Source organism: Dipteris shenzhenensis, chromosome 31 (genome assembly GCF_047967505.1).
Source record: "Dipteris shenzhenensis isolate YYH24624 ecotype China chromosome 31, Dip_SZ_1.0, whole genome shotgun sequence".
Classification (NCBI taxonomy): domain Eukaryota; kingdom Viridiplantae; phylum Streptophyta; class Polypodiopsida; order Gleicheniales; family Dipteridaceae; genus Dipteris; species Dipteris shenzhenensis.
Window position 1 is genome coordinate 30869560 of NC_141626.1, and position 144179 is coordinate 31013738.

The window sequence follows — 144179 nt, forward strand, 5'->3', positions numbered from 1 at the left end:
GAAGTCCCAAGAAAGAGGGAAGTCTCGTAGCAAATCCAGGGCACGGAACATTGAGTGTTACCACTGTGGCAAGAAGGGCCATATGAAAAAGGATTGCTACAAGCTAAAAAGAGAGCAAAAGTATAAGAAAAAGAATGCAAATTGGGGTGCAAATCAAAAGGAAGAGAGTCCAAGGGAGGACAAAGGAAAAGTGAAGATCGAGGAGATCAATGCAGTCACACATGATAGTGACAATGACGTTCTCTTCATGTCTAGTTTATCTGCAGATTTACTTACCACTTCAGATGATGCATATTCCCAGGATTAGATTTTGGATTCTGGTGCTTCATTCCATGTTACTCCCCATAGGGAATGGTTCTCCACTTATGACAGTGGAAAGACAGGTTGTGTGCATCTTGGAAATGACTATGCATGTGACATAGTGGGAGTAGGTGACATAAAGTTTCTTTTGCAAATGGGTCTACATTTATTTTGAAACATGTGAGACATGTGCCTAAGTTGACCAAGAGTCTTATTTCAGTGGGTCAGCTAGATGATGCTAGTTTTCACACCACTTTTGGCTTTCAGAGTTGAAAAATTCAGAAGGGCTCTATGCTTTTGGCCAGGGGTGCCAAGTGTGGGACTTTGTATCCCTTACATGTATCAGGGGTATTTGATAATGTTGTTGCAATAACCGAGCAGCCAAGCACTTCTTTGTGGCATTGCAGGTTGGGGCACATCAGCTAGAATGGAATGAAACTCTTATGTCATTTGGGTTATGTACCGCATTTGAGTTTCTCTAATTTTGAATTTTGTGAGCACTGTGTCTATGGGAAGCAGACTAAATCAGCCCATAAAAGAAGGGGAAAGAAAGAGTTTGAAAAGCTTGATTTGGTGCATTCAGACGTATGTGGTCCCATGGCTACACGGTCATTAGGCAGGGCTGAATACTATGTGACATTCATTGATGATGCAACTAGGAAAGTGTGGGCTTATGCTATAGCTCAGAAGAGTGATGTGTTCCAGGTATTTCAGAAATGGCTGGCCTTGGTTGAGAATCAGTCAGGTAGAACGCTTAAATGCCTACGGACTGACAATGGTAGAAAGTATCTCTCTCATGACTTTCAGCATTTCTGTGATACACGTGGGATTAAGAGGGAGCTCACATCCCCTCGTACTCCAGAGCAAAATCCAGTTACAGAAAAGATGAACCGTACCATTCAAGAAAGGTTCAATGCATGCTTTCCAATGCAAGTCTTTCTGGTGGTTTTTGGGCTAAGGCAATGAAGATTGCAGTGCATGTGATCAATAGATCACCTAGTAAGAGTTTAGATGGTGGTATTCCTGAAGAGGCATGGAGTGGCAAGAAGCCCTCTTACTCTCATTTGTGTATATTTGGGTGTGAAGCATATGCACATGTGCCAAAAGAGCTTCGAAAGAAGCTAGATCCTAAGTCTAGGAAATGCATCTTTTTGGGTTATGGTGAAAGTGGAGAGATGGGCTATCGTCTCTGGGATCCAGAAGCAAAGAAGATCATACGCAGCCATGATGTAGTCTTCAATGAAAAGAAGATGCATAAGGCACCCATGAGGGATGTGGAAATGAGGAGCATCACTTTCTAGGATGTGAATCCACTTGCATATGTTGATAGACAGCAAGCTGTCCATCCACTAAATGTGCAAGAAATGGGACCAACAAGTACTCCCACAGGTATACAATCAAGAGAAAATGATGGATCATCTATTGGTGGAAATGATGAGCCAAATGTGGCTGATATGCAAGTGGGAAAGCAAGCTGAAATGCCCTTGAGAAGATCATCTAGAGTGTGTAGACTGCCTGATAGGTTTGTTCTAGGGGTAGACTATGTGATGCTTACTGATTGTAGGGAGCCTTCTTGCTACAAAGACGGTATGATGTGTGAGGATCAACACAAGTGGGAGTATGCTATGCAATCAGAGATGAGTTCACTTATGAATAATAAGACTTGGGACTTGGTTTCTTTGCCACATGGAAAGAAAGCATTGCCATGTAAATGGGTCTACAAAATGAAGGTCACAGGTGATGATGTGCCTAGGTACAAGGCCCGTTTGGTCACTAAAGGGCTCAAGCAAGAGAAGGGTGTGGACTTTGATGACATATTCTCTCCGGTTGTGAAGATGACCACACTTGAGATGCATGCTTGGACTAATGGCATCAGAGGATATGGAGCTTATGCAGATGGATGTCAAGACAGCTTTCTTGCATGGGGATTCGCATGAGGAAATTTACATGGTGCAGCCAGAAGGCTTTGAAGAAAAGGGCAAAGAGCATTTAGTTTGCAAGCTGAAGAAGAGTCTCTATGGTCTTAAGCAAGCGCCTAAAGAATGGTATTAGAAGTTTGATGCTTTCATTCGGTCCCAAGGTTTTAGAAGGAGTGAAATTGATCATTGCCTCTACACTAAAAGGGCTAAGGATAATAGCCTGATAATCTTGGCACTATATGTGGATGATATGCTATTGGATAGCAAGAATACTTATGAGCTAGATGCATTAAAGGCCAAGTTGCATGAGGCCTTTGATATGAAGGATTTGGGACTTGCAGGTCATATTCTTGGTATGCGCATCACGCGTGATCGGAGTAGCAAACTCCGTTGGCTTTCACAAAAAGAGTATGTTACAAAACTATTGCAACGTTTCAATATGGAGGGGGGGAAGGCAGTGAGTACTCCATTGCCTCCATATGTGAAACTGAGTCATACAGATAGTCCCAAATCAGATGAGGAAAGGGCCATGATCGCCAAGGTTCCTTATGCATCAGTAGTTGGGAGTCTTCTGTATGCTATGATAGCTACTAGACCAGACATTGCATTTGCAATGGGAGTTGTTAGCCGGTATATGGCTAATCCAGGAAAGAGGCATTGGGAGGCAGTTAAGTACATCATGAGGTACATGAAGGGTACCAAGGAGATGTGCATCTGCTTTGGTAGAGGAGACATGCGTGTACTTGGGTACACAGATTCAGACTATGCAGGGCATGTGGATAGTAGGAGATCCACTTCTGGTTATGTGTTCACCTTTGTAGGTGGTACAGTGTCGTGGATGTCTCGCGCACAGAAGTGCGTTGCTTTGTCTACCACAGAGGCTGAGTATGTTGCAGCCACAGAGGGTTGCAAGGAGGCTACATGGCTTGATCGGCTAGTGGGAGATTTGGGGATTCATACAGGTGTACCGACATTGCATAGTAATTCCATGAGTGCTATTCAGCTAGCACGGAATCCGGTCTTTCATGCAATAACCAAACACATTGAAGTTAGGTACCATTTCATCAGGGAGGTACTTGAGGACAAGCGCATAGAGCTTGTCAAGGTTCATACAGATGATAACCCTGCAGATATGCTGACGAAGAGTCTACCTAGTCAGCGGTTTGAGTATTGTCGTGTATTGATGAGCATTGGATAGTATGCTCACTGGTTGTTCTACCTTAAAGGCACATTGTCCTTTAAGTGGGAGGTTGTGGGGGTTAAAGGTCACTGTGCCTTTACCCCGGTTATGTACAATACTCAAACACATATATAAATGAATGAAAAAGAAGATTAGGGTGTTCTACACCCACCAAAACTTGTGTGGCTCTCTGTTTCTCTCTCTCCCTCTTCCGTTCTTGCTTTTGTTGAGAGCACTCTCACATACTAGGCATCATAACTTTTTCTCCAAATCTTGAATTGAAACGCTTTCAAAAACAATATTGTAGATTGTCCAAAAAACTAAAACTTCTTAGTTTGACTCAGAAGACAATTCCTCATGGATTCTCTGATATTCACTTGTGAAAACAGCCACCTGCTCACTTTTTACTGTTGTTACAAGACTGTAAACTGCCAATCACCAACTTTTCCTGAAGCATTTGAGGCATAAACTCCAATGAAATAGCCCAACAATTCTGAAAATTGTTGTCCAAAAAATTTCCTTAGTGGGAAGAGTATTACACTCAAAAAATAATCCCATCCTAGGATACAAGACAACTTTAGAAAAACACTACCCACTTATGCTCACTTTCTCAGCCAAACAAAGACTCAAAATGCATCAATTGTAAGCAATCACTTTGAGCCAACCTTTGGCTTGATATGCATCAACTTGAAGACATAAACCCAACTGAAATCTAAATGTACCAGTCACCTTTGATCAACGGAGTCCGCCATAAGCAAAAGATGTTTTTGCTTTCGAGCCCCAAAAAAGCAACTTCTAGTGGCTGGAATTGTAGAGCAGCAGATCGTTTTTTACCGTAAATGGATAATATTCCTTCTCCCCTACTCAAACAAGGCAATAAAATGTCTTGAAAGATGGGGCAGGCTGGAATTGCAGAGCAGCAGGTCGTTTTTGACCATAGATGGATAATATTTCTTCTCCCCCACTTAAACAAGGTAATAGTCTGCTAGAACAGTCGAGGCAACCTAATATATAAGGCTGAAACTGTAAAAACGAGCTAGTATATGTCAAAATATAGCTCTCAGGGACAGCCCACGGGCAGCAGGAGACTCCATGCGGCAAGCTCGGGCTCTTGGCACAGCAACACGGCAATGCTACAATCTCCTTGTTGGCTTCGCTCAACCAAGCTCTGATACTAGTTGATGGAGAGAAGGTCTTATCGGAGAGCAACCAAGAAAGGGAGAACACCAAAAATGGTGGATGCTAACTCACCCAGATCAAGGTAAGCTCTTATTATGTATGTATGGTACAAAGGGGTATATACTGGGCTATTGGCCTTTACCCCGACAACAACCATATGTGTAGAGGGCACCACAGTGAGCTTGAAGAGAGTCCACCCAGGGAGCCCTAGCTATTTATTGTGAGACCTCGGGTGCATGCATCGACTGGACAAAATCCATCGGTTTCTTCACGGGATCTGAGGAGACACAGGAGATTTGAGAATGGGGGAGTGCCTTTGGCTTCCATTGGATACCGCGGGGCCAGACAATGAGATACCTGGGATGCTAGGTTGGTATTGATATTACAACAAATCAACAGATTGCCCCGATTCTTAAGAGTGTTTGGTGCAAGATTCTCTACTAGAGCTTGACCAAACTCTCCCTAGCAGGTCGTGCCTTAGTAGCAAACTAGGTCCTTCTTGCCATGACCTAGTACATTGCCTCCTACTGGTGCTTTCATTGAAGGTCTATCGGACAATTCCAATGTTTGGTTCAAAATTTCCTTTGGTCAAGATGAAACGGCACAAGGAATACCAGACCCTGGGTTTCTTGGCAGATGGTGATCATGCTGCAAATGACATTTCTTTTGGGTAGGATTAGACGGCACGAGGAATACTAGAGCCTCGGTTGCTTTGGGCATTGATCCGAAGATGCACAACAGAGAACCCTCTATTCATATTACTCAAAAAGCCAATCATTACAAAGTATTCAGCTTATAGCAGCGTCATTACATAGCACCCTGTCATTACAAAGTATTCGGCTTACAGCACCCTCTATACATATTCAAAAAGCATGTCCTTACAAAGACTGTTAGCCCATATGTATTCTGGTGCTCGTACTAGAAATCAACGGGATAAACTTTGGCATGCACGGCATTGTGTTGTTGCTTGTCTCTAGTACACTCTCCACCACCATTGGCTCCTTTCCTGGCCTTCGATTCACCTCCACTTTTTCCTGCACAAGCACCTCAATTAGACTTCCAGTGTGTTTGCTAGGAGGGAATCTTTCTTTGTAGAAATAGATGGGCACATCCCTCAACACCCCCTTGATTTGTTAATCATAGTGTGGCTAGGTGCAACGGCTCTCCATCGTGAAGAAAATTGAGGACACATCATTTGCCATCACAAAATAAGGCACAGCCATTGTCTTCTAGAGGGATTGCGCTCGTGCCACATCCATCCCATGATACGGGATCACCCAAGAAGTGCATGGGTAGTAACTACTGCTCAGCAACATCTTCAGCAAACATTTAGTAAAAGGCATCCCAAAACGATAGCGTAGCTTGTATTTTTATGTTAATAGATTGGTTAACAATATGCCACTACTGGTTAATTAATGTGATTTGATGGAGAATGGCAAAGTCCATAGATCTAGGATGGTGTCTTGGAGCTACATGGGCCCATGAGGATGGTAAAAGAATGAGAAGGGAGAGTGGTATAAAGAGATTAAAGTTGGTCCTCCCTTCAAAAGGTGACTTGTATAAAAGACCAAATGGTTGACTTTGGTCTTCATTGTTGTTTTGCACAAGTAAGCTCCCTCTTCTCTTCCAAGAGAGTGTTTTGGATGTTCTCTTGTTTCCATTGTAGTGCCCTTGTGTCTGCCACTCCATGCCCCTTCACTCTCCTCTTCCCTTCTCCTTCTCCTTCCCTTCTCCTTCTCCCTCCCTTCTCCCCTCTCCTCTCCCCTCTTCCTCTTCCCTCTTTCTCGCGTGGAGGCACATTACAACAATCCGGAGGCTGCTCGAGTGACACTTGTGGTGGATGATCTCGTGCTATGCATTGCTCCCACAAGGAGTAGCTAGGAGTGGAGGTTCCATCGGCATATCTTCAACATCCCCACGACACGTGAGTCACCGTCGAGACCCACAACATTTCTGGCACCGCTACTGGGGAATGAAGGTATGCTTTGGCATTTGCACTTGTTTTCCTTTGATATCTACCCATTGCACAAGTCTTCAAGCCTAACTTGGAGCTTGTTAGTGGAGTTGTATGAGAAGAAAGAGGGAGGAAGTGAGAGTGTGGATGGAAAAGTAGGAAAACTATTTTTTTTGGCTAGAAATTCATTTTGGAGCATTTGAAGCTTGTTTTTCATGCTTTTTAGTGTTTTGAGTTGGTAGGAAGATAGTTTGAAAGATTGCTAAGGAGTGTATGATGTCAAAACTCACAAAATACAACCAAGAATGAAGAATCGAGCTGAATTTCGAACTTGTTTTGTGTGTTAACATTCACCTCTCAAGGAATCTTGCATTTTGGCATTCAAATGTTGTTTTTCTTTCAAGTATTTTTCATTGAATAGGTCGATTAGGTAGTTTAGCATCCCCCCATCACAAAAAAACATGAATAAAAACTTCCAAATCTTCACAAATCATCAAAAACCAGTCAATAATGTTCCTATCCTTATGGGTTGGTGCGATAGCATTATCCCACCGACCTATACCGTATTCCGTCGATCAAACTTGCATTGACCCGATGCCATAACCGTATCCTATCGATCAAACTTGCATTGACCCATCACCTTAGCGCTATCCCACCAACTTGCTATCCCATCAGTTGTTGCTTTAACTCTATCCCGCTGAGCTGACAAATGTCAGTACCTAACCCACCACCCTAATTAATTGCTATCAGTTAGCTATCCCATCGGTCAAACTTATGTTGACCCAGTGCCATAAGTCTATCCCACTGGTCGTTGCCATAGCTCTATCCCACTAGCCATTGCCTTAACTCTACCCTACCAACTTACTATCCCGTCGGTCATTGCCATAACTCTATCCCATTGACTTGCTATCCCATCGGTCATCGCTTTAGCTCTATCTCGCCGGCCGTTGCCATAACTCTATCCCATTGGTCGTTGCTTTAGCTCTATCCCACCAGCCATTGCCTTAACTCTATCCCGCCGATCATTGCCATAGCCCTATCCCCACAGCCGTAGGGATAGCTTTGGGAACACAAAAATTAAAAAAAGGCACATGAAAATTGGGATTCTGAGAATCAAGAAATCATGAAATTTTCATGCGAATTGCATTGAAATAAACCCCACCACAAGGGGCTACCACCCCTTAACCCCACGTCGAGGCAGACTCAACCTAGAATTGAGGCCTCAACTGTGCCAATGAACACATGATCTTGAGATCATGAAGAGTCATACAAGATCACCTTGAGCCTAAAGACAGTGCCTCAAATACCATCTTGTTGACCTCCATACCTAGCTTGGCTTCCTGAGGGTGCTCAAAAGTCGGTTCTCACTCATTGCAAGTACCACCACCAACTAAATTATCTAGCTTGGAAGAGTCCATGAGTCAAGATAGAGACATGGGTGAACCTTCCAATGTTAGGGCCTCAGTAGTTCTGAACTCCATCCCCATTGATCTCCACTCTCCTTCCCCATCTACAACAGCAGCTACATTAAGGGAAACCTTTTCCAATATCATGGGAAGGTTGGATTGACAGACCTAGTAGAGTGGCTAAACCCATTTGTTGGATAGACTACAGCAATGCTAGAGGCTCAAATGCCAGCCCAACCATTGATGTCAGAAGCCATACTCAGAGAGCCAAGTCCCACAATACCTAATGGCAATCAACCCCCATCATACCAATTCTTTGATGATAGGCAATCCTATGGGGAAGGATTTGGACCCACATTCTCACTAGGGTCCCCAAAATCTAGAGCAAAGGGGGCAGTTGAGTAACCTTGAAGGTCAACAGTCAAGACCCTCCACCTCATAATCCCCTATGATGCCTCCTTGGCAACAAAACATGGGAGATATTCCCTACCCAAGAAGTGCCCCTTACAGGCCTATGCCTACAGGGAGCATACCACTCTGTAGAGGACCTCCAGACCAACCTGTTAGGCCCAACCTGACCCAAGTCACAATGCCAATGCCTAGTGAGCCTGAATCCTCCCGTCCCAACCTCATGTCAGCAAATCCATGGAACCCTTCATCAGGACCACCAATGTATGAGACATCGCCCACCATTAACCAACCTCCCACTGTATCATAAACGGTCCTTACAGATGAAGCTATGAGAATCCTATTGCAAGCACTAGGAAGGGGGGCCACTGCTCCACCACTAATGTTTCCAGGATGGAATACCAACCCCTCAAGGAGCAAGCCTATTATTACAATCTCCAAGCTAATCACCAAGTTCGTAGGGCAAGTAGACCTAGTCTCCCATGTTGAGAGGTTTGAACAAATCTATGACACCTTTGGCGATATTGGGGATCTAGAGAAGATCGATGCTTTTAGCTTGAGTCTTGATGGCAAGGTTGGACCATGGTTTAGAGCCTTAAACCATGAGGAGAAAATAAATTGGGACACATTGCATAAATCTTTCATTGTGGGGTTTGCCCCTAGTGGTCCACTTAACCAGCTTTATCAAGTGAAGTAGAAGGACACAGTCCTTAAGAGACTACATAACCAAGATTAAACATCTAAACTTGCGATGTGAACCCCACGAGAGGATGAGTGATGTGCAGCTTCTACCACGCTTCCTCGTAGGGCTATGCTAAGCTAATATGTTTGCTATGAATCCCACATTGTTTGAGCTATGCAACAAGACAGCAATATGCCTAGGGGATAACATGAGGGAGACACCCCAAAAGGATAGATCCTTAGCTTCCTCTAATATGTCCCAAATAGCACAGGCTTCAACCTCTGAAGCAACTACGGATGCAAGTATGATGCCCAAGGTGCTCAACATGGAAGAGTTGGCCATAGGTCTATTAAACAAGTTTAGCCAACAATGGAATATAGAAGCACCAAAAGATGCTCCTAGCAACCCCCATCCAACATGCTGCTTCTCCTTCTTCTTGTCATTCTTAACCTTGCTCTTCTTCTTGCATTTTCTTAGCCATTTCCAGCAATGCTTTTTCATGTGGCCATACTTTCCACAATAGAAACATCTAATACAAGTCCAAGAGTTAGACTTGCTCTTGAAATTCCCCCTTGAACATGACCTATTTCTACCAATTGATCTACCTCTGGAGTGCATATCAAGGTTGTATTTCAGCCCATCAGGGCATTTAAACCCATCATGCTATAACATAACACTATCATGGTCATACATCCAGCATATACGAGTATAGAACTCATATGCATGGCAGTCTACACTATGTACACCATCCTGTACCTACAAGTAGACTGCTGACTTCGAGAGTGATGACTGAATGATAGAGCGTGCTTGCTCATCCATGTCATCCCAATCACTCTGTTTAATGCTATTAGGCTTGACACCTTTGCATTGAATGGGCTTATGCTGCCTCTTCTGCACTAACATGATTATCTACTCTTTCCAATACTGAAAGTTTGATCCATCCAACCTCTCAATATCAAAGAGGGCACTACCAGTTGTAGATGCCATATCTGTGGCATAATAGCTCACAACCAAAGAGCAGTATAGTGCAATAGGCAACCCAAATGACCAAAAAATATAATGTTGTCCAGACCAATCAGGTCTCCAAATAAACTGGTTGATCCAATGCTCAAAAGCACTCAGCCATAAAGAGGCATAAACATGAATATATGCAGCCCAGTAACCTGCCAATGCCTAGCAATCCAAGTAAGCAATGCACTGAACCAAATGAGCAATGGCAGTAGGAGCCCAGCTCAACTATCCATAAACATCAGTGCAGCATCCACCAATGCAAACCCATAATGCATTGAAATGGCATTTACTACATCACCAATGCATCACCTCAAGTGTGCAACCCTTTGGCATCAAAATCAAGCATTCACCACTTGCCAAATGTGCCAAAGTGACTTGCCAAAATGCCAATAATGCCCTTGGACTGAAGTGAGATCCCAATCACTTTCTGTAATTTACTGTGAGTTCCCAATTCACTGTTGTGCAAGAGAAATTCCTACAACAATATCTCACAGCCGCTTTGGGCAAGATAACACGCTGTCCCTATTTTTGAACAGCGATATCTTTTCACTGAAAGACCCATGGATTCTCAGATATTCTTACCTAAAAAATAGCTTCCTGCACATTGGTTACAAATAGACAGTAGACTGCAACTTTTTGTGGTTTTGCATAGGCTGTAACTCCTGCAGTGTGTACCGGATCAACTTGCTTCCAAAAGCAAAGTTGTAGTCTGTTCTGCGAACTACAACTTTCCAGTTTGGCACAAAGTGCAATTCCGCACCAGAAAAGAGTTATTCAATCCTGAAAATGACTGTTTTGTCATAAAAATAGCAACAGCAGCTTCCTTGTATGCTTGCTGCCCCTTACAACACTCATCTGCTCCAGCAAAACAGCCCCAAAAATGGTCAAAATACATCCAACAAATCACCCCATATTTCAACTGCAACACCAGCAAAATGGCAAGTACAATGCCCAACCAAATCAGCCCCAAGAATGCTCATAGATCAGCAATAAAATAGCCCAAAAGAACTGGCAAAACAGCCCCGAAATGTGCTCCAAACAACGGCAAATCACTGACAATACATCCTCCTCATCTACTCAATGAACTGACATAAACACCACCATACATGTAGGTCTAAAATCGTCAAAATGTCCATTGAATCACTATCAAAATGACCTCAAAGCATGTGTCCACAGTCAACAAAAGTAACAATGGCCTCTGACAAGAGAACTCCTAAACCGTGAGTCTCAATGTCAGCCTACTATCACTCAGGGTGCCTAACCGTACCCCCGAGCCAAGCCAAACTGTCAAAATCAGACCAACTGTAATGGAATGTCCACAAGGACTAAGATGCACCAGAGCATGTCTGTACAAGGACCCAAATGCACTGAATAAATGGCACACATAGCTCAGCAATAGCTACAACCAATTGCTCAGTGCACAAGCACAAAAATGCCAAAACTCCACTGTGCAAATCCTGTAAAAACACGTAAAATATCCTCGAGGCCAAGCCACCGCTTCAACAGGCATGTAAAGCCGACAAACCTCCCAAGCATCTCTATTTCAGGCAGCTTCAACATATCTAGCCAGCCGATGAACCTTCTCTACCGCTCCTACGACTACAAGCTTCTCACGTTCAGCTGGCCAGTTTCCACGTCCATCTCGATGCCATCATACAGCTCTACGACAATGCATTCTCCAGCCTTCACACAACAACATTTTGCAATGCCAGCCTACGCCTCCACAAACACCTCCATAGCCACCTCTCTGGCCAACTGATGACTCCAGAGCACAGCAAGGCCATAGACCTTGCAAGGCCTCCTCTCTACAGCAAAGGCAATAGCTTACAACAAAAAAACTACGTAGCTACCAACGATCGCATCTCCGAGCTCCTGCGCAATAGTAGCACACCAACAAAGATAGTGCTCACAAGCCAAGTTGCCTCTGAGCTCCAAAGCTCTATCATTCAGCCAGCAATGCATGTGGATGGGTTCTGCAGGGTTGCTGGAGCACTGGAGCGCTGGAAGATAACCCAAAGTGATTCTTGCAGTTGCGTTGTAGAGCATACAGATCTGGATGATGTCTACCCAAAATCTCCCCGTGAATGAGAGAATCGAGCTCTCCAAAGCTCTTGGTAGATCTCTCGAAGCAGTGCCCATGCTCCTCTCACCGAGCTCCTCGCAGATCAAACACCGTGGGCTCTGATACCAGTTGTGGGAGAGGAGAGCACACACAAAGGGATAAGGAGACACAAAAAGTGGTGGAGCCAAAGCTACTCCAGCTTATTCCTCTATCATATATATATGAGTATACATGGGCACTGTACAAGTAAGTGGGCACACTGCCCTTTACCCCAACATATTTTTCCCTGCACCGGGACTCTCGATTGGCCTTCCAGTGTATTCGATGGGAGGGGATCTTTCTTCATAGAAATATGTGGGCTCATCCCATAACACCCCCTTGATTTGTTGATCGTAGCATGGTTGGGTGCAACGACTCTCTTGCGTGAAGTAAATCAAGGACACATCATTTGTCATCATAGAATAAGGTGTAACCATTGTCTTCCAAAGGTACTGCGCCCACGCCATCTCCATCTCGCGGCCATGATATGGGATCACCCAAGAAGCACATGGGTAGTAACTACCGCTTTCCAACGTCTTCAATGAACATTTAGTAAAAGGCAATCCGAAACGACAACCCACCTTGTATTTCCATAATAAGAAAGACCTGTCAAACACATTTGAACTACTTAAACACACCCTATTCTTCATTTTGTCTGCTCAATAGTGCACGTAAAGCTCAACGCCAGCTTGCAAATCTTCCATGCTTATATTCAGTGACACTATCTCAAAGTGTGGCTCTCCTACATCCTTCATGCAATAACCAAGCATACCGTAATAGGTATGCAAGTTCTTCTGACTAAGCACCCTACACATAATCATCCCCCATGTTGGCCTCTTCTTGTCCCAACCAACGAATTGGGCAATCACTTTGTTCACATATTGAACACTCCCAGCGACGATTTGGCAAACCATCTGCAGGTGTAAGTGATAGAACGACCCTCCCCTCTCAACCGAACACAAGCCTAAAATACAACACTAGTGCAATAACTTCTGCCCCTCCTACAATAATCATCACACTCACTTCCAAGACTTTTGGTCCTCTGCAACTTTCCTTCATGTTGATGGCCTGCCTCTACTCCTCCTTACAACCTGCGACTCACACCTGCATCAACCATGCCACAAAACTCAGTTTAGGCGCGTCAAAACATCAAAGAACATCAAACCATGCCACGAACCAGTCCGAGTCTCCGGTGTCTCCCCTCTTCTCCCCTGCACAAGGTTCATTGACACCCTGCATATCCTCTTCGACACCTCGTGCCATCAGTTTGAGCTTTATAACGACACCCCATCTCACCTCCAGCCACCCTACCTGGCACACATGTAGACAATTTTGGACTTTTCTAGCCCACCCTCCTCATACACTGCTAAACCTTACTCTAATTGAACATAATCTCTAATTAAGGGCACACACCTCATACTACCCCCACCCCCCACTAATACTAATGCCCCAATTAAACTCATTGGGGGGTCCTACTCCGTTCTAAATGTGCACCATTCATCTACTAATTTCATATTATCAAATCAACGGCATACAAGATGTGGCTATAATTCACGTCAATGTAGAATCAATACTTCTGTGACATGTGGTAGTCATGTATACATTTATAATGCACATAGTCCCTATATTGACCAAGTCTCTCTAGGTTGCTAAAACGTAGAACTTTAGCTTGTGCGAGATAATTTTGTGTTGCAGATAGTTGCAATACTATCGCTTTTGCAAGGAAGCCATGGAGGAATTTTGCAAGCACATATGTCCATATTGGTTTCATATTGTATATGGTCAAAGAGAATGAGAGACAAGGCCATGCAGGACTTTGGCATGCATATAGGGTCCTTGGGGTAACTTTTGGCACTTGATATAGGCCCATAAGTTTTAAAATCTTTTCCCTTTTTTGCTTGCATGGCAATATACAATCCTCTAGGGCGGGTGTTAAGAGGTGTGACCAAATTGTCTTTGAGGCAACAATTTGGTACTATCATAGTTTTGTTAAAAATGCTACTTGCACACCATCTTCTAATTGCATAGCATCAAAAGGATCCAAACTAGAGATCTAACTCCAATTATATGGTGCAAATGAACCCTTGTGATATTATTGCCATGGAGAAATTGTCATAGAAATTGCAATGGAAAACTTGCCATGGAGAAATGTATAGGATGGGAGTCTACCTTTACATGGTAAGACATAGGCCAATGTCTTATTCACATGTTTCGTGTGGTGGAAGTGAGTTATGGTACTTCAACAATGCCATGGATGAATTTTACATCCACATAAGGTGAGCATGGGTTCCCTTAATTGGTAAGAAGTGTAGTTTAAAAATGATTTTAAAATTAAGAATTTTGATAAGGAATCCCTTTGAGGCTATTAGAAAGATATTCTTGCTATAAGATTCACTTGTAATACCTATCATGTGCTTGCTAAAACCTTGAAGAAACCCTTGCTATAACGGGTCTCCTTTATAGAAAATATAGCTTTGGTCTCCTTTATAGAAAATATAGCTTTTAGTATATTATACGTATATGACTTTACTTAGACATCAAAAGGACTATCCTTTTATAAACTAACATATTGATCTAAAAATTCCTTTCTTCAAATGCACATATAGTTAATATGGAGCTAAGAATGGTCTTTCTATTAGGGATTCCTAGTATATTATATGTATATGACTTTACTTAGACATCAAAAGGACTAGCCTTTTATACAATAACCCTTTTATCAAAAGGACTATCCTTTTATATAATAACATATTGATTTAAAAATTCCTTTTCTTCAAATGCACATATAGTTAATATGGAGCTAAGAATGGTCTTCCTAGTAGGGATTCCTCGCTATATGTGGACCATATGTGTCAAGTATTGTGGATTAGAAAAATGCCATGGAGGACTTTTCCATGCACACTTGGGATTCTTGGCTATAAGGGGACCATATGTGTCAAGTATTGTGGATTAGAAAAATGCCATGGAGGAATTTTCCATGCCACTTGGGCCTTAAATCACCCAAGAGTCTCCCTATGGTTGCAAAAAAATAGATTAACGACTTAATTGGAACCATATGTTAGTTGTATTAGGGGACTAAGTTGTGAATGAACAATTGGAATGATGCCATTTAATTAGGGTTTATGAATAAGCCTTATGTATGAAGTAGAACCTTCTTTGCCTTCTTTCCAAATTTCTATGATCTCTAATGAGTTCGATAAATTAAACCTCCTTTACCTTCTTTCCAATATTTATCACGTATGACAAATCAAATCGGCTCACTCAACTTCTTAATGAATGATCTATAGATGTCAACCTTCCTTTCCCTTTTGAGTAATGCATAGGGTTGGATATTTTAGAAGAGGAAGAGGAATCTATTTTGTAAACAATAAAGCTATCTTGATTATCACATCTTAAGTTCTTATGATCTTATTAGACTCCCAAATTCATGTGTAGTCTGTGTTTTTCCTATTCCCTTTGGGCTCATATTCAGTGTTTACTCCAAGACTTGATATCAAGGGATCAGGCCCACTCTTTGTTGCTAGAATGTCACGACATTTTTCGTGCATGGAAAATGTCACCTTATCATGAACCATGCCATCAATGCATGGCAAAAATGTGTGCATCACAAATAATTTCATGACAAAATCTTATATTGCCATTAGTGCATGGTTTTGCTACCAATATGCAAGGCCATCTTCATACATACTATTGTGCATAAGCCTTGGAAATGGCAACATTTGCATCATTCTTGTGTGCAAGTTACAAGTTTCTCTTAATTCATTGGTGTACTTCCATCATTGATATTTGGTTATGGAGCTAGTTATTTGGCAATAGCCCAGATTGGTAGTAAAACACCACTTGAAAGTTAACCTCTTGCCACATACCCCTCAATGCTTGTCATTATATGCCCCCATTGATACAAAACTCTCATTTGCTAGTATGATGATGACCTTTGTATACTCAAGTGCTTAATTTATGGTCACGTCATCAAGCCTCGTGCATTAATGACACATGAATATATGTGTTGCACCTTGAGAAAGAAAGAGTGACATACAGACGAAGATGATAGAGGGAGGGAGAGTGACAAAGATGGGTAAAGTGGCTGACAAGGAAAGGGAGATTATGCTTGGATCCTCCTCTTCATCTCTCTCTCTCTCTCTCTCTCTCTCTCTCTCTCTCTCTCTCTCTCTCTCTCAAGTACATTCAACAATTTGTGGCTTTGATACGAGGAACGGGAGGCTTGCTAGATTGGAATGCCCTCCACACAGAGGTAGAAATAGATGAGCACACATGAGTTGCTACAAATGGAAATGTTAAGAGAGGTTACACATTGATTTTCCACACTTGGGTAGGTAGGGGCGTCTCAATATGCGGCCGCCACATGTTTGAAGACTAAAGGTCACGGAAAAGAGCTTCCCATGGGATGGACAGCCAACCTTCCCCACCCATCCTCTGCATATCGTTGATAGCAGGAATTTAACTAACGCCACCTAATTGTAGCCCTCCCGATATATACCATATAGGTATTTTCCAACTTGTGTTATAAATGCATTATTTTTCATATTTCTCATGTCCTCCAAGTGTTTGACACACCACTCATCCTTGTTCTTGCTTGGGTGGGCATTGGGGGGTGTACCTGCCCTAAGGGCTAGTGCACATGAACAAGGAAAGTAGGATTGGTGCGTTACCTTCAACATGTTCACACGACTAGTTGCAAAACTTGCCTCAAGCATTGAATAAAGCACTCGATACATGTCTGAATACCTGTGAGAGCTGGGTGTTTTTGATTGGCTTGCCCATCCAAGTGTGTATCGTTTTCAAAGCATTGAAAGTAGCCCAACTCAATGCTAATTTCCCATTAGCTGATGAGGTAGCGGTGCTTTGGTGCTTGAAATGGCACCTCCAAAAATCAAGGTGCCAATTTGGAATCGAGGGGCACGCCACTCGATCTCCATTTTTTTGTGCAAAGAGCCACGAGTGTTGCACTGCGAGCCCGAGACTCGAGCTAGACCTGTCTGGCTCATCAATTTACATCTGCCCAAAATGTAAAACAAACGAGGTAGTGGATGGAGAGAGAGACGGAATGACAATAAAAACGAATGTCAACTGCCAAACTCGTCTCAAAGCCAATAGGTCACCACGATATTGAAAAAATCGAATTCATATTAGTAGCATCTCACATGGCAAAAATTAACCTAAGCATCAAACATTAATTAACGTCGCATTCTGGTGAATTCCAGTAAGTTCTTGTCGAGCTTTGGAGCATGTATATAAAGTGAGGGCGAAGCTGCATTGCCCATTCGTCCTCCCCTTCTTTCCCTGCTGCCTTGGCCTTAGCTGCCCCTCAGCTTGGGAGAGGCAACATAGAGCATGCTGCTTGAGAGCTTACCTTAAGCATTTCCTGCCTCCTCAGATGCTTCCTATTCCTCAGGAAAGTACGAGCCTCAAACATTCCGTAGTTCTTCCTCCAAGTCCTCTCCCCCTCCCTATCGTGGGTCATCTATCTTGCTGGGCGTGTTTCTGCATTAGTCTCTCTACTGATTGTCTCGCACTTACGAGCCTTTGATGCATTTGCGATTGGGTTTTGCATGGCGAAAGAAATCAAGTTGGTGAGAAGTGGAGGTGCATGGAGGGGGACAGAGGACTTTGATTTAGTGCTGAGAATTCTCTGCGGGGAATTATGCATCGCATGCAATTGATTTCGACTGAGAATGGCTCCTAGATTAATAGCTCTGAATTTTTTAATTCGAGCGACCCATTAGTGCACTTACACACCTATTTTAGAAGCAAAGTAATTCTAAAAGTTTCGAATTTCTGCTGTACAAAATGAGAACGATTGCGAAGGCTACTCGGAGGGGAGGCGAAGAAAGCGATGTTGGAAGGGATGTGGTGCAAAGTGAAGGGGGGGGGAAGTGGAAGAGAGGGAAAAACAAAGAATGGGCAAGGGAGTGACAAGTGAAATGGACAAGAAGAAGATGATAGGAGGGGGGAAAATAAAAAAGGAAAAGGAAAAGGAAATGGAGGCCTATTATAAATCCTCTTCTTCTTCATCTTCTTCTTCTTCTTCATTTTCTTATATGTTCATTTTTTGCCCACTTCTACTAAGAAGCTCGCCATAGCCACATTCCCCACATTCTCCTCCTCATCCCTTCCTTCTCCCTCCTTCCCTCCCCCTCATTCCCAAGCTTTCCCTCCCTTCCTCCCATGCAGACCCTTTTTGAATGACAGCTTCCCCCTCCTCGGGAACCGTGCCTTTCCCCTCCCCTTATGGCTCCCTCTTCCCTCCGCTTTTGCCGCTCCCAGCCCTTTGTCCCTCCTCCTCTCTCGGGCTTCCTGCAGGGCGAGAGCTGTAGGCAGGCAGCGCGGGAGAATTGCTGGCGCGAGAGAGAGCTGTAGGCAGAAAGCGAGCGAGAATTGCTGTAGGCAGAAAGGGAGAGCTTTAGGCAGAAAGAGAGGGAGAATTGCTGGACAAAGACGAGATAGATAGGTAGAGAGAGAGAGAGAGAGAGAGAGAGAGAGAGTAGCCCCCCCACACCTCATGGCCAAGTCCAAAGCTGCCAAAAAGGTCCTCGATACTTACGTGATCAAAGGAACCCACAAGGTCGTCAAAGGTAATTTGTCTCTGGCCTTGCCTTCCTCACCCATTCGAGGTTGCAATGGACCATCACTTCTCACAATGTCTGGGTTACGTACGATGATGCAGTGGGAGATTGCGTTCTCATGCGTGCTTCTGATCCCGAGAAACCCCCTTATGTGGCGAGGCTAGAAAAAATAGAGGCAGACAACAGAAATAACGTCAAAGTTCGAGTGCGCTGGTATTACAGGCCGGAGGAGTCCTTGGGGGGTCGCAGGCAGTTTCACGGTGCTAAGGAACTTTTTCTGTCTGATCATTTTGACATCCAGAGTGGGGATACTATTGAAGGGAAGTGCACTGTCCACACTTTCAAGAGTTACACAAAGCTGGAAAGTGTCGGCACTGAAGATTACTTTTGTCGATTTGAATACAAGGCTGCAACTGGAGGATTTACTCCGGACAGAGTGGCTGTGTAATTCTCTTTACTCTTTTTCTTGTACTCGCTCGAGGCTTTTGGAAATCACCCGTTCATTACCTCAACATTGAAGCTTTTGTTCCATATATTCCTTCAACAAGCTACTGTGGTTTGTCAGCTGCCGCAATTACTTTTTTATCAACGGCTCTGTTGTTCAGAAGCACCTTCAATGGCTATTCGACCACCCTTATTGCAGTTCTTTTTGCCATTTGAACTCGCAGGTATTGTAAGTGCGAGATGCCATACAACCCTGATGATTTAATGGTGCAATGCGAAGCTTGTAAGGACTGGTACGTGAGCTGTTTATGAACTTTGGGACTTTTGATAAGCGTTATGACATGCTAAAAGCTTGGGTGGAGGCTGCCGAGTTATTTAGCACCATGTAGCTTGGATTCTACATATCATTTGCTTGCATTGTACTGTGAAGGTTATTGGATACGAAACTCGTGGCAAGTGCTAAAATTATGATAAATTGAAAGTAATTCACCCGAGAAGTTGCAACCAAGAATCAAAAGCAACTTTCTCTCGAGTTGAGAATATATATTTCTGTTTTGGTCCAGCCATAAGGTGGCAATACCCTGGCCCAAAGGTTCAGCCCTCAAACGTAAGCAATTTGTGAACAATATTGTGTGCATAGACATGATTGCTGTCAAAGGTAGTCTCATTATTTGAGCAGGTAGCGTTTATGCCTGCTTCTAAGTTTATACGCCTCGAGAGATGACACACGTGGGTAAGCCTTTTTTGACAATATTTGAAATGCCACGTTCAAAGTGTTGTGTTGGCTAGATCATATGGGATTGGAGGAGCTTTCAGGACTTTCTGTTTTGGCAAATCAGATCATTGCTGCTGGAAAGGTTGCTAGCACTTTGCAAAGTCCTTCTTTGTCCATTTGCTATGTTACATTTGACTGTTGTCTATCAGCTCTTCACAGTCGCGGATTCCAGGTTCCATGTCGGTAAACATCTGGAGTACAAGCTAGAAAGGCTTGTTTAAGTTTAGGAACCTATGCCTTGAAAATTATGATGTTTGTAGGTAATTTGTGTCCATCAACCTGTGGACTGAGATGGAAATGAACAAAAACTGAAAACTAAGGGTGCATGTAGCATATACAAAAATGGCCTTTCAACTCGTAAATTTATCCTTCTCTTTACAGCATGTAATGGTGGTATGCATAATGTGATTTTTGGGTCCATAGATTTCCACTTTTCATAGGACTGCTACTGTAGAGGCATGCAGCCTCATGTGCTCGATAAATACAAGCATGCAGCTTGTGTGTACCTCATGTTTCTCAATGAAATGCTTTGCTGTGAGCAATAAAGCATTTGAATTGATGTTACATTTAGGGCATTTCTTAGACAAGTTAGTTCTAGATGGAGGGAGTGATCTTCCCTTTGTGAATTGTACCCAGATTGTTAAGGAATGAGAAGCTGTCGTGTGGTGTCAACGATGTTCAAGTTGAATGGATCAGAAATGAACGCCCTTTGTCATTGGATTGGATTTTTCTGCAACAATTTGCTGATGTTTGCAGACGATTTCCCTAAGTGTTGCTGTCAAAGTGGAAGAGAGTAAAGAGCAGACTTTCATATACTGAACAATCAGTCACATGTAGGTGATAGGATGTTCGGAGCTAATGCATGGGGATGGGCTCAACGACATATTGAGCTATCACACAACCTGCAGGGTTATTCAGGCCTGCAGGCCTTGTTATCTTTCTTATTGAATCCATAAGATTGGGATGCTCTGCTCATCCATAGGGTTTTCATACCCATGCATAGGGTGTATACACTGGGCAAACCGAGTGCTTACTAAAATGCGTCAAATAAACAAAAGAGAAAGAAAACAAGAAATAAAGAAGAAAGGAAGCAGGTGACTAAGCAAAAATAAGCAAGCAAGTCAAGAAACAAAATCTTCCAAAAAACTGGAATCTCTCTCTCTCTCTCTCTCTCTCTCTCTCTCTCTCTCTCTCTCTCTCTCTATCAAAGCAGGTCATCCCTATCCCTAATTCATCTTGCCACGCCATCTCCCTCTTCAGCCCTAACCCTAACTCTGCTTAAACCTGTCCTATGCTGTCTTCTCCTAGCGGGTTCATTTTGCTTCCTCCCATTTGCATCTGTTTTTAGCCTCTCCACAGCCTGCTGCCTCCATTCGGGATTTCTTGGAGCTCTAGTCGTCCTTGGCGTCTCCTTGCTTGCTGGTCGGCTCATTTCCCAAGAGGTGCCTGCACGTGTGGGACCCTTGAGGTCATTTTGGAGCATTCCATTGTCAAAATCAGTGTTTTATGTGCTGCTGCTGCATAGCTGCCTGCATCAGAGGTGCATTTTGGGTGTTCTACTGATCTGCTCCAGCATTTCGATGCCCTATGTCACATCAGAGCTGAATTTCCAGCCACTTCCGAGCTGTTTCAAGATCTCCAGCACATCTATACTAACCTACTTGCAGATTTCGGGAGCTGCCTTTGCATTTTGAAGCATCTCAGCCCATCGACTAGCTGCTTCAAACATCTACAGGAGCCGCCTTGCACACATGGAGTCTACTGTTGCAGTTTGGAGCCCTAGAACAGCCATCTCAGCTTGCTGCCTGCCTTCACAAAGCCCTTTCCCATCATGACTTCATTGTCTTCTAGTTCCTTGCTTGTGGAGAAGTTCAAAGGGGAAGGCTTCTCAACATGGCAAACAAAGATGCAGCTGCTCCTTATGCGTGAAGGAGTTTGGGACATTGTTGAGGAAGACCACGTTGATACAATTGACCAGTAACAACGCAAGGTTTGGAAGTAGTAGCATGCAAGAGCAACTACTAGAGAGCCATCACTGTACTAGGCTTCGGTTTCGTCCTAGCGCCTAGATAGATTGATTGATATGATATGATTATGCTTATGTTTATGATTATGATTATGATTCTGTTAGCATAGATTAGTACTCAGCAAGGGTCCTAGCGTACCCTTTGCTTCAGCCCACTGAGGCTTGTATGAGTTCGTTTTTCTGTGCGCTTTGTCCCATAGGCCCGCGAGCTCTCCAGTGGACGTTAATATATCTTTCTTTCTTTCTTTCTCATTGGTCTTTGCTTGGCCGACTCTCTCATTCATCATGTGGACTTCAAGTCAACTGCTAAGGAGATTTGGGATCGACTTGAGAGCTTATTTGGTAGCAAAATCACTAACTCTAAAATCTTTTTGAAGCTCAAGTTCTATGATTTGAAAATGGAAGGACGTGAAGAGTTGAGTGATCATCTGGCAAGATTTCAGTCTCTTGCTCATGTTGGGGTAAAGGCACATTGCCACCCTTAAAAATGTTATGACCACTATGACTGTCTTAAGACAGTCATAGGGTGAATACCTAATCCTAATAAAACCTTTGAGTTTGTGGTGTGGCTCAAGACATTCTTACACACCCACACTCCTTGTGTCACTGTCTCCTAACGTTCCACTCCCCTCTTTCCCTCACAAGTGGTATCAGAGCCTTCCTCTCCCTCTCACTCCGGTCTACCCCTCCCTCTCCCCTCGGGCCTTGTGCCCTTTGTCAGCAGGTGCGCGAGCAAGGTGCAGCAGCTCCAAGGCGGGCGCAGCCAGCGCGCGCAGCGCGCAGGAGCAGCCGCGCGCAGCAGGCCCGCGAGCAGCCATAGCTGCAGCAGCAGCTAGCTGCTGCTAGCTGCTACCAGCCTACCAGGCGGCCGCAGCCTGGCAGCCGCAGCCCCAGCCGACCGGCTGCAAGGCAGCAGCCGACCAGCCAGTCGCGACCGCGACCAGCCGCGGCAGGCAGCCGTAGCGGCTGTACGGACGCGTGCACGTACAGGTACAGCCGTACCGGCTGTACCTTCAGCCAAGGTTTTGACAGTTTTTTGGGGATCCGTGCCCTCGCAAGTACAGGGTACAGCAGGTACCCTGTGCAGGTACAGAAGGTACAGCTGCACAGGCACAAACAGATTTTGTTTGGGGAAGAAGGAAACAGTGAGAGCACTCTGCTCTTTTGCGTGGTACTTGCAAGTACACGCAGGTACAGAAGTACAACGAGGTTTTTTTTTCTTGATGCATTCCCGGAATTTTCAGTTTTTAAAACTGTGTTTTTGAGATACAGCAAGTACACTCGTGTCCCTCGTGCTTGAGGTGACTAGTGCCACAGTGTGTGGTGGTTGCACAGTTATTTTTCGGGAAGGTCAGATGCCTTGATTTGCAGAGGGCTTTTATGCTTACACTGAGTGCAAATCTCAGTTTTCGGGTGACTATTACAAAGGGCTTTTGCCTGGAAGTGTATGCAGTGTATGCCTTGAGGCAGTGTGGAGCCAGGGTGCCCACATTGGTCTCGTTTTCCGCAGTGTATCAGTGACATTTCTTTGCAGGTCACATTTTGTGTACGGCACTTAGAAAATCTCAGTTGAGCCACGCTTGGCCAGGGCGCATCGAGTTTACTCGGTCTCTAACTGTCCATCGTTGACAGTGCTCAAAAGATTTTCTTTTCGGTGTTTGTACGTTGGGATCTGTGTTGCTACTGTGCACACAGGCAGTTTATGCATTACATTGTCAAGTGAAAGTGCCAGGAGAGTGCTGAATTTTGTATGCTACCTCATTGTTGAGGGTGTTTATCACTTGGTAAAGGTGTCAAATCAAGGGGCTTTTGCCCAGATTTTGCTTGTGAGCACTTGAGTTACTGTTTGAGAACTTCAGATGCCTTTTATCCCCTTGGCAGAAGGGTGATTGCTTGGGATTTGTCCCATACTTTGTTGCATGTTTGTGACAGGCTGAGGTGTTTGGAGCCTTTTTCAGTGGACAAAACAGTCTATGCCAAGTGGTTTATGCATATAAAATCAGTGCAATACCTCATCTGAGGTGGGAGAAGTGTCCAGGACAGCAGTGTTTTGTGCTTCGTCAGATGATGATGCACTGATAAAACACTTGTGGAACAGCTGCAGCATTCTGTAATTACTGTTTTATGCCTATTTATGCAACCAAGCTGCCTGTCCGATTCTCAACCTGAGCGACAAACTTCTTGAAAGCATCTAAGACATCGCTCTTATGCTTCAAGAAATAGACCCACACTTTGCGTGTGGCATAATCAATAAAAGTAATAAAATACTTTGCACCCCCTAGTGATAGCTGTGGCATCTCACACAAATCAGTGTACTAGATCAAGCGGTGCTCTATTCTGGGGAGTTCTCCTCTTATGAGGAGTCATAGAATGCTTTCCAAAAATGCAATGATCACAAGTAGGCAAATCTGAAAATGAAAGAGATGGCAGATAACCCAAACGTGACAGTTCTTGCATTCCTTTAACGGACATGTGTCCCAACCGACTATGCCACAATGAAACCTTCGGCAGCTCGGTTATGGCAACAACATGATTACCTACACTGGAAACATAAAGAGGGTACAAGGTATCACTCTTATAACCCTCAGCCACTACAACCTGGCCATCAGTAATCACCCATTTGGAATCCCCAAATGTGGTGTGGTAACCACTGTCATCCAACAAGCCAGTGCTAATCAAATTTTTCTTGATTTGCGGCACATGGCGAACACCATCAAGCATAAATATGCGTCCGTCAGGGAATACTATCTGTATACTGCCAATCCTTGCAATCTGACATGCATAGTTGTTCCCAAGGTGAACAACTCCATGAGTACATGTGTAGGAAGTAAACCACTCCCTATGAGGCGTAACATGAAAAGAAGCACCTGAATCCAAGAGCCAGGTGTGCATGTCATGGCCATCAACAACCAATGTATGTGCAATTACAGCAGAAGAACATAATACATCATGTCTGTCACTGTCACTGTCCTCTGCTGCAACATTCACTGCATCAGTGTCATCTCCCTTGGCCTTGCCTTTGCCTTTGCTTCCACTGCCTGCATCCTTTGCCTCAGCCTTCTTGGCTTTCTGATCCCGTATAAACTTGAAGCACTTAGACTTCACGTGTCCCTTCTTGCCACAGTAAAAGCATTCAATATCCTTTTTGCCACGGGACTGACTGCGGGATTTGGACTTGCCAGCAGATCTCCCCTTCTGCTGAGTCCTACCTCTTTCCTGTACCTGCAAAGCATTGGAAGACTTGCTGCCCGCATTATTCTTCCTGCTCATCTCCTCCATGAGAAGAGAGCTCTCCACATCAGCATACATAAGAGTGACATTTGAATTAGACAGGGTTGTCTTAAAAGTGTCCCAACTCTCAGGAAGGGTACACAACAAGAAAGTAGCCTTGAACTCCTCATGAAGGTTCAATCCCTGTGCGATAAGCTGTGTAAAGATGGCATTGAACTCACTCAAGTGTGAGGTCATAGTTGTACCTTCCTTCATGCGAAGGTCGACAAGCTTCTTCAACCAATAAACCTTACTGGCTGAACTCTTTTGGGCATACAACTCTTCTAGCCTCTGCCATAGGCCATAAGAGGTCTTTTCTGCCTGAACACTGAACACAAGAGAATCAGTGAGAGTAAGCATGATAGCCGCCCTTGCGGACAAATCAAGCTCCTCCCACTCATCATCTGCCATCCCAGATGGCTTGACACCCTTCAACCTTATGGGCTTAGAAATCTTCTTTAGCAAAAGTACATTCAAACACTGTTCTACCCATAATGCATAATTGTGTGCCCCTTCCAATTTCTTTATGTTCAGTATTGAGGATTCACTTCCCCCTGATGCCATATCAGACAAGGAAAGTGCCTAACTCCCTGTAAGTCGAAAAGGACTAAACAAAATTCTGATTTCTCAGAAAACCTGCTCTATCAAGAGCCAGGAGCACTCACAATAGTGCTGTTTTTTACTGTCAAAAAACCTGCAGCAAAACAGAAAATTTCATACTGAGGTACGTGAAGTCCACATTGCAGTATGGACTATTTTATGAGACTGGGGTTCAGATACAGTTGCATGGATACACTAATGCTGATTGGGCTGGTAGTATTTCTGATAGACAATCTACCAACGGATATGTGTTCTCTTTTGGGAGTGTTGTGGTCACTTGGAGCATCCGATAATGGGGGTGAGTATGTGTCACATGCTTTTGTACAGTTATGCGAAGCTAAGGGTATTAAATAGGAACTCACAGCCCCTCATAATGCATCTCAAAATGGTGTGAGTGAGCGAATGAATCGGGCTATCCAGGAGAAAGTTCGATGTATGTTGTCTTATGCTGCATTGCCCCATGGCTTTTGGGCAGAAGCCGTGCAAACAGCAGTTCACCTAATTAACAGGTCGCCGAACAAGGCTTTGGAGTTGAAAGTGCCAGAGGTGGTGTGGTCTGGCAAGCCACCTTCATATAAGCACTTACGTGTGTTTGGCTGCGAGTGCTTTGCTCATGTACGCAAAGAACTGCGCACCAAATTGGAACCAAAGTCTTTCAGATGCATCTTCATGGGTTACGGTGATGAAGGTGAAATGGGGTACAGGTTATGGGATCCTGTTAAACGGAAGATTATACGCAGCAATGACGTCATCTTTAAAGAGGATAGTGTACACAAAGAACCCATGCAACCTGTGGAATACAGGAGGGTTGTTTATGATGATGTCGGACAGCAAAGAATGCCCATTAATATGCAGCAGCAGGCTGCTGTAAATAACCCTGTTCAAGTGGGTATAAGGCTGAAAATCAGCCAGACAATTTTGCCAATGATGCACCACTGGATATGCCAGCAAATGACGCTGTAGGACAGCCAAATATGGTGTTACAGCCACCCGTCATGCATGACGAACAGGCTAGACAGCAGCCTAATACGGAGCATTTTGTTAGGAGGAGCACCCGTGTACAACGGCCTCCTGACAGGTTTGTTCCAGGAGCCAATAATGTGGCTGATTTTATCATGCTGACAGATTGTGGTGAGCCTTCCAGCTTCAAGGAAGCTATGGGAAGAACAGAGAAAAGGAAGTGGGAGAAAGCCATGCAGTCAGAAATGGACTCCTTACTTCATAATGATACATGGGACTTGGTGTAGCTACCTGCAGGCAGAAAGGTTTTGCCATGCAAGTGGGTTTACAAAGTCAAAGTGGATTCAAATGCTTTACCGAGGTATAAGGCCAGATTGGTTGCCAAGGGATTTAGGCAGGAGAAGGGCATTGACTTTGATGAGATCTTTTCCCCTGTAGTCAAGATGACTACTTTGAGAGCAGTGTTAGCTCTTGTTGCTCATGAGGACATGGATTTATGTCAGATGGATGTGAAGACTGCTTTTCTTCACGGAGATCTCCATGATGAGATCTACATGAGTCAGCCAGAGGGATATGCTGTTAAAGGGAAAGAGCAGCTTGTGTGTAAGCTCAAGAGGAGCTTGTATGGACTCAAGCAGGCGCCAGGAGAATGGTACAAGAAGTTTGATGCCTTCATGCGATCACTGCTTGTACACCAAACGGGCAAAGGATGGCAGTTTGATGCTACTCATTCTATATGTGGATGACAGGCTGATTGCCAGCAAATCTCAGCAGGAGATTAGTGCTTTGAAGAAGCAACTGCATAAGTCTTTTGACATGAAAGACTTGGGTGATGTAAACCATATTCTTGGTATGCGAATGCGGATTATTCGTGACAGGTCCAAGGGACTTTTGTTTCTGTCACAGAAGGAGTACATTGACAAAGTACTGCAGAGGTTTAAAATGGAGGGGGGGAAGTCTATTAGTACCCCATTGCCTCCTTATTTAAAACTCAGCAGTAAGGACAGCCCCAGATCAGATGATGATAAGGCTGAGATGGCCAAGGTTCCGTATGCATCTGCAGTTGGTTCTTTGATGTATGCCATGGTTGCCACTCGTCCAGATATTGCTTTTGCGGTGGGAGTCATTAGTAGGTATATGGCAAATCCAGGCAAGCGGCACTGGGAAGCAGTGAAAGGCGTCTTGAGGTATCTCAAGGGTACCAAAGGCTTGTGCATATGCTATGGTAGGCAGGATGCATTGGTGCATGGTTTTACAGAATCAGACTATGCAGGGAATGCAGATAACCGGAAGTCTACTACCGGTTATATTTTCACATTTGTAGGAGGTCCTATATCATGGGTGTCTCGGTTGCAGAAATGCATTGCACTGTCAACCACTGAAGCTGAATATATTGCAGCCACTGAGGCTTGCAAGGAAGCAATATGGCTTACTCGGCTGGTGGGAGATTTGGGCATTACAGGAGATATGCTAGTTTTGCATTGTGATAGTCAGAGTGCTATCATGTTGGCAAAGAATCCGGTCTTTCATCAGAAGACCAAGCACATAGATGTGAAATACCATTTCATCAGGGAGGTACTGGAAGACAAGCGGCTTGAGCTTGTGAAGGTGCATACTGATGATAATCCTGCAGATTTGCTCACTAAGAGCTTGCCTACAGAGCGGTTTGCACATTGTCGCCGCATCATGGGATTAGGATGAGACCATTCTTATTTTATGGTCTTGTATACAGTAACTGTATATTGCTGTAATTTTTATTCTTTTCTCCCCTTCAGGCACATTGGCCTTTAGGTGGGAGGTTGTTGGGGTAAAGGCACATTGCCACCCTTTAAAATGTATGACTGTCTTAAGACAGTCATAGGGTGAATACCTAATCCTAATAAAACCTTTGAGTTTGTGGTGTGGCTCAAGACATTCTTACACACCCACACTCCTTGTGTCACTATCTCATAACGTTCCACTCCCCTCTTTCCCTCACAGCTCAACAACTCTCTAGCTTGAAAAGCTTGCCTAATGATGAAGATAAAATGGCTGTCTTTATGAAGAGTATGCAAGGGATACCTCGTTTTGAGCAAACCCTTGAAATTCTATGCCTTGCCACTACCACGTTTCATGATATGGTGGCTCTACTTGTTGAAAAGGACCGCCGTAATAAAGATATCATTCTTGCCTCTGTTGGTGATCATGCATTTGCTTCCACAAGAAAATAGAAGACAAACAAGAATATTATTTGCAGAATTTGTAAAAGAAAACATGTTGATGCTAATTGCTTCAAGAAGAAGGAATAGGAACAAGAGAAGCACCATGCCAATCTTATTATTGAAGACCAGGCTGAACTTGAAGACCCCTGAGGAGATACATGTAACCATAGCTGAGGTTCATGGCCTCTTTCTTGAGGAACATTATGACTAGGATTCTTCGGCTTTCTAGGCCCTATCTGATGTGGGTTTTTTTGTTGAGTCAATAAAGATTATGAGCCTTGAGTAGTCTCTCTAAATCAATAAGGGTACTTTGCCCTCGATTGTCTTCCAATAATGGTTGTATTGTCTTTTGCTTTGGTATGATTTCTAGATCACCCAATTCAGAGTAAGGGGGGTTGACGAGCGATGCTCGACCCTTGCCGGTCGCAAGCTAACTGAGAAGTCACTATCGCACATGAGGTGTTGGATAGTTGGACTTGCTCTTTGCAGTATTGCGATGGAGGGGGGATCGGTCTACTCCTTACGTGTTGGGTCTCACACTCTTTGCTCTAAAGGGGGAGTGTTGGAGAAATAATAGCCAAAGAGTGCGTGTTGATGTGTTATACTAGGAGTTCTACTAGTGGTTCTATGTGTGAGTGCCACGTGTCACCTTGGGAGTTATTCCATATGCATTTGGTACTAGAGTGTGTGTGTGCCTAGTCTATATAGGCTTGTACTTCACTTGTCACATCACATTGGATGAATGAATGAAAGCCTTTCCATTGTCTTCATTTGAGTATATCTCCTCTCTCTCTCTCTCTCTCTCTCCATTGCTGCCCCGCTCTGCTGCTGCCACTGCCCCACCGCTGCTCTCTGTTTTGCTGCTGCTCCGCTACCCCGCCTCGCTGCTCCGCCTCGGCTCCACCGTTGCACCTTGCTGCACCACCACCGTTCCTTGCTGCTCCGCTCTCTTTCGCTGCTCCCTGCTCTCATTCGCTCTCCCCCTTCGCCTTGCCCTGCCCTGCCTTTCCTCCTTAGCTTGCCTCTCCACCCCGCTAACCCCTCAGTCCACCCCGCTAGCCCTTTGCCACCTCTACCAGCCCTCAGCCCTCAGCCCACCTCGCCAGCACTCTGCCATTCACTGCACCTCCACACCTCGATCCATTTGCTCTAAGAAAGCCCCTCAAGCTGCAAGAAACAGGAAAAAGAAGGCCTCAGCCACATTATAATGCATCTATGAAAGAGGGGACGTGGAGGAAGGGCAGAGAAGCACTACCAACATGCTTGGAGATCAGCCACACACAAATTAGCACTATTCTCTATTTGGCTGAAGCACCATGCCTACAAGGGCGGGAGTAGAAGACACATGGGGCAAACTAGCTTTGGAGAATGCAGCCCTCTCTATAGGGACAGCTCACAAAGGCACTACAGAGGTACTCACATGCCTCAACAAAATCTGCCTCGTGTTGATAGAAAAAATAGACAGCTTGGAGGCCACGAGTGTGGCCATATTGGCTGAGAAAGCGCATGTGGACAAAACACTGCCTGAGATTCAGAAACAAGGTGGGAAGGTACAAGAAAAATGGAGGAAGGAGAGAGCAGAATGGGAAAATGAGAAGACCAAGCTACAAGACCAAGTACACACATTGGGGACTGAGTTGCAACAAATGAAGGGCATGCAAAAAACATCAGATGGTGCTTGCAAAGTTATGGATGAGCTCAAAGCAGAAAATGCAGCCCTTAAGAAAGAGATGGAGGCCATGTAGACTACCATGAATGGTAAGCATGCTGAGTTCGCACAACAGCTCAACAAGGGGAAAGAAGTGATGCTTGAATGGACAGAAGTTGTTAAAAAGGGATCAGAAGCTACCAAAAAAGAACTCATTTCTGAGACACTAGAGCAAGAGAAGAGACGGGCTGGTAAAGCAATGAATGTTCTAGTTAGAGGTTTCACAATGGGAGACAACCCAATGGCATATGCTCAAGCCCTATTTGCCAAGATGGGAGTCAACCTCACATGTGAGGCAGCTTGGAGGGTCGGGAAGACGGAGATACCAACAAGACCGTTAGTGCTGAAACTCCGGACTGCAATAGATAGGTCCAACCTTATGAGCATGCGAGCATCCTTTAAGGGGACCAAGATCTACTTGGATGATGACCTCACCCTTCTACAATAGGAACATAGAAGGGAAGGCATGACACAGATAATGGTAGGGAAGCAGGGAAATGGGCTGCCTACAGGGACGGCAAAGTGATTATTCGAGAAGAATTGACAGAGGGGATAAGGGAGAAGGGGAGAAGGAAGAGGGGGAACTATGACGGTGTTAGAGCCGGGAGGGGAGTGCACAAAACAAGCTGAGTATGGCTGTATGGAACTGTAATGGTACACTTTGGTCCGACCAAGGTGGCTTCTCGGAGACATACACAGGCAAAGACATCATCTTCTACACTGAGACACATGAGAGCCCAGAGAGAGGGCTGCCCACAGTGACAAGGTACATTTGGGAGTCTACTCATAGGAGAGAACTGAGGAGAGTTAGTGGAGTACGAGGCTCTGGAGGTGTAGCTGTCCTTTTCAATTCACACTTGAGACCACTCATATCTATGGTATGAACGTCACATGTGTATACGAGTACAGCTACTAGATGCTCGACCGATCTTCATTGCAGTATGCTATTTTCCTCCAGACACGTCATCATATGCCCATGATGTCACTACAGAGGGACACAGTGCTTATGAGACGATACATGATGACATCATAGAGTTCTCCAGACAAGGAGACACCCTCCTAGGGGATTTCAATGCAAGGACGAGGGATAGGCAAGTGGGCTTACTTGACTTCACATATGAGAGAGACCCCCACATGATGCCAGAGTTAGATGCAGTAGAGCTTGGGACTCAGAGACTTTCTGTAGATACTTCACATGTGACATCATACGAGCGACACCTGCTTGAGTTGGGAGCTATCCACGACCTCATCATCTACAATGGCCTTCAGAGATGGCCATCATGTGAGGGGTTCACATGCTTCCCACATGGAGGCGGGACTAGCACAGTGGGCTACCTATTGGGTCCATTGGCTTTTGTCTCACGGATACATGACCTCACTATACTCCCTCCCTCACTTGGAGCCGACCACTCATATCTGGCCTTTGATGTTCTTGCTACTACACCAGTCACAGGGAGAGTGCCTACCGCTACCCATACCCAAATCCACTTTGACCGTGCCCTTGATCCAGTGTATGTGTGTCACTTAGCCAGTGAGCTTCCGGCCCTATTGGAGGGTGATTCGCCCACGCCTCAGCCACCCTTGTCATAGTGATACAGGATGTTGCCACCAGATCCTTTACTATGACCCGATCTTCATGGGTACGAGATGGGAAGATGCCTCAAAACCCTTGGTTTGATGATGAGTGCAGAGAGATGCGAGCCCACCTCACACAAGGGCAAGCCTTGGGTCAGTCGACGTTACATGAGGCACACATGATCATTTCAGTGGTTGACACGCCGCAAGAGAGGAGCCTTCCTCACACACAGGATGGATGAGATCATCAAATCATATCACGGGGGAGACTTGACCACTGGATGGGGATTCCTTTCGAGGAAGCCACCCATCCCCATCACTGATCCGGGCGTGTGGCATTCTTATGCATGCTCCCTATACGATGTCCCGAGGCAGACACCACCAAACATGTCCTCTATGCCCAGGCCCACTACTAGTCATCTATTCACTACGCAGAATGTGCGGGCTGCACCTCGCCGGCTCCACAACCGGAAAGCACAGGATCACAAGGGCCTTCGGACAAAGCACTTCGCACATGGGCAAGAGATTCTAGCACCGATCCTTGCACATTTGTTGAACCTTGCAGTTTGTCACGGCTTTCCACCAGCATGGAGCACCACCACTATCGTACCAATACACAAAGCAGGAGACCTCATGGACACCGAGAACTATCGCACCCTCATGATTGGGAGATCAGCTGTCATACAGAGGCACGGGGGGCAGCGAGCACTAGGGCAAGCAGGATTCAGGAGGTAGCACTCTACTCTAGACCACATTTTCACTCTGAGGGCTATCATTGAGGAGGCGAGGTTCAAGCATCAGAGAGTCTACACATGCTTCGTAGACTTTCGAAAGGCCTTCGACACTGTTCCACGATCCCACATGGTCATGTGACTACAGGAGATGCAGATTCCAAATATGCTGATTTGGCGTGCGATGAGCTTATATGAGTCAGTCAGAGGTAGGGTCCGTGTTCCAGGTGGTCTATCGGATTGGGTCGAGAGCACCATTGGGGTGAAGTAGGGCTGTCCTCTCACCGACTCTCTTTGGACTCTACATTGATGAGATCTCATCTTTTATAGATCACCTAGGGGGTGAGGGTTCATTACTAGGTGATCTCCTCATACAAATATTGTTATATGCTGACGATATAGTCCTTATATCCTCGTCGACGGAGGGGCTACAAAGAGATCTGGAGGCATTAGAGGTGTTTTGCAGAGAGAGAGACCTAACGGTCAACCTTGGGAAAACTAAGGTTTTGATCTTCAACACCTCACAAGCAGTGATTCGCCAACTTAGTTTCACCTATCGTGGTGAGCTAGTGGAGATAGTGCAGTCGTACACATATTTGGGAGCAGTCTTCAAATGACCCATCATCACCATGACACATGCAGCCCAAACACGGCTCAAACGAGGGCGTAATGCTTTGGCTAGACTAGAAAGAAAGAAAGAAAGTTTATTAAAGTCTTCGGAAGACCGATGGGTCTATGAGACTATGAAAATCCTGATACAACAAGTTGTGGTAGTGGAGCTACTATACGAGCGTCCATACCAATGCAAAATGCAAAAATGCAGAATGGCAGTACTAAGTTCTAAGTACAACATAGTCATGTCGATGGTCGACTATATGTAAATCTCAGCATCGTCATCAATATCATCATCATCATTGGCAACACCAAGATATCAGGATGGATGAGGCAGTGGAGGCATAAAGACGGCAATAGAGTGTTGTCGGCCACTTAGAGGTGCGGTCCTGGCACTTCTCCTGGTCGTAGCTCTGCGTCTGACAAGGGCTACTGTGACCCCAGTTGGTCGGGCTCCGATTCTAAACAAGGAGGGGATGTCCCCAAGTGTGATCTGTGTGTCAATCCTCTGTCTGAGTTGTCGGGTCACAGGCTCCGGGTCACGGTCATGTCGAGGCCTCGTCTCGTGGGGGTCCATGTGATCTAGCTGAAAGAACTCTGTGATAGAGCTCTAAGAGGAATCAACCGAGGAAGAAGTCTGCTCTTGTCTCCGTGCTCGGAGTATCCTCTCACGGTGTCTAAGTGCCTCATGAATGAAACCTGCCAAACATTGCTGGTCTGGGTAGGAGAGAAAACATGCCAAAATCCATAACTATCCCTAAAGAGACAGTGGAAACGCCCTCAGATCTCATAGTACACAGGATACCTGAAGATGAAATGCTCCTCTGTCTCAACCTCCTGTCTCAACCTCCTACATGTCACACAGTGTGCATATGCGCCTCTCCTTGGGTAGTCGCTCTGCTTTGTCGCTCTCGATGCGAAGTCTGTGTGAAGAGACCCGGAACTACCCAAGAGAGATCCTCAGCGAGGGGGTAGGTGAATCTGCGTGTATCCTGGTGGGTCAATGAAACCCTCCGTTGCGATGTGTAAGAAGTGATCTCTGAAGAAGCTAAGCTTCACTGGGAGTTCACTCGGTCCCAACCAGGTTCGAAATGTGTGTAGCTGTAGTGGATCCTCACGGATAACGTGGTTGACCTCGTGTGATAAGAGGGGAGAAAATGGAGCATCCATGCTGTACTGCAAGGGAGGTAGTCTATCCATGTGGAGCCTCAATCGCTCAAACCATCTCTTTGTACGAGCATGCCAACACCTCTGGGCTAGGAGGTTAATCCCATATGCAATAAACTCAGTGCATAGCCTCTCATGATCCTTCGTTGGGCCATTATGAAGTTTCATTATGGCATCCTTTACCCCTTCTCTAGTGAAGAGGATGCAAGATGTGAGACGAGGCATGTGTGAGGTTAGCAATTGGCTGATTTGGGATGTCATAAAGTGTGCGTGCATAATCAAACCAGATTTGAGGATCAGTGAGTGGCGGAGGGGACCGTCTGTCTAGAAATCTCTCCCAGAAGTCCTTAGAGTTATTACTAAACAAAATGTTCAGTAGCTCCTCCTTGTTCTGACGAACAAAGTCTAGTTTATTCCTCCGTACCAGTCTACGGTATTCGCGTAGTATATTTGGTACGCTTGGAAGACTGTTTTTGGTTTTGAATCTGAGTTGACGGCTTAAAGCCTTACACTCATCATCGTACCAACTATTATAGGGTACGGTTCGAGGGGGTGGTGGGCAAGTGGAGCGGGTGGTGTGGGAAAAAGCGTGAATGGCAGCCAAAGACTCCGCGGGTCTTTAGAAACCCAGTATAGCTGCTTATGCTTGGGCACTCATGACGACGTAAGTGTTGCTTTGCTTGCTAAGTATGTCTTCCTTTTGCTTTTCATAAAAGTTTTGGTTTACCTCTTTTTTCTTCTCTTTCATTTTCTCTTTTATTTTTTGTGTAGATTTTTGATCTTTAGAACAACAAAAACTCTAAATTTGTATGATTGGACTTATTCTAGTCTTACAAAGGTATATATATGTTTTGATACCATGAAGGCAACATGGTGGAGAGAGAGAGAGAGAGAGAGAGAGAGAGAGAGAGAGAGAGGCTAGGATGAGAGAAAATGATAGTCAAATGAAGACATAATGGAAAGGCGTTCATTCATTCATCCAATGTGACGTGAAGTACAAGCCTTTATAGACTAGGCACACACACACTAGTACCAAATACATATGGGATAACTCCCAAGGTGGCATGTGGCACTCACACATAGAACCACTACTATAACTCCTAGTACAACACATCAACACATACTCTCTCCAACACTCGTGGTATCATACATCTATGTACTGTTCCATGCACAGCTACACACCAGAACAAATTGGGGTTGCGGAACTCAAGAATAGAACCTTGATAAAGATGGCACGGTGCATGATGAAGGGTAAGCTTTGCCCAATAAATTCTGGTTGGATGCCATTCTGTGTGCCAATTATGTCTTGAACATGTCACCCACCAGGTCATTGAAGACTATCATCTCCTATGAGGTTAAGACAGGTTGTAAGTTGGCCATCTCACATATGTGAGTGTTTCAATGTCGTGCATATGCACATGTTCCATCACAATTACGACATAAGCTTGAGAACAAGGCACTTAAATGTGTCATGACAAGAGAAATCACTAATATGTGATTAGTAGACATTAAAACATTATTATTATGTTATACGCCAATGGTGTAACATGTATTTGTATTTATGATGGACACCGACCGAATTGTTATGGCGGTGGATCATCTGAGTAGATAGGACTAGTCGAGCTGGAGTCACAGCTTCAGACGGCATCGAATTTGGACATGTGATACTTATTCTATCAATAAAAATGTGCACACACGTGTCTAGGTCCTAGGGACAATAGGAAGGGAAGGGTGCATTAAGGTGCATTGAATGGTAGATGCATGGGTCATAGGCTAAGGGTAGGTGTAAATGGGAAGATGGAACTTGAGTGATCTCAAGGGACATTAATGAAAGGGTATCACCCTTTCATTGTGAATCTCATGTTGCATTCTCTCTCCCACATTGCATTTATCCATCATCTCTCTCCCACCTTGCATGTAGGTCGAAATAGAAACAAGTAATCTCACGAGGGCGCTCTTCCCCATTGGAGGGCCAATCGGCATTCAAATTCTGCATGCATTGCACACATTTGCATTCTTGAAAAGTGTGGTTATTCACATTTGGTATCAGAGCGGTGACAATCCACAAGCGGGACGAGAAGAGGACGATAGTTGTGGACGATTGAAGTCGCAAGAGAAGTTGCGGAAGAGGATCACGACTGACCGATCTCCGAGGTTCTGAGACAAGGGATTTTTCTGAAAATTCTTGGTCTTGTGAACGGGGTGTCCTCACGGGGTGAACCCCCCCCCCCCAATGTGAATGTACCCTTAAAAGCCTTAAATCATGAGGAAAAGGGATCCCCCGTTCTCCCCAACGGAAAGTCGGATCGGAATACGGTTTTAAGGGGGTGATCCACCCATCAAGTACCCCCTATAACGGTATCTAGAGCTTTAATCCGCTCAAAACAAGTAGCCCAAACGGAGCGTACCAGTTTACAGCAGAAATACAAGAAGAAAAGCTTGAAAGAGAAGGGAAAGGAGGTCATTTTAAGTATCTTCTCAACACAAACGAAGCGGGAGTCAGATAAGTACCACCAACTCTACAACACTTGACTTTTGCTGTAAAATAAACCTTTTTTTTTTTTGAAATTACAGCAAGACATTTTCTCTCTTGTATTACTAAAAGGAAAGAATGGAAGGGGAAGGGACATATAACAATGAACTTATTCCTTTTCCTCCATTACCCCAAGGAGAGAGAGAAAGAACACCTTCACCCCCTCTTGAAGAGGATGGATTAGGTGAGAGTTATAAACATCTTGAGTATGATAACCCACAAATAACCCACAAATAGATTTACAACAGTCTCTCCTTCAAGAACCTTTTGATAGGGAGTTCTCCTTTGGTAATGAAAGAAGAAATGAGACCAGCCAAGAACAAAGTGATGAGTTCATGCCTTCAACTCAAAGCCCTGTACACATGGATTATAATCCAAGTGCAAGAGGAAGAGAGGAGACTCCTGTTGATAAGCTGATTTTTCAGCCTAGCAATATGATTGAGCAGTCCATTATGACAAGATTAGGAACTAAGAGGACTTTAAACTTCGGGGATGAAGAGTTGAGTACCCCTTTTAAGAGGTCCAAATTCCAACCGCGAGAGAGAATTGAGTTCCCCAAATATGATGGGGCAAGGGAGGCTGACAAAATCCTCCATTGGATTCGTCATTTTGAGCTATACTTTGCCCATCAAGACAAGACCGAGCAAGAGAAGCTTGCTCTTGCCACATTGCATTTGCAGAAGGATGCTCTAATGTGGTGGTCCTTGTCACAAATAGGAAAAGAGCCTATTCATGAATGGGCTAAGTTTGTGGAGCAACTGAAAGCCACTTTCATGCCACCGAGGCATGAAGAGAACCTAACCTTTCGTTGGGAGAGGTTTAGGCAGTTCGATAATGAGAGTAATGCAGATTTTACAGCCAGATTTTGGAAACTCTCTCTAGAGTTACCCGAAAAGAGTGAGGAAGATAGGAGAAAGAAGTATTCAGCAGCCTTAAGCCCAAAAGTAAGGTACGAGGTTGAAATGTTTAACCCGACCACGCTTAAGGACCTCACTAAGCTGGCTGAAATAGCCGAGAGGAAATTGAATCCGCGTAAACCCTTCAACAAAGGAAATGAGAAAGCTATTGTACAAAATGTTAACAGCCAATCACGTCCTGGATGGATACCATTTCCTTCCATGACTGACGATGAGAAGAAAAAGCTAATTAAGGAGAGAAAATGTTTCGGATGTAAGAAACATAAGCCAGGGCATCCATGGCATAAATGTCCTACTCTATTAGCCAAAATTGTCAAAACCAATTCTGTAAAAGGGAAGGGCAGAGCATCCAAGCAGGAGGGTGAGGCTTCTACCTCCTCATCCCAAGACTCTACGATGAGCATAGAACCAAGAGTAAATGCTATCCATTCAGCCAACACTGGTGTATGGATGTGTGAACTGAATAGAGAGTAGGCATATTCACTGTAGAGTATGGACAGAGAATAAATATTTTTCTCCTCCGTGTAGAGCGTCTAATAAGATAAATAGGGCTGAAATAGAAGAGTTGGAAAAAGAGATTGAAGGTCTATAGTTTCTATAGACTAAGTAGCTCTCCATCGCAAAATCATCCATAGCCAAGGTCTACCTAGTTCAATGAAAACATTTGGGTGAGAGAATCGTTTTAATACCGACCAATTTGTTGAGAATGTGGTTAAGCTTATTGAGCAGGTTACTGTAAAGAGATTTCAGCAGCTAAGTATTAATAAGAGGATTCTGAGCATGAAGAGATATTGAAGAGGCACTGCAGTGGTACTTCTGCATTTTGAATATTCAGCATCAAGAGGAACCAGAACTTGAAGATGAGATTTAAGTTCGGCTCTACCACATTGCATTTATCCGTCATCTCTCTCCCACCTTGCATGTAGGTCGAAATAGAAACAAGTACTCTCACGAGGGCGCTCTTCCCCATTGGAGGGCCAATTGGCATTCAAATTCTGCATGCATTGCACACATTTGCATTCTCGAAAAGTGTGGTTATTCACAAAAATGCATCATTGGTTACTGCTCAGAAAGCAAAGGCTATCGGTTATACCAACCAAGTATTGGGAAGATTATTACTAGCAGAGATGTTGTAGGTTGCCTCAGACTTTGATGAGTCCGTACAGGCTCCAACCCAGCCATAGAAGCAATTGATTTAGAGCCACAATTAGAATCTGATTTTAAGCCTGAATTCCTTCATCTTGATCAGGCTACCATAGATCAAGAAATGACCGAAGAGAGTACTGTCATACGTCAACAAAAAACAGTCCCTAGATGATTGTTAGATACATTAAAGCACAACTTGCATCAGAACATAAGACACATGAATGTCCCTTGCAGACAGTCTCTCTCTGACATAATGATAAGTGTGTGCATAAAACATTGGGCTGCATGCAATGGGTAAAGCACTCTGACTATCAGTGTAGAAAATGGTGTGAGATCTCTGACCAAGATCAAGATCTACAAGTAGTTTCCATGGCCACATTCCTTCCACCGTGGCTGTAAAAGCTGCCTTGTACTCAGCTTCACAATTGGAAGTAGCAATGATAGGCTGCTTTTTTATAAACCAAGAGATGCATGAAGCTCCAAGTATAATGTCCTCCCCACTCACTATCTCTAAAAGCATGCAGAGTAAGTGAAGAATTGTGACCATAAAAAAGGCCCCAATGTTGGGTGCATTTCAAGTAGCGACAGACGCTTCACAGCCTGACGATGTTGTGTTGATATTGTTCATGAATCTGCTCAACTAAGAAACAACATATTGAGGATCTAGTCGTGTGTGACATAGATATTTCAAGCATTCTCAAATTGAAACCCATGTAGGAGCTGTCCAATGTACTTGGACTAACTTATCATCATACCCCATGAGAAAACCTAATGCCAAGATAATAGTGAAGATGGCCAAAATCTGTCATTGCAAAAGACTGCTGTAAATCAGCCCTAAAGGTTGCAATGTGCTGAGTGGAAGGTCCAATTAAAAGCATATCATCAACATATAAAATCAAAATCAGCAAGTCTCAATGAAGGAAAGTGTGTATGATATCCAGCTGATGCACTTGCCAATGGTGATGGGCCGCAATAGCAATCACACCTGATGGTAGTACAACGCTTGCTATCAAAGGCGTTGTTGTGACACAATGGCTCTTCATTGCAAGCTGTGAAATCAATGCAACCTCCACTAAGTTGTCCTTGCATGTGACAAAAAACTGCCCTGGGGTATCATTGCGATCTTTCCAGAGTACTTCACCCATACCATGGAGGGAGTTTGTTAGGTTTAGTTCCTTGGTATGGCCTTTTAGGCCTGGCTAGTTCTAGTCATTTTTATCTCATTTTAACTAAGCTAACTCCATCAATTGACTAGACGAGGGTTTAGGGTCAGCTTTCCTGAGCTTGTACTTTCACTTCAATTCTACTACTTTGCAATATACGAACACTCTTGCTTCGTCTTTAGCTATTGCTTTCTTTACTAGTACCACCCTTCAAATTTCAGTCCTTCAATAGTCTTCCATATTAGTTTAGTGATGGCCTTTGTCATGGACCATGGTTGAGTCTGCCCTTCACCTCTAGAGCGTTGACAAAGACTTAATTACGAGACCTTTGTTTAAATGGATGCTCATGTGTGTGTTGTGGATATGTATGAGTGAGAGCATAAGTCTGTACTATGGTCTACACCAACCGTTGAACGCCAATAATTTTTGTGGGAATGTCCTAGTAGCTAGTCTCTGCTATGCATGATGGTCTTTATGGTTTTCAACGTTGTGAGTGGCTGTCATGAGATTGACATTGCCCTATGTGTTGCGTTTTTAAAGGATGAGCTTGGGCATGTTCTTGGCCTCATCTAGATATATATAAGTTTTTCATATGCCCTTTGCCATCTAGATGGATCCTAATCTTTATCTTCAGATCAGATAATGGGTTGCAAGCTTCTTGTAGACCATTGTGTGGGATGTCATGGTGCTAAGGGTCCGGGCTTGGCTGAGCAAGCAAGTCCTTTCAATAGCATGACACCCAAAGGCTTTTTGGTGGACAACCCACTGAATTGGGTTAGAGGTAATGGGGACCATAAACTCTCAAAAGTTTACTTGAAAATGAAAAGTCCATGTTCTCAAAGGAGCAGATATGGGAAGGCCATAAAGTTTGGTAGACCCTTTTCTATTTCCAAGGATGCTAATAAAGGATTCAAGGAATAAGCATATGGGAAGCCAAAGCCCTGTAGGGCTTCAGGCTAAAATGTCAAGTTGCTAGCAAAGCAGCTATGTGTTACGCTCTAGTCGAGGTAGCATGACCTCAGAAGAATCAGTCGACATTTCCCTTTAAAGGATCTATCTCTGTAATATATGTGTTTGCGCTTCATGTAAATGATCGGGAGGGATTGAATGTCAAGGTCCCAGGTGAGGGCTGATAGCACCAGACTAGGCAGATCTAAGGCCAAGGGCCTAGTGCAATGATTGTGCCTAGGGGCAAAGGAATTAATCCATCCCAAGAGAGGGGTGGAATGTTACAATAGCAAGGCCCTATATGGATGACATGTGGCATCTAGATCTATCTAGGGAATTGGGGCTTGCTGAGGCTAGAGAGAGATGAGAAGGGTATTATTCACGTTGATTTTGATGAACGAAGATCTCTGTCTGCTCGTTAGCCTTAGTGAGATATGGCTGGGAGGTGATTATCGGTGCTACTCCCGTGATCATCAAGAGGGGAAGTAGAGATAGTGCTTAACATTTGGTATCAGAGCCTTGTGGAGAGAGCTCGTGGAGAGATCAAGGGACGTGAGCGTCAAACTGATTGGCGCAGGCCTACACCAGCAGGTCGTAGAGAGCAAGAGCGAGGCACGGAGTCGGTGACGTTGGGTTGGAGCGGAAGGTTCCTGCATGGTCTGTTGACATCGGTAATTGGTGGCTGACCAGATCGATAGGAAGCCCAAGGAAAGGCGCTGACGGACGATTGGCCTACGCACCGTGGGCGCTGGACTACTTTAACGGAGGTCCCATACATGCATACGACGAATATGGAGATCGTCTATGATTGACGAGGGATTCTGAATTGGGGCTGTTGGAGCTCCGCGATCACAGCGGAACCAGTGAGGGATGTGGCGTGACGACGGACAGCAGGAAATCGCCACGATGCCAGAAATGACGCAGTGTAGGTTGGCTAGCCGTGGTCTGCTTCGTTGGCACGCATATGTGCAACGATCTGCAACGCCAGCAATCTGTTCGTAACTAGTGACCGGAGTGACGATCCAGCAAACCTTGGGAACCAGGTTGAGCGTAAGGCTAGCCAAGGTAGATGATAGGTTGACGAACAACCTATTGGTTTCGTCAAAGATCACGCAGACCTCTCTCAGGATGCGACACATTCCAAACAGAAGTGAAGGAAAATAAAGATTGTATCAGTTGCAAGCAGATCATACGTGGAGGCTGCAGCCTTCGGGGACTCGGATTGCGTGGAGCTTCCAGGGAGCATCAAACTTTCCTTCGCTATAAGATTTCAGTTTGGTTATACAGTTTGTTGTTTCTGTATAGCGGAGTCTACGGTTACTATGCCTGTGTGTATGCATGTGTGCTTCGATCAGAGTCAGTTTGCAGGAAATTCCCTAGTATAGGGAAAAGCGCTGTTTGGGTTATGCATGTATCAAATGCCTAGTCAGTGCGCATGTGGGATTGCAGGAATTCCCTAGTATAGGGAATTGTGTCAGACTGTTGGTACACTGAATTGTGTCAGCTTGTAAATACAGTTGGCTAGTGGTGGTTTTAATTTCAAAAAAAAAAAAAAACCCCAAATCAAAACAAAATCAAAACAAAACAAACCACCCATAGAACGGAATGGAAGCAGAAGAAGGGGCTTCCAGGAGGGACCCTGGTGAATCAGGAGTCTGGCCGACCCAGCAGGGATCGCGCCCAGTAGCTCACACTTTATCCGACAGGATTGCATTGCTGGAGGATGCCTTGCAACAGTTGTTAGCGCAGCAATTACAGGCCAATGCAGGGTAATCCGAACTTAGGAGAGCGATACAGAGTATGTCTGCCAGACCTTCTCGAGAAGAGAAGGGAAAGGCTCCAATGGAACTGGAGTCTAGTGTCCATACGGTCGAGCCTAGGAAGGCTAAAGTGCCAAATATTGCAAATTACAGACCGGAAAAGTATTCTGGTCGGATGAACGACCGTAGCTCCGATGTCATTGAGACCTGGTTACACAAATGGGACGAGGCGTTCGCCATTTGTGAAATCAAAAAGATCCGTGAGGCCACCCACATGTTTAGTGAGGCAGCGGATCGGTGGTGGATTAAACAACAAAAAGATGGTATAGCATCCACTACCTGGGAGGGGTTTAAAAGAGAGTTCAGGAAACACTTCTTATCTTCTGACGAAGCATCCCGGGCTTGGGATCAATATAGGAACCTTCGTCAGAGAAATTTATCAGTGGCAGAATACACTGATAAGTTTCGAGAGAGTGTAATGAAGGTTAACGAACCCCTGCCTCAATCAATTCAAGTGAAAGATTTCATATTTGGATTGAATGATCGAATAAAAATGGAAGTTCGGGCTAAGTACGCGAACACGTTAGATGATGCAATAGCTATAGCCCTGAACTACGAGGATGCCAAGGGCAGCAAGCCAAGTGGGTTTGCACAGGTCGGAACCCAGTATGGGTATCCGAAGAAATCTGGGTTTAAGAAGAAGTGGGCTAGTAGAGGGAGTGGTTCGCAGCCGAGTGGTCAAGCCAAGCAGGCGAGACCGGCTGAAACTCCTAAACCAAGTACCACCATTGGAGTGAAGAGGAAAGTAACCCCAATGGCAGCTCTGGCTTGGTCTAAGTCTCCCTTGAACCCAGAACAAAGGGAAAAAGCGAGGAGAGAAGGTTTATGTTTTGGTTGCCTTCACCTCATCAGTGGAAGGATTGTCCACGTAATAAAGATCGTCGGATGGCTGAGATGGTGATCTCAGAGTGCGACGTGGAGATGCAGGGAAGTCCCAGAGCGGAAGAGATGCAGATTCAGCTAGCGGGATCTTCTCAGAGGTTAGTACCTTGTTTGTTATGTGTGTCTGTTGCTAAGTTAGTGACGAGTGCACCTGATAACATCCTATCTAAGCTCGCAGCAACGGGGTATATAGCCTTTAATGATACGGAGTTAATTAAAATGAAAGGGCAAGTGGCTAATCATGATGTCATTGTGTTGTTTGACTCGGCGTCAACTCACAATGTGATTAACTCCAAGCTCGTGAAGAGGCTGAAATTGAAGACAAGTCCATCTGACTATGCGTATACAGTCAGGATGGCAGATGGAAGTTCAATTGAAGTATGGGACCAAAGGGTTACCCAGTTGCAACTTCGGATTCAGGACTATGCTGAGAAGCTTGATTTTGAAATGACCAAGCTTGCTCATGCGGATATAGCCCTGGGTATGGCGTGGCATTCTAAGAAGAATCCGGCCATTGATTGGAAAAAGCACGTATATCAATTAGAGATGAATGATGTGCTTTATGTCTTGCGAGGTGAAAAAGATATACCTCAGGGACCGTTGGTTTCCGTGATGGAAATCCGAAAAGCTCAATAAGAGTTTTTATTCCTTTGCACACCATCGGTAGAGCCGGTTGATGATTCTTTGGCTAGCATTGATGTTACGCAAAGTGGTGAGATGGCCAAGCTGGCTAATCTTATAACAGAGGAGTTCTCTGAATGTTTTAGGGATGAACTACCTTATGGGTTACCTCCAGAGCGGAAAGTTCAGCATAAGATAGAACTGATCCCGGGGGCAGAACCTGTAAATATACCTCCCTATAGAATGAGTTTTACTAAAGAGGCGGAGGTGCGTAGACAACTGGAAGAATACCTCAAGTTGGGGCAGATTCAACCAAGTTTCTGACCTTTTGCTTCACCAGTGATATTAAAGAAGAAAAAGGATGATACGTTTCGCCTCTGTATAGATTACAGAGCATTTAATAATATCACTGTTAAGCACAGGTATCCGATGGCTCGGATTGATGATTTACTAGATGCATTACATGGAGCCGTGATTTTCAGTAAGATAGATCTTAAGTGTGGCTACCATCAAATCCGGATTAGAGCTGAGGATGTGCATAAAACCGCTTTCAGAAGCAGGTTTGGTCATTATGAGTTTTTGGTAATGCCCTTCGGACTTACCAATGCTCCAGCGACCTTCGTCATGCTTATGAACGATTTACTACGTCCGTATATCGGAAAGTTCGTAGTACATTTTATTGACGATATCCTGATATTCAGCAAAAGTATTACTGAGCATCGTGAACACTTAAGAGTAGTGTTCAGTACTTTGAGGAAAGCCAGTCTTTATGTAAATAAAAAGAAAACTATACTGTGTATGGTTAGGCTTGAATATTTAGGATTCATAATTACTCCACAGGGGGTAGAAATGGATCCGAAGAAAGTGGCTGCGATACTAACTTGGCCAATCCCTCAGAGTCTGACCGCGTTGCGATCATTCTTGGGATTTATCCAGTTTTATAGAAGGCATATCAAAGGATATTCCGGAATAGTATCGCCATTGACTGATCTGACCTCGGATAAAGTACCATTTATTTGGGAACAGAATCAACAAGAAAGTTTTAACACCATAAAACAAGTTGTGGTCACAGGACCGGTGTTAAAAATAGTTGATCCCCAGAAACCGTTGTTCCTAGAAACCGATGCAAGTGGCATTGTGGTAGGAGCAGTTCTCCTTCAAGAGGGAAGGCCAGTAGCCTTTGAAAGCAAGAAGCTTTCTCCCTCTCAAAGGAATTGGCCAACTCATGAATTGGAGTTGTATGCTGTTATCCATGCTTTGAAAACATGGAGGCATTATTTGTATGGTTCAGAGTTTTATGTGGATGTGGATCATGATACTCTGAAACATTTTTGTAAACAGCCTGACTTGAGGGACCGCCAAGCTAGGTGGGCAGAGCTCATGCAGGAGTTTAATTTAACGATTTGGTACCGAAGAGGAAAAGATAATAAGGTTGCTGATGCGTTGTCTCGCATTGTGCACAACCTGAGTTTCACGGTATTAGAGAGTGCTCTAATGATCAAGATTAAAGAAACTCAAAAAGTGGACGAGTTTGTCCAGAGCTTATGGCCTAAGGCTCATGTGTTAAAACCCGGGGAAAGTGAAAAAGATGACCTGGCATCCAGAAAAGGCCAAACTTATGCAAGATATACCATAAGTAATGGTATGCTGAAAAGAAATGGCAAGGTTGTAGTACCTAGTCAGAATGATCTCAGGCAGAGAGTCATTCGACAGTGCCATGATAGCCCGTGTGCGGGACATCCAGGAGTCGAGAAGACATATGATCTCGTGAAACGAGATTTCTTTTGGCCAAAGATGAAAAAGCATATTCATGAATATGTGACACGGTGTTTCTCGTGTCAGGTAAGTAAGGCCGAGCGGGTGAAGCCTCTCGGACTTTTACAGCCCTTGGAAATACCACTAAGTAAGTGGGAGAGCATTTCCATGGACTTTATTGTAGGGCTGCCTACAACGCAAGGAGGGTATGATTCTATCCTTGTGGTGGTTGATCGTCTAACCAAGATGGCTCACTTCATTCCGATTAGAGAGTCTGTTAGTGCCCCGCAAGTGGCGGATTTGTTTATTAGACATATATTTCGTCTGCATGGATTGCCTAGATCCATAGTGTCAGACCGAGACGTCAGGTTTACCGGTCATTTTTGGACGGCGGTATTTGAGACACTGAGGACTGAGTTGGGAATGAGTAGTGGGGATCATCCTGAGACGGATGGTCAGACGGAGAGAGTCAACCAGACTTTAGAGATATGCTGAGGGCATATGTGTCATTGAGGCAACATACGTGGGACAAGTGGTTGCCATTGTTGGAGTTTGCCTACAATGATAGAAAACATTCCTCTACCGGGTTCAGTCCGTTTGAACTGAACTATGGTTATAGACCAGCAAATCCAACTATAGTTGGAATACCTCAGAAAGTGCCTAGTGCCGCGAACTTTGTAGTTCAGATGCGGGAGATGCTAGCATTTGCGAGAGCTAATATCCGCTAGGCTATGGATAGAGCCAAGGTGTATATGGATGAAAACCGGTCTATAAGAGTATTTAAGGAAGGAGAAAAAGTTTTTCTCAGAGTTCCTTCGCACTCGAAGTCGTTGACTTCAGGAGAGTGTGCTAAGTTATCACCTCGATACTGTGGGCCGTGGTTAATTCTAAAGAGAATAGGCAGTGTAGCCTATAAATTAGAATTGCCACAGGGGTGTAAGGTGCACCCGGTTTTTCATGTTTCGCGCTTAAAGAAATTTTTGCATACAGGTGACTCACTAATTGAAGGTGTGGTTTTGTTTCAGGAGATAGAGGATATTGCAAGGCGCAAACCAACAAGAATCCTGGACCGAGGAACAATGCAAATACGAAATCGGAAGATACCCACGGTGTTGGTTGCATGGCATGGTCAGCCTCTATCCGAAGCTACCTGGGAATCCGTATATCAGTTGCGGAGAGCGTTCCCAGATTTTATCATCGAGGACGCTGATGTCTGAAGAGGGAACGATTGTTACGCTCTAGTCGAGGTAGCATGACCTCGGAAGAATTAGTCGACATTTCCCTTTAAAGGATCTATCTCTGTAATATATGTGTTTGCGCTTCATGTAAATGATCGGGAGGGATTGAATGTCGAGGTCCTAGGTGAGGGCTGATAGCACCAGACTAGGTAGATCTAAGGCCAAGGGCCTAGTGCAATGATTGTGCCTAGGGGCAAAGGAATTAATCCATCCCAAGAGAGGGGTGGAATGTTACATTAGCAAGGCCCTATATGGATGACATGTGGCATCGAGATCTATCTAGGGAATTGGGGCTTGCTGAGGCTAGAGAGAGATGAGAAGGGTATTATTCACGTTGATTTTGACGAACGAAGATCTCTGTCTGCTCGTTAGCCTTAGTGAGATATGGCTGGGAGGTGATTATCGGTGCTACTCCCGTGATCATCAAGAGGGGAAGTAGAGATAGTGCTTAACATTTTTGTGCTTAACACTATGCTATTGATCACTTACATTTTTACTCTTGCAAATGCAACATATATTTGGTCAAGGTAAAATCGTCATAGAATTTCATGCAGATGGGCTAACAAAGCACTGACCTGGTGGATTACAAAAGTTTTTAAAATTTTCACAATGCAACTTGCATTTTTAGATGATTGTGAGTGCAATTGGATGAAATTCTTTTCTAAAAGGGGGATTAGGAACAACTAGTGTAACTAGAAAACGCATTTCGCCTAGGCGAAACGTGCAGAAATGTTTCTAGGCGAATTGTTTTGCTGAAACGGCCGAAACGCTAATGCATTGGGTGAAACGCCCTGGTGCTAGACTGTTACTTTTTTTGACTCTTTTGAGAGTGCTCAGTGTGTATGTGTGTATCTGAGAGCTCTTTTCACACAGAGAGAGAAAATTTGGAGATAATTAAAAATACAAATTTAAATTCGTTTCTAGGCGTTTTGCCTGGCAAAATCTAGAAGCGTTTCTTGAGACACTGGGAACAGCCAATGAAATCTCAGTGCATTAGGAGCAGGATTCTCACAGGGAGTATGGACTGTTTTAAAGCCACAAGGTACAAAGACTTGGTTGAAGGTACACAAAGGGATTTCAGGCACATGCAAGCAATAAATCTATGACGTCAAGTTTAGGTTTATTCTTCAACAGGAGGGGGCAGTACAGTCCTATCATGAGAATCCCAAATGTAGAGTCAGCTCCTTAAGGATTGGGTCAGAACGGCTGAGGCATGGATTCTGGTACAGGGAAGGAGAAAGCCCTTGGTAGGAGATTCTGCATGAACTGCAGCCAACAGTCAGTAATGAGAAAGCATCATGGCTGCCTAGAGTGTCCTGCATTTTCCATCATCCCTGCCTAGAGTGTCCTGTATTAGTGTGTCTCATTGGTGTACATGCATGCACGTATGCATGCTCTCATACATGGGTGTGTTCACTGTGCATGTGTGTGCATATGCAAGGAGGTGAATGGTTGTTTGAGACATGGCAAGTGTTTCATGACAGTATGGGTGCTGATCTCTGCAAAATAATGCATTGCTTTTGAGTCATATCCCCCATGAAATAATGTATTGGCAAGTATTTGTTTTTCATGACAGTTGGTGCTGATCTCTGCGAGATAATGCATTGCTTTTCAGTCATGTTCCCTATGATTGTGGGCTTATTGCCTTGACAGCATCCTTTTCGAAGTAAATGAATTGTGGGCTTTTCAGTCATATCCCCTGTGAAATAATGTATCTGCAAGTATTTGTATTTCATGTCGGTGCTGATCTCTGCGAAATAATGCATTTCTTTTCAGTCATGTGCCCTATGATCGTGGGCTTATTGCCTTGACAGCATCCTTCTCAAAAGAAATATCCAAGTTCCTGTTGTAGACTTGGCCATGCTTTTTGTGGGATGAGCGGGCATGTTTGGCTTTAATGTCAGATCTATGCCCCTCATTGCGTAATAGATTGGTCGGTTGCAGATACATTAGGGATTGGTTGGTTACTTCAATTTTTGTGTGGCCTTGTTGTGTTTGCCATGTTCATGTGTATTTTGTGAAATGTTGTTATCCTCAATGCAAGTTTCTTATTTTGCAGGTTCCATCCTACCTGCATGAATCTGAGCCCGGAACAAGTTAAAAAAATGGAACACTTTTACTGTCCAGATTGTTACAGCTCACAAGATGGGGACAAGAATTCTCACAATGTTCACAGAAGTTCCCCTCCTGCAGAGTCCAAGGTATGGCCTACCAGTATACCTGACTGTAGCTCACAAGATGGGGACAAGAAGTCCCGAAATTCTCACAGAGTTTTCCCACCTCCAGAACCAAAGGTATGGTCTATCTGGTTTTCATCTATTCTTTTCCTCCTCTTTTACCATTGTTTTAATCAGTTGCTTCATCTGAGAAACATTTATACAGTTAAGTTTTATTCTTCCACTAATGGTCGGATGGTAAAAAAGCCTCTGAAAGTTTGCAAGATGTGAATATTTAGTGGCTTGATGGTGTAAAATACTGTGAAAGTTGACAAGTTTCAATAGGAAGAACAGAGAATTGGGGCCGTAGGGCAGAAACCAAGGCCTACACTGCACCTGTGTCTGTCTCCATTCCCAAAGAAAATCTGTGGGAATGCAACTTCTGTACATACATTCAGCCTTAAGCTTTTACGAATGGGATTCTCGCACAAGTTACATATAAAGAATGCAAGGTGTAATATATAATAGTTGAATGTGAAATAGGCTTTGAAAAGTGACAGGATAGTAGATAGCTATTCTGTTGCTCTAGCTTTAAATAATTTCATTCTCCTCCTCCTCTCTTGCTTAGTGCAACTGGGCTGCCCTCTAGCCCCCTTCCTATTTATTTTTGTGGCAAAGACACTAGGCTACTTCCTTCATTCTTAAGCAACTAGCTTGGTGGATATGTGCCTTCCAATTTGGAGCTACTATGCTCACAAATGTTCGCAGAGGATTAAGTCAAGAGCCTAGAGAGGGTTCGGTCTTCTTGGAGGCCCATATGCGCTCCAATGCACCCATAGGGCCTTCGGGCCATTTTTTCCCAAAATTGTTTTGGGGGCATGGATCTCTCTGGCCCCAAGAGACGTTTCCACAAAAACAATTTTGAGAAAAAAATGTACCAGAGGCCCCATGTGTGGCGTCTGGCCCATATGCCCACCAATGCACATACGTCAGAGGCCAATCATCCATCGCAGGGTTTTTTCGACCTCCCATTTGACGGGCCCTCTATGATTTGCCTCTGACGATCACCACAGGCATATATATATATATATATATATATATATATATATATATATATATATATATTTGTATCTCCCCCCTTCTGCTCCATTTTTTTGTGCCATTTTTTGTATCATCTGGAGATAGATACACATTTTTTGCACCAGGACTAGACACACCGTTCTTCATAACTTTTTTGAAGAAACGGTTGGCCGGACCATTTTGAGACCGCCACCGTTATGCTCATTGTACTAGTTATCTTTAGTTTCATAGACCTTCACGGTCTCCCGAAGACTTTAATAAAATTTCTTTCTTCTTTCTTTCTTCCAAGCCATTTGTTTTCATAATGTTTTTGAGACCGCACGTGTTGTCTCTGCTTGTACGCCCCCTTTCGTGCACTCTTCCTCTGCGCTGCACTGATTGCTTGTCCTCTGTCCTGCACGCTTCCGCTCTATCGCTTGCTTGTTTCTTCTCTTTCCCTTCCCGTCTTGGTCGTGGATTGTTGTTGCTCTGATACATGTAGAACTTGAATGCCAATTGGCCCTCCAATGGGGAAGAGTGCCCTCGTTTCGACCTACATGCAAGGTGAAAGAGGGATGATGGATGAATGCAAGGTGAATAGAGAGAATGCTACGTGAGATTCACAATGAAAGGGTGACACCATTTCATTAATGTCCCTTGAGATCACTCAAGTTCCATCTTCTATTTACACCTACCCTTCGCCTATGACCCATGCATCTTCAATGCACCTTAATGCACCCTTCCCTTGCTATTGCCCCTAGGACTTAGACACGTCGTTGTACATCTTTATTAATAAAATAAGTGCCACATTTTCAAATTTGATGCTGTCTGAAGCAGTGGCTCCAGCTTAACTAGCCCTATCTACTCAGATGATCCACCGCCATAACAATTCGGTCAGTGTTCATCATAAATACAATTACATGTTACATCATTGGTGTATAATATATAATAATGTTCTATTGTCTACTAATCACGGATTAGTGATTTCTCTTGTCATGACACTCCCTCTTGCTTGAATGGGCAGAAGTCCTCTTCTGGATACTCTCTTGTCTCTTTCTCTTGCATAAGCTTTTCTCTTTTACTTTTGCATTTGCATCACTCTTCATAATTTGCAAATAGTCTTTTCTTGATAGTATACGATCTCTTTTGACTCGGAACCTAAATCTCATCTTCAAGTTCTGGCTCCTCCTGATGCTAAATATTCAAAATGCAGAAGTGCCACTGCAGTGCCTCTTCAATATCTCTTCATGCTCAAAATCCTCTTCTCCAAGCTGCTGAAATCTCTTCAAAATAACCTGCTCAATAAGCTGAAACATATTCTCAACAAACTGGTTAGTATTACAAGATTCTCTCATCCAAATGTGTTCAAAATGGTGGCTGAAACGGTGGCCTTATAGGCTCTCGCTTCGCAACATCCACCCACCTGGAAGTTTCTGCAATGGCTGACTACATGGTGGCTATCTGTGTCTCAATGGCCTCTACTACTAGCCCACCGTGCGTTGTTGTCACTACGGCTGCCATCAATGGCTACACCCAAGAAAACAATGACCCACGCAGGGAATGGAGAAATCACACTACATGGCACGGAATGCATTCTTTAGACATACACAACATTTTAGAGGAAAACAGAAAGCAAATGCTTTGAAAGAAGTCTTTCAATGGTTCTATCAAGAAATGCTACAAAGGCTTCAAGCCAAGAAGAAAGTCAATACATCACAGGTTAAGCTAGCTTTCAAATTGGCTCAAAAGGAAAGAAGGCGGCAGATCTTGGAGAACTTAAATGCAACACAAAGACATGCTCAGTGGAGGCACTCAAAGATATTTGTAAACCACAAATGGGTAGATAGAAGCTAAGTGCTAAATCTTGTTCATCAATAGGTGTCATTTAATGTATCAATTTTTTTTTGCAATGAACAATGACTTGGATCTTTCATTCGTAAGAAGTCATTGTATGCAACCATTGAAATATTTGAAATGTACTACATATATTTCTATTTCAAAATGTACATTGTTTTTGTCACGAATACACATAAACATAACTAAGACATTCCAAAATGACAGTGTTCTCACAATTCAATTCTACTTCCATCTTGTAAAATATACAATGCCATACAGGCTATCCTTTCAATGGTTTGCCACTTTGCTTGGAATCCTTCTTGTGACTTTGATTGGAGACCTTTTTTTCTTGAGCTGAGGAGTAACCGAACTCTTCTCATCTTGTGCAAGAGTAGTTTTTGTTGCAGTTTTCTCTTCATCTATTTTGTCGGGAAGGGCCACACCAAAGAAGGCTCTCGATTCCTTATGAGCTTATGCTTTCCATAACCCTCCAAGAAGAGGGGATCCTTTACACCACAAGCTAGTTTCCAGGCAGTACATGTCAAAAAGTAGCCAGCTCTTGAGCCTTGCTTTCCAGCATAACACCCAAAAATAATTAAAGCAGACCACTTCTCTATCAGAATGATTTTATCTGTTTGCCATGATATAGTGTATCTCTAGGAGAATATGGTCCCAGGAGTTTGATTGGTTCATGTGGCCATTAAAGGGTGTATGGGTGTGGTGTGAAAGAGGGCTGAATGATGGGAATGTAGGCCATCTTCTTCCGGTCGTATTGATGCCCTCTGGGCCTTGGTATGTGCCATGTAGCTTTAGTTATTGGCACTTAGTGTTAGAATTATAGATATAATTCAGTAGTGACCAATGTAATTTAATAAGCTAGTTAGGGGCACTTTTCCCTCTTTAAGAGGTTTTTCCCCCTAACCGCAGTTAGTTCACTAACTATGGTTAGTGACTACTAAGGTTTTGTCACTAGGACAAAACCTTATCTCTCACTCTTTGAGTTGTATTGCAACTCAGCTCTCAAGCTTTCAGCTCTCAAGCTCTCACTCTCTTGCTCTTTCTCTCTCCGCATTCTATCACATTTGGTATTAGAGCAATTGATCCTGCTCCTTGCTCCTTCCCCGTTCAGCTCTAGCCTACAGCCCACGCTCCTGCTGCTACATCTCGTCCGTACCTGCTCGAAGTAGTCAAACGATTGCCCGTACAGTCCGTACGACTGTACGGAATTTGTACTCTGCACGTCCGTACCTTCCATATCGTACCCCGCCGTACCGTACTTGTTGCATCCGTACCTTTCGTACCTACAGTCTCGAAGTGCATCCGTACCTGCAGTCTCGAAGTACCGTGCGATTGTACGGCTGTACAGCTCATTGCTGTACAGCCCCGTACGTACCAACGCCGTCCGTACCACCGTACCTTTTTTGCAAGCAACGATCGCACACCCGTACGGACTGACGGTCCGTACAGTTCCTGCGTCGTACAGATCTGCAACACGTGTGGCGCTGTTGTCTGTACTCCGTACAGCTCTAGTCGTTCGTACTCCGTACCTTCGTACAGTCATCCGTACAACGTACGAATTTCGTACAAGACCGTACACTGATAATGCCGTACTGTCAGCTCATTGAAGATTGAAAGTGTCCGTACACTTCTGTTGCAGGCCTTCTGTGCAGATTTTTATTTCTGCAGGTACTCGAGCAATTAGTTTTTTGGCAGGCATTGTTTGCAGATAGCCATTGTTTGGCTCAGTTTTTTTGGGAAGAATTCGGGGCATCCTGTTTGTTGCAGACATTGCAATCAATTTTTGTTGAAGAAATTTGGGGCTGCACTTGGAGCAAACATTGCAGATTCGGTCTGAAATTTGGGGCTTTTTGCTGAAATTGCAGAATTTGGGGCTTTATGAGCTTTTGCCCCTTTCTGGTTGCAATTTCAAGCTCGAATTTTGGGGCTTTTGATTCTGCAGTACAATTTCTTGTAGAAATTTGGGGATTTTGTAATTACATTGCACTTTGGCAGTGAAATTTGGGGCTTTTGCAGACACAGCTCAATTCTGGCAACATTTGGGGCTTTTGATCAATTTGCCCCTTTCTGGTTGAAATTTCGGGCCTCTTTTGGGGCTTTTGTGTTGGGAGAGCAATTTTTGGAGATTTCAGTCCATACTGCCTTTCTTGAAGTGTTTTGCAGCACTTTTGGCAGATTTTGGAGAGTTTTTGACGCTTGGACAGATTTTTGACAGTGCAAGTACAGAAATCTGAGTTGCATTTACAGCCGGTGCTTGGCTGTGTTTTTTGGGAGTTGTGCATTTCATTCCCAGTAAGGGAATTCAGTTTTGTATCTGCTTAAATCTCTTTCTCAGATATGGCCCAACAAAATGAGAATGACTTCCAGTTCGGTGGTCTTTCACAGGAAGACAAGTTGGATGGTACCAACTACTCCCTCTGGAGTTTTATGGTACGCAACATTTTGATTTCTCGCAATTTATGGGATTATGTGAATGGGGGTGAGATCCGACCAGCAGGTATGGCACCTAATACCCCTCCTCAGCAAGGAGGTGGAAGAGGTCGTGCACAGGGTGCAGCTGCAGAACAAGTTGTTGGTGCAGCTATAGCCACTACTCCAGAGCAGAAGAGATGGGATTCACGGGATGCCTTAGCTCTGTCATGCATCTCTCTTTCAGTGAAAAGATTTATCATTTCGCATATCCGGTCGTGTAAGATCTCGAAGGCAGTGTGGGATATTTTAGAAAGCATGTATGCAGCCCGGAACGATGCAAGGGTATCTTTCTTGAAAAGAGAGTTATGTAATACACATATGGAAGAGGGTGACTCCATGTCAGTCCACCTCACAAAGCTACAGGATCTCAGAGAGCAATTATTAAACATAGATGAGATTATTCTTGATTCAGAGATGATTACAACCACTCTGAATTCTCTTCCTGAGTCTTATCTCAGCTTTTATACCTCGCTGAACTTATCATTGAGGGGGGGTGCAAATCCTCTCACTTTTCATGAGTTGATAGGACTTCTGCTTCAGGAAGAGCAGAGCAGGAAAAACTTGGCTTCACGTGCAGGTGAACAAGCTATGCTCTCAAAGTTTAAATAAAAAACAAAGGGACAGGCAAAGACATCAGTAAATCAGCCTTCCAGTGGGTCAGGACAGCCTTCACAAAAGGCTAAAAGTGATGCAAGTAAGCCCAAGAAGAAGGGTTTTTGTCACTACTGCAAAAAGCCAGGTCATCACATAGCAGAATGCAGGAAAAGGCTTGCAAAAGAGAAGAAAAACAGCTCCGGTATGGCTGTTTCAGATTCAGCTCCTCATGCATCTGACAGTGGGGATGCTGTAGCCAACTTTGTTGGACAGGATTATGCCTTTTTATCTTGCATTTCAGATTCTAGGCTGGCTGCTCCAGATGCTCGGGATAGTACAACCACTTGTAATGATGATACATATGCATTTTTGACTTGCAGTTATGACTCTTCTACGGATGCATCTGCTTTCAGTGTCAATGAAACACTGAACACTTGGTATTCTGACAGCGGTGCATCCAAGCACATCACTTCTAGGAAGTGTCTTTTTACTTCCTTGCATCCACCTCCCGTTGGTAAGAAAGTCACTTGTGCCAATAACTCATCATATTCAGTACGTGGCACAGGAGATGTTGAGCTTACTGCCATTGATGGCTCAATTTTCAGACTTTCAGATGTCTTATATGTGCCTGGTATTACAAAAATTCTTCTTTCAGTGTCCACTCTTAACAGAGCTGGATTTCAGGTCATCTTTGAGGATGACAAATGTGCTGTCTGAGACAGGGAAGATGATTATGCCTTAAGATTATCTGGTACTCTGCTGCGTGGGCTTTTTCAGCTTGATCTTTTTGAGAAAAGAGTAGCCCATGCTCTTGCAGTTTCTACCCCTACTGCTGCCATGCAGAATGCAGAATTATGGCATGCCCAATATGGCCACATGCATTACAACAGCTTGATGACACTTCAGAAGCATTCTATGGTTGATGCATTGCCACCTCTTGAGATACCTCCTCCACATGCCAGTGAAGGGTGCATTTTAGGCAAGATGCATAGATTCCCCTTCAAAAACGATGGTTCAGTTAAAGCTGTCCGCAAATTACAGCTTATACAGAGTGATGTCTGTGGTCCCATGAGGACTCCATCATTGGGTGGTCATCTCTACTTCGTTACCTTTATTGATGATTTCTCCAATTTCACTTGGGTCTTTGGGCTGAAGCGCAAATCAGAAGTGTTCATGGTGTTTAAACACTTTTCAGCCATGGTTGAGAATGAAACCGGACTCAAAATCTAGACATTGCGCACAGATAGAGGTGGGGAATACTTGTCTGCAGATTTTGATGCTTTTCTGAAAGGCAAGGGTATTGTGCATCAGCTCACAGTGAGGCTGACCCCTCAGCAAAATGGCAAAGCTGAGAGGAAAAATATAACTCTCATGGAGATGGACAGATGTATGCTGAAAAGTAAACACATGCCTCACAAATTTTGGCTTGAGGGTCTGATGTGTGCCAATTATATTTTGAATCAGGCTCCCACTAAGGCTTTAAAAACAAAAACTCCCTATGAGGTCTGGAATGGGAGAAAGCCTTCAGTGGATCATTTCCGAGTCTTTGGATGCCTTGCTTATGCTCATGTGCCAGTTGATTTTAGCACAAGTTGTCAGATAAAGCCATTAAGTGCATATTTGTTGGGTACAGTGCAGAAAGCAAGGGGTACCGTCTCTACAATCCTGCTACACGCAAGATCATTGTCAGTAGAGATGTGATATTTGCTGAAAATTCAGCTCACACTCAGGCTGAATTTCAAATGCCTTCTTCTTCAGAGGATGTCTTTGAGGGGTTACTGATGCAAATCAGAATTTACAGCCACCTCCCGATGCTTTAGTTCCGCCACAGGATGTCTTGCCACCTCCACAGGCAGTGGAAGAGGTGGTGCAGCAAGAAATTGCAGACATACATGCAGCAAAAACAGTCCCAAACTGGCTGTTACAGACTCTCAGGGAGAGTAAAATTGATGCTCCATTACCTGGCAGGACTTGCAGTGCAGCAAGGCACATGGAAGGTGCTAATTCAGTGGAATCAGCATATGCAGGTACTCTTCTTGATGAGGAGGAGCCTGCCACATTCGAAGATGCAAAAGACAATGTGCATTGGATGAATGCCATGCACGATGAGTTGCAGTTCATTGAAAAAAATCAGACTTGGGATGTTGTAGACTTGCCACAAGGTAAACATGCCATTGGCACACGATGGGTTTTCAAGGTCAAACAGAAGCCAGATGGCTCCATTGACAGATACAAGGCAAGGCTGGTTGCTAAAGGCTATGCTCAGAAAAAGGGCATAGATTATGAGGAGTCATTCGCTCCTACATCCCGGATGACCACCATCCGATCCGTTATTGCAATGGTTGCACATTTTGAGTGGAATGTTCATCAGTTGGACATAAAAACAGCCTTCTTAAATGGAGACTTGCTGGAAGAGGTGTATGTCAAACAACCTCCAGGCTTTGAAATTACAGCAAATGCACTTCAAGTATGCAAGCTAAACAAAGCTTTATATGGGCTGAAACATGCCCCTCGTGCATGGTATGCCAAGATTCATGCCTTTTTGACCAGCAAGGGGCTGCACAATAGTCCTATTGAGAGCACCCTCTACATCAAGATGGATTGGGGGGAAATTTTAGTCATCCTTCTTTATGTCGATGACTTACTGCTCACAAGGTCCAAAGAAGACAAAATTGCAGATTTCAAAGCTGATTTGCAGACCAACTTTGACATGTCAGATTTGGGGCTGCTTCACTTTTATTTGGGGATCTAGTTCTCTCATGAGATATGTGGCACTGTTATGTCTCAGTCCAAGTATGACTCTATGGATGCATACTTGACCAAGGTCAAGGACCTCATGGAACAACTTGCCGATATTGATGAGGTGGTGCCAAATTCTCAGCTTGTCAGTACCACATTGAATGGGCTGCCAGATACATATCAAGGGTTTGCTACAACCCTTCGACTAGTGGCCATGGGAGATGCCGTGGTGAGAAAGAGTGCTTGAAATTCTAATAACCTCTAACAACCATGTCAATAATGAATGAGCGACATGTTGTTAAAACATTTAGCTCTAAGATACATATTCAAATTGTAGGATGTGAAAATTTATCTAACTATTTCATAGAGAAAGGATAGCTTGAATTTTCAATTGTGGAGTGAGCATGTTTGAGCAAATTGAACAAGGACAGCTTGAATCTTCAATTGCGGAGTGAGGATGCTGAATTTTCAATTGTGGAGTGAGCATGCTTGTGCAAATTAAAAGATGGAAAAATAAAATAGTCAAACTCTTACAATCAAATGCACAGTCTCCATCTGACAATACTACCAAGAATTGAAGCTACAGGTTATAGCAAATTCAAATATCCATATGTACAACTTAGATATTTAGAAATCAAAATTGTGATTAGATGGTTCAAGATAAAAATGTATGTAGCCTATTTTTACAATCATGCCTTCATTTCCTCAATGGTTCACATTCCCACATCCTCATTTACATTGTGACTATGCCGTTTTGTCACGGGGCATTGTTCACTCATGCACTACTCCTAGACTCCGTAGCATAATCCTTTTCCTGAAAGAAAGAACAGCTCCACTATGGAGATGGCCAGATGCATGCTTGAGGCCAAGTCCTTGCCCAATAAATTTTGGCTTGATGCAGTGTTGTGTGCCAACTATGTGCGGAATAGATCACCTACAAGGGCATTGAGGACTGTTACACCTTATGAAGCATGGAAAGGCAGGAACCCTTCACTTTCACACATGAGAGTTTTTGGGTCTCTTGCATATGTCCATGTACCATCTCAGCTGAGACATAAGCTTGATGATAAGGCAATCAAATGCATATTTATTGGATACAGCCAGGAGAGCAGAGGGTATCGGTTGTACCAACCAAATACTGGGAAGATTATTGTCAGTAGAGATGTAATCTTTGCTGAACATTCAGCTTCTCCTCTTGTGGACTGCAAGCTAAGCCAGAAGTTGACATGTTTGATGCCTTTGACTCTTGGTTACCTCTTCTTCCCTCAGAAGGGGACTTTGACCAGCAACATGAGCCTCCTGCAGGCCCTCCAACAAGCAATGATTAGTCAGCACCCCATGTTGATTTGCAGGTTCCTCTTCCAGCACAAAATGATCCCAATATTCATGATGCAGTGATTGAAGAAAGAGCTGTCGATAGACAGCAAAGGCAAGTTCTCAGATGGCTTCTTGACACATTGAGGACATCAAATTAAAAAGGAAATTTGATGGTAGCATAGATCGACACAAAGCCCATCTTGTTGCAAAAGGGTATGCCCAACAACAAGGCATTGACTTTGAGGAGCCCTTTGCTCCCACTTCCAGGATTACTACTATTAGATGTGTCATTGCCATTGCAGCCCATCACCATTGGCAAGTGCACCAGCTTGACATCAAGATTGCCTTTTTTCATGGGGATCTGCAAGAAGAAGTTTACGTGACACAACCTCTTGGCTTTGAGGTTGTTGGCTCTGAAAACAAGGTATGCCGGCTGAGAAAAGCTCTTTATGGTTTGAAGTAGGCACCTAGGGCATGGCATGCTAAAATTCATGCACACTTACTGTCCCTTGGTTTTCAGAATAGCCCCACAGAGCCCACACTCTATGTCCGTGGGAGTGGATCTGATTTTTTAGTGCTGATTTTATATGTGGATGACATGCTGATCACGGGCCCTGGTACTCAGCATATTGCAGCTTTCAAGGCTGATTGACAGCATGCTTTTGAAATGTCAGACATGGGACAGTTGCACTATTATTTGGGCATTCAGTTTGCTCATGTTGAGGGGGGTATCATGATGTCTTCCCAAGTATATTGGACAGCTCCTTGATCGTTTTCAGTTTGAGGATTGCAAGCCAATCTCTACTCCAGTGGACCCTGGCTTCAAATTTTCAGCTCATGATGGGATCCCACCATGTGATATCACTCTTTACTAGCAGGCTGTTGGATGTCTCATTTACTTATGCCACACTAGACCTGACTTACAGTATGGAGTATCCCAGCTCAGCAGGTTCATGCACATGCCTAGTTCACAGCATTGGTAGGCAGTGAAGAGAGTCTTTAGATATTTTAGAGGCACTCAGGATTTAGCCCTCTTCTATGGTGATGAGGGTTCACTTACCATGCTTGCTCACATGGATAGTGACTGGGCAGGTTGTTCCGACACCAGAGTGTGACATACTGGCAATTGTTTTTTGCTTGGCAATTCATGTATCTCTTGGCTCAGCAAGAAGCAACCAATAGTTACCACATCCAACTGTGAGGCTGAGTACACGGCAACCTTCACCGCTACAGTATAGTGTGTCTAGCTTCGACAATTACTTACAGATCTTGCTATTCACCAGACATCCTCCACTATGGTCTACACTGACAGCTAGTGTGCTTTGGCCATTGCGCGTAATCCAGTGTTTCATGCGCATACCAAGCACACTGAAGTTCACTATTATTATGTTCGAGAGCGGTTGTCAGTTGGAGACCTAGAGTGGTCCTATCTTCCCACAAAGGACAACATAGCAGATATGTTTACAAAGGCACTTCCTCTTCCCAAGTTCGAAGTCTTTTGACAGGCTTTACACTTGGTTCCCTTTGTTACATGATCTGGCATGCCTTGTACATTCATAGGTGGCTATATCCCTTTGGATGAACATGTGCCACCATGACTAGAAAATACCAGGTATTGTGAGACGTTTCCTGAATACTTCAGCCCATACCACGGAGGGGGGTTTGTTAGGCCATCTTCTCCCGGTCGTACTGATTCCCTCTGGGCCTTGGTATGTGCCATGTAGCTTTAGTTATTGGCACTTAGGTCACCTAGTACTTTTAGTGTCTCATGACACCTAGTACTAGTGGTACCTCCAGGACAGTAGGTCCTAGGGTTCTCTTTTATAGTACTTTGTACTTTCATTTTTGTTTTTGTTGATGTGACGGCTTCCACTTCTTGCTTCACTCTTTCGCATCCTTTTGCTTCCGTGAGCCTATAGGGGAGGGAAGTGGAGCATGGTGAGGGGAACCTAGAGTGTGGGTGTGGGGGGATTGATTGAGGAGGGGAAAGGTGGCTCAGTGAGGGGTAAGGGTGACAAAGATGAGGTATACTGTGTAGCGGGAGCATAGTGAGTCGGGCTGAGAGGTTGCTACGCTTGTTCACATCATCCGTAGTGAGCTGCTTTTGCTGCTTCTCCTCCTTCTTGGGTTTCTCTTTATCCTTATCACCTTTATCCCCTTTGGCTTTTTCTATTAGCTGCTTTTTCAAAGGATGCTGAATGTCTTGCTGAAATTCATGGAGGGGGGGAGGGTGTGCAGCCCTCCATACCTTCCATTACCTGAGGATTGAAGAGAGAATGACCACTAGGTGGTGGACTGAAGGGGGCTCCTGCCAACAATAACCAAGATAATTGAAGCACTTACTGTTGCACATGATTTGGGTCTGACTTGGAGCAGAGGCTACTGATCTCTGAGCAGTAAATGATGCTACTTCTGAGCTCTGTTTTGTGCTGCCTGTTTTGAGCAGTCGAGTCTGTCCAGCAAATGCAGGTGATGGCACAGGCTTTCTTTGAGGTTCTTCTTGGGGCTGATTGGAAGCTTCTTGGGTCTGCAGCAGAGATACACTTGGCCCTGGTACCAGCAGCAGCGGATGGCGCAAACTCCAATTGTCCTAGTCCCAACAGGTACCTTGGTACATAGAGGTGATGGTGCAGGGTATAGAGCAGAATCACAACCTGTTCTTGACGCTGGGGCAGGGTGCACAGGTCCTGGAGCAGTTCCGGGAGTAACCAGAGCGATCTCTTGGATATATGGGTGCTTTCTTGGGCCTAGAACAGACCTGGAGTCTGTAGCACAGCACTGGAGCAGCTTCAAAGGATGAGCGCCCAATCTCTTGATTGGTTCAAGGTTTCAGTGCAGGTCCTTGACAAAATTGTAGGCCATCCTTTGGTGGTTCTAGTGATGCCCTATAGGCCATGGTATGTGCCTTGTAGGCATAAATAAAGACACTTATAGTGTTAGTGTCTTTTAGGCCACATAGGACACTTAGTCCTATGTGACACCTAGGACACTTAGTCCTAGGTCTAGGTACTTGTACCTTGTACTCCTTTGTTATTGGTTTATCCGAGATTTGATGTGACGGCTAACTCGTCGCTTCTTTAGCTACCTGCACTCTCTCTCTCCTAATTGATCCTTCAGTGGTATCAGAGTGGGGCTTGACTTGTCTTCCTGCCCCCAGATTCCTTGTTGTACCTGTCCGTACTGGGTTTTGTACCTGCGTCGTACAGATCCGTACATGTCATCGTACTTACGAAGTACAACTTATGTACTTGTGTTGTACTGCGTGTCCTACACCAGAGCCACGGTACCTGTGCCACCGTACAAATCAGTACTTGCATTGCTGTACGGTTCGTACTAACCGATGTGCCTACACCGTACAGCTTGCACATAGGATTTGTGTCGCCGTACAGCCACGTGGGAACGTACCTACTTCCGCACATTGTACTTCCGTCGCACATGATCCATACATCGTGCATATTCAGTACTGCTCCTCCGTACAGTCACGTGTGCACGTACCAGGCTACCGTACAGTTCCGTACAGCTGTCGCACTCAGTTATGTACAGCTATCATACACTGTTCCGTACGAGCAACGTACTGCTTTCGTACAAGCATAGTACTTGTTACCGTATTGGCATCCGTACAATTGTACTTGATCCAGAATTTGGTCAACAAAAATTTGGGGCTTTTGCGTTGGAAGCTAAATTTCAACTGAGCAGTAACTCATACTTTTGAGTTTGGGACAGTAACTCATACTTTTGCATTTTCAAGCCTTGAGGCTATACATTTGGGGCAATATTGCAGGACATTGAGTCACTTTTGCAGGACATTGAGTCAAATCTTCATACATTGGGTCACATTTGCAAAAATTTCAGCAAAATTTGGGGCTTTTCTGTATTTGCCCTCTTTTTGGCCTATTTGCCCTCAATAAATTTGGGGTTTTTGCCAGATTTTGCTGTTTTTGCAGTGAACATTGCCTGCCACAATCACATTTGGGTCAGATCTGCATTTGCCCTTTGATTTGGGTCAGAAATTTGTAGGTATTTGCTGTCATTTTTGGACAACCAGCATTTTGCAGTGATAGACTTGAGGCTTTTGGGTTTCAGGTCTTTTTCAGGGTATCACATTTGCTATGGTTGGGAACAATCAAGATTTATTTGAAGTTCTTCGTGAAGATGATAAGTTGGATGGCACCAACTATCCGATGTGGTCTTATCTCATGAAACATATTCTTGTTGCAAAGCATTTGTGGAATATTGTTTTTGGGGCTGATCTGAGGCGAGCCAATGCTACAGTGGTTGCCTCTACTGCTGGTCCCTCTGCAAGGGGTACTACTCTTGATGCCTCTTCCTCTAGCACTCCTGCTGTTGCTCTTCCAACTCAAGAACAGTCAAGATGGGATGCAAGAGATGCAAATGCACATTCATGCATTGCTTTATCATGCAAGAGAATCATTATTCCACACATCCGGTCTTGTAGGACAGCAAAGGATGCTTGGGATAAATTGGCTTCTCTCTATCAGATTCGCAATGAAGCTCGTGTTGCATATTTGAGAAGGCAATTACAGGAAGTCGGTATGAATGAAGGTGACTCTATGGATGCATACCTGACAAAGGTCAAGGACCTCATGGAACAGCTTGCCAACATTGATGAGGTGGTGCCAAATTCACAGCTTGTCAGTACCACATTGAATGGATTGCCATATATATATCAAGGGTTTGCTACAACCCTTCGATTAGTGGCCATGGGTAATCTAGACCACTATTTTTTTGATCAGCTAGTTACTTTGCTTTTGCAGGAAGAGCAAAGTAGAGCTAATAGACAAGCCATTATTCCTGATCATGCATTTGCTTCATAGCAGACAGAAAGAGGCAAGGCTTCCAGGCCTATGGGCAAGCCAAAATCTGCGCATAGTAGCTGCAATTCCTCCCATGCATCTAAAAATACAGCAGATATTGTCGCAAGCCTGGACATGACATTTCAGAATGTAGGAAGCGCATTGCTTCGGAGAAAAAGAAAGCAGGATTGACAGTTAATGCCTCACATGCTATTGAATCCCATAAGCCAGAAGATGCTTCACATGCGCATGCTCTTCAGGATGATTGGGCATGGGTTGTCCATTGCTCATTTGATCCCTCCAAAGCTGATGCATTCTTTACTGCTAATGATGCTCAGTCCTGGTACTTTGATAGTGGTGCTTCCAAGCATGTCACATCTTGCAGACAATTGTTTCATTCTTTAGCTGATGCACCTCGAGGGGGGACTGTTACATGTGCTAATAATGCTTCATATGTTGTAAAAGGAGTTGGAGATGTGTAACTCACATCCATTTTAAGCCATCCTGTCACTCTGACAAATGTTCTTTTTGTGCCTGGAATTGAAGTCAACTTGATTTCAATTTCAGCAATTGCTACTTCAGGTTTCAGAGTGATTTTTGATGGCTACAGATACCTAGTTTATGATCTTCGTGATGACAATGCCATAGTTCTCACTGGCACTTTGCAAAAAGGGCTTTATCAGCTTGATCATCATTCAGCTGCACTTTCTATTGAAGCATTGGCTATTTCAGATTCACAGCTTGCTGAAACTCATCTTTGGCATGAGAGAATGGGCCATCTCAATTATAGAGCTCTTGCAAAGCTACATTCACAGCAGATGGCAAATGATGTACCTCAGACTCACACAGTTTCCAAACAGGTGTGTGAGGGTTGTCTTTTGGGTAAGATGCATCGATTTCCTTTTCAAAAAAATAGTCCAAAACTCTCACAAAGGAAATTGCAGCTAGTGCACAGTGATGGAGATGGCCAGATGCATGCTTAAGGCCAAGTCTTTGCTCAATAAATTTTGGCTTGATGCAGTAATGTGTGCCAACTGTGTGCTGAATAGATCACCTACACGGGCATTGAAGACTGTTACACCTTATGAAGCATGGAAAGGCAGGAAGCCTTCACTTTTACACATGAGAGTTTTTGGGTCTCTTGCATATGTTCATGTACCATCTCAGCTGAGACATAAGCTTGATGACAAGGCAATCAAATGCATATTTATTGGTTACAGCCAGGAGAGTAGAGGGTATCGGTTATATCAACCAAATACTGGGAAGATTATTGTCAATAGAGATGTAATCTTTGCTGAACATTCAGCTTCTCCTCTTGTGGACTGCAAAGCAAAGCCAGATGTTGACATGTTTGATGCCTTTGAATCTTGGTTACCTCTGCCATCATTAGAAGAGGATTTTGACCAATAACATGGGCCTCCTGCAGGCCCTCCACTAAGCAACTCAGCCACAACCTCTTCCGGCACAAAATGATCCCACTACTCATGATGCAGTCATTGAAGAAAGAGCTGTCAATAGACAGCAAAGACAAGTTCCTAGATGGTTTCTTGATACATTGAGGGACAACAAACAAGATCAGCCTTTTGCTGCTCGGACAAGATCAGGGAATAGACAGCGTGGTCACTTTCTTGAGTTTGGAGTCCTTGCTACAGGTTGCAATGAAGAGCCTCTGTGCCATAAAGATGCTTTTGACAGCAAAGAGTGGATGGATGCAATGAGAGCTGAGTTACATTCCATTTCTAAAAATGACACATGGGAATTAGTAGATCTCCCTCCCGGCAAGCATGCCATTGGAACGCGGTGGGTCTACAAATTAAAAAGGAAATCTGATGGCAGCATAGATCGATACAAAGCCCGTCTTGTTGCAAAAGGGTATGCCCGACAGCAAGGCATTGACTTTGAGGAGACATTTGCTCCCACATCTAGGATTACTAGCATTAGATGTGTCATTGCCATTGCAGCCCATCATCATTGGCAAGTGCACCAGCTTGACATCAAAACTGCTTTTCTTCATAGGGATTTGCAGGAAGAAGTCTATGTCACACAACCTCCTGGCTTTGAGGTTGTTAATTCTGAAAATAAGGTATGCCGGCTTAGAAAAGCTATTCTATGTAGCGAGAGAGTCCTAGGCTATAAAGCTTGACTTCAAAGGCGACCTCAAAGTTATAATACAATAGTTGACCAATGCAAGCTAGCATCAAGTAAGTAGTACACACAAACTGCAAGCTAGCCATAGAGACGTAGATCACACCTTGCAAGTAGCCGACTGACACAAAAGCAACAACTACGATTCAATTGAAGGACTGCTAACAAGAAGCAAATAGCAACATGGGACAAAGAGAGAACCTAGACAAGCAGTCGAATAGGCTTGAGTAACTAGCAACAATCTACAAGGGAGCAACAAGCAACAGTCAAGTCCAACTCCTACGACAAACTACAAAATAGACTGACTCACAAAGTCTTAAAAGAAGCAATCTATCAAGGCAGCATAGAGTGCATGCATAACAAAGACCTGACACTCAGCATTCATTAAATGCTACACCTCCGGAGTGTCGACAGAAACTCAATACGAAGACTTTGTATAATGGGTGCTCAAGTATGTGTGGGTGTGTGGATTTGTATGTGTGAGAGCATACTTTTATACTATGGTCTACACCCACTGTTGGGCGCTGATGATGTCAGTGGATATGTCATAGTAGCTAGTCCCTGCTATGCGTGATGGAGCTTATGGTTTTCAATCTTATGAGTGACTCTTGTGAGATTGAAACTGCACTATGTTGTGTTTTTAGAGGATGAGTTTGGGAATGTTCCTGGATTCATCTAGGTATATGCTTCTGTTGTATTAGCGGACATGCAAATTTCACCTTGTGAAGTTTTCGTCCAAGTTGCGGCCTGCTGGTATTGCGATATTTCTTTCTATCTTAAATGGTATGTTGCCCAATCAGCTAGATTTAGATTTAGATGCTCGTTTGGAAGAGACTAAAATGAAATCGTTTAGACTTCACAAGCAGTTGTAGCTTGAATGAAGAGATTTGGACTACTTTTTGATTAGCCTTCTCCTTTAGTGCTAGCCTTCGTCATGGCTGAGTTTGCCCTTCACCTCCGGAGTGCCGACAGAAACTCAGTACGAAGACTTTGTATAAATGGGTGCTCAAGTATGTGTGGGTGTGTGGATTTGTATGTGTGAGAGCATACTTTTATACTATGGTCTACACCCACTGTTGGGTGTTGATGACGTCAGTGGGGATGTCATAGTAGCTAGTCCCTGCTATGCATGATGGAGTTTATGGTTTTCAATCTTATGAGTGACTCTTGTGAGATTGAAACTGCACTATGTTGTGTTTTTAGAGGATGAGTTTGGGACAACCTCCAGCAGAAGTGGAAGTAATAAGTAACCTAGATGGGATTATATAACACAAAATTGCTTCAAGATCAACCGACGCAACAAATCAACAGATGCAAGGTAGATTGACACATCAACAAGGACGACGAGACAAGCAAACGACATTTAATAGAAACTACACCTGCAGGCAACCATTAGTGACAAGCGAGACGCATTCAAGCAACTCAAGCAAGTAGATTGAGAACAACGTCAACAAATGAGACAACACCAAGCACAGCGAGGTCAGGCGAGTACAACATAAGAATAGTAAGCATAGATAGACTGGCAACAACACTAGAAATGGCATAAAAGGCGTAAAAGGCGAACATGAATTTTTAACATCTAGAAAATCTCCAAGCTCCATAGATAGAAGATGAGGCACGTGGTAGATTGACCATCTTTGGGTCAAGATAGGTATAGGATTAGGTGTGAGAAAAATGGAAGCAAGAGCAAGAGTGAGCAAGTAGAGAGTGAGGTGAATGTAGGTCACTCCCAAAAGTGGATTGAATGAAGTGAAGTACAAGAAAGAGATACTTAGACAAAACCCTGTCTAATCACTAACCGTAGTTAGAGATTAGACTGTGGTTAGGGGGAAAAACCTCTAAGAGGAAAAAGTGCCCCTAACCCACGCATTACATTACATTGGCCACTGCTTAGAATATAATAATAATTCTAACGCCCCCCTGCAGTGCCAATGTGGTGTACAAGGTAGTGATCAATCACCAAAAGGAGATAAGTTTAGGGCACTGCGAAATGCTTCAAACTTCTCACGTGGAAGTGCTTTGGTGAAGATGTCTGCAACATCGTCATGTGTTGACACATAGATCATACTGATCTCCCCTACATGCAACTTCTCTTTGACATAATGATAATGAATCTCAATGTGCTTCGTGTGAGCATGAAACAGAGGATTCTTTGCCACTGCTATAGCACTTTGACTATCAATGAGAATTGGAGGACCCTCCAATATGAGACGAAGATCAGCGAATAAACGTCACAGCCAAACACGCTCAACTGTCGCTGTGAAAGCTGCCTTGTACTCAGCTTCACATGAGGAAGTAGCCACTGTAGATTGCTTCTTGCTCAGCCAAGAGATGCAAGTGTTGCCCAAAAAGAAACAATTACCACTAGTGGATTGCCTGGTATCATAGTTTCCAGCCCAATCTGAATCACTGTAAGCATGCATCTGCAAATCACTCTCCCCTGGGAAACATCAAGCCAAAAGACTTTGTGTGTTGTAAATAACGGAAGATGCGTTTTATAGCCTGCCAAGGTGTTGTCTTTGGGCTGTGCATATATTTGCTCACCTGAGATACTGCATACTGAATATTGGGCCGTGTATTGCACAAGTATATGAGGCATCCAACAGCCTGATTGTAAAGTGTGACATCCATTGATTCACCTACATCATACATAGTAAGCTTCGGCCCCGGCTCCATGGGAGTGGCAATAGGCTTACAATCATGCATGTTAAACCTATCCAAGAGCTTCTGCACATACTTGGATTGAGACATAACAATGCCACGCTTGTTTTGTATAAACTAGATCCCCAAATAAAAATTTAACATGCCCAAATCTGTCATGTCAATTTCAGCTTTCGACTCAGCCTTAAAATCTGCAATTATATCCTCATTTGACCCTGTGAGCAGCATGTCATCTACATAAAGAATGATGACCAAAATATCCCCCCCATCCTTCTTGATGTAGAGGGTGCTTTCCGTGGGACTATTATGTAACCCCTTACTTGCCAGGAATATGCATCAATCTTGGCATACCATGCACATGGGGCTTGTTTCAGCCCATATAAAGCTTTGTTAAGCTTGCAAACCTGAAGTGCATTGCCAAGAAGTTCAAATCTATGACGTTGCTTGACATAAACCTCTTCCTACAAGTCCCCATTAAGGAAAGCTGTTTTTATGTCCAATTGATGGACATTCCAAACAAAATTTGCAGCCATTGCAATGATTGATCGTATGGTGGTCATCCGGGATGTAGGAGAAAAAGTCTCCTCATAATCTATGCCCTTCTTCTGTGCATAGCCTTTGGCAATCAGCCTTGCCTTGTACCTGTCAATAGACCCATGTGGCTTCCTTTTCACCTTGAAAACCCACTTGGTACCAATGGCATGCTTATTTGGTGGCAAATCCACAACATCCCAAGTCTGATTTTTCTCAATGGACTGTAACCCATTGTGCATGGCATGCATCCAATGCACATTATCCTTTGCTTCTTCAAAAGAGTCAGGCTCCTCTTCATCAAGAAGAGTCCCTGCATAAGCTGTCTCAACTGAAAGAGCCCCCCCTACGTGCCTTACTGCACTACGAGTCTTGCTAGGCAATGGGGCCTCAAGCCTACTCTCCCTGAGAGTCTGTAGCAACCAATTCGGGACTGTTTTGGCTGCGTGTATCTCTTGAATCTCTTGCCTGACAACTTCATCCACACCTGTGGAGGTACAAAATCAGCCGGTCGTTGAATCGGGGCATGTGGATTAGGAGGAGGTTGCTGTAAATTCTGATTTTCAGCATGGACCTCAGCGGGGGAACCAAATGCTATAGGAAGCATCCCCTCAAAACATCATCTGAAGAAGCTGGAATCTGAAATTCAGCATGTGTATGTGCTGAATTTTCAGAGAATATAACGTCTCTACTAACAAAAATCTTACGTGAAGCAGGATTGTAGAGACGATAGCCTTTGCTTTGTGAACTATACCTCACAAAAATGCATTTAAGTGCCTTATCTAACAACTTGTGTCGAAACTCCACAGGTACGTGGGCATGTGCAACACAACCAAAAACTCTGAAGTGATCCACTGAAGGCTTTCTCCCATGCCATGCCTCATAGGGAGTGATTGTCCTCAAAGCCTTTGTGGGAGCCCGATTCAAAACATAGTTGGCACACATGAGGCCTTCAAGCCAAAACCTGTGAGGCAACTTTTTACTGCTAAGCATGCATCTATCCATCTCCATAAGAGTGCGATTCTTGCGCTCAGCTTTGCCATTCTGTTGAGGTGTAAGCCTCACTGTAAGCTGATGCGTGATGCCTTTCTTCTTAAAAAATGCCTCAAACTCATGAGACATATACTCCCTCCCTCGATCTGTGTGAAGTGTCTGCACCTTGAGTCCTGTCTCATTCTCAACCATAGCCACAAAGTGTTTTAAATGCATAAACACTTTTGATTTTGCCTTAAGACCATAGACCCAAGTGTAGTTGGTGAAGTCATCTATCAATGTAACATAATAAAGATAACCCCCAAAAGTAGGTGTCCTCATGGGACCGCAGACATCACTGTGAATAAGCTGTAATTCCCGTGTGGCTTTCACTGCACTATCCTTCTTGAAAGGAAATCTATGGATCTTGCCAAGGATGCAACCCTCACATGCATGAGGAGGAGGTGACTCTAAAGGAGGCAATGCATCAACCATATCATGCTTTTGAAGTGTCATTAAGCTGCCATAGCTCATGTGCCCATGCCTGGCATGCCATAACTCCGCATTTTGCATCGCAGCAGCAGTGTGAGTGCTCACTGATAATGCAAGATTGGATCTTTTTTCATATAAATCAAGCTGAAAAAGACCCCGATACAAAGTGCCAGACAACATCAAAGCATAGTCATTCTCTTTGTCTTTGATTGCACACTTAGCATCATTAAATACAACCTAAAATCCTCCTCTATTAAGAGAGGACATTGAAAGCAAATTCTTCTTTATGTCTGGCACATAGAGAATATCTGAAATTTTGAAGTCTATGCCATCAGTGGATGTGAGAATAATGTCCCCCACTCTACACACTGAATAAGAAGAATTATTTGCACAAGTCACCTTCTTTTTAGTAGGTGGAGGATGCAGAGATGCAAACATGCTCTTCTTAGAAGTGATGTGCTTTGAAGCACCACTATCAAAATACCAAGTATTCAGTGTCTCATTGATACTGAGAGAGCATGCATCCTTTGAAGGATCATAACTGCAAGTCAAGCAAGCATAAGGGTCATGATCATTAGTGGCTGTAGCATCTGCACTACCCACTGAAAAATCTGAAGTGGAAGACAGAAAGGCATAGTGCTCTTCCACAAAGTTGGCTGTAACATTTCCCCCATCATGTGAATGAGGAGCTGATGCATTTGACACAGCCATACCTGAATCCCTTTTCTTTCCTTTAGCTATGCGCTTCTTGTATTCACCAATATAATGACCTGGCTTCTTCCAGTAGTGACAAATGCCCTTCTTTTTCTGCCTATCTGCATCACCCTTAGCCTTATAAGAGGGTTGTCTTGAATCAGCTTTATGCTGATGTGCGGGCTGATTGGCATGTTGCTTTTGCTGCCCTTTTCCCTTGGGCTTGAACTTGGAAAGCATGGTATGCTCGCCAGCCAAGGTTGCCACATTTCTTCATGTGTGCTCCTCTTGTAAGAGAAGTCCTACCAACTCGTGAAAAGAGAGAGGATTGCTGTCCCCCCTGAATGACAAATTCAGCGAGGTGTGGAAACCGAGATAGGACTTAGGAAGAGAATTCAGAGTGGTGGTAATCATGTCTGAATCCAGAATTACTTCATCAATATTCATCAGTTGCTCCCTTAAATCCTAAAGCTTTGTGAGGTGAGAATTCATGGAATCTCCCCCATCCATATGTGTATGAGAAAGCTTTCGTTTCAGAAAGGAAACTCTGGCATCATTTCTTGCTGCAAACATACTCTCTAGTATCTCCCAAGCTGCCTTTGATGTCTTGCATGACCGAATGTGAGGTATAATGAACGTCTTGACAGAGAGAGAAATCACTGATAGAGCTTGTGCATCCCTAGAATCCCATCTTTTTTGCTTTGCTGTGGGAGCTCCTGGAGCGGCAGCTCCAACTATTTGTGCTGCATTTTGACCTCTACCCTTGCCTCCAGCTGTAGGAGTGACAAGTGTAGCCACAGATTTTGGCCTTGCCTCATCTCCATTGACATAATCCCAGTGATGTCTGCTAACCAAGATGTTACGAACCATAAAGGAGTAGTTGGTGCCATCCAACTTATCCTCTTGTTTGAGGACTCCGAACACCTCATTGGGGTTGTTTTGAGCCATTTTTGCCAGATAGACTAAAGTACAACAAGTAAAATCCCTTCTTGGGATGCAAAATGCACAAGTAAAATTTGCAAAGAAAATCTGCCCACAGTGACAAATACTGTCACAGCCTATCAAAGGCTCAAAATACACCACAATGCTTTGTTGAATGCCCAAAAAGCTGCAAATAGAATTCGCAAAAAGTGGCAAAATTCTGCAATTTGACTTGTATTGAGTACATAAATGCTTACAAACTTCCAAAATGCTCTTTTACTTGCAAAATTGCAACCCAAATGCAAAAGCCCCAATTTTTTGTGGGAAATTGCATACAAAAGAGGGCAAAAGGTCTGAAAGCCCCAAATGTTGCACAATTTGTACTCTACCTTTAAAAGCCCCAAATTTCACTGCAAAATTGCATTGTAATTGCAAAAGCCCCAAATTTTACAGCCAAACAATGGCTCAAATGCGCAATTCCTGTCAAAAGCGCGCCTTCCAAAATGCCTCTGCAAAGAAAAACTGCTCAAGGTACTAACACCTCCAAACTGTACGGATGCTTGTACGGTTGAAATCCGTACACCTATACGGATGTACGGACGAAACTGACAGTGGGATGTACGGATGTACAGAAGGAATTGTACGATAGGGTTGTACGGAAACAGTAGGTATATTGACAGTATGGACACCTGTACGGCGCTCCAACAGAAGTTGTACGAAATGCGGGCGGCGTTGTACGGAATAGTGGCGTAGGACTTGTACGGCGTCGTACGACGGAACCGTACGGACTGTTAGTTTATACGTTGTTCGGATGTCGAAGTGTACGGGCGAATGCTGCATCGGGACTTGTACGGAATGACGGAATTGCAGTAGTACTGGCTGTATGGATGGCGTCGCACGTGCGGGTCACAGTACGCACTGTCAGCCCGGACGTTGTACTGCAGACTTGACGATAGAGCTGTACAGAGGGGAGGCAAGAAGCTGAGAGTTGAGGTGGGAGTAGGGAGTAGGTCCGGGAAGGAGAGCTACTTTGATACCAAATGTGAGAAAAATGAAAGCAAGAGCAAGAGTGAGCAAGTAGAGAGTGAGCTGAACGTAGGTTACTCCCAAAAGTGGACGGAATGAAGTGAAGTACAAGAAAGAGATGTGGGGTTTTGTCTAAGTGACAAAACCCTATCTAATCACTAACTGTAGTTAGAGATTAGATTGTGGTTAGGGGAAAAAACCTCTAAGAGGAAAAAGTGCCCCTAAGCCACTTATTACATTACATTGGCCACTGCTTAGAATATAATAATAATTCCAACATTAGGGTCATGGTTTAGTCACAATTTGAACACATGCATCTTATTTGCGATGTCAAATTATCAAGTGTCACGTCATAGACCATATCACACTGCCACTTTAGCAAGGCTACGACACTTGCCACGCCACTCCTACCACGTCTCCTTACTACCTCCTCATCAGTGCCTCGTCATTAGTATCACGTGGCACACATAGTGTCAGCTAGGCATAATTACCTGTTGCCATGGAGAGAGTGTAGCTTACATGTGCACACTCTTGTCACATCATCATCGTGCTTCACAAGCATATTCGCACATACATGTGCATTTGATTGTCTGATCACCTTTTTGACTTCTCTTCTTGATCAAGTCACATTGTGAGGATGTTGCAAAAAGAATAAGTGAACGGTTTTTAATGCTCTACGGGCTCGTTACATTTGACGTAAGGATACTTGTATCTGATAGTTTTGAGCCTCTACATCAAAACCACTTCTTTTGCACATTGAAGTCTCTTTCTTAATGTTTCTAACCCCAGCACATTAAAAAGAATGAAGAAAAGAAACTATTCCTTGCTTTTCTTCGCTAATACGATTAGCATGGATTAGCATAGCATAGTTTATCTCAAAGGAGATTTAAATGTACAAGAGTCAATTAAGTCATTGCTCGAACTTAAGTCAATGAAGGATGTCATAGTAGCTAGTCCCTGCTATGCATGATGGAGTTTATGGTTTTCAATCTTATGAGTGACTATCGTGAGATTGAAACTGCACTATGTTGTGTTTTTAGAGGATGAGTCTGGGAATGTTCTTGGATTTATCTAGGTATATTGCTCGAACTCATCCGACCCGTTCCTATTCGAGTCAGCTCTTGCGCTTACATGCGGTTTTATTCTCATTACATATCCTAAAACTCGACCATCTATGGTTCAGTGAGTTGAGTTCATAGTTTTCAGAGGTATTGGCATTGTATCAGTGGGCATATTTTACATTTTTTTATTGTATACATTCTTTTATTCTATTTTTTTGGCATTTATGTTTATTTTGAGTCTTGTAAAGTGTTTTAGGCTATTCTCGGCATCTATTGCCCTATCAAGTCTTGTAACAAATTGGATACAATGCAGTTTCTATATTCCTTCGCAGGTTGCAGTTATCAATGGATACATAACTATTTTCATAGGCTCTTCGAATACATTTTTCTTGGCATCATGTTTACATGTAGCAATCTCAATGTGGAGGTATCTACTAAGTCCAATGATGGTACATGGAAGTATCGGATAGAGACCATACTTGTTTTACAAGATAAGCATGAGAGACTATGACGTTCATAGAGATGATTTTAGTCATTCTCAATAGACCAGGTGCGGGAGATGAGAATCTAGGTCATAGTAATTCCATTTAAAGGCAAGTTTGATTGTGTTACTTGGTGAGCAACTAAAAACTCAAGCTATTCATGCAAGGAATGCACAAGCATCCACAACCTCGAATAGAGACAGAGGCAGAGGCAGAGTTAGAGCATCTTAGAAAAGTGGATATCAACATCAAAATTAGCGTTAACAATAGCATCAGCATTGACATCCAGATGCAATAGAAAATCATTATAATAGAGAAGAATTTAAGGAAGAGAAATTGGATCCATCAATATGTCAAACATAATGTGAAACTAGTGTTATAAGTTTGGGCATTACGAAAGAGATTGGCGTAAAAGCAATATAACCAAGTATATCAATCTAGTAGTAATAGAGGAAATTTTCGTGAAAGATGAAATCATTGTGATTGACATCAAAGTCATATTATGTCAATGAACCCGACACAATGTATCTTGATATTGAAGGCAAAGTGCAGTTATTAAGTTGATCACGCAGATCAAGATCCATGGTGGTGCATCATCTCACATGACAAGACATCAGGAATGGTTTATAGAGATCAAACCATTAGAAGTATCTAAGAACGTTATCTACAATGCAGATAAAGTTCAATTAAAGAGAAGGACAAAGTTCCTATGAATAATTTTATTTGTATGAAAAGATCGACGAAAAATAGGCTTTATGTTCTCAAACTCGGCAAGTATCTTTTATCAGTTGGACAAATGATGAAACATAACTATAGAGTTATCTTTGATGGATATGAGTGTATAATTAGAGATAAATTGAAAGGATATCGGTTGGTTGGAAAAAAAGAATGCTTATTCAAAATGCTAGCTTCAGTACCGGACTTTATGTCATGTTAGCTTGGCATCACCCGATGTAACTTTTTGCAACATGGCACATAAGATATGGTCATGTCAACTTCAAAAGTTTTATGCAATTTGTGAAATGAAAATATGACAATTGACATTTCTAAACTCAATTCTTTAAAAAGTTTATGAAGCATGTTGCTTTGGTAAGCAATAAAGAGCTAGCTTTCGGAGGAGCATCGCTTGAGCAAGAGGTGCCCTTGATTTATATATATGTATAGGATTATGCATAGATCCATTATATTAATGATTCAGTTTACTAGTTGATTTTTATTAAGGATTACAATAGATATTGTTGGGTTTATTTTCTTAAGGAGAAATTTGAAGTCTTTTCTAGATCAAATTAGTACTAGATATAAGGAATCCACACTGTAAACTACTTATTTAATTTGCTTCTGATTGAACTGAATTTAGGTGTGACACGTTATGGAGTATTTACTTGATACGAGCCACACATTGGGCATTTCCGCATATTTTGATGCTTAGCATATGTTTGAACACATATATGATCATCATTGCAAAAAGTTAGATTTCAAGTCACGTAAATGCACCATTGTTGACTATAGTGAAGAGAGCAAAATATAGAAGCTATATGATCCCAGTAACTAAAAAGTCATAATCTCTAGAGATATAATATTTGCTGAAGAGTTAAAATGGAAGTCATCAAATACAGTCACGTTCATAGAAGGTTGATGAAGAGAAAGAATCGTAAGAAGAGCAAAACAAAAAGCAAGAACTAAGTTAGTCTACAAGAGAAAGTAGACCACAAGTCAGGTTGATATATGCTTAGAAAAGCAAAGCAATTTAGGTTAAAAGCACAAATTATACCAGTCTATGTAAGATGTTACGTTAATTTTCATAATTTTAGTTTTATTTGCTTTAAAAAACTCTCAAATTTGGCTTACGTTTGGGTTCTAATTTATTTTTTCAATAAAAAATATTATGAGAGTTTACAACTATTTCTTATCTTTTGGTGTAACTTATGTGTGTCAGGTTAAATTTTATAATTTTGATTTCATTTTCTTCAAAAAGCTCAAAAAAATTGCTTGTTTTTATGCTTTTATCTGTGTTTTGAAGAGTGAGTTTTTCCTTAATTTTTTTCAAAAAACTAGTCCAAAAGTATCTATAAAAATGAATTTGTACATTGACAAGACTCTCATGACTACCATCATGGCTACAAAAGAGCGTATGCACTTTAAGGATGCAATTGACAAGTTAGAGTGACAAACTGATATGAATGAAGAGATAAATGTTTTTTACAAAAATAACACATCGAATTTATTTGACCTTCTACCGCGGAAGAAAGAAATTCAAACAAGTGGGTCTACAAAGTCAAGTTTAATTCTGAAGGCAGCATTAGAAGATGCAAAGCCAAACTAGTTACAAAATAGCATCTTTATGACTCAGCAGAAATATGTGGATAGTCTCCTTAAGAAGTGTCATATGATAGATTGTAGATGGCACTCACTCCTATGAAGTAGAATTTTGAACTTACGAAAGATCCAGAAAAGCTTATGGGCAACGATATATACTATCAACAGCTCATTGGATCTCTTATATATTTGACTATCTGTTATGTAATAAGTTTACTCGGATAGTTTATGACAAATTTAAAAAAAGTCCCATCGGTATGTAGTTAAGAGAGTTAAAGGTACATTAGACGTATAAGACAGTTTGGAAGAGAATTCAGAGGAATTTATCTAGGGTGGTATGGATATAGTGATAGTGACAATGCAGAGGAGGTCATGAGACTAGGAGATTTACACAAGGATATGCTTTTTTCTTTTGTTATGTTTATTAAACAGTAGTCAATTGTTTCTTTGTCTTTAATAGAAGCAGAATATAGGGTACTCACAACTATGTGGTTCAAAAGAGTATTGGCAGAAAGAGATTGCTTTGATGAGCCAAAGCCAACACTAAAATATTGTGGTAATCAATCAGCTCAAGCGTTAGCTATGAATTTAGAATATCACTACAAGAATTTTTCTTTTGTCATGGTTGTTAAACAGTAGCCAACTGTTTCTTTGTCTTCAATAGAAGTAGAATTTAGGACATTCACAGCTATTGGTAGAAACAGATTGCTTTGATGAGCCAAAGCCAACACTAAAATATTGTGGTAATCAATCAGCTCAAGTGTTAGCTATGAATCTAGAATATCACTCCAAGACAAAGCACATTGATGCTAGAAAGAAAGAAAGAAAGAAAGAAAGTTTATTAAAGTCTTCGGAAGACCGATGGGTCTATGAGACTGTGAAAATCCTGATACAACGAGCTGTGGTAGTGGAGCTACTAAACGAGCGTCCATACCAATGCAAAATGCAAAATGCAAAAAATGCAAAAAATGCAGAATGGCAGTACTAAGTCCTAAGTACAACATAGTCATGTCGATGGTCGACTATATATCAATCTCAGCATCATCATCAATATCATCAGAGAAAGAGTGTTACTTATTGACATCACATTGCAACATTGTTACAGAAAGGAGAATGTTGCAGATATCTTTACCAAATCGCTTGAGAAGAGTTCGGAAAGTTAAGCAATGGCTCTTGATTGCTTAAGTAATAATCAGATTTAAAGAGTTTAAAGTCACGTTAGAGAATCAGACAGATAAAAAGATCCAAGTCCTCGGATCAAATAGAGGAGATGAATACATGTCTTCAACATACATAAACTTCTGTAAAAGTAATCGTATTCACATGTGCAGATATTCCTCAGCAGGATACAGTAGCTAAAACGACAAAGTAGACTTTAACAGTTGCTTAGTAAGAAGATTTTTCTGAATCAGTATGTGGTAGAAGTAATCCACATTAAAAACCACTTGTTTAATCAGCTTCTGATCGAACCGATTTACGGTATGAATCTTACGAGGCATTTAGCGGTGGGCATCTCTGCATATTTGGATGCATAGCATACGTTCACATATGCAATGATTATCATAGAAAATTGGATGTCAAGTCACATCATGATTGGCTTCAGTAAAGAGAGTAAAGCATACATGTTGTATGATCTCATAAATGGAAAGATTATAATCTACGGAGATATAGTGTTTTATGGAGAATCAAAATGAAAGACATCAAATAATCACACTTTTTACTCAGTTACATATAGAGAAGGTTGGTGAAGGAGAGGAGGAATTGTAAGAAGAGGCCTAGAAAGGCAATAACTCAGATGCTCTACAAGAGAAGCAAACCGCCAACTAGGTATGACATATGCTCAGAAAGATGACGCAAATTCAGGTTGAAAGTAGAAATGATGCTCTTATGACTACCATCATAGCTAAAAAAGAGTTAGTGTATTTTGAGGATGCAATCGACAAGCCAGAATGACAAATTGTAGTGTATTTTGAGGATGCAATCAACAAGCCAGAATGACAAATTGTTAGACAAAGAGATAATACTAGGAAAGAAGACACTTGCAAACAAGTGGATTTGCAGAGTTCAGTATAGTTGTAATCAAGAGCCATTTCTTAATTGGCTTCTAAGCTCTTTTCCAAGTGGTTTGATAAATATGTATGCAACATTCTCTTTATTGTCAAATTATTTTAATATGTTGCCATTAAGTAAGACTCTTTTTTTGATGAATTATTGCTTGACATCAATGTGCTTTGTTTTGGAGTCATAAACTAGATTCTTGGCTAATGCTTGAGCTGATTGGTTATCATAGTATGTCCTTGAGTCTCTCCCTAAGCTAGTTCTTAATTGCTTACTAAGGTAACATGCTTAGCAAACATTTTTAAGAAAATGAAGTTTAGGAATGCTACTGTCATAGTTTGATTTGCAATTGCATCAAAACTTTTGAAGTTAATATGATCATATCTTTCGTAATATGCCACTTTTGTGTCATATTACGAAAAGTGGCATCAGTTGATGTTGAATTGACATGGCATGCAAGTCTAATATCAAAGCTAGCATTCTGAATAAGAAATCAATTTTGACTGCTTTTTCAACTAGTTGATATTCTCTCGATTTACCTCTGATTGTACTCTTTATCAAAGATGACTCTAAAGTTATGTTTCCGAAACCGGCCTCTAATCACTCAGAGAGCATTGGAACTAAAGCTTTAATCACTTCAGCACGTATTTACAGCTCACAAAGCATATATTTATATGCTGTAAAGCATATATCACAACCATTAACCATTGCATGATCACCATTTGGCATTTACCCATTTGTTCACAAACAAAACCACTGAAAAAGGGATGGAGGCTAGAATGCCCCTACTCAACAAACATAAACAAGTGCACCCGATTGGCCCCAAACACTGTGGTGTCCCTTTTGGTATTTCTTTATATTTCACAGTGAAATGATTACAAGTTGCATCTGGGAGACCTTCCCTGCAGGTGAGCACGCAGCCCCGATTCATTGAGCCTTCGCAATGCTTTCAAGCATAGAACACCATCACATAAGTGCACTAAACCCATAGGCTTAATTCAAAGGCATTCTCTTTTTTGAGTGTAATTCCATTGCCTGTCCAGATGCATTCACACTGCACCCTAGCTGCACTCTCTTTCAGTGGTTTCCAGATGGCATTCACGAAGATTTTCAAAGCTCCAAAATAAAATCAGCAAAGTACCCAACCAAAGAATGACTCATGTAGCATTGCCTGGGCACCTGTGAACCAAGAAAGAGGCGGCACATGAGGCCAATCAATAGCTTATGGCAAAAAGAAATTGCAGCAGCAAAATCACAACTCACCAACCCCTGACAACTCGAATTAAGTCCTCAATCGCCAAGAGGACATAGTAGCCAATGCCCAATTGCATTTTCAGGCAAAGAGGAGTGCAACGGCATGAAGAAAGAGCATTTACAAGAGCCGACCAGCAAGAATTCCACTGAAAAATGCAAAAAGAAGCACTTTTGTCGCGAAGAAGTGGGAGTTCTTGGGCTCAAAAGAAGCGTGCTTCAGAGAGGAATGCATTGAGAAGGTTTTGGAGAAGTTTCATCACCGGAAAGTCCTCCAAAACTGAGAAAAACCAGTCAACCAGCGCGTGGGACCACTCGAAATTCAATAGAAAGCTGTAGCTTTGCAAGAGGAGAGGCCGAGGAGGTTGTAGAAGCAAAAAGGTCCAGAAAAAGCCACTTTTGCAAATTGGACCAGCAAAAGAAGTGCTCAGTTCAGGCCATTCTACGAAATGCACGGAGGGAAAAGCATATCACTGCGAAGAGAAGACAAAGGGAAAGCCATTGGGCCAAACGGAAGTCGAGGAATCCAAATGGGTCAGGAGTTATGAAGAAAAACGAAATTCAACTAAAGGAGGCTGAAAAATCAGTCCAAAATCTCAACAAAGGGAGACCAAACGGAAGTCGAGGAATCCAAATGGGTCAGGAGTTATGAAGAAAAACGAAATTCAACTAAAGGAGGCTGAAAAATCAGTCCAAAATCTCAACAAAGGGAGAAGATGAGAGAGAAAACCACACATGTGAAGTTTAGAACGCCCGAGAAGGTCCAAGAATGGCAAAGGAGCATGTAGAAGGCACTAGAGCCACCTGGAACTCTAGGGGGGCCACTGAAGGTACATGGCCCTCTAGGGGGCCCATTAAAAATGCCATGTTATCATTTTCCAACAACCACTCTTTTAATTCCTTGGAATGCCTTTGGGCTTAGGGATTAATTACGCATATGTGCTAGGCACCATGCCGCGTTTAATTACACATTATTAAGCCCACGCTTGGACTTTTAAAACCAAAGTTGTCACAGTCTTGTAGTACATTAAAGTACTTAGAATTTCACGCCCCCGTGACAGTTTTGTTATTTGTTCAATTGACACAAGATTCTTGTTGAGTTTGAAAGTGTAAGGTTTATCTTCCACCGATTCTTTCATACTATAAATTTAATTATAAGGACTGTCGTTATCTTAAACGAGACTCGGTGTTTTGTCTGCGGATCCCGTCAATGATTTGATCTTTGTAAACTATTCTTGATGTGATGATACACTACCATCAATGTACCATGGATCCCGATTTGCATGGTCAACTTGATCACTTCATTGTGCCTTGGAATCACAATCAATTCAAGATACATTGTGTCGGGTTTATTGGCATAATAAGGATGACTTTGATGTCGACCACGATAACTTTCTCTTCTGTGAAAATTTTCTTAATTATTGTTGGAGTTGGATTAACATTTTTGATGATATTGCTTCTTGTGGCAATCTCTTTCGTAATATCCAAACTCGTGATAATAGTTGCACTGTATGTTTGATATATTGGTGGATGCAATTCTCATACTTAAACATTTCCTCTATTTAAATGGTTTTCTCTTGGATGTGAGTGTTGATATTGCTGTTTACTTCCTTAAATTGCTTTGTCTCTGCTCTCAGTACTTATATTGTATGTTTGACATAGTGGTGGATGAAGTCTCTCTTGCTTGAAATTTTTATTTATGAAATCAATTTCCTCTTGGATATGGATCTTGATGCCGCTCTTTGCAAATGCTGATGTTGATGTGCATTTTTTTGAGATGCTCCGTCTCTGCCTTTGTGTGAGACTGTGTATGCTTGCACAGTGGATTGGCCTTTCCTTATCTGAAAGATTTGAGTTTTGAGTTCCTCATCAAGTAACACCGATTATTCATGGAACTAGCCTTTGATTGACAATACTTTGGGTTCGATTCTCATATTTCTCATCTAGTTCATTGAGGATGACTTGAACCATCTCTGTGGGGGGCTTCCTAGTCTCTCTTGTTGTTGCAAGTTGATTGTTTTAGTCTTTAATTCTGAGTATATAGGCATGACCAGATTCATTGCTATTGCAAAAATTTTGATTGATTTGATGTCTGAGTATCATAATTCTGAGAGTGTTCTTTGACTCATAAAGAGTTGATAACATATCTCATGCTTCCTTTGATGTCTTGGTGGTGTTGAGCTATCCAAGCATGACATCTTGAATGTTTTGCTTGATCAAGTGAGATACATACTTGTCCTTATCCCATTCTGCTTGTGCTTAGGTAATGGCAGGGTCTGCAGTGCGGCCACTAGATGCTCTAGGTGAAGATCCATCTACATACTCTCACTTACCTTGTAAACAAGTATGGTCTCCATCTGATACCTTATGTAATAAAATTAGAGTTATCTTAGCTGATGCCTCTAGATTAAGGTGGCTAAATGTAGACATGATATAAAAATAAAGTAATTGAAGAGCTTGTTAAAATACTAGATAATAGGTAATATATACTAGCTGTACTTTACATTGAGTAAGATTGATATTTCAATTGTGACATATTGCCTGCGCACGCTGGAAACTGTTAGTGAAAATAGAGATTGCAATGTATCTAATCAATTCCAAGGCTTGATATGACAATAAATGTTGAGAAATAGTCTAGAATGCTTTACAAGTCTTTAAAGTGTACACAAACGTCAGAAAAATATTTGATAAGGCTTTACAATGAAGGCATGTAAAGTGCTAAATAAAAGAATGTGTAATTTGTCTACTGGTAGAATTCTAATACTTTTGAAAGCTATGAACTCTGCTCATTGAATTATGGATGGTAAGTTTTCAAGATACACAATGAGTGTGAAGTTGCATGTGAGTTTATGAATTTACTCTCATAGGCACTTAGTCGGGTAAGTTTAAGCAATGCCTTAATTGGCGTTTTGTGAAGTTGAATCTCCTTTGAGATGAAGTAAGCGATGCTGATAAGGCTTTACAATGAAGGCATGTAAAGTGCTAAATAAAAGAATGTGTAATTTGTCTACTGGTACAATTCCAATACTTTTGAAAGCTATGAACTCTGCTCATTGAACCATGGATGGTAAGTTTTCAAGATACACAATGAGTGTGAAGTTGCATGTGAGTACATGAATTTACTCTCATAGGCACTAGTCAGGTAAGTTTAAGCAATGGCTTAATTGGCGTTTTGTGAAGTTGAATCTCCTTTGAGATGAAGTAAGCGATGCTAATCTATGTCACCATCGTAGCGAAGAAAAGCAAGAAATAGTTTCTTTTCTTTGTTCTTTTTAATGTCTTGGGATCAGACATCCAAGTCCCAATAATCCCCATGTTGGGGTACATGCAACGGTCCATAAGACTAATGCTCATAGGCACGGCAGGCATCTGCCCTGTAAAACCCCTGCGTGGAGCAGACAAAACATCTTGATTGTTTGAGTGGTCCTTGTGCTGGGGTGCGGGCTGCTTGCCCTTGTCTTGCATTGCTTGGCCGATCTGTAGCTCTAGTTGTTGTCCCATCTGGGCAAGAGCTGTATCCTGCATAGCCATAGCCATGGTAAGCTGTTGGTTGAACTCCTGTCCCATCTGACGGAAAGCACCTTGGAGCATAGAAGCAAGGGTATCCAAGAAGTGTCTCTGCATTGCTTGCGCTTCTTGAGATGTAGGAGAGAGAGTCGGGGTTGTAGGGATCTGTGTACCACCAGTGGATGCACCCACTGTGGAAGGCGATTGCTCATGTTGAGCAGCCTCATCGCTATCATGTAATGTAATCGAGGAGCACGCTTGGGTGACATGGTAATTGTCTGGGAGAGAGAAGCTCGAATGCAAGCAAGGAGATGAAATGTACTCGGAGCAGGAGGAGTCAACAAAACCCTGCTGTAATGAGTACTTGATAAATTGTGAAGAACCTCAAAAAAGTCTGATGGCGAAGCTCAAGAGGATAATCGATGAAGATTCTTTAAAATGGAGTCGAACAGGCTTGTGAAAGACTCTTAAAAAGAGAGTGGAAATTTTAAAAAATTTTCCCTTTTTTTGGGGGGGGGGGGAATTCCTCAGTTGCCTATGACAATTAGTACACTAACCTAGGACAATTAGGACACTAAGTTAGTAGAATCTAACCTAACCATCACTCGTACTAACCCTAGTTAGCTTAAGCTCACAAATCTAACTAACCCCATCTAACTAGACCTAACAGACTAACCCAAACCTAACTAACTAAACTTAACCTAATTAATCCCACCTAAGTAGCTAGACCTACTAACCTAAGTCAAACTATCCTTAGATCTAATCAAGACCTTAATCTAAGGTTTTGGAGGCGTGGAAAACAGAGCGGACAGCGACGTCATGGCAAGCGATGGCGAAAATCATCGCGGGTGTCAATTTGGCCGACTGTTGCAAGTTTGCAACCAGAGCTACGATCACAGTGGCGATAGCTAACGGGCTACGGCCTGAAGACGTGAGCGACGGGTTCTGAGCGATGCCAAGCTTGGGCGGGATGCAGGCTTGAGCGATGCTTGGGCGTTTAGGATTTCACCCACTGTTCATGTCTTCGTTTATTGTTTGTAGAGGTCCGAGGCACGAGATTTGTTCATTGATGATGCTAGTAGCAAGAGGGCTCCTTGGAGCTTGTAGTTGCTTGCTGAATAGGCCCGGACATGCCTTGCAACGTATACCCAAAGTTCTACGTTCGTGGCTAGAAAAGGGTCGTCGATGCAACTCTATAGGTGATGCTGATTGCAGTCACTCTATTGATCAAATGTTAGCGTAGCAACTATTAGAATCCGAGATGAAGAGTGAAGGAGTGAAGCAAAGGTGTGTGAGAGCGGAGCTTTGATACCAATGTAGAAAAGGGGGAAGGGCAGGTTTGGAGGAAGGGGGATGGAATAGGAGAAGGGAGAGAGAGATGGGGGAGAAGAGAGAGAGAGTGAGAGAGTAGGGAGGAGAGAAGGTGAGAGAGCGTAGGGAGCATGAAGGAGGAAGGAGGAGAGAAGGTGAGAGAGCATAGGGAGCATGAAGGAGTAAGGAGGTGGGAGAGTAGATAGGATTAGATGTCAGTGGTCAACTTATATAGTCCCTCCACATTTCCCACCTAAGAGGCCTCTAAAGGTCCTCTAAATTGCCCCTTTTCCCCCTTTATTATAGGAGGTCTCATGGCCTATGATTGATGGTGTGTGGGAGATAGTGGCTAGTATCATGGCATGGATCATTTGGGTTGCGCGTTGCAGCCTAGTGATGGGAGGATATCGTGTTCCACTGGCGGCCACTCTGGTTGCTATTTGGCAAGATATTATCTGCATGTGGTAGTCACTGGCAACCTCTGTCTCCCTGATGTGCAATCCCCATATGATCTAACCTGGTGTAGATATATAATGGTCTGAAAGGCTCCATCTAGCTGGAGTGGAGAAGCACCAAACTCGGCCTGAATGATGTGATGTGGTATAGACGGTTTCCCCTGGATCATCCGTGAGAGCATGAGGATCTGCAGGCGCTCCACCCATGTCCACTCTATCTCTGACATGTCAAGCCCCCAACAAGGGTTGCCATACATACCGGCTGGTCGCACCAAGGAGTCGAAGAGAAGAGCCTTGGTCTGAGGGTCGTGGAAGTGGGAGTGGAAGCATTGTCTCTCTAGCCGAGCCAGTGAGGTATCCCCTGCTCAGTCTGGTCTGCATCGCTGGTCTCATCGTGAAGATCGGGCCGGAGAAGATGACCCCCAAGTAAGTGTATGAGGATATGATCTCAACTGGTGACCCACCGAAAGTAAAAGTAAACCGCTTCCGTTGCATGTTTGCTCGAGAGGTGTTAAAGATCATGACCTTGGTCTTGCCAAGGTTGACCCCCAAATCATGGGATAAACAAAAAGCCTGCAGTGCATCCAGGTGTCACTGGAGCCCCTCGGGTGTGGACGACAAGAGTACCACGTCATCTGCATAAAGAAGAATCCTGATGATGATCCCGACAAGTGAGCAACCGGTCCCTCCAAACGTCCCCATGAAAGTCTCAAGCTCATCGATGTAGAGGCCAAACAGGGTCGGTGATAAGGGACAATCCTGTTTGACTCCTATGGTACTCAAGATGTCATCTGTCCAACCTGCGCCTGTTCGAACTCGGCCTAAGGACTCTCTCATACAGTGCCATGACTGCCCAGATGATCTCTTGATCAAATCCCAGTGTCTGTAGTCGTGCGATGAGACGAGCTCGAGGTACTGTGTCAAAGGCTTTGCGGAAATCCACAAAGCAGCAATATACCATCTCCTTCCATGATCTGGCCTCCTCAATGACACTCCTAAGTGTGAGTATGTGATCCATAGTCCCATGGTCTCGCTTGAAAGCGGCTTGACCCTCTGCTCTGAGCCCTCTCATCTCTGCGAACAAGTTGACCGACGCATCCAATACAGCTGCATAGATCTTGGACATCACATGTCCAATCATGATAGTCCTGTAGTTACTCGGGTCCATGGGATCCCCTGCCTTGTGGATGGGGGTGATGGTGTTGAGTGTTCAAGTGCGGGGGAAGCCAAGGCAAACAGCATCATTGAATAGCTTTGCTAGGATCGGGGCTAACATGTCGATCCCATATGCGATAAACTTAGTGCATAGCCCCTCGTGATCCTTAGCTCGGCCATTGTGCAGTTTCAATGTCGCGTCCTTGACTCCCCCTCTGGTGAACAACATGCAAGTGGTGGGGCGACGTGTGTATGAGTTCTGGAGTGGGCTGGTGTGGGACATCATAAAGATGGTGTGCATACGTGTGCCAGACTCTCGTGTCGGTGAGGGGTGATGGAGACCTACGCTCAAGGAATCTCTGCCAGTTGTTGCTGTACAAGATGTGCAGCAGCTCCTCCTCATTTCGACGAAGAAACGCTTGCTTCTTTCGACGTATGAGACGTCGGTACTTGCGTACCGTGTCTGGTGTGTTTGGGAGGTGACATTTGGTTTCAAGTCGGAGATGTCGGCGATAAGCCTTGCACTCCGCATTGTACCAATTGTTGCAGGGTATAGAACCAAGAGGTGGTGGTCTAGTGGACCGTGTGGTGTGGGGAAAGATTTGGAGGGCAGCCTTGTGGAGTGTGCAACTAATCAGGGAAGCATGGTCCTCTATGAGTGGTATGTGATCGATGTAGGTTAGGAGTCTGTTTAGGCGTCCAGAGTAGGCCGGTGAGAGGCTGTGATCAAAGTGTATGTCGTGGTAGGTGTCGTGCTTTCTATGTAGTGTGTGTGGTGTGGCTAAGCGTGAGGTGGCGATAGTGAAGAATAGGTATGTGTGATCAGCTCCTGGAGGGAGTGTTGCTACGGTGAAGTTGGTGATACATGAAGTGAAGGTAGGGGATCCCATGATGTAATCTACTACACTAGTGCCCCCTCCGTGTGGGAAGCAAGTAAAGCCACCTGAGGAGGGTCATAGGTCAAGCCCGTTGTAGATGATGAGATCATGCATCCTGCCCAGATCAAGGAGCGCATGTCCATATGGTGTAAGAGGCCCGTGTCGGTCCGATGAGGTCCTAGTCATACCTGCTCCGTCTAGGTCCATGTCTGGTAGCATGATAGAGTCGTCTTGGAAGTCCAGGAGTGGTGCGTGGCGCATGCTTGTCTTGGCGTTGAAGTCCCAACAAGGAGATTTGCTCTGCGGGCTGAAATGTTTGGGATATCCTGATGTAAGGGTGCATATGGCGATGTCTCACCCTCCTCTCGCGCCACTCTGGCGAAGTGGGATGTGTTTGGTGGGAAGAAGCATATTGCTATGAAAAGGTCACGGGTGTCTGTGTGTCAGATCCAGATCCACATGAATCGGGAGTGTGCGTCCTTCCTCTCAATGGAGATGGCTCCAGCGAGAGAAGACCTGTACAATACTGCGACCCCGCCTGACCTTGGACTCCTCTTGTATCCCTTGTCTCATCCGTGAAGGCTGACTCCCATGTGTAGCCACGGACTATCGGTAGTGGATGCTCTGGGCTCTGGTGTGTCTCCATGTAAAAGACTATGTCTCGTCTTGTATAAGACTTCGGGAAGTTCCCTAGGTCTGACCATAAGGTACCAATACAGTTCCAAATGGTGCAATCTAGGGTCTCGGAAACCTGAGTCTCATAGGCCCGTCCCCCTAGGGGATACGGGTGGGAGCCCGACGGGTGCCGGTCAACAACCTACCATCTCGGACCATGCCCATTTCCCCTCCTTGCGGGTAACATCTCGTTGTTGCAGAAGAACTCGGCGCTCCTCAATCTGTAGTGGTGTCAAATCCTCGTTCATGGACAGGGTGGGATGCTCTCGTAGAGCGGCTCGGCGTCGGACTATCGCTAGTCGAGCATGTGAATCTCTGAAGCGAATGACTAGGGGCTGCTCTCGGTTGGGATCTCTCCCAACATGCCATGCTCCCTCTATGCCATGGTCGGGGATCCCCATGGTAGTGGTCACAAAGGTGATCGCCTCCTCCATTGGCGTCATAGTGGTGCTGGTGCTGTCTCGCGTGATCCCTTGTATCCGGATGTTGAGGGCCTTCGAAGCCCTCTGTTGCTGCTCTTGTATGGCGGCTGAAACGGTTGCCTTTGCGGGCTCCCGTTTCGCCACGTCCACCCATCTAGTCGTCTCTACTATAGCCGATTGTATCGTGGCTATTTGTGCCTCCATCTCTGTGACTGGGGTCCCTCCAGGCGCTGCTTTGAGGGTCCCGAGCTCCTCTCGAAGTTGTGTGATGTCGTGCCTGAGTCCCTGGATAAGGGTGCCCTGCTCGTGTATAATGCGGGCTTGCTCCTGGGTGTATCGGGCCTACTCCTGGGTGTAATGTGTCAGCTCTGCTTGACGTGCTCGGATGCTGTGTATCTCAGCCAATAGAGAGTCCCAAGCATCTGGTGGGGGCCTAAGATGTCCTGGTTCAGGTGGGAACTGGATCTCGAGAGGGGTTGGAATGAAGGTGGGCTGCTGAGGTTGTAATGAGGGTGGGACAACATGATCCGGGCGGGGGAGTGGTATGTAGGAGTAGCGAGGCCGGACGAGGTGGTGAAGGGTGGCTGATTGAGAGGTAGAGGTGATACGAGGGGAAAGTATTGTGGAGCCATGGCCGGTGGGGCCAATGGTGAGGCTACTAGAGAGGAGACCTGTGATGATGATGCAGGAGAGAGAGAGAGAGAGAGAGAGAGAGAGAGAGAGAGAGAGAGAGATTAACGTCCTCGGAAGACCTCGCGCACCTCAAAACTACAACATCAGTTAGAGACTGAGAGTTTGTGGGGGAGTGCAACAACTAAGCCCCATATTATTATAATAGCATAACATAACTACATTCAGGTATTATGTAAGAGTGATTTGAATAACATCACTTCAAGATTGAGAGTCTTTGGGTTTAGGTTTGAAATCTCTTATCAGTGCTTGTGCATCTCGGTAGACTGCCCATTTACCTCCCTTGCTTCCTTCTTTCACTTTGATGAGTTCATTTGCCCGTTGTTTGAATTGGGTCATAGTGAGCTCTTCATATATCCAAATCATAGTACCTTTCAGCTTGTTGGTTTGTCTAAGGATCTTGACCCTTGAGCTTTTTTTCTTTGAAGTAAATTTGTGCCTGGTTACCCTTTCGAGTGATGAAGCTTATGTCATTCTCATCCCAATCGACTTGTGGTACTGCCTTCTTGAGTTGAATGATCTTGCTCTCATCAATGTGTTCCTCTTCCTCTTCCATTCCAAAACAGCTAAGATAGTTGTCTTGCAATCCTCCAATGCGTAAAATCTTCTTGTTACTTCTTCCTCTTCCATTCCAAAACAGCTAAGATAGTTGTCTTGCAATCCTCCAATGCGTAAAATCTTCTTGTTACTTACTATGTTTTGCTGCTCTCTTACTATATATATATATATAGAGAGAGAGAGAGAGAGAGAGAGAGAGAGAGAGAGAGAGAGAGAGAGAGATGATGTGATGTGATGTGGTTGTATTAAAGTCTGCTGTGAGACCCTTCAGGATCAATGGGACTGGCAATCACTATCAACCAATAGTGATCCCTTGCATCTAGTGAAAGAAAATATTACAACCTTTTATGCATTGAGTACAGGTTGGGCTAGCACGTGTGCTAGTCCCAGTGCCTTATTACGATGTTCTAAAACCTCCTTCAAGTAACTCCCTAGCTTTTTAGCTGGCTGCTCCAATGTTACCACCTTTTATGCTTTGAGTACATGTTGGGCTAGCTCGTGTACTAGTACCTTGTTACGATGTTCCAAAACCTCCTTTGAGTAACTCCCTAGCGTTTTGGCTGGTTGCTCCAACAAATTTTTCAAACTGTTTCTATTGCCCTCATATTCTTCTCTGATGTGAGCGTAGGCTCTACATATGAGGAGTACATCGTGTTGGGCAGACTTTGCAGGTCTGTTCGATCCTGGGTCTTGCCCACTACCCCTGTCCACCTCGAGATCATGTCAACTAGTTCTGATTTTGTAGATTAGCTGTCTTTTGTCTTCCCCAAGGTATTTCTGAATTCCATAACTTTCGATCGAGTTGATCTGCTGTTTGTAGAACTGCATTTTATCCCGGATTTTGCCATAGTTTTTGTAGCTTTCTTTGCGTCACTATCGCTCTGATTTCGCATGCATCTTGTGGTATTTCAGCAGCTGTTATACCCCATGATTCCATCCACTTCATAGCATCTTTGTGCCATCCCATGATTTGTGTAGCTTCCATTGCCTTGCGTGGTATCCTATTGGCATCCATCTTCTCAAGGTTGTTGAGGTAAGCCGTGAATTGATGTAATGCTTCCCCTTCCTGTAATGAAGGGGAAAAAAGAGGCCAAGTTAGAGGTCCTTTAGGGGAAAAATGTGGAGGGACTATATAAGTCTCCATCCACCCCCTACTATGTACTTTCTGATGTGACATCTAATCCTATCTACTCTCCCTTCCTCCTTCCTGCCTACGCTCACTCACCCTCCCTCTCCCTTCCCTACTCCCTCTCAATCTCTCCCTCTCTTTCCTACCTCATTCTCTCTCTCCTACCCTTCCCTCTCCTCTTTCTCTTCCTCTCTCTCTCTCTCTCTCTCTCTCTCTCTCTCTCTCTCTCTCCCTTCTGCTTCTCTATCCCCCTTTCTCCAAATCTGTCCTACCCCCCTTCACTACATTGGTATCAGAGCCCAAGCTGCTGGCACCTCACCCTCGCTGAGTTTTGCTATCAATCGTGGTTTGCCAGCGCTTCAGGCTGAAGGGAAATACTAGCACGTCTCAGGCAAGCTACGTCAAGGAAGCGTGACCATTGCAAACAAGCGTGGGCTGCCAACAAGCAAACAACATGGCGACGTGCGCCATCAATGAAATCTAGGAGCAACATAGATAGGCGCTTGTATCACATGACTACGTTGCTGCCCAGCAGCTTGTGTTGCAAGTTTGAGCCTCAACAGTCTGTGTAGCATTCTAGCTCTGCTTCATCTCCCCCGTCGTCGCTGCTTCAGCTCCCCCGTCGTCCCTGCTTATAGCAATCTGCTCCCCATCGTCGTTGCTCCAGCTTCCCGACCATCCCCTGCAAGATTTTACTGGTTAACACACATCGCCCCGCTACGCTGCGCTCTGTTGCCATCGCTATGCCGTGCTGTGCCATCGCCATTTACCCTGCAAAAAAACCTTAGCGTTTCTTCTTTCCTAAGGTTCAGTAGTCAGGGTTAGTTGGGTCAGGTTAGGTTTGGCTAGTTTGGTTAGGTTAGGTTTAGTTAGTTTGGATCTAGGTTAGGTTAGTACTAACTAAGGTTAAACGTTGGGTTAGATTGGTCTAAGACACTGTCTTAATAGTCCTAAGTCCTAGGTGACTTAGGACCCCTTTCCAACACAAAAAAAAAGAGGGGGGGGGGGGGCAAAAACTCATAATTCAAGCCTCTTTTAGGGGCTTTCCATAGCCCTATTTGGGCTCATTTGGATCCCGTTTTCGAAGCTTCTTCGATGACCCTTCTTCCGAGCCTCTCCATCGACATTTTTGTGTTTCCACGCATTATCTCAGGTGCTCATTACGTAGGGTTTTGTTATCCATTTCTCCTTGCCTACATTTGAGCTCCTCTCTCCAGGGCCAGTCACCATGGCACCGAAGCGTGTCCCTCAAGATATATCGCATGACATTGATGAGGTTGCTTAGTATGAGCAAGTGCCTGCCACTGTGGTTACATCCACTGGTGGTGGAGAGGTTCCTTCCACTCAGCCTCTCACTCGTGCATCCCGGGAAGTGTAGGCAGTGCAGATGGAGTTTTTGGATGCCCTTTTCTCTATGCTCCAGGGTGCTTTCTACCAGATAGGACAGGAGTCCAGCCAGCAGCTTACCACAACCATGGCTATGTAGGATACCACTCTTGTTCAAATGGGACATCAGATTGGTTAACAGATCATCTTTGCCATTGCTATGCAGGATAGGGGTAAGCAACCCGCACCCCAGCAAGGGGACCATTCAAACAGTCAGGATGTTTTGTCTCCTCCACACAGGGGTTTTATGGCAGATGCCCGTTGTGCCTATGAGCATCAGTCTTCTAGACTTTTGCATGTACCCCGCTTGGGGATTATCTGGACATAGATGCATTTTTTGTGCCATAGAGCATTCTTGTAGGATGTCAGGCCATCTTTTGGCTCTCAACTTTCTGCATCGATGTAGGCTGAGCCGTCTCCTTTGGGCCGACCCGTTGGTGCGCATCCGGCTAGTGCTCCTTTCACCGCACCGGCGAGTATGCATGGAGTTGGCTTGGGTTTATATGGCAGCCCACACCCGTGGGAGAGAGGTCAGTCCTCTTCTCAGCCCTTTGGTATGACATCATTTTGGAGAGATGCATTTGGCAGAGAGACCCAGCGTGGGGTTCATGCACCTATCACTTCGCCAGCAAGCACATATAGCCAGACGCAACCAGTGCATCAAATGGTAGCGGCTTCTACCTAGCAGGGGGTTGGTGGTGGGCAGCAAGCCACTTTTGATGACATGTTGGCAGATTCTTTGCGTTCATATAAGGCCCTACCTGAGGCCATCAAACTTGAGATGCCCTTCTTCGATTATGTGAACCTCAAGCATGATGATGCCTGCAGTTCTGGAGGTTACACACACAAGAATTATGCAGCCAAGGATATCAAGGACAAACTCAGAGTGCATAAGTTTAAAGGGGACACACGCACTCCCAATGACTTGGAGGAGTGGCTCACGAAGTTGGAAGACTATTTCTGCTTCTACCCCAAGTCTGAGGAGGAGTGCATCATTTTTGCAGGTATGCATATGCAGGACTATGCCCACACATGGTGGCAATACATGAGTGATTTGCCTCAGAAACCAACAACTTGGAGGGGTTTCAAAGAATTGATGGTCACTGCATTTGTATCTCCACTTGTATTGGATCAATACTTGGCTGAATTTTATGCCTTGTCATAGACCGGTACGGTCCAAGTGTACTTGTAGCGCTTTTGGAGGCTTTCCCTATTTGTGCAGGACGTATCTGAAAAGGGAAAGCTGTTGCATTTCATCCATGGGTTAAATTCTTCTCTCGTTGCAAATGTGAAGGCACACAACCCTCAAACAATTGAGAGGGCAGCTCAGCTTGCAGAAGTATTTGAGCCTAAATATGCTGGCAAGCATAGAAATGCCATGGGCAGCTCACATGCTACGGGGTATGACGCTAAGTCGAATCCTAAGTTTGCTGAGTGGACTGACAAGAAATCTGCAGCAACACCATTTCCTCGCTTTCCTACTATCTCAGGTAGTAAGATGCCGTATGTTAGGCCTTACAGGTATCCTGATGCCAAGCCTGGAGGCAAGCCTACTGCTGGAAATGAGGAGCCTGAGATAAAACAGCATACACGGGCAATAATGGACAACAGAAAGAAGGCCAACTTATTTTTAAATGTGGCGAGTAATGGACTCCTGAGCACAGGATTGTTTGCAAGATGCGCAACAGTGGTATTGCCAAGCTCAGCATGATCATTGACCTCTCAGATGACGAGGAATTGTTTGATGCCCTAGGTTCTTTGGATACGTCTCAGGATGAGATGGCAAATACACATGATGCAGATGAGGCTCTTACACTGGAGCCATGAAGGGCACTAACTTTCCTTTTGATCCGGGTGGTGCTACTGCGCATGACACTCATGCTTCGCATTATCGTATGAGATTCTGCCCTTTGGTGGCATGAGAGGCCTACAGCCAACACTCTTTTCTGTGGAGCATCACGATGCGATACCTTTTTATGCACGTGAGGATGCAGGTGGTAATGCTCCTGTGAACGAGGATGAGGTTTATTGGGATGCCCAGCCAACACTTTATACTATTTCCATGCATGCCCTGATGGGTGCCAAAAGTGTTGATACTATCAAATTAACAGGGATGATTAATGGCAGGATTGTGCATGTGTTGGTGGACAACGGTAGCACCCACAGTTTTGTTGATTGCAAGACCTTACAGAGGGTGGGACTGATTGCTACTGAGATAGACCATGGGCTGAGAGTAGAAGTGGCCAATGGACAGCATATGATCAGTAGATGTTGTTGCCAAGATGCAAGGATTAAGTTCTTTGATGACTATACATTTGCAGGTGATCTCTTGGCACTTGACATGGGCCCAATAGATGTTGTCCTGGGCTGTGATTGGTTGCAATCATTGGGCAAAATCAGCATGGATTTCAATGCCTTAACACTCAGCTTTGTCCATAGGGATGGATCAGTTACATTGCATTGTATTGTAGCTCCTAAATTGCAGGTCATTTCAGCAAGGCAGTTGGCCAAAGAGCTCAAGAGGGGCAGCGCCATACATTAAATGTGTCAATAACTAAAGAGGGTGGCACTCCCCGTGTTGATGATTGTGATATGCAGAGATTGCTCTCAGAGTTTGCAGATGTGTTTGCTGCTTTGCCATAACAGTTGCCTCCGAGAAGAGATGTAGATCATGTCATAGTCCTGGAACCTCGCAGTAAGCCAATCAATAAGGTCCCATACCGACTCTCTAAGGTAGAACGGGAAGAAGTGGCAACTCAAGTGAGGGACTTACTTCAGAAGAGTTTCATCACTCATAGCACTTCTTCTTTTGCATCCCCTGTGCTCCTGGTAAAAAAGAAGGATGGCTCTTACCGTATGTGCATTGACTACAGAGACTTGAATAAGGTCACCATCAAAAACAGGTTTCCAATTCCTAGGATAGATGACCTGTTGGAAGAACTCAAGGGTGCTCAGTTTTTCACTAAGATTGATTTGAGGTCCGGCTATCATCAGATTAGAATGAAAGCTGGGGATGAGCACAAGATAGCCCTTCGCACAGAGAGGGGACTGTATGAGTTCAAGGTGATGCCTTTTGGATTGACCAATGCACCAGCTACGTTCCAGGCACTCATGAACAAGATTTTGCAGCCTCTCCTTTCTGAATATGTGCTGGTATTTTTTGATGACATCCTCATTTACAGCAAGCATAAGCAGGAGCACATCAGACATGTCAAGCAAGTGCTGGGAATTTTGAGGTTGCATCAGCTTTATGCTAAAGCCAACAAATGCACTTTTATGGCACAAGAGGTTGAGTATCTTGGTCACATTGTGAGCAAGGATGGCATTCGAGTGTTGGGGTAAAGGCACATTGCCAACCCTTCATTAAAAGATAGGACACCTATGACTGTCTTAAGACAGTCATAGGGTAAACCTAATCCTAATAAAACATAAGTGAGTTTGTGGTGTGGCTCATCATTCTTCACACCCGCACTAGAGTGTCACTCTCTCTCGCTCTCACTCTCTTGCTCTCTTTCACTACTCTCCCCCTCTCAACTGGTATCAGAGCCTACCTTAGCCTCCCTTGCCTACCTAGCCTCCTCTCCCTAGCCTATCCTTTCCGTACGGACGTACGGACAGATCCGTACGGCCGTACGTCGTCCGTACAACCGTACGGACGGATCTCGACGGATCTGCGCAGGGCAGCGAACGGGACGGCGGCGCATTCCGCCTGCAGGGCGACAGCGCGGGCGCGGGCTGCAGGGTGAAGGCGCGGGCTGCAGGGTTTTGCGCGGGCGCGGGCGTCGTCGGGTTGCAGCTGTACAGCAGCTGCTGTACGCAGCATTTCGACGCTGCATCAGGCAGCTGCATAGCTGCTGTGCGCAGCTACTCATACGGCAGCCGTACGGACTGTCCGTACAGTCGTACGGAGTGCCTTACAACTGTGTACGGGCGTCTCCTTCACTCACCTGCAGGACTCGTTTGTTTTTGCTGCAAAGACTCGACTTTTTTGGGGGGAAGCGTGTCTGCTACAGGGACAGAGAGTACACAGGTACTCTGCAGGGACAGAAGTACAGGAGGTACTTTGCAGGTACTGAAAAGTACAGCAGACACACTTTTTGTTGGAAGAGGAATAGTGCTGAAGCACTCTGTTTTGTGCATGTACGCGCAGTACATGAAGCATTTCTGATGCATTCCTGAAGCATTTCAGCTGTATACTGTGCATTTGTTGAGGTACAGCAGATACTCTTGTGTCACTCACGCTTGAGGTGACTTGTACCACAGTAGTGGTGTTTGCGCAGTTACTTGTCTTTCAGGAAGGTCAGATGCTTGTTTTGCAGAAGCTTCTATGCATTTACTGAGTGCAATTCTCAGTTTTGGGTGACCACTTCAAAGGGCTTTTGCCTGGATGTGTTTGTAGTATATGCCTTGAGGCAGTGTGTAGCCAGGGAGCACACATTTGCTTTGTTTCCGCAGTGCATTTGGTGACATTTGTTGCAGGTCACATTCTTTGTACGCACTTTGAAAATCTCAGTGTCACATTCTTTGTACGCACTTTGAAAATCTCAGTTGAGCCACGCTTGGTCAGGGCGCATCGAGTTTACTCGGTCCCTAACTGCCCATCGTTGACAGTGCTCAAAAGATTTTCTTCTTGGTGTTTGTACTTTGTGATTTGTGTTGTTACTGAGTACACAGGGGCAGTCTATGCATTGCACATTGTCAGGTACAAGTGTCAGAGAGATTTCATATTGTATGCTACCTCAGTGTTGAGGTGTTCTCCACTTGATTCAGATGTCAGATCAAGGGGCTTTTGCCCAGACTTTGTTTGATAGCACTTGGGTTACCGACAGAGATCTTCAGATGCTTTTTCTCCCCTTGGTATAAGGGTGATTGCTTGGGATTTATCCCATTTACTGTTGCAGGTTTTGTGACAGGCTGAAGGATCATTTACTGTTTTTGGGGTGTTTGTCAAATGGTTTCTGCAATTTAACTCAGTGCAATACCTCATCTGAGGTGGGAGAAGTAATCAGTACAGTCAGTACAGCAGTGTTTACAGCAGTGTTGGTGGTTTTGTCAGATGATTATGCACTGTTAAGCACTTGTTGAGCAGCAGCAGCAGTCTGAAATTACTGTTTTTATGCCTCTTTGAGCTCAGAACAGTTTGTCAGAAGGTACATTATTTGCAGGGTCATTTACTGTTTTGCTGCAGATTTTGCTGACAGTAAAAACAGCACCATTGAGAGTGCTTCTGGCTCTTGAATAGAGCAGGTTTTTTTTTCTGAGAAATCAGAATTTTTATTCAGTCTTTTCACTTCCAGGGAGTCAGGTACTTTCCTCATTTGATATGGCATCAGGGGGAGGTGATTCTTCAATTCTGAACATAAAGAAACTGGAAGGAGCACACAACTATGCATTATGGGCAGAACAGTGCTTGAATGTACTTCTGTTAAAGAAGATTGCTAAGCCCATAAGGGTGAAGGGTGTCAAGCCATCTGATGACTGGGAAGAGCTTGATTTGTCCGCGAGGGCAGCTATCATGCTCACTATTTCAGACACTCTTGTGTTCAATGTACAGGCTGAAAAGACCTCTTATGGTCTATGGCAAAGACTAGAAGAATTGTATGCCCAAAAGAGCTCAGCCAGTAAGGTTTATTGGCTGAAGAAGCTGGTCGATCTTCGTATGAAGGAAGGTACAGCTATGACCTCACACTTGAGTGAGTTCAATGCTATCTTTACACAGCTGATTGCACAGGGGTTGAACCTTGATGAGGAGTTCAAGGCTACTTTCTTGCTGTGTACCCTTCCCGAGAGTTGGGACACTTTCAAGACCACCCTGTCAAACTCGAATGCCACTCTTATTTATGCTGATGTAGAGAGCTCTCTCCTTATGGAGGAGATGAGCAGGAAGAATAATGCGGGCAGCAAGTCTTCAAATGCTTTGCAGGTACAGGATAGAGGCAGGACTCAGCAGAAGGGGAGATCTGCTAGTAAGTCCAAATCCCGCAGTCAGTCTCGTGGCAAAAAGGACATTGAATGCTTTTATTGTGGCAAGAAGGGACATGTGAAGTCGAAGTGCTTCAAGTTCATACGGGATCAGAAAGCCAAGAAGGCTGAAACAAAGGATGCAGGAAATGCAAGCAAAGGCGAAGGCAAGGCCAAGGCAGATGACTTGGATGCAGTGAATGTTGCAGCAGAGGACAGTGACAGTGACATACATGATGTTCTATGCTCTTCTGCTGTAATAGCACATGCTTTGGTTATTGATGGCCATGACATGCACACCTGGCTCTTGGATTCAGGTGCCTCTTTTCATGTTACTCCTCATAGGGAGTGGTTTACTTCCTACACAGGTACTCATGGAGTTGTTCATCTTGGGAACAACTATGCATGTCAGATTGCAGGGATTGGCAGTATACAGATAGTATTTTCTGATGGACAGTCATTTATGCTTGATGGTGTTCGCCATGTGCCGCAAATCAAGAAAAATCTGATTAGCACTGGCTTATTGGATGACAGTGGTTACCACACCACATTTGGGGATTCCAAATGGGTGATTACTGATGGCCAGACTGTAGTGGCTGAGGGTTTTAAAAGTGATACCTTGTACCCTCTTTATGTTTCCAGTGTGGGTAATCATGTTGTTGCCATAACCGAGCTGCCAAAGGTTTCATTGTGGCATAGCCGGTTGGGACACATGTCTGTTAAAGGAATGCAAGAACTGTCACGTTTGGGTTATCTGCCGCCTCTCTCTTTCTCAGATTTGCCTACTTGTGATCATTGTATTTTTGGCAAGCACTCTGTCACTCCTCATAAGAGGAGAACTCCTCAGAATAGAGCACCACTTGATCTAGTGCACACTGATCTGTGTGAGATGCCACAGTTATCACTAGGGGGTGCAAAATATTTTATTATTTTCATTGATGATGCCACACGTAAGGTGTGGGTCTATTTCTTGAAGCATAAGGGAGATGCCTTAGATGCTTTCAAGAAGTTTGTCGCTCAGGTTGAGAATCGGACAGGTCGTAGGCTGAAATGCCTCATATCCGATAATGGGGGTGAGTATGTGTCACATGCTTTTGTGCAGTTTTGCCAAGCTAAGGGCATCAAACAGGAACTCACAGCCCCTCATAATGCATCTCAAAATGGTGCAAGTGAGCGGATGAATCGAACTATTCAGGAGAAGGTTCGATGTATGTTGTCTTATGCTGCATTACCCCATGGCTTTTGGGCAGAAGCCGTGCAAACAGCAGTTCACATTATTAACAGGTCACCAAATAAGGCTTTGGAGTTGAAAGTGCCAGAGGAGGTGTGGTCTGGCAAACCACCCTCATATAAGCACTTACGTGTATTTGGCTGCGAGTGCTTTGCTCATGTACGCAAAGATCTACGCACCAAACTGGATCCAAAGTCTATCAGATGCATCTTTATGGGTTATGGTGACGAAGGTGAAATGGGGTACAGGTTATGGGATCCCGTTAAACGGAAGATTATATGCAGCAATGATGTCATCTTTAAAGAAGATAGTGTACACAAGGAACCCGTGCAACCTGTAGAATACAGGAGGGTTATTTATGATGATGTTGGACAGCAAAGAATGCCCATTTATAGGCAGCAGCAGGCTGCTGCAGATCACCCTGTTCAAGAGGGTATACAGGCTGAAAATCAGCCAGATAATTTTGCCAATGATGCACCACTGGATGTGCCAACAGATGGGGCTGTAGTACAGCCAGATATGGTGGTACAGCCACCCGTCATGCATGAAGAACAGGCTGGACAGCAGCCTAATCCGGAACATTTTGTTAGGAGCACCCGTGCACAACGGCCTCCTGACAGGTTTGTTCCAGGAGCCAATAATGTGGCTGATTTTATCATGCTGACAGATTGTGGTGAGCCTTCTAGCTTCAAGGAAGCTATGGGAAGAACAGAGAAAAAGAAGTGGGAGAAAGCCATGCAGTCAGAAATGGACTCCCTACTTCAGAATGATACATGGGATTTGGTGCAGTTACCTGCAGGCAGAAAGGTTTTGCCATGCAAGTGGGTTTACAAAGTCAAAGTGGATTCAAATGCTTTACCTCGGTATAAGGCCAGATTGGTTGCCAAGGGATTTAAGCAGGAAAAGGGCATTGACTTTGATGAGATTTTTTCCCCTGTAGTCAAGATGACTACTTTGAGAGCAGTGTTAGCTCTTGTTGCTCATGACGACATGGATTTATGTCAGATGGATGTGAAGACAGCTTTTCTTCACGGAGATCTTCATGATGAGATCTATATGAGTCAGCCAGAGGGATATGCTGTTAAAGGGAAAGAACAGCTTGTGTGTAAGCTCAAGAGGAGCTTGTATGGACTCAAGCAGGCGCCAAGGGAATGGTACAAGAAGTTTGATGCCTTCATGCAGTCCCAAGGGTATCATCGGTGTGAGACCGATCATTGCTTGTACACCAAACGGGCAAAGGATGGCACTTTGATGCTACTCATTCTATATGTGGATGACATGCTTATTGCCAGTAAATCTCAGCATGAGATTAGTGCTTTGAAGAAACAACTGCATAAGTCTTTTGACTTGAAAGACTTGGGTGATGCAAATCATATTCTTGGCATGCGTATTACTCGTGACAGGTCCAAGGGACTTTTGTTTTTTTCACAGAAAGAGTACATTGACAAAGTACTGCAGAGGTTTAAAATGGAGGGGGGGAAGTCCATTAGTACCCCGTTGCCTCCACACTTAAAACTCAGCAGTAAGGACAGCCCCAGATGAGATGATGATAAGGCTGAAATGGCCAAGGTTCCGTATGCATCTGCAGTTGGATCTCTGATGTATGCCATGGTTGCCACTCGTCCAGATATTGCTTTTGCGGTGGGAGTCATCAGCAGGTATATGGCAAATCCAGGCAAGCGGCATTGGGAAGCAGTGAAAGGTGTCTTGAGGTATCTCAAAGGTACCAAAGACTTGTGCATATGCTATGGTAGGCAGGATGCATTGGTGCATGGTTTTACAGATTCAGACTATGCAAGGAATGCGGATAACCGGAAGTCTACTACCGGTTATATTTTCACATTTGCAGGAGGTGCTATATCATGGGTGTCTCGGTTGCAGAAATGCGTTGCACTGTCAACCACATAAGCTGAATATGTTGCAGCCACTGAGGCTTGCAAGGAAGCAATATGGCTTACTCGGCTGGTGGGAGATTTGGGCATTACAGGAGATATGCCAGTTTTGCATTGTGATAGTCAGAGTGCTATCATGTTGGCAAAGAATCCGGTCTTTCATCAAAAGACCAAGCACATAGAAGTGAAATATCATTTCATCAGGGAGGTACTGGAAGACAAGCGACTTGAGCTTGTGAAAGTGCATACTGATGATAATCCTGCAGATTTGCTCAGTAAGAGCTTGCCTACAGAGCGGTTTGCACATTGCCGCCACATCATGGGATTAGGATGAGACCATTCTTACTTTATGGTCTTGTATACAGTAACTGTATATTGCTGTAATTTTTATTCTTTTCTCCCCTTTAGGCACATTGGCCTTTAGGTGGGAGGTTGTTGGGGTAAAGGCACATTGCCAACCCTTCATTAAAAGATAGGACACCTATGACTGTCTTAAGACAGTCATAGGGTAAAGCTAATCCTAATAAAACATAAGTGAGTTTGTGGTGTGGCTCATCATTCTTCACACCCGCACTAGAGTGTGACTCTCTCTCACTCTCACTCTCTTGCTCTCTTTCACTACTCTCCCCCTCTCATCGAGTGGATCCTGCAAAGGTCAAATGCATTGAGGATTAGCCGCAGCCACACAACCCTACTCAGTTGAGGGGATTTCTAGGTCTTGCTTCCTTCTACAGGCGCTTTATTCGCAAAGCGGGCAGCCCCTCTTACAGACCTTTTGAAGAGGATGCTTTTATGTGGTCTACAGATGCACAATGCAGCTTTAAAGACCTGAGATTCACCCTCACTCATGCTCCTGTGTCGGTATGCCCTGATTTTTCAGGTACTTTCATTGTGGAGGCAGAGGCCAGTGGCAAAGGATTAGGGGCTGTGCTAAGACAGGAACACGGGGTAATTGCTTTTGAAAGCAGGAAATTGGATGCCAAGGAACTAGATTATCATGTGTATGATCAGGAAATGTTGGCTATCCTCCATGCTTTCGAAAAATGGCACCACTACCTGTACGGTCGCAAAATCAAGGTTAAGACAGATCATAGAACACTTAGGTATTTCCTTACGCAGCCCAACTTGTCAATGAAGAAGAAGAGGTGGCTGGCTAAGTTTCAGTCTTATGATTTCGACATCTAGTACAGAAAAGGGAAAGAAAACGTGGTTGCAGATGCCTTATCCCATATGTGGGCTTGCAGTTTGTCTGCCATTTCTACCCTCTACCAGGAGTGGATTCATGGTATTCAGGAAGAATACATGCAGGATTCTAAGGCAGCTTCCATATTTGTGTAGTTAGAGAGGCCATCGAGCGAGGGGCATGCTGAATTTAAGCTGCATAATGGGCTGTTGTGGTGCAAGGACAGAATTTATTTGGTGCCAGATTCAAAGTATTGACTGCTGGTCTTACAGGAAATGCACTCATCTCCTATGGCAGGACATGCGGGTATTACTAAGACATATGAAAAGGTCAAACAGAGCTTTATCTGGGATGGCTTGTGGCGGGATGTAGTTAAATTTGTCAGTGAATGTTTGCCTTGCAAGCAAAATAAAGTGGACAGCCGGTTACCCGCGGGTCTCTTGCAGTCATTACCTATTCCAGAAGGCAAATGGACTCACATTGCTATGGATTTCATCACAAGGTTGCCTTCCATAGAGCGGGGATGGGATAGCATTTTTGTGGTGGTTGACAGAATGACAAAGTCGGCCCATTTCATACCCACTAAGACCCGTTATTCTGCATCACAGGTTGCTTGGTAGTTCATCGAGCATGTTTTTAAGCATCATGGTTTCCCTCGGGAGATTGTCAGCGACAGAGATGCAAAATTTATGGGTCACTTTTGGCAGGAATTATTTACAGCAGTGGGTCTTTCTCTTACACCTAGCACTGCTTACCACCCTGAGATGGATGGACAGTCGAAAGGGTGAACAAATGGCTGGAGGAGTATTTGAGGCATTTCTGTCATGACACACAGAAGTCTTGGGATAAGTGGTTAGCACTTGCTGAATTTTGTTACAATTGTACCAAGCACATCTCTATTGGCATGAGCCCGTTCGAGGCTATGTATGGATGCACAGTGGGTATGCCATCTTTAGTTGCAGACATGGCTGTGAAAAATCAGCAAGCAAGAAATGACTTGGAGAGTATGGATGCCCTTTTGCAATTGGCTAAAAAGAATATGCAGGATGCCCAAGCCAAGCAGAAGAAGTATGCGGTTGAACACAGGAGGTATCTGTCTTTTGAAGAAGGGTATTATGTGCACTTACGCCTCCGCTGAAGGGTAACACCAACATGAAGCTTGCTCACCGGTATTATGGTTCCTAGAGGATCATCCGCAAAGTTGGTAAGGTGGCGTATGAGTTGGAGCTACCTAGGACCTCTAGGATTCATAATGTTTTGCATGTGTCCTTGCTGAAGCCACAAATCAGACAGCATGTCCAAGTCCTTCCTTAGCTACCACCTATGGATGAGGAGGGCCACATACTCTATGTTTCGGAGCGCATCATGGGTTTCACGGATCACGTACTTCGAAACAAAGTCTACATTGAGTATCTTATCAAGTGGCAGGGACTCCCTGAGGATGAGAACTCATGGCAGCCAAAGAGCATTGTCCAGGACAACCCCTATCTCCTACTGGGCTGATTATTATTTGCTGTTTGCTGCACCTATTTAACAGCCCGCATATGAATTTTTGAGGGCAAAATTTTATGGGAGGGATGGCTGTAATGAAGGGGAAAAAAGAGGCCAAGTTAGAGGCCCTTTAGGGGCAAAATGTGGAGGGACTATATAAGTCTCCATCCACCCCCTACTATGTACTTTTTGATGTGACATCTAATCCTATCTACTCTCCCTTCCTCCTTCCTGCCTACGCTCACTCACTCTCCCTCTCTCTTCCCTACTCCCTGTCAATCTCTCCTTCTCTTTCCTACCTCATTCTCTCTCCTACCCTTTCCTCTCCCTCTTCCCCTCTCTCTCTCTCTCTCTCTCTCTCTCTCTCTCTCTCCCTTTTGCTTCTCTATCCCCCTTTCTCCAAATCTGTCCTCCCTTCACTACACTTCTAGAGGTATCATACCTATTTCAGTCAGTAGGTTGGGGTAGGCTATCTGTGCCTTTGCCACTAACTCCCCTATTAGAAAACGTTTGTGTGTGTGAGAGAGAGAGAGAGAGAGAGAGAGAGAGAGAGAGAGAGAGAAAGAAAGTCATATTAACGTCCGCAGGAGACCTCACGGGTCTATGGGACAAAGTACAAAATGTCAAAAAGACTTACAACATTTGGATAAGCCAGAGGGTCGAGGAGTCCACATGGCATGAGAGAGAGAGAGAGAGAGAGAGAGAGAGAGAGAGAGAGAGAGGTCCGTGAGAGGCCTCGGGACTATGGGACAAAGTGCACAAAAAGAAGACTCATATAAGCCTCAGTGGTTGGAGCAAAGGGCATGCTAGGGCCCTTGCTGAGTACTAATCTATGCTGCTATATTGAGCTCCATGGCTCTTGCAAAATCACATTCAATCAAATACAAACTGAATCAAATCAATCTCAGAGATAGGACTCAGAAACGGAAGATTGGCACGGTGGTGGCTCTCTGGTGAGCTATGAAGATATCTCGGATTTGCGTCTGTCGACTTGTCTCATGCTATGTTAGGGGACGAGGTCTCTTCAATCCCTGAACTCTTTGAGCTATGTCCAAAGTGACCCCTTATCTCTGTTGGTACCCTCTGAGGAAAGTTGTGATAGGTCGGGCCTCAATAGAATGTACTCTAGGCGCGCTTTGTCTTGCGCGTGGTCTTTGTGTCCGTCTCTTGGCGGCACCATGTCGGCTCTCGTTGCTGATCCAAGCTGCCCTCACATCAAGAACTCTTGCGCCTCTACTCTGTTGTGTCTTGAAGTTGACTTAAATGTATAAAAGTCTATGACGTGTCGTTGTGTTCGATCAGCCTCCATATCTTGTGGCCTAGCCACCTCATGCTTCTCTTTCATCTGTCGTAGTAGTGTCTTCTTGTGTTGGCGCATCTCCATCAGATAGAGCCAAATGAAGACTTGGTCATAGTAATGGATCAATCGTCGTGAGAGTGGACTGATGTTGCTCCCCTCTAGGTAGAGACAGTGGTAGTGTCCTCGGATCTCATAGTAGGTTGGGCAAGCATAAAGAAAATGCTTCTCTATCTCAACTGCCCCCAATGTGCATAGCATGCATATCTATTGCTCTCTCGGTCTACTTGCGGCTCTCCCCGCCGCAATCCTCAGCTGATGGGATGAAACCCGCATTTGTCCAATGACAATCCTTAGTGCATGTGAGACTCCTCTGTCCTCGAGATATTGGGGTTTGATGATGAATCCCTCCTCCGATACTCTCAAGAAGTGATTGCGGTAGAACTGAGACATGGTGGGGAGCTCTTGGCCCTCCCCCTCAAGTCCGAGATGTATGGAGCTGTGCTGGAGATCCAACCGAATGATACGATTGATCTCATCTCGAGATCAACTTAGGAGATGCGTCCATGTTGTACTGAAAGGGGGAAAGTTTGTCCCTCTGGTTACTGTGCCTGGTAAGCCATGTAGATACACGTGCATACCAAGTGTTTGCCCCCTCTCTACTAGTCATTTGGATGACTCCAGGGCCAGCCTCACGAGGTAAGTCCAAAACTCTGTGGATGAATGTCGCTGCTGTTTGAAAGATGGCATCAACTTGGAGAGGTGTCATGGCGAACTTTGCATGTACTATCTTGTGTGGGATTGAGTGCTTACTTCAAATCATCTTGGATCCCATAATCACCTGTAGCCGCTTAAATCTTCTCCACTTTGTCTTCGGGAGATCACATGCCCAAAAGGGTGCTGCATATATGGTGGTCGGTCACAAATTACTTTGTCCCCGTGTGAGTCGTGCCATGGTTGCTTGAGACTTTGTGAAGATGGGTCTTGTGAAAACTGCTCCCAAGTATGTGTAGGTCTGCACAATCTCTGCTGGCTCACCATGGTAAGTGAAGCCATGTTGATGAAGCACTGTGTGTGAGGTGTTGAAGATGATCACATTGGTCTTCCCAAGGTTGACTGTCAGGTCTCTCTGTCTACAGAAAACCTCTAAGGCCTCTAAGTGCCTCTGCAACTCCTATGTCATTGGCGTACAACAATATCTGTATCATGAGGTTAGCCATAAGTGATCCTTTTCAATGTAGAGTCCGAAATGGATCGGTGAGAGGAGGCAGCCCTACTTCACCCTTATCATGCTCTCATTCCAATCCGACAAACCACCTGGCGCACGAACTCTCCCTTTGACGGACTCATATAGACTCATCACACCCCAAATCAAAGTCTCTGGGATTTGCATCTTCTGTAGTCTCTTGATCATGCGGGATCGTGGGGTGGTGTCGAAAGTCTTCCAAAAGTCTATGAAGTAAGTGTAGACTTTCTGGTGTGTGGACTTTGTCTCCGCAATGATAAACCTCAAAAGTGAAAATGTGAGCTAGAGTGGAATGCTACCTCTGGAATCCTGCTTGCCCTAGTGCTTGCTCCCCTCGTGCCATTGTATGACTGTTGATCTCCCTCTCTAGTACTGATTCATAAATCTTGGCCAATGTGTGGCCAATCGTGACAATACGGTAGTTCCTAGTATCCATGGGGTCTCTTGCCTTGTGTATTGGTACAATAGTGGTGGTGCTCCAAGCCGGTGGAAAGCCATGGCATACACCATGGTTGAACATCTGTGCTAGAACCGGGACTAAGACCTCGTGCCCATGTGCGAAATGCTCAGTCCGTAGGTCCTCATGATTCTATGCTTTTTATTTGTGTAGCGGATGGAGTGCAGCCCGTACATTCCGTGTAGTAAACAAGTGGCAGGTAGTGGGCTTGGGCATAGAGGACATGTTTGGGGGTGTCTGCATCGAATCATCATATAGAGAGCATGCATAAGTGTGCCACACCCCCGGATTAGTGATGGGAATGGGTGGCTTTCCCTTCGAAAGAAGCCCCCATCTAGTGGTCGGGTCTCCTCCTCGAAATGATCTCATAATCTCATCCATCTTGTGTGTGAGGAAGGCTCGTCTCTTACGGCGTGTCAATCGTCGAAAGATCTGTTGTGTGTCGGATGATGTCAATTGACCCAGGGCTTGCTCTCGTGTGAGGTAGGTTCGCGTCTCTCTACACTAGTCATCAAACCAAGGGTTTCGAGGCATCTTCCCATATCGGGCCCGTGTGGATCGGGTTGTAGTGAAGGGAAAGAGTTGGGTTTATTAACATTTATGAAAGAGAGAACAATTAATGAGAGGTAGACCAAAATTTGTAATTCAAAAGACCCTGTGTAGGTGAATTTGAGGTGTCAGACATACTTTCACATATGTAATATAATATAGAAATGCTTAAAGTAGATTGGAATAGCTAGAAGATTAGGCTATGCTTCGACCATTGGGGCTGTGTATCTTAGATAGACCGGCACTGCTCTTGCTCTAGCATGAGTGATGTAAGTTTCACACGTGGCTGGTGGTGTTCCTATTAGGAATCTGGTGTCTTTGGAGCGTGGATGAGGTTTGTTGCCATCATCATATGCTTCGCCCCGTTGCCGTGTGGGACCTTGACCTGCCACTGCTTTGACATGGAGTTGTACATTGCTGGTCAAAGGTACTCAATGGCTCGCTTATGCCTTAGAACCCTTCTTGAAAGATAGTGGTACCTTCCTCGGATCTTACAGCTCGTGGGTGTCTTAGGAGTACGTTCTTCTCTCTCTCCATCCTTGCATGTTACATAGGGTATAGAGTCTAAGCTCATGGTGTCATGTAGCCTCAACCTCTTTCCTTTTCTCAATGCGGAATTAGTGGGATGGTGTTCAGAGCTGGCTCCATAACTATGCTAACTTTGGTCCCTTGAACATCCACAAGTACACATAAGAAGTGATGATATCAGTAGGCTCTCCTGGTAGAGTAAATAACTCATGTTGAAGGCAGGCATCACTACTGTTGAAGATAATGACCAAGGTTAACCTTCATATCTTGGCGGTCGCAAATTGCGTGTAAGGCTGATGAGCATCTTTGCAAGTCCTTTATTGGTTGCGAGATGAATACCGCATGGTTGACATAAAGGAAAATGGGAATAGAGTCTTTGCTAGCGCTTAGCCTTGTCCTTGAAAGTATCCAAAAAAGAGGCTAGCTAGTTGATGTGTAGTCTCAAGAGAGTTGCTGATATAGGACAACCTTGCTTCACACCGATGGTGCTATTGACCTCCTTTGACATCCCTTGTGTGCACGTGCATCAAAGTAGCCGATGGATGAAAGATGTCCACTCTCTTGACGGAACAAACCTTGAAAAAGGCTTTGAGGTTCCAATTTGAGGATGCATAGTCCTTTTAAGGCGAGAGAAGTCTTGGAAAAGAAAACCAAGTCTACTTCGACACATACTTATCTATATCCTACTACCTATTAACCACTTTCATAAAGGGAGGGCACTTGGTAGCTTGGAGGAGAAGAGAAGAGCCACGTGTTCTCCGTGATGTTTCCAATTTGAATATCCAATCGTCACGTCGTCCCTCTTCTATTACGATTCGGTTGGGCATGCGCTTTCTTTGGGGTACCAAGCTTTGCATAATGCTATCTTGGTGGCATGTACCTATGTTACGGGTACCCAAATTCGTTGAATGTAGAGACCTACCAGCCTCATTTCGGATGATCAGACACCACGTTGCGTTCAGGTGTAGGGTGGACACATTAAACGAGTATGTGTATGGGGGGAGATGATGAATGGACATGCCTTGAGAATAGAACCATTTGGTAGCCTGTGAATACCAACACTTATTGTCTCCATGTTTTGCAAGTTGCATGATTGATGAGAGAGCTCTCCGTGGTAGCCTATGTCTAGTTGCCTTGATCATGCCATACTCTCTGACTGTGTCTGGATAAGTGAGGATCCAAGATTGTGTATAGGGGGCGGTTTGTGAACTTTGTTAGTATGATATTAATTTACTACACTTCTTCCCTTGGATCTGTGTGAGAGCATAACGAGCCCACCTCCCAAAAGGCCCTCCGTCTAGTGTTACCGGTTTGACAAAGGAGTCAAAGAGCAGGGTTTTCATATGCATGTGTTGGAAGTAGGCTTGAAAATGTTCTCGAGCTGTCGGTTCCATGTTGAATTGGGGTTTTTAAAAACACATCCTAGGTACATGTAAACAACGATAATGTCTACATGTGCTTTTGCGAAAGTGAATGTGTAGGATAGAGTGGAGCATCTGTAGTGTTGAAGAGGTCTTCCCAGGATTGAGCCTCATGTTCCGACTGTAAAAGAAGCCCCTAGAGTTTCCAGATGGCTTTATAAACAAGATGGTGTGTCTGAGATTAAGACAACTTCATTGGCATAAAGTAGAATAGTGTCAAGTGTCATTGTATCTCCCCTTAGTGTGTGTACAAAGTAGCCAGCTCGTTGATGTAGATCCGAAGAGTGTAGGGAATAGGGGCCTTCCTTGCGTCACACCATTGGTGCTATTCACATCCTTATACATACCTTGTGAGGTGTGCACTCTAGGTGAGACTTTCTTATATAGTGCCATTACCGTCCAAATGACATCATTTGCAATCCCCAATGCCTGGAGCCACGAGATGAGATAAGACCCTGGGAATGAATTCAATGCCTTACAAAAGTCCAAGAAGTAGCAATAGGCCTTCTACTCTTAGTGCATGATCTCCTTAACACTGGTTCTAAGAGTAAATATATGACTAGAGTGGACTGGTGCCTCCTTAGCCTTGCTTGACCCTCTGCAGTCCACCCATCGCCGCCTGCTTACTAATATGTATCTCTGGTGCATAGCCATACACCTTGGCCATGAGATGGCAGTAGGAACCCTATGCAAAAACTTTTATAGAACACATGGTGCAAGTAGCTCGCAACTATGAGTCAAGAGCTATAATACAACGTCTTGATTGCTGCTTTTAGTTTACAGATGGTGAAAAGGGTAGAATGGTAGGATTGATGCAAGTAGCTCTTAGCTGTGCTTCCTTTAGTCAGGAGGTGGTGAGAAAGGTAGAGTTGGTGGGATAGGGGATGTCTAAAATCTTTGGTTGATTTTTGGTTGGGAACATCATATAGCATGTCAGTGTAGTTTTTCTAGAGGGTAAGAATTTGGATAGGGTAAGGTGATTTCTTCTGTAGGAGTTTCACAAAACTCCTTGGAATTATAATTCTAGAGGATGTTCGATCGTTCTTACTTTGTGTCGGATAAGGAACTATCGTTTATTTTGCGGCAGAGATATTTTGTGGGACATAACACTCCATAGGTTTTCGTGTAGCCTTGATCGTGTAAGAAAAAGGATGTCGTGCAGTGGTGTATACGGAGTGAGCGAGGAGACGGGGCTTGGCATTATGGGTAAAGCTGTTTATCTATGTTTTCATGTGCGTGGCTACGTGGCTTAGTGTCAAAACTGAAACTTAACTACAGAAGGAATACACCCCACAGGGACATGAGAAGGAGCTTGGTACTATGATGCAGCAATAAGGGTGCTCCAATAGGGCAGCAGCTTGTGTGGCATGTGTCCAATCCTAGCAGCGCTAGAGGGTAGCCTTAGAGTCTTGTGCCTGACAAGATCTTGGCTTAATAGGCTCTCCTCTTATAAAGCACGGTGTGATCTCCTGTTCTTGGGGGACATGTCTAGTAGCGGGTCCCTTGAGTCTAGATCGAGGGTGACTGGAGTGACCTCAAATAGCGTGGCACACCATTGATCATGGTAGTCAATGATTGGACTCATGTCCAGATATCTGTGAATACACAAGAAATGGAAACTCCCTTGAATCCTCTAGTATTTGGGGCCTCATTAGGACATGCTCATCAGGCTCCACTTTCTGAATATATCAGAGGGTGCATAGTCTCTGTCCTTGACAATTTTAAGTGGCTGCAATCTAGCGTCTTACTTCTATCTGAATCTTTGGCTGGAAATCTGCTTGTGACGGGGATTTGACGCCACCACTTTCTGCTTCATCTTCGTTTATGTCCAGTTCCCAAAAAGTGCTTGCATGTAGGGTTGCATATAGGAGAATCATTGCTCCAGTGACTGGGTATCCACCTTGATGTAGATGCTCATTTGTAAGGCCCCCATTTGAGAAGCACGAGTATAGGTGATGGATGCATGCACTATAGGTGATGGATGCATGCACTTGCATTGTGGATCAGCCATTTATTATTGAAACAGAAGTCTAATGTATGGACAGCATACATAGTTTTCTACTTACATAACTATTCAGGCTTCTTGCTGATGTGGCAGCACGGATTGATGATGTGATGCTTGCACTACATATGTGCTGATGTGGTAGATCGATAGGTTGATTTTTGATATGATATCAAAATGATGCAAATATCGAGGAAAGTGACCTAGTTCAGTACTCAGTGGGCTGAATCATACGTTCTAGTTTAATGTGAGCAGTCTAGCAGCATGGGAGAAACTCCCTAGCTGGCTATCTTTTACAAGATAAAATAGAAAACAAACTATTGCTTATCAAAAAGGGAGACAAGGCGGTGACGCGAGTATCACAGAAAGGGCCATGCTTTAATTGTGGAAAGCCATGTGATTGTGATTTAGAGTGTTAAAAAAAAAGAAGGCAGACATGGGAGAAGGTACTAGTGCAAGCAGAGGGAAGGGTGCAGGCAGAGGCAAAGTTGGAAGATCATCTGCAGGAAGATGCAGAGGCAGACATGCTAAGGTTACTAATTATTATGCTTATGAGAATGCCCAGGACTGTGATGATCCAAATGCAATTGATGAGCTTGCTTTGAAATATGGAATGTAACTTTTGCTTGCAGACTTAAAAGCTTTCATGTCACATAAACATGCCTATGAGTCACAGTTTGCAATCATTCTATGTTTGGTTGTGGGTTTGTGGATTCAGGTGCTTCATGCCACATGAATCCTAGAAAGGATTGGTTTTTGATTGCTTCATGCCACATGAATCCTAGAAAGGATTGTTTCATTGCTAATAAAGGGAGTCGGAGACATTCTAATGTGCCTTTTTGATGGATATATCATTTTAATTTGTAAGATTGGATATATTAGAGTTATATATACCTTTGTGATGGTGAAAGAGATATATCATAGATGTACTTTGTGCATTAGGATCAAGAGAATGTGGTGGAAGAGTACAAATCCCAAGCCTCCATTTATTTTTGTGTGGGATTAAGAGATATTACATAGCAGCATATAGCATATACCCCTCAGCAAAATGGGGTAGTGGAGAGCAAGAACATGATAATCTTGGAATGCACCAAGGCAATGCTGAGGGAAAGCGATGTGCCAAACATGTTTTGGATTGAAGCTGTTAATACAGCTGTGTATTTGCTAAATAGGCACCTTCAATGGCTGACTGTCTTGACACCTGAGGAGGCTTTCACATGCATCAAGCCAACTGAATGGTTGAATCTCTGATTTTTGTAATACATTGAATCTGAACTTCAGAAACCTTCAGGATTTCAAACACCCATATGTATTTCAGAATTCGTCTTGATTCTTGATTTGAGAATTTCAAAGATTTAGGTTTCTGCATATGCAAAATAACAAGATGTTTGCCAAATGATGTGTGTTAAACAGGTGGATGTAAAGCGGTTCTATGCAAAACAGACTCAACACTTGCGTTGTGCATTGTGTTCTGATATCATTTGTTTTGAGTTGAGTGTTTATTTGTTATGTGCAACCCATGTGAATTGAAATTTCTGGTTTGCACTCTCTTTCAAGTGCTTTTATTTCTCAGGTACCGTGGGAGGGTGCAGGGTTTCTGCATGCAGAGTCAATGCACTTACTCATATTTTCTTTTGTTTCAGCCAGAACCAAAGAGGCGAAAGAAGTAAACTATTTAAGCACTACTCACAAGGCTAAGGTTTTGGGTCCATTGTAATGCTTAGAAAAATCTACGAAGGTATGTAGGACATCGTAAAAGCTTTTAATATGGCTCCATCTTTCTCCTCAAAGCTGTAGGTAAGCGATACATCTTGATTTTGAAGGGCTTGTACGAGCAGCAAAGTTCGTGAGGATTAGTATTCAATCTCCAAAGGCTAGGTCTGAAGATAACCAAAAAGATTTGCAAGTGGCTTTGTACAGTGGCATTGTGTGACAGTAAAGTAACTGGTTTGCTGTTGTGTGGTGGGGCTATGTGTTTGAGACTAAGACCACAATTGATACTATATCAAACTATAGAAAGAAGCTTTATCAGTGTAACCCTTTACACGTAAATGTGTTACATATTGAGGTTATGCAGATGGTCGAGAACACCTATGCAAGAAGCTATATCGAAGGCATGGTGGCTGGTCATGAGTGAATCTTGACATATAGACCCTGCTATGGTTTTGGGTGTCCTCACATCCAAATCAGAGTTGGAATCTTCTGAAGTAGGAGTACTGATAAGAATTTCGCAGATGGTTTTTCCTGTTCTAAACTTGTATCATCAGTTGAATGGGTCCTTTGCATGTCTCCGCCATATTAGTTACAGGATTTAAAAATGGAAATGATTTTGCACTATCAACTTGGACAAAATCTGAATATGTTGTCATCAGATATGTGATCAAGAACAAAGCGAGAAGCAACGAGGATACCTATGTCTTGTATAGTATGTTTCTTATCATGATAGGCTGTGAATTCAATTCTAATGAAAATAGCGAAAGGATGTTTTGTTTGAATTATGGATAACTCAATTTGGTACAAGGTTTTGGTCGCTTCGTCAATACCAGGCACAAACACAGCTATCTACAAGCTCGAGCACCTACTTGAGCGTGTCGTGCGAGAGAGTTGTCTAGCGCTAAGAATAAACACAGTGGTCTGAATGACATCTACTAACATTTGTAGGAAATTTGTGAAAGGTAAAAAAAGGGTCAATGGTAATAACAAAAGGATGCAAGGTAGGTACATTGTATCCATGTACTAGTAATGCTTACTTCTCTATTGCTTTAGTTTCTATAGGAATAGATACAGCTCTGTGGCATCATAGGCTTGGACACGAGTGAGAAGGAGATGCAAATTCTTCACTCAAGCAAGTTATTGCTAGGTTTGAAGGAGGCTGATTTGGAGTTTTGTGAGAGTTGTGTTTATGGAAAATAGAAGAGTCAGATTTCTCAGAGTTGGGAAAGAAAAGAATTCTCAGAGTTGGGAAAGAAAAGAAGAGAGAAAAGTTAGCTTGAGCATATAGATGTATGGGGTCTTGTTGACGTATCATCTCTTGGTGGTTCTCACTATTGTGTTACTTCAGGATAAGTTTGATTTTGTTTTAATCCATGGGAATCCCATTTTTGGATATAACATGGTCTAAATCTCTCCGTTTTGGACCCAAGATTGGCACTTAAGAGGATTGAGAGAAGTCTTGTATATGCAACACCTCTCAAAGACTAATCTAATATACGTGGGGTGATCATTCCATGATGAATTTGGGCATAGGTAACACCTTCAAGAAATCTTTCAAACACTCTTTAAAGTTTGTAATCATCAGTCTCTTGAATGTCATGAGAGCGTTAATGAGTTGGAAAAGCATTACTTTGGAAGCATAGACTTCCCATTCCATGGCAAATGCTATCTCATGCTGATCCATTGGAGCAATGAATACCTCTATGTACCTAGAGCATTAATCAAAAAAGTTGTAGGCTTTTTCTTGCGACTCTTTCTAATACATACTCCATGAATGGTTGCGGATAGTGATTCTTACGCGTAGTAGCATTGATCTTTTTTCAGATTGACATATAATATAATTTAAGCCATTCTTCTTCAGCACAATGACTATGGGGGATACTTCGTCTATATGTTCAATCTTGTTTATGAATCCCACATCGATGAACTTTTGTATTTCTTCCCCCACAATTGTTGTGTACTTGGGATTCATGGGATGGGGCCTTGGTCTGATCGGTCTAATATCATCCATGATAGGGATAGTGCGTCGAACCATCTCAGAGGCACTCCCTTCATATCCAAATACTTCCAAGTGAAGCAATATTCATATTCATGGAGGAGGGCAATCAAGGCCGCTTCCTGCTTGATTTTGTGAGGTCCTCGACTACGTAGACCAGTTTAGGGTCTTCATCCTCAGATGCAAGGTCTACTTCCTTAATGTCAGAGACAAATCGTCATAATTGTTGGTTTCTCTTCTCGTCTATTCTCTTTGCTTGCTCTAGAAGTATTTTGTGATCTTGGATGGTAGAGGACTTAAAGTGTTGGGCGACTTGGCATAGATAAGCATATTCTTCCTTGTCATCTTCCTAGCTCTTCCAATTGGGTTGCTTCTCCTTAGAAGTCTTATTGTTTTTGTCCCTTGGGACCTTGTCCTCGAGCGGGGACTTATAGCTGTTGATGAGGACTTAACCACTTGTGGAGGCCTTTATCCTCTCTAACGTAGCTCCCGAGTTGGAGAAGAATTCGTGGTGCCTGTAGTAGCACCGACATACCTTAGCCAATGAAGGTCTCGGTCTTAACCTGATGTCTTACCCTTGTTCCTTCTTAAGGTGCCATTAATATATTAATCATGTCCAAGGGGATTGTAGCACTGGCACCTTAGAGTCATGTGTCGCAATTTGTGTTTGTCTCTTCTAGAGGGAGTTTATAGTCGCGAGGATGTGCATCAAGTTATGGGAGAACTTGGGTTCTGGCAGCGGAGCATATCAATGTTCATCCGGTTTCTCTCCATCTTTTTCGATACAGGTCTAGAACACATTCTCGGAGGTATTCCATTGAGTAGTGTCGGATTCTGCTCTGATATATTTGGTTTGAGGACTCGTCATGGACCAATCCTTTCGTGCACATGAAGGGACTTTCCAATATAATGTTGTAGCGATCCGATTGGTCATGGAAATCCAAAACCATGAAGAATATACGTGAAGTGAGTCTAAAAGTCTTGATATTATCTCTTGAGATGGAAAACTTGGCATGAGATTTGAAGGGAGTTTTCCCTCACCAATCAGTAGAGCAAGAGTTAGTGCTAAGCAGATTGGAGCTGTGGAACAAGGATGTTCAGTGAAAGGGGGGCAATCACTTAATGTATAGTAGAGAATTTTGTTGGGTGAATGGTCCACTAGCTTCTCCATTCCCATCCCAACCTTTGACATTGATGGTCTGTTCACAATACTAAATGCCAGATGGAGACTGTATGATAGTAGAGAAAATTTGAAGGAAAGGTTCTACAAGGTACGGCTAAAGAAAATACCAGAAAAGATGTTTGCTCTTCCATGGCTGATACTACATAAAGTTGTTTGGTCTAATCTGAGAAGTTTGAATATTGGAAAAGGTAATGGCAATTGCAAACAATGTCCATGTTCAGATGAAGATGTATTCCACCTTTTTATTTCTTGCCCCCATGCTAGAAAGATTTGGAAAATTATCTAGATGGAAACAAGGGAACCCTTATGCTAGAAGGCCATTCTTCTAGGGGATCCCTACAGGAAGAAGCAAGACAAGTGATCACATATCATTGATCATGCCTTATGGTTCATTTGGCTCTCCAGGAACAATTTTCAATTTAATAATGTTGTTGCTACTGATGCTGTCTTTCTTGTTGAGTTGGACAGGAAAAAAAGCGACTTGAAGGAATGATTGTAAGTCTTAACCAAGTTATTGAACAGAATATCTATTGAACCTAATCATGAGGATCTATAAGAGATAAAAAGGTTTCTTGTAAAAAGTCAATTTGCATATTGTTTGCCACATGGTACTCATGTTCATCTGCATAATCAACTAGTTTGGTTGTTGTGCTAAGTCTGGTGTTGTCTTTTGCTTCAACTGTATTTGCTTTCTCTGCTATCATGTGCAAAACCATAAGATTCAATTTCTGTAGTGTTTCTATGATGATTAACTTTGTGTTTAGCTACTACTGCTACTATAAGTGCTATGTGTCCTGAAATTTTGAAAGTTTTTAATGAAGCTTTGAACTTGTAACTATAAATGATCAATTTTTGTTGAGAATCCACGCTTCTCTGCATCTACCTCATGTGTGGCATAAACCTCACATGGATAGTTCACAAGTGAAACAATCTATTATTTATATTTTCTCATACCTCCTATCCTATTTGCGTCAATGTAGTATTCATGACATGGAGCTCAATATTTGTTATAAGTGCACTCTCTACATCAATTTTTTGGGTATCTATCAACTCTTGAATGTGTTTTTTAAAAATCTTGTAAAGCCGATAGTCGCTGCTGTGACAAAAGTTATTATTTTCTTGTACTACATTGTTTTGTTTTGCTAGAACATCTAACTGTACAAAAAATTCAGTTGGCCTCTCATTCAAGTAAGCCTTTATCAAAACGAAGTTGTTAGAATTTCAAGACAAATTTTGTGCTTGTTTGAGATGTAATTTAGTTTGGTATATAGAGTATCTTCAAGCTCAATGACGTTGGCTTCAGTATATCATACTCTATGTGTTGCAAGTGACCATGCTACTCAAAATATTTTCATTTCAATTATATTTTTGCTTGTTTAGTGAGCTATTGTTACATGAAAGTGCTCAACAAGGAAAGGACAACTTGTGCCTACCCCATGCTTACATGCTCTAGACTTGAAAATGACCTTTTAGTAAGGATCAACTATTATTGATTTGAAAAACCTATCAGAAAGAGGAGATTGCAAGCTACTTCTTGCTTTGGTGAATTCAAGTTTGTATATTTCTTGCTTGTTGGCTATGAAGCAAAGATATTGGAGATGCTAATATAGGATTTGCCAATACATGTGAACCTACAATACGTGTGCATCATAATTTTGTCATTAGTGAGATTTTAGGCAATTGAGTGATTGCATTCCATAAATGTCAGGACACTAAAGAAGGGTTTGATTTAGGAGGTGGCTCATCATTTGGGATATTTTGCTATACTTGTGGCTTCACCAATGTGATAGGAATGGAAGTAGTGGTGGATTGTTGATTAGACAAAGCATGAAGGAAAAGGGCAAGTCTAGAATTTTGATGTTAGCCTTGGGTGCTAGAGTGAGTGTCAGATCCATGACACCTGCACAAAGTGGAGTCACAAATCTGCAACCACCAATTGTTAACATTGATGTTCATTCTCGCGAGTCAATCTATCAATTGACAGCCCAACACCAAGTTCTGCCAAGAATAACCTATTTGCTGATATCACCTGAAGGCATCACATAAAAGCGGCTTGCCAAACTATGGCTATTTACTGATACTTGCACGTGCATATATGCAATTGTTGGCATGATTTTCCCATTCACTTCTTGTATAAGTATAGAGGTAGGTCCAAAATTTACCTATGATGTCAAAGTGGTGACACTACTTCCCACAAGATGAGGTTGTGGCTTGCTCTAGATGTTAGGAGCAATGCAATAATGGAGCAATAATGCAAGAAGCAAAATGCTTAAAATACACAATACAGAAAGGTCATAGAATGGAAGGGACAAAGAGACATCGATCAGTATGGGCTACGTCCATGGAGAAACAACCACTCTTGCATTTTTCTTATCCAGCAAGGGAGAAGATACAAAATGCAAGTAGTTGATCCTCTCTTGCTATGTGAGCCACACCCTTATCATACAAAATTGACCACACAATTCATAAACAACTCATGCACCACTTTTCATGCATTTTTTGGCTTCGGGGATTTTGCCCTTGAACCTCTACCAAGGGGGCCTAAGGTATGTTGCCGGTGTCCCTTGGAACCCCTCGATGATAGTAAAAGGGCAGGTGCTCCCTCCCTACCCCCCTTCATGGGATGGGTATAAACATGGCTCGGTTTCAAACATGACAAAAAACAAATTAAAAAAAAAGATCAAGCTCCACATACAACAATCTCCCACGCGAGATTGATCATAGTAACACCACTGTTATTACGCCCACTAAAGTTATTTGGATCTGGCTATGCCTCATATTGTTCCTCATTCTTGAAGGCCAATTGAAATTGAGCAAGAGCTTAACTTCTCGTTGGTTACCACCTTAGTCAACATGTCTATAGATATTTGGCTAGTGTGTACCTTTTCCAGCTTCAACTATTCATTCTCCAAAATAGATCTAATGAAACGATATGCGAGATGTATATGTTTGGTTCTTGAATGGAAGACTGAAGTCTTTGTGAGATGAATAGCACCTTGGTTATCACTATACAAGTTGCAATTTTCTTGCTTCTTTCCAAGTTCCTCTATAAACCTCTACAACCAAATCATCTATTTACTAGCCTCTGCTTCTGTTGTAGATAGTGCAACAACCTTGCAACCTGGCTTACTGATATTTCACCTATAGTGAAAACATACTCGGTGGTATTCCTTCCATCTTTGCCATATCTGAATCAACATATCCTTGTAGAAAAATGTTTGAATGTTTAAAACATAATGCATGAACAATCGTACCTCTCAAATATCCACTTTATAGCCATCCAATGTTCTTTACCTGGATTATTCTTACTTTAGCTCACAACTCCCACTGCATGTGCAATATCTAGCCTTGTGCATACCATTGCATTCATCATGCTACCAATTGCTGATGTATATGGAACCCTTGACATATAGTCAATCTACTTCTATGTCTTGGGACACATATCCATGCATAATCTAAAATGATCAGTATGTACCCGTAATGCTTACTCCTCTATTGCTTTAGCTTCTATAGGAATAGATACAGCTCAGTGGCATCATAGGCTTGGACACAAGTGAGAAGGAGATGCAAATTATTCACTCAAGAAAGTTGTTGCTAGGTTTGAAGTAGGTTGATTTGGATTTTTGTGAGAGCTTTGTTTATAGAAAATAGAATAATCAGATTTCTCAGAGTTGGGAAAGAAAAGAAGAGAGAAAAGTTAGAGCTTGTGCATATAGATGTATGGGGTCTTGTTGACATATCATCTCTTGGTGGTTCTCATTATTACGTTACTTCAAGATGAGTTTGATTTTGTTTTAATCCATGGGAATCCCATTTTTGGATACAACATGGCCTAAAATCACCCTTTTTTTGACCCAAAATTGGCACTTAAAAGAATTGAGAGAAGTCTTGTAGAGGCAACACCTCTCAAAGACTAATCTGATATACATAAGGGGATCATCCCAGGTCGAATGTAGGCATAGGTTATCTAGGAACACCTTCAAGAAATCTCTCAAGCACTCTTTAAAGGCTTTAATCATCAACCTTTGGAATGTCATAAGAGGATTAGTGAGCCCAAAAATCATCACTCTGGAAGCATAGATTCCATGGCAAATGCTATCTTATGCTGATCCACTAGAGCTATGAATACCTAGTTGTATCCAGAGCATTAGTCAAGAAAGTTGTAGACTTCTTTTCTTGCAACTCTCTCTAATACATGCTCCATGAATGGTTGCAGATAGTGATCCTTAGGCGTAGTAGTATTGATTTTTTTTAAAAATTGACACGATATAATTTTGCCATTCTTCTTTAAGTACAATGACTATGGGGGATAACCAGTCTATATGTTCAATCTCGTATATGAATCTCGCATCGATGAGGTTTTGTATTTCTTCCCTCACAATTGTCGTGTAGTTGGGATTCATGGGATGGGGCTGACCGGTCTAATATCATCCATCATAGGGATAGTGTGTTGAACGACCTTAGGAGACCCACCCTTCATATCCGTATACTTCCAAGTGTAGCAATATTCATATTCATGGAGGAGGGCAATCAAGGCCGCTTCCTGCTTGATTGTGAGGTTATCGGCAGTTTAGGGTCTTCATCCTCAGATGCAAGGTCTACTTCTTTAATGTCAACAAAACCGTCATAATGTGTTGGTTTCCCTCATCGTCTGTTCTCTTTGCTTGCTCTAGAAGTATTTTGTGGTCTTGGATGGTGTAGGACTTAAAGTGCTTGGGGACTTGGCATAGATCAACATCTTCTTCCTTGGCATCTTCCAAGCTCTTCCCAATTGGGCTGCTTCTCCTTAGAAAAAGTCTTTTTGTTTGGCTCCTTGGGACCTTGTCCTCGAACGGGGGCTTAGATTTTGATGAGAACTTAACCTCTTATTGAGGCCTCTCTTCTGCCTTCATAGACCGTAATGGGCCTTTATCCTCTCTAACCTAGCTCCCTAATTGGAGGAGAATTCGTGGAGCATTGTAATAGCACCGACATACCTTAGCCAGCGGAGGTTGGTCTTAACATATCTTACCCCTGTTCCTTCCTCAGGTGCCATTAATATATTAATCATGTTCAAGGGGACTATAGCCATTGGCACCTTAGAGTCATGCACCACAATCTATGTTCTCTCTTCTAGAGCAAGTTTATAGTCGTGAGGATGTGCATCAAGTTATGGGAGAACTCGGTTCTGGCAGCGGAGCATACCAATGTTCATCCCGGTCCTCTCCTACATCCTTTTTGATACAGGCTTGGAACACATTCATAGAGGTATTCCACTGAGCAGTATCGGACTCAACTCTGATACATTTGGTTTGAGGACCATAATCCTATCTTGCGCATGAAGGGTCTTCCCAATATAATGTTGTAGCCATCCGATTGGTCATGGAAATCCATAACCATGAACCATATATGGCAAGTGAGCCCAAAAGTCTTGATGTCAATATCTCTCAGCATTCCTACCGATTGGACCATTCCTCCATCAACCGTCTTGACCACAAGATTGGTACTTTGTCTCGGGTCATATGCACTTACCCCAGCACTGTTTGGTGACTATGCTCACCCTTGCACCTCCATCTAAGATTGATGTGGAATCCTTGTTCTGCTAGGTGATAGGGGCTAGAACATCGGAATCATCACTTTTGAGGTACTAGCCTAGCTTATTGATTGATACCTTGAGAAGATGTGGCTCCTCCACAGGGGCTTCTACTGCCTCTTAGGGGTGACCATCTGAACATTCATCCAATCGAAAATATCTCTCCAAAGGATGGGGTTCCCTCTTAACAAGGTAGTAATGGGGTTCCCTCTTAACAAGGTAGCAATGGGCATTTTAACCTCTATGGATAAGAATGCAGCTAAGTCTATAATGCCTTATAAGAAGGCGCTATGGGATACCATACTCACATGCATAAGAAGACATAGAGACTCAGAAGGCGAAAAAGACAATACATCTCTACGAAATCTAAATGCTTGAATAGATAGAATAATGATCCAGAAGATGTTGGTCACATGAGTATACAACGTGCGGTTGCAATTGTCATCTGCGTATGGTTGTGGGTATTTGTGCCTCTTGGAATCCATGCTAATTTCATGATAACCCCACACACTATTAATGCCTTAACACATGGCACTCCCAGTGGACTGTGCGGATCAACAATTGACAACTACGACCTGATGAGAAGTCAGACTAGTGCTATGAAAGTACATTACAATCATTTTGGGCTATACCAAGGTAGAGAACCTGTGGAAATAGAATTTCCGCAATATTCATGAAACTCAGCTTCTTGATATCTAAGGAGCTAAGCACTTTTTTCTTAAGGACCTCACTGTTTGATCTTGACTCGGACTAGGAGCACCCTGACGGAATGCTCTCAACCCGCTCCTCGTTGTCCTTTTTCTTTGCCTTTTTGTTGCTTGCAATAGCTTCAGATATCCCACATCATTCGGCTTGAAGAAGACCACCAGTATTGTTTAGTCCTACCACTCCGCGTCCACCTTCTCTTTGTTCTCACCTCTACTGAAGTCGTTTTTGCCTACGTTATTCTTCTACCTCTGCCAGCCACCACTGCATCCGATTACACTGAGTAAGCGTCACTCTAGCCGGCTCAGACCACTGTTCTTGTGGTAGAGCTTCTCAGGAATTGTTGCTCTGGGCAATAGATTTAGATCTTGGCATCCTTGTAGAGATGTCGGGTGCTCAAACTCTTAGGGCCATAGGGATGGAGAATCTGGGAGAGGGGGAAAAGGACTGTGGTAATCAGCATAATGCACATGAAGGAACCAATCCATTGATTTTCACAAAGGAGGACGTAGCGGCAAGGTAAATGAGAAGGAGTGAGTTGTGTACTCCAGCCAAAAGCACAGCTTCCGAGGTTGATTCCGGCCGTCTTCCCTTTGAGCGTACGAGCTCTTACCTCCGCCAATGAATTATATCGCTCCTCCCAGGATGCTTCGACCATATCCACTACGCCTTTGCCTTTATCTGCAAGCACCCTATTGCGATCAACCCGCAGTTAGAGTCTGAGTGCATCTCATCGTCCCTTCCGCACTGGCCTTGCACCCACACCAGAAAGTTCACCTACCCCCCACCATCCGGAGGCCGTTGGTTGGCATGTTTCTAGAACTAAGGAATGTTGCCAGCATGCACAATCTAGGCTTCCCACTCCCGCCGCATCTCATCTTGCACAGTTGCCAGCAATTCAAAGATCTGATCCACATTTAACGTAACCGTTCTTCCAGGAACTATTACAAATCTGCATATTTTCCTTGAAGGCTCACTTCATGGAGAGTGCGGGTGTTCTACCCAAATTGCTTTGCATCCCGTACAAGCTCTTCAACAGTCTGGAGTCTGGATTCCAACTGCTGCATATGCTCCACCTGATTCTCAAGAGCGGCATTCTGGGTCTGTAAGGCCTCATTTTGAGTCCACAACTTCTCCAGTTGCATCTAATTTGCTTGTTGTGCCGACCAGTGACGTGCTAATCCCAACAAAAATCTACCACAAGCCTCCAACTAGAGTCTTGACTCTCAAGAATCTGCCACATGACTCTCAAGAGCAGTGTTTTGGGTCTACAAGGCCTTATTTTGAGTCTTCAATTGCTCAATTGCATCTAGTTTTCTTGCTACGCTGACCAGTGGCGTGCTAATTCTAGCAAAAAACTACCACAAGCCTCCAACTCTGGCGTCGCAGGCCGCAAAAAATTGCTAGGTGCAAAACTCGTAGTCGTGACCAAAAGTGCAAGCGTGGTAGGGAGGGAGCATGCAACTTGAGTAGACAGTGTATAATTGCCCTCCGTTATCATAGCCACCATCGATGTTGGGGTGCTGGCTAATTGTAGAATTCACTCTTGCCACTGTCAGAGAGAGCTGCCAAAGGCTGCTGTCCCTCCCAAAATGGATCCGAAGTTGGAGGTAATAGCCAGTGGATTCTCTTGCCACACGAGTCACTGCAACTGTGCTCATGGTCACTGCCATTCATGGCAACTCTGCACTACTTGTCACTGGTGCAACACTTACTAGGGCTCCTAGGTTGGTCATTGGTGGAGCGCTTGCTGCCTGGGAGACTAATGGCACTGAACTGGGTAGCGGGAGAGGGGTAGAACAACTATGGTAGCTGTAGAGAAGGCGAGCTTGAGATTAGCTACCACCTTCATTATTGCACCTCCTTCTCTTCGTTGATGAAGGCAACTCGATCTGTGGACCTTCAGGAACCAAGGCTGGCATCATCGCTGACATGCACAGAGAGACCTTCATGTCATTTGTGATTGGGAAGAGGAGGTTGAGCACCTGACCCACCTTTGTAGTGTTTGTACACCCCTTGCTGCTGTCTTTGCCACTCAAGAAGGTTTTTCCTGGAGTCTCTCCTTCAAGACCATGGGTTGTGTCTCGGCAAGCACTATGACCCCTGGTGTGTGCATGGAAATAGGGTATGTTTTTTCCTGGAAGAAAATCGACTCCAACACCCACCATCGACACTCTTCACAAAGTTGCACATTATTTTGATTACTGATGTGATACTCACCTCTCCAAACTCAAGCCTCCAGCACTGCTGTACCAAAGATAGGAAAGTTCTGACCCTTTACATCCATGGGAGGAAACAAACATTCTTAGGTGAGCTCCATTGAAAGCGTGCACTGGCCACTATGTGTCACCTCTGTGAGTTGTTGCACAGCTGGACCGTCTCTGGGTGAACAATGATACACACCCAATCGATGCTGGAGAAACTACAGATCCTGAGTTGATGCGAACACGTATCAGTGAAAGGATAGGAGACAAGGTGATCAGAAGGATGAGCGCCATACCCATGAGTGTGAAGATGTAGGAGAAAGGAGCATATGAATGAGCCAGAGTGAGGAACTATGAGTGAAAAACGAAAAGAACTGAGCTAAGCTCCTGTAAGTGCCTAATAGATGAGACATGCAAGGTCGTTTTTTACTGGATTCGAGGTAATACTAGCAGTGAAGAACCCATCATGGCACAGACTGCACGATCTCGCTATTGGATACTGCTCCCCCACTGGGCACCAAGAGTACGAGGCACTCCGCAGCTAGAAACCATTCATGAGAAGAGGCAGGACGCGGCCATGGAGGTCTGCCTAGTAGAAAGAGGTCAACCTACAATACTCAAAGATCCAAAGTAGGCCCGAACACAGCATTTTCAACTTAGCATCTGGCCCATGCGGCTGTTGGAGATCAGTACTAGTTGCACTTTCTTGAAGAATTTCTTTTTTGAGGCTCAATCCACCCTCCGTTTCCTGCGTTCTTGAACTACCTACATCACATAATAGCTCTCCATATGGTCTTCCTATAACTGCTCCAACACATCCACTCAGAATTCCATAAAGTCTTGTGGAAGTACAATGCAAAAACTAGGCACCACACATTCCAAGGGCATGATTGCCTCCGTTCCAAATTCAAGTTTGATTGCTCCCACAAAGTGGCTACCTGCCACTCTGCAATGTGCCTTGATGAGCATTGCTTCTTGTTCATGCGGCAGAACACATGTGAGCAAGACATCCATCAAGTGTTGGGGGTAGAGTTGCCCAACTACCACTTCAAATTTGTGGGTTTGCAATGCCAACCGCTTTTGTTGATCTCTTGTCAGGTACTATGGCATCATTCTTGAAGTCATATAGAGTAGTAATTCATTATACCATGACCAAGGAGTCTCTTAACGTACCTCCTCCACATCAGTGTCTGCAATACTAGCTACCATAAAGACCGTCCCGAGCTCCACATCAAAAAACTTATTGTCGATGCCGGTTTAGGGCTTGCCAGATTCTAAAGGAGAAAGATAGTCTACAACCGTGTGCTACGATCTAGGCTTGTGTACCACTTTAAAGTCAAATTCTTGAAGGAGTAGCATCCAGTTCACAAGTCGGCCGGTGAGATTCTACTACTTGACTAGATATAGAAGTGAGGAATGGTTGACATGGAACACGAAATGATGAGCCAGGAGATAATGCCAAAATTTCTTTACTAAAAAGATCATTCCTAGACATTCTCACTCTATGAGTGAATATTTTCTCTCTGCTACAAGAGTATGTGGCTCGCATAATACATGGGTCTATACCATTCGGCTTTGTCCTCTTGCGTCAACACACTGCCCACTGCTCTATCTAATGCATCCACAAACCCGTGGAATGTTTTGTCCCAATCTAGAGGTATCAACACTGGTGCTTGGGAATGAGCTGGCGATAAGCCTTATCAAACTCTTTGGACCAAAAGAAGGCTTTAGGATCCACATACGCCTGTGCATTTAATGGAATTGCCATGTGTGCCAAGAACCACAAATGTCTGCCATGTAGTTGGATTTTCCCTAGAAGCCGCAAGCACTCCTTTGGATCCGAGGGTGCAGGAGCTACATGATGACTGCTACTTTGTCAAGATCAACCACAATACCTTTCGCACTGATGACATGCCCTAGCAGGTGGCCACTGCGGACCATGAATGCACACTTTATTAGGTTTAGGCTCAAAGACACTTCCCAACATCATTCGAAACATAGCCGTCGTAGGTGCTCCAAGTGATTTGATCTTACCCTAAACATGTTGAGATCATCCGAGAAAATCTATGAAAAGTGGAAGGGGCATCCCGTAACCCAAACCACATCACGGTGCATACCCAAACACCCCATGCGGTGATGAATGCTATCTTAGGTTGACCATTTGGAGCCATCTGGATCTAATTGTAGCCACTATAACCCTCCAGGAAAGAACATACCTCATGTCTCTCCACCTCATCCAACATCAAATCCATGTAGGTAAAGGAAAATGGGTCGAGCAGTGTTGCGGCGTTGAGCTTTGGTAATCCACATAGATATGCAATTTCTTATTTTTCTTGGGTACAATGACAATTAGAGAAATCAACTCATTGGTGCAATGAATCCTACTCACAAGAAATGCTCCAATACTAGTAACCTTCACCTACTTGGCCACATGTGGGTTCATCTTGTATCTCTGCATTTTGGTTGCGGTGGCATCTTTCTTCAAGTTGACTCGATTTTGGTAAAACTTGGGGTTATGGTCCCTCATGTTAGTGTAATCCCACAAACACATCTGCAAACTCCGTGAGCAGTGAGACCACCTTCATCCAAAATTCCTCAATGAGCAGGGTGCTAATCATTACTGGTTTGGAGCACCCATTTGTTTTGAGAAACACTGTATCGAGGACATCTTCCTAAACACGGGTCACTCTCTCATCATGCATTCCTCGAATTCCCATGCCTACTCAAAAACATCTTGCAAATCTAAATTCACCATAACTGGATCTTCCATCGACCCGATTTGCGATAGTGGAGTTGCCATACCTGTGAGGGTCCAGGCAGGAGGTACTGTGTGGAGATCTCCTTGACATCAATTGTAAAAAAAGGGACTAGATTTGGGGTTGCCTACAAAAACTCTTCCTCATCATCATCCAAGACATCCCCCATGTTGACCGTTTTTAGCCAAGACTAGGTGCACTACTCCATCTAGTATACAAGTTGCTCCTATTGGCATGCAGGCAATCTTCTTGCCTTTGTGCAATGACAAGGTATTAAGCTTTGAATTTTGTGTGACTCTAGCTTGTTGTAGCCAAGGTCAACCCAACAAAAAGATGTACTCTAGATGGGGCGCCTCCATGTTACAAACTACGAATGAAACTATAAAGTAGATCCCCACAACTTTGAGCACAACCACTTTTGGAATCCCCAGTGGTCGAACCCACCACTAATCTGCCATCCGCACCATGAATGGTGCTGGCTTCCTTTTCATCCAGCCCATCTCATGACAAGTCTTCGAGGTGACAATGTTGACACCGGGCTCTCCATTGATGAGCACTTGTTAAAAGAGTTGGCCTTGTGCTCTCACGAAAATAACCAGGATGTGAGTGTAAGTGAGTGGCACTACCGGGTTTTAGAATTGATGCGGCATGAAAAAGTCCACCTTGGGCACTGCAGTTCCACCCCTCAATGATTGGATGAGTTGTTTGTGAAACTACGGCACCAGCTTTAGCAATCGACCAAGGGAGAACGGAATCAGCACGTCTAAGAGATACTCAGCTTCGGATTCATTAGTGTGTGTGAGTGACATTGCCGGTGGTTCTGTTATCTCTAGCACAGGTTCTAGAATGACCATCGGATGTTGGAATCCATCCCCAACTTGAAATGGCAGATGTGCACCCTCAGAACGCTGCACTTTCGTGAATTGCACTTTGCAGATTGTCCCACCATTGGTTTGTGAATTGGTACCTCTTCTGGTGGATTCTCCTATTTGACCCAGTCAACAACTTGCCATCTAACCGCTTTCTGAACGGGCCATTATAGTAGTGTAGTTGCCTTTTCGGATGATCCCCACACCACTTTGCTAGAATGGGTCACGACATTGACTTCAAGTGTGACTTCTGGATCATCATCCACAATTTGGACCATTGATGTACATGGCATTTTCTCGACTATCTTTTACCACTGCATCTTTTGCTAGTCCCATTCTTGGGCCTCTTAGCATTCATCCCACCAATGACCCTCGCATAGGCAGAACATGCAGCTCTTTGTTTGAGTTCCACCATAACCATCACCTCCTCATTTGTGGCCATGGCCTCCTCTGCCGCCACCACCTAAGGAAGAAGGTTGATCCTAGGACTTCTCATTCCTAGATTGCTACGTGTTTATAGCTTCAAGATCATTATTTGATACAGGGGCTGTCCATTGCATCTATCCCTACAATCTCAGGCCTCATTCATTGTAGTGACAGTAGGTTATAGTGCATACTGGTCATGCAGATGGCATACCACTTCTTATGTAAAGCACACTCCATTGCGGAATGTCTCGGATTCTGATAGTGAACACACCAGAGTTCCGTTCTTCCACGGCTTGGTGAGTGTCCTCTGGTCATAGCAAAATTGCCTTTTCCTCCTTTAGTGGTCTTTTTGGGCGGCTTCTCATCTTTGGCTTTTGACTCCTCATTACTTTCATATGAGGAACTCTTGTCTAAACTCTCATCATCAGCAGACTCATTGTCACTCACTGACTTTGTGCCTTTTACTTGTGATTTAGATTTGCTTTTCCCTTTGGAAGCCTTGTGATACTTGGTTGTCTGACCTTGAAGTGCCTATCCATCATGGATTGCTTGTGTAATAAGATCATTCAGAGGAATTGTAACTTTGTCCACAGTCGTCACCACCGTCTGCACATCCTTGGCTAGTCTAACAATAAAGTACTCATTGAGCACTTCCAATGCAGGATATTGGTTGAGAGGAACGCATTGCAAAAGTTTCTGAAGTTGATTCACGTAGTCTTCCACATCCTGATCATCTTGCTTTAGGATCCACAATCCATCTAGAGTTTGTAGAATCGTCTTCTCTTTGTGAAACTACCTCATGAATGTGACACTCATAGCATAGTAAGTTTGGAAGTGATCTACAGGGTATTCTACCAACCATCTTGACGCCTTCCCCTCCAGAGTGGACTAAAAAATTGCTTCCTTTTATGTCGCATCCACTGCACTTGGTACATTTAGTGCATAGATCTTGTCAAACGGTCGGACATGTGCATACAGATCATCTCGAACCTTCCCCAAAAATTTGGTGTACTTGATATTTGCCACTGCCATTGGGATTGCAATGACCGGAATGACTGGAACATGACCGCCTCTTGCTGTTGGAGATTGCAGAGTGGTGAATATACCTTGCATCACCGATTTCACCTACCTCGTAGTCAGTGATGATGATTTACCCAAAACTCATCTACAACAGGCACCAAATGTGAACGTCAAGCGCCTGCAGCTACGTTCTTTAGGTTTTGCTAAACTGCTCCATGATCCTCCAGAGTCTGCTAGTAGAAATGGATCACCTAGGCCATCAAGGTAGCCTCATTGTTTGGAACTAGGGGATTCGGAGGTCCTTGTGATCATGTTCACATGCATCGTAGATATGTGAATTTTTTCATGCAAGTACCAAATCTGCCAAACGAGCTCCTAGGCGAGACGTCAGTCATCAAAGCAAGCATCGTGCCTATTGGTATTAATAGAGAATAGATCGATAAGCACCTCGTGAATCTGCTATCGCTTACGGTCAATTCTCACTAGCAGATTGGCTACAAAAAACCAAACAATTCTCAAAATCTATGAAGGGGCCCTAATTGGATTATGATGATTTGACCAAAAAACTACATTAGAAGAACACAATGTCTTAATATCATCACAATGCAATAAGGGAGTTTCAAAATTGAAGGAGAGGTGCTAATCACATAATGATGATCTGAATGAAAATAGAGATTAGATGATTTAAACAAAAATGTGAATACTAGAAATCAAATAGGTCTTAGAGTGATAGTTTTCAAAAACTCATCACAAAAGATAAGGGAGCTTCAAAGGGTCAATAGTCCAATCCTTGCCCAAACGGCCCACTATCTCGATCCTCTACCACTCCAGCTTATCCAATAGGTCGTGGTTGAGTTAAATGTTGCCTCGCCCATAAATGCAGGCACGACTATTATGGCATGAGGCTTGACACCCACAATATAAGCAAAAAATGCGAAATTATGGTCACCAATGTGTAACACATAAGAAGATGCTACGGGATACAAATAAGAACACACAGAGACTCAGAATGCAGAAAAGATGATACATCTTTGCGAAATCCAAATACATGAATAGATAGAATAGAATGATCCACAAGAAGCTAGTTGCATGAATATACAGTGTGCGGTTGCAACCATCATCCATGTATGGTTCTGTGTACTTGTGCCTCTTGGAATCCGTGCTAACTCTATGATAGCCCCATGCATTGCTAATGCCTAAACAAAGTCAGCCACATCTCAAGGTTGGGTAATTGGCTCTCGACCTATTGATTGTGACTCTTTGAAGCCCTAAAAGGACATGTGGCCCTCTTCTATGACCTGTTGCCATGTGGGGTCATCTTCAAACATTTTATGCCTTAGGAGAGAAAGCTCCACCAAGGGGCTACTTGATCCTTCCTCTTGCACCTTTTCTAGTAGGGGGGAGGATTTAGGGGCTCTATTAAGGGCCTCATAGTTTGGATGGATTGTGTCTGCACCATTACTAGGCTTGAGCCATTGCTCAAATCTCTCTTAACAATCCTATACTAGATGTTGTGCCTTAGTGAGGCATTGTCTTTTGATAGCGGGGTTGGGGTATTCACAGTAACCCTTAGGGGTTGGTTTTTCTTATAACTTGGCACCTCCCTTGTATTGTCCCTACATTTTGGCAGTTAGTTGATTGGATTTTGAACTAACGAGGTGTAAACTAAAGATGATGAAGTGCTTTGTCCTTGTTAGACCCGCTCTAAATAATTACTCTATTTGATCTTCTTCCTACCTTAATCACACCCGTATAGTTCGTATCCTTGGGCTAGGGTGTACCCATTTTATCCCTCTTAGTCTACTTATAAAATTCCGTACTTAGAGCTCTAGCTTGGGTCGTAGTTATTACATTTAAGGATACAAAAGAAACTTGGTCCATTTCGATACTCAATAAATAAATGCTAATCTTAGAACTATGGCCGTTCTAGGGGCCCTACCCACATTAGACAATCTTTGTAAAGATGGTCCACTCTGCACCCAAAGCAGAACGACTCCCTTGTGTTGGTGGTAGTTTCTGTAGGCAAGGTTTCATCATATTTATAAGGATAATCCCTTACAAAGTGAGGTCCTTGGCATTTAAAACAAGCCATCGATGGATTGGTTGTTATTTTATAATGTATAGCATTGCATAGGTGGTCTATGAGTCAAGGTGTTCATGGCTTGAGCTTTTTGAGTATGAGAGCTAGAGGCAATGGGAGGTTTTGAGCACTATATTTCCCTAGATTGGTAGATGGGGCTTCTTGAATGGTCAACTACCCTCGATTGGATGAATTTGATGGTATGGTCAAGGTCGGGGCAGCCTTTGTTGGTACACTGGGAATACACTGGTTGAGGGATAACCTTCGGGTAGAAACATTGGGAGGTCCCATGGTTTCCCCATTGAGCACAATGGACACAGTAGAGTGCTAGCCTAGCCCTACGGTGGGGTCACTCATTGGTAGGATGGTTGCTCGTGCAGATGCCACACCACACGTCTCATCTCAAAAATATGTGAGGATTTCTTAGGCCTTCCCTCATCAATCCCCCCTTGAGTTGTTGGCTTAATTGATTCAAATGGTTGGTGGCCAACTCCTCCATATTTACGCCCTTAGTGGGTGGAGTTTCACCTTTGCTTCACTTGCACTAATGGTTTTACTAGTTTGGGACACATTAGATGAAGCCACTTGTGCCTTTTCTACTTGGGCTTTCTCTTTCATGTTATCGGAGTCCCACAACCCTATAAGGAAGTGTGGCAAGATTTGCACATCACTCATCTTTTGTGTGGCTCATACTGTGAATGTAGGTGTGCTTAATCTAGGCAATATAATCACAAAGGCACTCCGTCTCGTTCTGCTTAACCTCATACAATTGGTTAATAGGTCTTTTTTTTGGACCAGTGGGGCCAAACCGCACTATGAATGACTTTCTTAGCATATCCATTTGGATTTTTCTTCAAAGTTCGCACTATACCACTGGCCTACCTTGCCTTCAAGGCTCAGTCCAAAGGAATTGAACTTATCCACATCACCTATGTCTCCAAAGGTCTTGCGGATTTTTTGAAATCTTTCCACATGGGGCACTAGATCTCCTTCTCCTAGGAATTTAGTAATAATTTTGGAGATGATGATTGGTTTGCTCCTCAAGGAGTTGGTATAACTTCCAATGAAGGTTCACATAGCTCGTATGGTAGCCTTTTTCTTCTTGGACAATTGGGCGATGCCACTCATTAAGTTAAATCTTATGGCTTGCAAAATCCTTTTATCGCTTTGTGCCATCGATGGTCCTAACATGTAAAAACAAAAAAAAAGTGCCTATGTCATGGCCACCTTCTGATCAAAGATGCAAAATTCCTATGACAGGAAGGAGACATCTACAGTCTCAAGTAATAAATTCTTTTCTCGGGCGCATAAAGCAAGATTTTCTCTTTTCAGCTTGTAGCAGTCCTTTTTCATATGGCCCTTCTTGCCACAATGGTAACACTCAATGTTCCGTGCCCTGGATTTGCTACGAGACTTTCCTCTTTCTTGGGACTTCCCCCTAAAATGTGATCTACCCCTTTGCACATTTAACACTGCATCCTGCTTATTGCCATCCATAGACTTCCGTCTAATCTCCTCGGCCAACAAGCTACCCACAACATCATCAAATTTCAGTACTCCACCAGGTGCAGAGTTACTGACAGCTGTACGGAAGGTATCCCATGAGGATGGCAATGAACATAAGAGAAATATTGCCTTAGTCTCCACATCAAAATTCATCTTCTGAGCCTGAAGCTGGCTGAAAATAATATTGAATTCATTCAAGTGAGAAGCAATGGAGACCCCTTCCTTCATCTACAGCTCAAACAACCTCTTCATGAGGTAAACTTTATTAGAGGCAGTTTCCTTCTCATAAGTGGCACACAGTTTTTTCCACAAGTCTTCCGTAGTCTGCTCATTTACTACTGTGAAATAAACTGACTCTACAAGATGAAGTCTAATAGTAGACTTTGCTAATGCATCCAACTCATTCTAATCATCCTCAAACATATTTGCAGGCTTAGCTTCAATCCCTGCCAAGGGTTTCCACAAAGAAAAGTTTATCCCATCAAACTTTTTAATGCAAAAAACTCCTTTTCAGACATGGAAGAGGATTCCATGATGCAAATGAAGCAGCATGTCCCCCCTTCCTAGTGCTTGCACTAAGATCCTCATGGCTTCTTCAGTGAGCACCATTTGTGGTGTAAGAGGATCTACGGGCGAGGAGGGAGATGTACCATAGTTAGTGGAACTAAAGGTGGATTATAGAAAGTCATTGGCCATGCAAAGGTGGGATTGGTGGGTCCTGATCCACCTGGCCCTGAGACTAGCATTTGAGGTGGGCTTGGCCTTATTGGTTGTACCGATGATGGCCTAGGAATAGGCACCCTCATTTTGGGAATCAGTCTTCAACCATGGGGTAGGGAGTGTCTTTTGGTCCACCTCCCCAAGTTGGATACAGAAGGGGAAGAGGAGCCATTGTTTGTGGTAGTGTTGTTACGAGAATTGGGATTATCCCATGATTTTTTAATCTTTCAATATTTTGTTGTGGGATCTAGCATTTTGTCGCATAGTTGATGTAGTGTGTGCTCATTGTTAGTATGAGTGTGTAGTAGTGTCTGCACCACTTATCAATGAGTGTGTAGCAGTGTGTGCACCACTTACGCGATGAGTGATGGTATGTGTAGCAATCTGTGCACCATCCATACCCATGGTTGGACATATATGGCTATGGCCATATGAGTGTGTAGCAGTGTGTGCACCACTTATGCGATGACAATATGTGTAGTAGTGTGTGCACCATTCGTATGATTTTATACATGTGTAGTAGTGTGTGCACCATGCGATGGTATGTGTCACATGTGTGCACTATCCATCTATGATTTGTTGATTTTGCATCACTTCAATGCTGAAAGATTGAATAATATTGGTGATTGTTTCCAAGGTTTCTTATGCTAGAAGTATTTGCATTATTGATGGATGTGGTGGATTCAGGGGAAGAATAACTAATCGGGCGATGGCTATTGGTGGCAAGCATTTTTGTGTGCATAAGGCACAACTAGTGATGCTAGAAATAAACAAGGCTTACTTTAGAGAGCCTAGTTTTTGAAATTACAAATGCAAATGTGCATATTTTAATTTTTGGAACATTAGAGGCTTAGCCTAAGCATGTTAACTATAGTGGGAAAAGCAGATTATGTCAATGGAGATGAAGCAAGACCAGATACAGTGGCCACACCTGTCACTCCTACAGTTGGAGGCAGGGGTAGAGGTCAAAATGCCGCACAAGTAGTTGGAGCTGCTGCTCTAGGAGCTCCCATAGCAGAGTAGAAAAGATGGGATTCTAAAGACGCACAAGCTCTATCAGTGATTTCTCTCTCTATCAAGAGGTTCATTATACCTCACATTCGGTCATGCAAGACATCAAAGGCAGCTTCGGAGGTATTAGAGATTATGTTTGCAGCAAGAAATGATGCTAGAGTTTCCTTAGCGAGAGCTTTCTCATACGCATATGGATGAGGGAGATTCCATGAATTCTCACCTCACAAAGCTTCAAGATTTGAGGGAGCAACTGTTGAATATTGATGAAGTCATCCCGGATTTAAAGTTACTTATTGGATATCTTGGGTAAATGCTTCCATCACACCATAAATCGATATGCTGTAAGCCTTCTATCCTCATGTTCTCTCTTTGCATTGCACCTACTTGTGGACCCCTCCATTTTTTTTGCAAAGGTGCATACTCTTCTTCTAAATCAATGTGGAGGTGGTAAAGTCTCTTCTTGCTAGATAGTTCTTCAATGTTGTGGTCACATGTTGCCATTTTTCTGAGCAACGCTGTCCCGTTGCTTCACACCCTTGTCAACTTTTATTAAACAAAGTGTTAGCAATGGACTTACCACGATAAATCCATGTTAATCTTTCATGGGGATGTTTAAAAATTTCAAAAACAGAGGTTCTTAAAGGTTAGTTATGAGTTTCTGACAATAAAATCTTGCAGCCTACATAAGTCAACAACGATAAGTCCATATTTACCATGATAAGTCCATGTTTATTTGTCATGCGAAGGTTTAAAATTTTGAAAAAAAAAGATTCTTAATCGTTAATTATGGGATTCTGACACGAAAATCTACTACTGGCATGAGTCAGGACGACACGGAACCCACTTTAAAGACAGAATATGATAGGAGCATTTGCCAATTCAATTTTGTAGATTTTGGAGCAAAGAAAAATAAGAAACTAGCAAATTTCTTATGGAGGGCCCCAAAATGAGTTCTCTTTTTTTCTAATGGTGTGTTTGAGGGGGCTTGGGGGTTTAGGGGGGTTTGAGGGGGTGTTTTGGGATGTTTGGCAGGGGGTCGGGGGGTTTGAGGGTGTTTAGGGAGGGTTTTGGGGGTTTAAGGGGGTTGTGGGGGTTTAAGGGGTTTTGGGAGTGGGGAGTTTAGGGGTTTTGGGGGGATGTAAAAGATGGTTTAAGGGGTTTTGTGATATTTTGGGTGTTTGACTTGACTTTGAGGGATGTGTTTAGATGGAGAGGATGAGTAGTGATAGCTCATTGGATGGGGGGCCACGCCTGAGGAGCATGGAATGGCTTTGTGAGAGTTTTTCTTGTCCTTACATGGATTGCAGGCAAGATTCATCATCAGCACCATATCATCATGTGCCACTTGCACATGTATGGAGAGGCACCACCACTATATATTGGTTGTCATGCTAGTGGATCATTGGTAAGCCAATGGTATTTGAGTAATTCATGAATATTTAATTTGTAGGAAAAGTATGGTTGGTCATACATAAGTATCTCAGCCTTGATGAGGTTAGTGCAAATCATGTTTGATTTAAATTGTTTTAAAGTTCCTCGTTGTTAGTACTTGTTCCTAATTGTTTTAATTAGTATCTCTTTCTTAATGATTCTTGGATATGAAAATGGCAATAGGTTGCTCCAGAAGATGTTGCCTACGCCAAATACCATGTCCAATTCCAAAGACAAAGCAAAGAAGGTGTTGGGGCAAGCATGGATTATGACACCATGTCCAATTCCAAAGACAAAGCAAAGAAGATGTTGGGGCAAGCATGGATGGTACCATAATCAATACCCACCATTGTTAGCATCTTCTTCACTTCATCTCTTGATGTGGGCTTGGTATTTGGTGTAGGCAACATTTTCTGGAGCAACCTATCACAATTCAAACATACATAGGCTTGGAATAATGATGATTCGGTATACTAATCCATACATGATGATTCTCAAAACAAACAATATCCAAATAATGAGTCAAATTAATGCAAGAGCTAACCTCATTAAGGCTAAGACACTTGTATCCGACCACCCATACTTTACTTGCAAATTCAAGATTGAGAGACAAGCACATAGTTTAGACATCCTAGCACCCTTGTACAACTGTGTTGATTGCAACTCTTGCATTTTGACCTCAGACTCTGACATCACATGTACATGGGATGTAGTGCCCCTAAAAATAGAATCCATCATGTCGACCATACCCTTGTCATCATCCGGGAGACTATAGTCTTACTCAAAGTGTGAAGGTATATGCATACCCTCGTCAGCCTCCTCATCCTGTTTTAAGATTTCGTGTAAATATAAGATCTTGTCTCAAGTTTTCGTATCATAATGATATCCAATATTAGCCATGAACTAATTAAATAGCTTTGACTTACTGATAATCCATCAACACGTGCAACACCAACGGTGGGTACTGGTTCGGGCTCCTCCCCATACATCCGCAAGTGGTGCATGATAATACGACGTTGATGTCATACTTCTCACTTGCAATGAGTGCAATGACAATACAACCTCTCCGTAAGCTACTTTGTGCTCCTGGGCATTGGTGGATCATTTGACGAGCTTCCACTCGTCCCTTCCATTTGCACACTTATAAAATCACAACATAAGTTGCAAGGAAATATATTAACAATAATAAAATAGCATCTATGAGCTTCTTTTTTAACTTTAAACAATAAGTGTCCTGAAGCGTCGCTATATAGTGATGTTTTGCTCTGTTCTGTCGCTATATAGCGATGATTTGCTTTGTTCCGTCGCTATATAGCGACGCTTTTAAATATAAGCATCGCTATATAGCGACTGACTTGCGTCGCTATATAGCGATGTTGTGGGCTAAAACCCAAAACACCTTGATGCGGTGCTTTCTTTAGCAATCTCTATTGTGAGAAAAGCAATCTCTCCTCCCACCTATATCCGATGATCTCGCTTTCCTCCTCTCTATTCTCCACTCCTTACCACTACTCATCCCTCTCCTAACACTTGTGCTTCCTCTCCACCCTTCTTCCTCTTTGCTTGTGTGAAAGGAAGTTTTTCAAGAAGGTGAGTCTCTTTGAGCAATGTAGGTTCGTTTTTTGTGAGATTTCGTTTTGTGAGTATTGAAGCATGTTTCTCCTTATATTGCTAAGGCTATGTGCTAGTTTTCATGCTTGATTTTCAAGGGTTAAAGACAAAAAACGAGATTTTGTGAAAGCAAGAAGACTCAACTTACTAGTCTTTTTTGTATTTCTCTTCCTCCTCTTTCTCCTTGTCTCCTCAATCCAATCCCTTTGAGAAGTTGCTTCTTTAAACTCCTCCTTCCTCTAACTAGTTATTTGAAAAATGGTATGTTTCCTCTCTTTTGTAGGGCCAATCCACAAAACACCAAGCGGGACTATTCCAAGTAAGAAAGTGCTTCCTCTTTTTGCCTTTTGTTATTTTTGTTATTTGCATTGGTCTACAGCTAGTGCCTTAAGCGCTAGCTGTAGTGATGGGCGTAGGAACCCTCTCTTCCCCTCTCTTCCCTCTTCTTTCCCTCTCTTCTCCTCTTCCTTCTCTTCTTTTTCCCTCTTCTTTTTCCCCTCTTTCAATCTCTTTTCCCCTCTAATTTTTTCCCCTCTTTCAATCTCTTTTTCCCTCCTTTCCTTCTCTTCTTTTTTCCCTCTTTCAATCTCTTTTCCCCTCTTCCTTCTCTTATGTTTATGCTCTTTTTCCCTCTTTCAATCTCTTTTCCTCTTTTCCTCTCTCTTTTCCCTCCTCTTGCCCCTCTTTCAATCTCTTTTTCTCTCTTTTTCTTTTATGCTTAAGCTTTCTCTCTTGTTCTTTTATGCTTATATGCTCATGCATAAGCATAAGCATATGCTTTGTTTCCTTTCCCTCTTCTTCCTCTTATGCATAAGCATAAGCATATGTCTCCTTCTCTTATGCTCATGCATAAGCATAAGCATGAGCATATGTCTCCTTCTCTTATGCTCATGCATAAGCATAAGCATAAGCATGAGCATATGTCTCCTTCTCTTATGCTTATGCTTATGCATGAGCATATGTCTCCCTCTTTCAATCGCTTTTTTTCTTTTCCTCTCTCTTTCCCCCCCTCTTTCCTCTTTTTCAATCTCTTTTTCTCTCTTTTTCTTTTGTGCTTAAGCTTTCTCTCTTTTTCTTTTATGCTTATATGCTCATGCATAATATGTCTCCTTCTCCTCCTTCTCCTCTTTTCCTCCTTTCCTCTCTCTTTCCCCCACTCTTTTCCCTCTTTCAATCTCTTTTCATAAGCATATGTATTTGCCTATGCATAAGCATAAGCATATGTCTCCTTCTCTTATGCTCATGCATAAGCATAAGCATGAGCATACGTCTCCTTCTCTTATTTCCCTCTTTCAATCTCTTTTCATAAGCATATGTATTTGCCTATGCATAAGCATAAGCATATGTTTCCTTCTCTTATGCTCATGCATAAGCATTCTCCTTGCCTCAATCCTCAGCTGATGGGACAAAACCGCATCTGACTAATGACAATCCTTAGTGCATGGGAGACTCCTCTATCCTCGAAATACTAGGGTCTAAGCATGAGCATATCTCTCCTTCTCCTTTCCGTCTTTCAATCTCTTTTTCCCCTCTTCCTCCTTTCCTTCTCTCATGAGCATGTCTCATTTTCCTCTTTTCCTCTCTCTTTCTCCCCCTCTTCCCCCTCTTTCGATCTCTTTTCATAAGCATATGTATTTGCCTATGGTTAAGCTTTCTCTCTTTTTCTTTTATGCTCATATGCTCATGCATAAGCATAAGCATAAGCATGAGCATGAGCATAAGCTTTATCCCCCTCTTCCCCCTCTTTCAATCATAAGCATATGTATTTGCCTATGCCTATGCCTATGCTTATGTTTGTTTTTTGTTTTCTTGTTTGTGTCTACATTAGACATGGGATCACGTCGCATGTTCGATGAGTATGGACAGCCTCGCGGGAGGAGACATCATGATCTCTATTCTCCAATTACAAAAAAAAAAAAACATTAGTGGGGCAAAACAGGGCTTGGTATGGCCCTATTTAGCCCCACTAATGCTTTTTTTAAAGTTCTGTTAATCGTCACTATATAGCGACATTTACTAGTGTTGCTATATAGCGACGTTTATCGATGTCGCTATATAGCGACGCTTTATAGCGACCATTCTTTTTCGATGCTTATAACGACCTTTGCGCCCGTAAATTTTTTTTTAAAGTTAAAAAAACGTCGGTATTTTCATCGGAAAAGGGCCTATGCCTTGTAGTGGTATAGACCCTCTTTATTAATGCTCCAAGTGCTTATGAAATGTTAGGTGTGACTCATTTCTTGACTTAGAGGACATAAGTGACTAAGAGATGCTCTTCATTTGTAAATTACAAGAATCCATTCTAAATTCATGCTAATACAAAAAATTGGTAAGACTCCAACTGCTTTTTGTGAATGGATAGGTAAGACCCATTTCTTGACTAATACATGAGATCCTAAGAGGAATTGTTCATTTCTCAACTCTACAAGAATTGTTCTCTGTCTGTGCTATTTTAAAAAGTTGATATATTGGAATATGAGTTTGAGTAGTTGAGTCAACACCACCTTGGAAAAAGCTAGATCTATGAGGAATAACTCCTTCATGTGGGTCGTTATAAGAAGCTATGTGTTTTTTTCCAAGAAAAGGCCAAAACACATGATAGAGATATCCCTAATTTAGAGCTCAAAGAAACCCATCCTACTAAAGGTGCTCTCTAGAAAAACGCACTCCACCTTGTTATGAGCCTTCACAAAGTCCAAAAGGACAAGAAGAAAAACAATTATTGACACATTAGAGGAAAAAAAACAAATTAGAATGCCCGAGGGACAAAACAAAGCCTCAAATTTATTGGAGACGTTGGCCATTTTTGGAAATATTTGACAAGATAGTCAAGTGGGTCTAGTATCAAGTCAAAGAAAGCAGTAAGAGTTTTCATACATAGGATTAATGGAAGAACTAAGAGAACTTTGAGAAGTTTCAACAAGATAACTAGCCTTGCTTTATTTTGCAAGAGATTGTCGTAGGTTTGGTTTGGAATTGCAATCGTTTAAAATAAATTGTGTAAAGATAAAGTCAAAAACCTAAAATCCATAAATTGGATTCCATAGTTAGCGCTTTAATTAATGGTGCAATTTTATTAAGTGGTACCAATTTATCCTTCGAAATCTTATGCGGTCCCATATGCAAGATTCTAACCTTACATGTAATAGCTACTGCTTGAAAGGGGTGCACCAATATATAGTCTAAGCTTACATATGCCAAACTCTTGTTTGATGCAAGCAATCTTCCTTGGAATTTTCATACTTTTTAAGTTGAATATCCACTTGGGATTTGAGTACCTAGGTCACACAAATTTTGGGTAGCTCTTTTGACTAGACATTATAGGTAGACTTAGTCACACGAAACTTAAGAGTTTCCACCAAAAGAATTGAACAAGATTTCAATATCCAATGCATGAGAAGTATCATATTTAAATAATCCATGACTTGATTATGAGAACCTTAATCATGAGTACTACAATTTGAATAATAAATCAAATCCAGTATAAGGGGGGCATTCTTAGTAAGAGGGAGCGACATTCTTGTCATATGGGTGATATCTAGGATTATAATTATTAGTATAATAATGGTATAGTTTGTACAATTATTAGTATAATAATGGTATAGTTTGTACAGTGGGTGGTAAACATATTGCCTATGAATTATAAGGTGAGAAAGTGATTCTTCTCCTAAAATTGTCTTTCATGCACCTTCATTGCAAAATGAGATTTTACATAAAATGTCATTTTGTAAATGTGTTTTCAAATAATTCTTATATTTTCCCATCCACCTTGAAAAAGAACAGTGTTGAAGAATACTATGTTCAAGACCACGATTGTATCTAATCAAGAAACCTTTCATGGGAAAGCGATAAAAGTTGCAATTTCATTTGAAATGACGTACTCAATCATGGGCAATCTCATCAAACATTAAAATCCATGAACAAATAGTGTTGATGTGATAAATAGCAAATGCAAGAAACACTTTTCTAATTTGGTTGTAAATAGCATATGCAAGCAATACACTTTTCTAATTTCGTTTAGCCTCAATATCATATTGGGCATATACATCTTACAAGATTAAATTTAATATTATTATCCCAAATGGACAAATTGGGGAATACATTTGTAAGGTTTGGACATGTATTGGATGCCATGATTTTATACAATTATAAAAGAATTTCATTGTTTAGTGACTTTTTTGAAAGATGTAGAACTATACATTGTTTCCATCTCATAGGAATTTTGTTTGGGATTGAAATATCATGTTATTATTTTAAAGATACAAAAGACATCGAATTTCTTTCGGATTAGAAATAACTTGGGAGTGTGTGGTACTCATACAACAACATTTTGTGCCCTTTCTACATTTTAAACAAAGTAACTTACAGATATCAACTCTTGGATTATATAGTCACAAATTGTGCTATGGTTACACTTTACTCGTCCTTTTCTATTCCTTTTCAAGTCATTAAAATTGACGGATAGCCATGATGGTGTCACTTTTGCACCTAGGAGTCTTAAGAATGGATTTATAAAGCATCT

General features: G+C 43.4%; 1 protein-coding gene across 17 annotated transcripts; it reads left to right on the top strand.

Moving 5' to 3' along the window:
• The first annotated feature begins 18170 nt into the window (after window positions 1–18170).
• LOC147881334 (chromatin remodeling protein EBS-like) lies at window positions 18171–115346 on the top strand. Of its 17 annotated transcripts, XR_015544012.1 has the most exons (8): window positions 18171–18730; window positions 18823–19165; window positions 19390–19458; window positions 49873–50107; window positions 83691–83771; window positions 114265–114346; window positions 114499–114589; window positions 114675–115346. XR_015544012.1 is itself a non-coding variant. In XM_087402455.1 (7 exons), the coding sequence occupies exons 1-7, from the start codon at window positions 18658–18660 to the stop codon at window positions 114519–114521; spliced, it is 906 nt and encodes a 301-aa protein (XP_087258581.1). In that variant the 5' UTR covers window positions 18171–18657; the 3' UTR covers window positions 114522–115346. The 17 variants fall into 17 exon arrangements, 12 of the variants coding, with proteins under 12 accessions (XP_087258581.1, XP_087258583.1, XP_087258584.1 ...); XM_087402455.1 differs by having other exon boundaries at window positions 114499–115346; XM_087402457.1 differs by lacking the exon at window positions 114265–114346 and having other exon boundaries at window positions 18172–18730.
• Window positions 115347–144179: the final 28833 nt, after the last annotated feature.

Bases quoted from the DNA above. Each gene is read 5' to 3' on its own strand.
- LOC147881334 (XM_087402455.1), top strand. From the start codon at position 18,658: ATGGCCAAGTCCAAAGCTGCCAAAAAGGTCCTCGATACTTACGTGATC. The intron at 18,731-18,822 runs GTAATTTGTCTC...ACGATGATGCAG, and splicing joins AACCCACAAGGTCGTCAAAG to TGGGAGATTGCGTTCTCATG. The intron at 50,108-83,690 runs GTATGGTCTATC...GCTTGTGCTTAG, and splicing joins TCCCACCTCCAGAACCAAAG to GTAATGGCAGGGTCTGCAGT.